Source organism: Zonotrichia leucophrys, chromosome 7, assembly GCF_028769735.1.
Source record: "Zonotrichia leucophrys gambelii isolate GWCS_2022_RI chromosome 7, RI_Zleu_2.0, whole genome shotgun sequence".
NCBI classification, from domain to species: Eukaryota; Metazoa; Chordata; class Aves; order Passeriformes; family Passerellidae; genus Zonotrichia; species Zonotrichia leucophrys.
In genome coordinates, this window is record NC_088177.1 from 10,318,820 (window position 1) to 10,451,122 (window position 132,303).

A 132,303-nucleotide genomic window follows, 5' to 3' on the forward strand; every position below is an offset into this window, starting at 1 on the left:
AGAGCAGACTCACTTCCAAGGCATTGCAAAAGCCCTGCAATTTCAGCATTTATTTTCATTCCAAATCAAATGGGAATATTGCTTTTCAAGATTCTAATCAAAACAGAAGCAATCTGACTTTCATGCCAGGTTTTAAAAGAAAATTTTCTTTAAAATTTTTAAATTAACATAAATTTAAAAATCAGATTCTCTGCCTTTTTAGGGGTATTTGAGATTATTAAAATGCTGGATATGATTGTCTGGGAATTTTGTGGACGTTTTGCTTACATTTCCAAAGTTCTGACTTTGAGGATACAGTACCTTCCAACTGCAAAATACTTCATAATGGCATTTGAGTCCTACAGATTCTCACCCAGGAGTGCACTCAACACCTTGGGTCATGAAAGAATTAGAAGTAATAGCTATTAAGTTAAGCAAAAAGAAATAATGCAGATTCCTAAGAGACACATAGGGCATTGCCCGGCACTTTTGATGTCACCTAATGAGAAAGGCATAGGATAAAATCCTCTAAGGAGGCAGGAAAAGTCAATTTAAGGAGATCTTCCTGCTTCTCCCAGGAGGCAGCACTCTACATCAACAGTATCTCATCATTAAAATCCCTGTCCTATTTGCCACAATCGTAGGAGTGAAAGCCCACAGCCCTGGCTTAGTTTCAAATGGGATTTCGCCTGCTTATAATTTCATTTGTGGTTTCAACCAGAAAAAGTTGCTGTTCCCCTCTTGTTCCTGTAAATGCTGCTCTGCAGGGATGGATATGGTGCATATGCTGCTTCATTCCTCCTGATCCTACTTTCCCCTGAGTAATTATTTCCCTTGAATAAGTGTTTCCACTAAATAATTATTCTAGTGAATAATCATCCTCATGAATAGATAAAGCACCTCAGGACCTTACAGGGTGAAGCTGTGGAGCACTTCTCCCATCCCAACTGTGGAACAGCTGGAAGAGCTGTACCCTTGGCCTCTGTGCTGACCCCTTCATTTCCAGCCTCTTTCAGAGTTGCTTATGATAAGAACAAAGCTCTATAAGAGACATCTCATGAACAGCAAGGTCCTTGGTGCAACCTTTCTGAGGATTTCCACCCACTCTGTTTCAGGGAGAGTGGCTCCTCTGGAATCAATTAAATGATTCCCAACTGCACCAGCTAAAGACCTGCCCAGGTTATTCTCATTCCTGCCTCTTGCCCCAGCACTGTAGCAGAGGAGCTCATGCCTCCACAAACACCCTTGATCATTGTCTCTGTGAAATCTGTCCCTGGCTGCTTTGCCCTGCTTTGTCTACACAACATGCTGGCTGCTGAAACATCAAGGTATTTGCATTACCAGGAAAGTCTTGGGTGTGAAAGGAAATTTTAATTTCCTCCTTAGCTAAGCACTTTACAATATGTGTTTTAATAAAACAGAGAGAGTCAAATTATTGCTTGTAAATGCCAATGTGCAGGAGAATTCATTAGGGCAGCAGCAGTCTGGCTGTGGAGCCTCTCTTGAGGGGTTCACATGCTCGGGACAGCCAGAGCATGGATTCCCTGAATAAATATCTCCTAAAATTGCAAGCTTATGCATTTAATCTTGATGCAAAAAATCACTGCTTTTGAAATCAGATTCATGATACACCAAGGGCCAAGTTTATCTCTGTTCCTGCAGTATCATCCATCAGCCCTGAAGGAAATGGTGATCCTGATATGAGGGAGGTGTGTCTGCCAGTGTGTCTGTAACCTGGAGGAGATTACAAAATATTTTTATAGCTTCCAGTGAGAATAAATCTTGAGAGGTATTAGGCAAGATGGCATAATAGTCCTGCTAATCTTCTCCTCCAGAGATTGGGTTTAGGCCAGTACACAATGGTTTAGTCAAAATAACCCCCAAAAATGTAGAGGACAATAATCTGCTATGAGCTTAGATCCAATAAATACCCAGGGTGTTTAATTGTGCATCATTTTACATGCTGTAATCCCTCCACCAACACCTCAGTGCAGCTCAAAATGCTGTCAGTCATCTTAAGCTTTTGCAAATCCTTCAGCTGACTGTAGGAGTGAGACACACTTTTTCTGTCTCTCGGAGGTCTGTAGAAATTCTGGCCCACCTGCCAGAAAAATTGGGATACAAAATTAGGAGGAAGTGCAGGATGGTGAGATAGGCAGGATGAGTGTGGCTCCAGAGAAGGGAACAGGAGTGAGCAGGATCTCATGCCCAAAGGTGGCTGGGCTGGGTCAGAGGATGGAGGATGCACCCGTGGAGGCATTTTGGGTGCATGAGAAGAGTGCCCAGCAGGAAAAGCATCACCATGTGGGACTCTAAAGTGAAGGCAAACCTCCCTCCTGATTCCTGCAAGTGAGTAAACAATTGCTATCCCTACCTGCCTGCAGGCAAGGGGTTTTGCTGTGAGTCTGCTGTTCCAGGGACACAGCCTGTGAAGCTGTTCCAATGTTATTCAGCCCAGTTTGTTTTGAAAAGCCCCACAAATACACAAACACATGTACAGGAGGCATGTAAACTGCAGCTTGTGTCGGGAGCATAGTTGCTGGGTTTATACACTTCAGTCAGAAGAAAGGAATTCTTGTTGAAACTTGTTCTATCTGTTGCTCTGGATGTAAACTTCACATATTTTGTGGGATGCTACGTCCACAGAGAGAAATCAAAATGCATGGAGGGAAAAAAGGAAACACTTGCATATAGTCCAGTCTCCATTTCTGCTTTGCTGCTGCACATTATTAGCACATTGAACAGAACTGCTGGTGCTCACTTACAGAGACTATGAATAATTCACTCCTTTGATCTCTTTCAAAAATCAAGAGAAAGAAGAGATAGGGTAGGATAAGGATTGCATTAAGTATGGTAGTGTTTAGAACTTCTTGAGTCTTGAATGCTCTTTTTTCAGGGACAGACATATTAAAAATTTAAATTATTCCCATTAAAACATTGTTCCCTGGTACAGCTGTCAAGAATAAATAGAACATAACTAGGACATATGTGTCTGGCCAAAAGTCACCAAAATTTCCAAGAATTCTCAAGGAGAGTGTCAGAATCCCAAATGACCTTGACATCACCTCTGAATCAATAACTTGACATCTGATAGAGACAAGTGGGGAGCACTCAGTGATAAAGGGAGCTTATGTGCCTCAGCAGCAGAACTCAGGCAAAGAAAGAAGGGATAAGGAAAACTTCAGACTGTAAAAATCAGTGAGATGCTGTTGTCAAAATTTAAAATTCTCACTTTGGGTTGTAGGAAAGGAGAAAAGCAGTGGAATAGCTGTAGGCAAGACTCAGAGGCCGATTCCCATCCTCTGTCTGTGATGCCACTCCTATTATTCTGAAGCCTTTCAACAAGATGTCTAGGGACAAATTGTAGAGTCTACAAGGGAGCAGTAGGAAAGGAATAAAAGATGATCAGATCTGAAAGTGAGTTTTATCTGGGGAAAGAAGGAAGAAAAGAAGGGAAGAAAGGGAAGAGAGAAAAAAGAGAAAGAAGAGAAAGAGAAAGAGAAAGAGAAAGAGAAAGAGAAAGAGAAAGAGAAAGAGAAAGAGAAAGAGAAAGAGAAAGAGAAAGAGAAAGAGAAAGAAAGAAAGAAAGAGAGAAAGGGAAGGGAAGGGAAGGGAGGAAAGGAGGAAGGAGAGGAAAAGAGGAAAGAGAAAGGAAGGAAGAAGAGGAAGGAGGAGGGAAGGAAGGGAAAGGGAAGGGAAGGGAAGGGAAGGGAAGGGAAGGAAAGGAAGGGAAGGGAAGGGAAGGGAAGGGAAGGGAAGGGAAGGGAAGGGAAGGGAAGAAGGGAAGGGAAGGGAAGGGAAGGGAAGGAAGGAAGGGAAGGGAAGGGAAGGGAAAGGAAAGGAGAAGGAAGGAGGAAGGAAGGGAAAGGAAGGGAAGAAAAGGAAAGGAAAAGGAAAGGAGAAGGAAAGGAAAAAAGGAAAAAAAGGAAAGAAAGAGAAAGGAAAGGAAAGGAAAGGAAAGGAAAGGAAAGGAAAGGAAAGGAAAGGAAAGGAAAGGAAAGGAAAGGAAAATCAAGATCTGTCACTGAGGCTGTGGGGGAACATCCACAAGGATGATAATTGAGCAGAGTTTTTATCTTTAGTGGTTTAGGAAGAAATTTTTGCAGTTCCAAAGTGCAGCCCTGATTACAGAAGCAATCTCTTCCTCAGGAGGTGCTCAAGTCAAGGTTAAACCAACATCTTCTGGACCACTTTACACCTCTGGTGTGTTCAAACCCCAGACTGGAGCATGGGATTTTTTGGATCCTCTAACCCTACTTTCCAAGGAGTACAAGCACTTGCAGTAACCAGGTGTACATGCAATTCCTCTCTGCAGTCCAGATTAATATTTGAAGTCTTGAAGTCTTAAGAAGTGAAGGAGTTCTGCACCAGGCTTGAAAGTAGTCCAGATCTCAGACTTTGAATCCCAACATGTTTGCTGTGAAAGTGAAGGTCAAAACCCAGTGAAATTCATGGGCTCAAGTTTTCTCTGTTGCAAAGGACTCACATCCATCCTTTCACCAGTGAAGCTGAACAGACATAAAACTGGAGACAGAAATGATAGTTCTTGGAAAATAGTATGTTGTTTTTTGAAATGCAGAAGGGTTATTTTGAAGACTTATTTTTTCTACTGTATTTGTTCCCAAGGGTGAATTTTTTATAAATCTAAATACACCTGAGACACTGAATGTTCTTTCTACCTTGAAAACAAACTAGTGTGAATTTTCATATACGCAGATCCATTAGCAGAGCAGAGATCTCCATCTTTTCTTCCATTTGTTGTACATTATGTCACTTTCACTTACAACATCCAAAATAGGTGTGTTTATAGCCTTTTGCAAAAAACAATCCTTGCATTGACACCTTTCCTCCCTGAGTCCCCTCAGTATTGTTTTCCAAGTGAGCATCAGGATACCTAGAAATTGTAATAGATATCAAACTGTTTTAATTTTTTTCATTTATTGCTAAAACTTGCTATGACATTGAAGTTGAAGCATTTATCTTTTTTCTTTACATAAATTACACATTTAGTTTGTTCAACAGTAAGATTTTTTTTCCCTACAAAGATGGACCTGTAAACTGATTTTCTCCCTCTTAACTTTCAGTTTTTCAAAGCTGAGAGCTGCCAAATTTTGCTGACTTGAAAAGGACTTAAAATTGAATTTGAAAAGAATTTCAAAACTTGAAAAGAGCATAGTTAGCATCATGTTATTCCATGTAGCCCCTGACCCTAGAGGAAAGTGATCTGTGATTTTCAGAGATGCATTTACTTCAGAAAGGGCAGTGGGCTTCCAGAAGTATCTGGCCACAAGTGAATTCCTGTGGAACACAGGGGGAACAGTTCTTGCAATCCAAGGACTTCATATTTCTTAATGCTGCAAGCTGGATAAGGGAAAATCTGCACAATAATGGAGGTGTGGTCAAGGGAGGATTCCTGGAAGAATGGGACAGGGATGGCTGAAAATACAAAACACACAAGGATTCAAGGTATTTCACCGTGGTGGTAGGAGAGATGATTAAGACAGAGGTGTGTAAGCCAAGGTTTGCCCATAAAAGTCTTTGGTCTTTTAAACAAAGTGAAAACAGGCTGTCACACCAGCAGAAAAGATGGTTATTACTGTAGACATAATAGACCCACTATAAATTCACTTTCTGTCTGGCTTGGCCTTCTGCCACAAACGTGTTGCAAACCATTACAAGGATGCTTCATAGACTTCCTTGACACAGCATCCTAAATTTCTTCCTTAGAAAGTGTGCCTCCAAATTTCCACATGCATACTGCTGGTTTAATTCCTCTGGCCATTGAGACAGAAATCAATATTTTTCAGATGTCGTGTAGGTGCAGAGAGGTGCAGAGAGGTAAGTATACACTAGATTAGGAGAAATCCCACTTGTTCTCAGCAAAGTTTCTCCAAGATCTTGGATATTAGATCCAAGCCATATTAGAACCTGTCCACCAAAGCACCACAGAGCAATCACACCACAGTTAGCAGATAAAATTCACACCTTCTGCCTGTGTTACTGCCTCCTGCTCTGAGCCCACTGCAGCAAAAGGGAACATTAGCTAAAAACGTCACAACCTAATTTTAAAAGAAGTTTTGTGGTCCAGTGTAACAACAGTTTTATTTCAAGAAGCATCTGGACTTTATTAGATGCAAACACAGTTGGTAGACGTTGAGGAGGGGGAGAGATAAAAAATGTTCTCCCTGGAATATTTGAAACCAGAAGCATTCATCATGCACAGCATACCCTTATAATCTAACACAGGGCTTTAGGGTGACGGTGCAGTTCACTGCAAAGCTCTTGCTACTGCAGTGAGTTATTGTATTTATACTTCCACTGCCTCTGGCAACTCGCAAATGGTGACAGGTGAAAAGTTTCCTTTCTTCTTTGCAGGATTCAGTAGTTGTTTGCAGCCTCATTCAGATTCCTTTGCAGCAGGAAAGACTGAAGAATGATTTCTGGTCTTTCCCAGACAGTTATGGACATTTGCTGAGCCTTTTTCCTAAAAAAAACCCCTTTATATTTGGAAAGGCATCACTCACAGATGATGTTTGTGGTGCTCTCCCTGGTCTTGGCTCTTCTGGCACCAGCTTAACAAAGCCATGTCTTCTAGTTCCCACTCAATAAACATTATGTAATTTGTTCATTTAGACTGAATTTATATTTAGTAGACACATCAATACAAATTTGAATATGAATCTAAATTAAAATTCTCAGGTCACAACACCGAAAATTTTAATTTAGATTCATATTCACCCCGAAGTTATGCTTGGACTTAAATTCAATATCAAAAATAAGTTTTGTAAAGGAAGTTTCTTCTTTCAATAAGGCAAAACAAATCAGTGACTGATATCTAGTGTGGCATTTGAACACCAGAAAGTGTAACCTTCCATGGAGGTGATTCTGGTTCCGTTTATTTATAATCTACCATTTAGGAGAGAATTTCACCTGAAAGGAGTTAAAGATGTAAGCAGTCACCCTTAGCTGAGGCATGTCTGCAGTGTTCCTGTGCACTCATAGAAACAAATGGTGTGCACAGCACTGAACACACTGTGGGGCATAGTTTTAAAATGAATTTTATCTCTGTGTGACCCCTGATTTAAAGTGCTGTGACTTGCAAAATTTTTTCAAGTGTGCACCCCACCAGCAAGGCATTAATTGTGCCTGGGATGCTGTGGCATTTTCTGCCATCCCTAAAAAAAAGGCAGTAATGTATGCAGCACCAGTAAATAAACAGATTTCTGGAACAACTCAGTAGCACTGAAACCTGCTGTGTGGCACTCGAGGACAGGCACAAATTAATCACTTTAAGATTGTCCTGAGGATGGATTCAGCTCAGGCCATTTCCTCTTTCCTCCTGCAGCTTGGCTGGAACCAGCAGTGTTGGAAGGCACATTTTGTGTATCTGAGAACTGGATCTAAAAAGCCATTTAGCACCACTCATGAAAGCTAGCTAAGAGCATAAGCACACAAATATTAACTCATGAGGTCTCACTGATTCATGGGATGAACCTACACAGCTCTCCAGGGAGGAGCTTTGGCCAATATGCTTAAATCATGGGAGGGATTTTTCAGGATGCCAAAAGGATTAGGATGCTCCATTTTCATTAATAACCAGGCACTGCGCAAGGACCCACAATGTCTTTGAAAATTCTTCTCCGAGTGTTTTTTCAGTATGAAATCATCTGGTGGGCTGCATCCTCCAGTGGGTGCATATCTGTTTGTTTCTTTTAAAAAGCTTGACTGCTTCCAAGAGCAGGAATAAACTCTTAGAAATACCTAATCAGTGTGTTCAGATCATAACCAATACAGCATTATGGGGTTTTATTTCCTGTTCTGTGTTGATTTTTAATTAACGTTGACATTTATATATAAAATACTTGGTTTTCAAAAGGCCAACTGGAAACTCTCTTGTGGATTACCTCATCCAAGCACAGATTTTTTTTGGTGTGCATATTTGTAATTGTTTGAAGGTTTTCCAAGTGTATCTTAAAGTCACACCACAGTTTTCCAACACACTTTTGAGAATGTTGTGAGTGTATGAAACTTCAAAGAAAAAAAAATTAATTTTACACAGTAATGGTGCTTAGAGTTTGTGATGGACACTGGATGTGGCAGGAATATTTAGGCCCACATCCTGTGAAGGCTCACACACAAATTTAGGGATCTAGCTGCAGTCCATGGATTTGGAGATGGGCATGGACAGCGTGTATTGAGAGCAATTTTGTGAGATTGCTCTGGCCTGCTTCAAAATCAGTGTCACTTTATGATTTTCACTTTGGCTTTTCTATAAAAAAGGAAGAATTTCTAATGGTCTTAAAGCATCAATCCTTCCCTGAGAGTTGAGACAAAAAGAAACACATTAAACAGAAATTAGGAGACTGAGCCTGCTCCCAAAGAAACCAAGGTCAGAAATGGTCTCATTTCAATGGAACAAAGTCTAGTAGTAAAATTTCTGCCTTCCTCTTAAATATTAGTCTTCCTTTGCTTCTCTCCTCATGTGTCTGCCACAGCTCTCATCTCTCCAGTAGCTGTGATCTGCTGCCAAGATTTGCTCTGCTCTCCCTGTAATTTATGACCCTGTCATGCAGTTTATTCCTCCACACTTTCCCAGTGGCAAGGCTGAGGATACCAAGGTACCTAAACACTGCTCACAGAGTGCAGGGAGCAGAGAGACAAAGCACATGCCTGCTTTTATTCAGGTGAGGTAAATCAAATTGTGGAAAAACTGCAGCAGGTAAAGCTCCACACTTTAATAGGTCTTTGCAGGGTCAGAATGTGAGCCTTTCAGCTGCAAAACCTCACAGATCTGAAAGCTGAGAGCCAACAACAGCAAGGAATTCAGTGCCTGGAGCTTCCTCTGGCCTGACAGTGAGATCTTCCTCCCACTGGCAAAGTTTCCAGCAGACACTGTTTCTGCAGGAGCCAGCAGCATAAAGGACAGGGCTGTGTGGACTCAGGCACTGGGACACCTGAATTTATTGTCTTTCAATGAGATTCAGGTTCACCAGTCTCTGGGAGCTGGCCTGTCAGACAATCTTAGGTCATAAATAGGATATTTATGACCTCCAACACATGGGAGGTAGATGTCCTTAGGCTGGCCTGAGCCCCCTGCATTTCAGAGGGGCTTAAACAGCAGCACCCAGAGCCCAAAGCTCTGCCACAGAGCCCTCTTACAACAGTGCTGGTAAAACACTACTGCTTTTTCAGGATTCTGTTGGTTTAAAGATCTCTTTCCCATACACAGATGCTCCATCTTCTGTAAAAATTCCTATCAAAGGTATGTGTCTCTTCTCCCCACTTTGACTTCCCTATAAGAAATGTCTCAGGCTGTTTTATTTATGAGACTTATACAGGCCCTTTGCAGCCTTCCATTTCTATGTCCCTGTGCACCCCTGAAACAAAATTTTAAAAAAGGGAGAAGCAAGAGTCCGTCAGGAGCTAAATTCTTTGTGTAGCACTAATTTTCAATACTACACATGACATTTTTGACTGAAAATTAATTGAAGAGACCTTCTGTCAAAACTTTCCCTTCATTTTATGAGCACCTAATCTTCACTTTATAGTAATGCACTCTGTGGAAAATGTGAATGTTGTTCCTGGAAAGTGAGCTACGACCTCTTTCCACATTGTATATAAATCTGGAGACTATAATCAGATGCAGAAGCAATGTATATCTCCAGACTCTAAAGCTTCTACCTTCCCCAATAAATCTTTCAGACATGGAATGGACAGCAAGTGGGTTTATACTAATCCTGCCAGATTAATACCCCAATCTGATGATATGTATTTAGGTAATGTTTACTTCAATTTCTGCATGACCTGGCTAAGCAAAAATGTGCCTCCAATAAATATAGCTGGCTTGGGACATATTCAATCAGTACAAACACCAGATGCATCATCGAGAGCTTTGGGATATTTGTTTTTAGCATATGACCAAGATATGATGCATCTTTGAAACACTTCCTACTTCACTTAATAATAATGTTCAGCTTTTTTGGTCTTGCCAGAAGCTGTCCTGGACAACATAAAGAGAAACTTTCCTCTTCAGACAGTGTCAAACTATTCAGGCTTTTTTTTTTTCTCCCTTTAAAACAGCTTTTTCCCCCCTCTGTTTCCATACCTATGGAAATGGTAATCATTACTCTAGAACATTCTGCTAACAGGCTGAAATTCCCCACCTTTGAAGAAAAATGTGATTTTTTTTTGCTCAGTTCAAGGGCCTGGACTGGCAACTGCCTTATTGCAAGATAAGAGATTTAGTTTTCTGTCCTTTACATGCCTAAGTACCTGCCTGGCCACTGCTCCCATGCCATTACAGGAAAAGTGTAGCCAAGAAAGTGTAGGCCAAACTATGAAGCACTCAGAGATGCTGGCTGGGCTTGAGAGGAGAATTCTGCAAGAGAAGAGATGTGTCTGAATCACCAGCTTTCCTGCAAAACCCTGTGAAGCTTTAAATCAGTGTGTGTTTGGAAGTAGTGAAACAGATTCCTGGAATATGGGCATGGCTCCTTGTTCCAGGCAAACTGACTTGTTTTCACTTGTGATGTCCCAGTGGAAAACCTCTTGCAGCATCTCTAGCTGAGCCAATTCCTCACAGGGCAAGGCTGAGTCCTATCAGTGATAAAGTTTCCATTTCCACACAAACTCCTTTGCTGGGGCTGTATCAGGGTAGATGGCAAAAAGAATGATGTAAAATGGTCCATGAAAACCATGTATATTGTTGTTGCTACAGTCATTCATCATCTCAAGAGTGAGCACACTGCAAACTCTATAAATGCTGTCAGAAAGGCAAATGAAGTGAGTGGCAGCTGTTGGAAAGCTCCAAATCTGTATGATTTCATGGATAGGGGGCTCACTACAGACTGAAAATACGAGCTCCAAGCCAGTCCAAGATGTAAAGAATCCCCAAAACCAGAACAAGGACCAGAATCAAAAAACATGCAGAGTAGTTTTGAGTTCCAGGGAAAAACAAACAAACAAACAAACAACCTGTCTAACTATAATCAACAATTGAAAGTAAAGAAGGAATTCAAAGGATTAATGGCAGAACAGAAATTTTCTGAGTCAGTATAGGAAGACCTTTGCCATGAGGCCCAGCTTTCAACCAAAATGAATCCAAGCACAGCTAGAAGATAACAGGAAGCCACCCCAGAAACAGTTAAGCAATGAGACATTAGGACTAAAGTAGCTCCATTAGCCAGCTTGAGTCCCATTTACAGGTTTCCAATGGAAGTGATGGGAGGAAAACATAATTTCAATACTGATGTCTATAAAGAATCAAATCTGTCCCTTGACAAAGCTCCCCAGAGAAGAATCATACCTGTAAGAAGCCCTGGCTTCAGACTAATTGTGAGTTGACAGATTGACACAGAAATGAACCTCCAGCCTTTTTTATTACAGGTCCTTGCTAGAAGCTCAGCCTCCACAGAGGGTTTGAATAAGTCAGAAGCAGCCCTTCTGCCTTATTCTGGGCCTCTCTCTGGGCTGGATTCCCATCCACAGAAGAGAAAGAGTTGTGAAAGTCCCACAGGAGAAGTGACACTATTGCTGGGCCATAGAAACGGCCAAGTTAAAATAAATACAGCAGAAACCAAGGAACATCTTGCTGGCCTGGACCACCGGAAGGCAGAGGGTGGAAAAGCAAGGAGAAGAAAGTGAGAATGAAGACAGGGAGAAGACTCAAGTTCTACTCCAGAAGGTGGAAAGTATAGAGCAGGAGGCCAATGAGAACTTCTGGGCAGGGCTGAAAAACAAGTGAAAGTGAGAGCTTCTCTCATCTCTGAGAATGCAGCCAAAAAATCAGATTATTTACAGTAAAAGAAGAAGGAAACAAACAAAAAAAAATTAAAGAAAAACTCCTCAAAACTGGCAGCAAAGAACTATCCACACTCTTGGCTCCATATAATGCTGGGTGGAAGGGGTAAGAAAGAAACAGGGGACAAACTGCAGCTTGGAGCCAAAACATTTCCCTTCTGCATGCTCCTGGCTTGGCTCAGCCCTTTGTGACTCTCAATTTCAACCCCTTATGCACTCCCCTATAATCATCATAATATGTGGCTGTTTGCTTGCTCAGTGTATTCAACTTCCTCACAGCAAGCCAAGCTCAACCCAGCACTAGCATTTATTTCTGGATTTTAACCAGGCCTGCCTAAAACCAAACAAGAGTCAGTGTGGTTTGCCATATTCACTGGGAGAGAATAAAAGGAATTGCACTCAAACACCAGGGTTTGTGGCCAAGTTCACCTCATGCTGCTGGTGGTGATATCACCGTTATTTCACTTTGCTTCAGTATTTTTAAAAGTGCTGTGGAAAAAGGGAGGGTTTCAGCTTTGTTTCTGGGCTTTGAGGGAGATGCAAGTGATCCTAACAAAATGGATATAACTGACTGTTGCCCTTTCATTAAAAGAAAAAAATCCTTTACTAGTCAAAAGTCAAATTATTGTTAGAAACCCGTATTGACTAAATAAAAACAGTCAACAGAATGTGAGCAGGGCAGACATCAACTGGGAGATGGAACAGCCCTTGAGACAAAATAGTTCCAATTCTGCCTAAAATAACATTTTTTAGGAGCTGGCCCCACTGTGCTCGGTGTGGGACACCAAGCCAGGTCCCAGAGTCCCAATCAGCAATGCTTGTGACGCATCCTGAAATAGCAACTCAGAGCTCCAGAGCTCTCCTGAGAGTTCCCAGAGGTTCTGAAGAACTCCTGAAACAGCAACTCAGAGCTCCAGAGCTGTCCTGAGAGTCCCCAGAGGTTCTGCAGAACTCCTGAGACAGCAACTCAGAGCTCCAGAGCTGTCCTGAGAGTCCCCAGAGGTTCTGAAGAACTCCTGAAACAGCAACTCAGAGCTCCAGAGCTGTCCTGAGAGTTCCCAGAGGTTCTGTAGGGACATCAGGATGGGATATCCAAAGTATTTAAGGCAGCACAGGTAGGATTCAGGCATCTGTGCAAGTCTCTGCCAAATATCTCAAATGTGATGAAGAACAGGTTTTGAGCTCTTTGAAGCTGGTGCTGCCCATCTGGAAGCTTCACCAGGGAATAAGGGACTGTCCCATGCCACTTGCCTGCCAAATCCCTTTGTAGTGGGTCTAATGAGAGTTCTCATTTTTGTTGATGTTTTGGCAACAGGAAGCATGTCAGGATCTCGGGTTCTGTTCTTAATTCACTAGTATGTGATGTAAACACCTCATTAAAAGTTGGGAAAACAAACAAACAACCTGAAAGCCCCAGGAGAACTCCTCCACCCGGGAAAGAATGGAAATCTCTTCCCCCTTGCCCTCCAAAGCTGCTGCCCTGATTTTGCAGGGAGTGGCTCACAAGGGTTAAAAGCCTGGGGCTGACAGTACTGCAGACTCTAATGCAAAACAAGAGCTGTGGCTGCAAACTTCTCAGCACTGGCAAACTACAACAATTTGGGTAGACCAAACTAAATCTCCTAATCCACGGACAGCTAGAGAAAGGAAATGCATTTTTGTGTGTTGATGACACCGAACAGTTCGTTGGGAAGGACTAGGGAGGAGGGAGAAGAGAAGGAATTTCCATTGATAGTGCCAGAGATGCAGTTAATGTCCTGTCAGAGAGCATTTATACCCCATGAAATTCATTCCTGTGCTGAGTCCCTGAAGCTGCAGCTAAGAGGCAGAAAGAATGGATTTCATTTCAAGAGCCCTGTTCCGGATTCCTGGACGAGACACTCAGCAGTGAATGAAGCACTGTGCAGCACAGCCTCAGCAGCCTCGAAGTGAATTTTGCTGTGACCTAACAAAAACCACAGACTCAAAATTCTGATGATTCAGAAATTTTCAGCTCGCAACAGGGGTTCTTGCAAAATATTTGGGAACTGCAGGAAGCGTTTAATGGTCTCCCTGTGTCAAGGAGAGGAATCCTGACCTTTTCTCTTCATGGTTCCTGTTCCTTATAAGCAATAATTTTAGAAGGATATAATTAAGCCCAAGTGGGCTTTTTTTCTAAGGTTGCTTATAGAATAACAAGTGACTTGGATTGGTCCTTTATGGACTGATTCACCCTCTCTTTGCTGTTGGAATGTGCTGAAGAATGGCTACAGGGACAGAGCATGCTCCCAGTCACACGTGGGGCTCCCCACAAGTGTGTGCAGTAAAGGAAATCAAGTGGAGAGGTTTATCTGCAGAGCAATACAATGGAGCAACAAAAGTCAGGAGAGCCTTATAAGGGTATGTGCCTTTCCTAGCCAAGAGTCAAAAAGGTAGGATTTCAGTAGGGAAAAAAAAATTTGAATAGACCAAGAACATGAATCAGAATACCAATGGCTAAAGCAGAGGTTTGGGACATTCCTAACCCTTATTTGGATGCAGAACCCATGAACGGGTGCTTTATAAATTCAAACTGATGTCATCTGAAGGAAGATTTCAGGTGAATCTTCCTTTCATTTCCTGTTAGCTTGAGGGACAAACTGACAGAGGGACGGACAAAGGAGCTACAGCCTTTTCCTGAAATAAATAAGAGACATCTCACAAAGTTTAACAGCATGCAGTATAATAATTACTACATGCTTGTATTGTAATTACTGTCAGAGATTCCTTTAAAAAAGAAACCAGGCTGTTCCAAATAATTTTGAAATACTACTTGTAAGACTATTTCTGCCGGCTTGTAAATGATGGCTATACAAGAAACTAATTTGAGCATCAGTGGAAATTATAATTTTGTTTTATGTGCTTCCAGTAATGTTTTCTCAAACAAGGATCTTACATTTGTCCCTGTATTTGTGTAACTAATTCTGTGGAAAGCATTAGCACAGTCACACGCTTGCTGACACTGTCTTTTCTCATTCAAATTTCAGACAAACAGTTTTCAGTTTGTGTAAGTACTTATACTGCCCTTGAAGACCTCAGTGCAGTGCAAAATTATGTGAACTGGACTTAAAGTAGACAGAAATGAGGTCAATGTCAATAATTTAACCTTCATGGGAACTATACCTGATACATGAACCTTTTATATGCCACTTGCAAATAATTGCTAAAAGCAGATATTTCTTCCTCATGTTTTCTTATTCCACTACATCCTGTTCCTTAGGTACTTAGCTCTTACATTTAGCAGATTTCCCTGAGCAAATTTTATATATCATAACCCTGCTGTCCTTGAAGGCTTCTCATAACCCCTTCCTTTTCCATGCCAATTGAGCTCAATTAGCAGCTTGGTCTGGTCACACATTCATTGGCTCTATACTCAGTAACAGGAAAAATGATCTCAAATTGCCTCCTCATTTCATGTGTGGATGGAAACTCCTCTTTTCCACTCATTTCCACTCAGTAGTTCTTCCTTTGGAGCAAGCTAGGTAAAGTACATCCAAAAAGTAGGTAAAGTATACATCTCAACCAGCAGCATTTTCTGACTATGTGCTTTTCACCTGGCTTTTATCAGAGAATTCCAGACATAAGGTGGAATGTGAGATGGAATTTGAGGATGACACATCATATCTTAGGTCTCGGAAAAGCAAGAACACTTTCTGAAAGCAGGTTCTCATTTCAAGGAACTGGATATTTGCTGGTTTATGATGCTGTGTCCTGCTTCAAAAGCTAATACTCGCCCTTGCTGTGGCCACCTTAGTTCTGTGAATATTGTGAGGGATTATGTGTGTCTGGTGACTCAAAAATTAGATAAATCTTAAAAAAGGCTGTGCAGTGGATCTAAAAATAAAAATTAGGAAAGGTGGGAATTAGCTCACCACAGCTCACCTCAATTGCCAGGTCAGGTTTCAATTTCCAGTAAGTTTTCAGCAGAGTAGCTTGTGTAAATGTATTTGTGGGCAATCCTCATACAGGGGAAAGGAAATTTCCTTGAAAAGAGATCACAAGTAGGTGTTTTCCTGGAATGGAGCACGTTCTGGATCAGTACTCTGCCTGCTGCCATAGCCTTCATCCCAGCAGTGATGTTACTGCTGGCACGTCAGTAAAGAGAACACAGAGGGCTTGCAGGAAGTGGAACCAGAGCGTGGGGCTCAACATGCTGAAGAACTCTTATGGGAAACTGTGGATGTGCACCTTAAAGATGTCTGGCAACACTGTAGGCTTCTTCACACTCAGGTTTGTCTGAAGAGCTGCTTTTAGACATTGGGAACTGCAGCAGACTTTTTAGATAAACAATCCCTTTGCCAAGACAAAATAAGTGTGAGAAGCATGAAACCACCTTCCTGTATGGTCTGAGCTTGGGTGCTGGTCCGGGCACTGTACCAGAATGGGGCATGCACTGTGCTTTGTTCACTGGCAGCCTGAGAGCCACACTTGCTGTTCACACTCTCTGCTTTGCGGTGTTCCTTTAAACCAGGGAACAGAACCCCTCCCCACAGCAGCAGAGATGCCCATGGGAAGAAGACAGATGGAAGAAGTCGAGAAAATTTGCGTACAGCAAGGTTACATTGGGGCATCACATTGAAGAACCCTTCTACTTAACAAAGGTTCAACACCTAGTATTTCTTTCACTTTTTTTTTTTTTTTTTTTTTTTTTTTTTTTTTTTTTTTTGTTCTCAGAGTTGATTTTGGACAGCAAGAAATAAAGTCAGACAAAGAGGGTGTTAAATTTATTTTGAAGGGAATGCAACGACACCGATTTTTCCAAGCGAGGTGTGAAAGCTTTTAACCTTGAGTTCCCAGCAGCAGATAAAACATCACTCAGAGCTGCTATTTACAGCCCGTATGTTACACCTCACCTTCTCCCCCGTGCAGAACATTACTCCTCCTGAACGGTGCAGTATCCGCTTACAGGCAGCGCTGCTCCACGGGAAAAAAAAAAAAAAAAAAAAGAAGAAAAGTTTGCCTCTCCCTTCAAAAAAAGCCATTTTGTTCAGCCAGATGTTCTACAAAATGGCACGGCCGCTGTGCTTGAGGGGGGCCGGGCCTCCCACCCCGGCGGGGCTCGGCGGGGCGGTGGCGGCCCCCGCCCGGCCCCCGGCGGCGCCGCGGCCAATGGGCGCTGGGGCGGCGGCGGCCGCCTCCTCCCGCCCAGCCCGCGCTATATAGCGCCCGGCAGCGGCGCCGAGCCGTCCGTCGGGCTGTCCGTGCCGTGCTGAGCCGTGCCGAGCCCAGCCGTGCCAGGATGCCGGGCCGCACCGTGTGGCGGCTGGCGCTGCTCGCCCTCTGCCTGGGCGCCGCGGCGGCGATGGGGGAACAGCGCCGCGGGGCCGGCGGCAAGAGCCGGCGGCAGGCACAGACCCAAACCACCTCGCTGCCGCAGAACACCGCCGCGCAGGGAAAGCGTGAGTACCGCCCGCGGGCACGGCAGGGGCAGGGCACGGCGCGGGGACTGGCACGGTGGCCCCGGGGCGCTTTGTCTGACCCCCGAGCTCGCCCCTCGGCTCGGCGGAGCCGCACACGTGTGCGCCCCGCGCCCCTTCCCTCCCGGCTGCTGCCCTCGGTAACGCCGAACTTTGTTTTCTCTTCCCCCTGTGCGTCCCCGTTCCTCGTCCTGTCCCCCCAGAGACCTGCTATGACAATGGACGGTACTATCAGATAAACCAGCAGTGGGAGCGCACTTACCTGGGGAACACTCTGGTCTGTACCTGCTACGGTGGGAGCCGAGGGTTCAACTGCGAGAGCAAGCCCGAACGTAAGTTTGGTGTTCCCTTTTGTCTGCGCCGAGACCCCAGCGCGGCTTTTGGTGCCGAGTAAGCCAAGCCTTGTACGAGTTAGGGCTGGCAGCCCAGGCTTTCCACTGAAGTTTGGTACTTAGGGTCAGTAATGGGATCTACACTCAATTACACTGAAGATCTGGCTTGGGATTTTAAGAAATGCTTTTCATTAGCGATGGGCTTGCCACCAGAACCCTGAGCCAAACATCACTCATCTCTCTGGAGGATTGGATCTAAACATTAATTTTGGAGCCAACCTCTTCTTTATAATGAACTGAACTGACTCCTGGACTCGCACGGGGAAGTTCAAATCTGGAGTCACTTTGCAGCTCTGGCTCTGCTCTGTTTGATTGCTTCACCCCAACTTTTCATAGCTGTGCAGTGTCGTCAGCTTGTTTAAAAATATTTCAACTTACAACTTTCCACAGCCTCCCGGCCGTGCTGTGAGCTTTCTATAATTGAGTGTAAAATGAGATTGTTTAGTCTGTGCAGAAAAAGTTTAGGGAACGGAAAGAAGTTTAAATGCAAAGTCTGCTGGAGGATGCGTCTCTCCAGGATTCGGTGTAGTTCAGTTTATCAGATGCAATCTATCTGTATTTATTGGGCTGAAGCCACTGGTTTGCCATAATTCCTTTATGTTGCTCTGGAGATAGAAGAGATGAAAAGCTAGCTCCTGGCTGATAGTGTTCATGTAAGACAGATGTGAGCGTCTCAGCCATCTGTTCTGCATGGCTTGTGTGCTGCCTTTCTCATGACTGGAGTATTTTAAGGAGTACTCAGTCCCCTTACTCCATAAAAGAGGGTTCAATCTACTTTTCCTTCCCCTGCAGAGATTCCCAAGTTTTACAGTTTTGAAGTCCAATAGGAAGTTTTCCTTATGACACAATGAACTTTATCTGTCCAGAAGTGAAGAAAGTTGTTCTGCTTCACATCTTGAGTCTGGTGGCAGCACTGATGTTCTGTAATCACTCACCTGTGCATCAGTGTGAGCAATGCACAAGTAGTGAACTTTGTTGTTGACTTTGGTGGGACTACTGCAGAATTTGGGATTAATCTACTCAGTTTTTGCTAAGTCAGAGTGAGGAGGATTAGCATGACAAAGCACACGGTTTCCAGGGGTTGTTTGCTCCCTCCTGTCTTCTCTCCTGTTGGCTTCAAACAGCTGGGATTGATGCTTTTAGGCATGCCTGCCATGTGCAACTTTTGGTTCCCTGAGGGAGGGAAAAAGAGGTTATTGAGGTTGTTGAGCATCATGGGGGCCTTGAGGGGCCAAATTTCACCCAACTTCCTCTCTGCTGTTTCATCCCATGGGGGAAAAAGAGACTGATAGGCATTTTCCCCCAGGATAAAAGGAGTATCTGTTTGAGGAGACAAGGAATGTGTTTCTGTTGGCTGTGAATGTTACTGGTGTGGTTACATGAAGCTGATTATTTGATTTTATTTTTTTCTCCCTCATAGCTGAAGAGACCTGCTTTGACAAATACACAGGATCCACCTACCGGGTTGGGGAGACCTATGAGCGCCCCAAGGACTCCATGATCTGGGACTGTACGTGCATTGGAGCTGGACGTGGGAGAATCAGCTGCACCATTGCCAGTATGTAACCCAAGAGCCTCTTCCTAGAGCTATTGTTCCTTAGAGTCATATTTTCCAGAGCAATTTACACACTATTCCCAGTGCCTGTTAGCTACAGTTGCATTGGGGCTTAATCCAAAGCCTACTAAAGCTTTAAAATTAAAAGTCCTTGTCCTGTATACATTTGCACAACCAAACTCCTCTTTTGTTTAAGAGATCAAGTGCTATGTCCTATGAGAAAGCATAGGTCAAAAATTACTGTTAGTGTCCAGCCATACAGGCTAGTAACTTATGTTCAAGAGTGTGTTCCATCTTCACAGATGCAAGTATAAAAGTAGTTTTTTGACTGGAGAAAAAGTCTGCTCTGCAGCTGATGGGTCAAAACAACACAGTCAGCATTAATGGGACTACTCAGAATAAGTGATAATAAATGAATGTCATCTGATAACCAGTCCTTCATCCTCCAAAAATGTCATTGACTACTGGTCTCTAAGGGAACTGGGATTTGATATCCAGACAGCAGCTTAACATGTTTCTGCAACTCCTTTTTTACTAGCCTGACCTATACTTTCCTCTTGCTCTTCCCTCTTTTCCCTTCGTCCTTTCTCCTCCGCTCCCGTTTCACGTCTCTGTCTGGAAATCCTTTCCTTATTGAGTCACTGAATTGTTCACAATTTCCCCTTAGTTCATAATTGGACTTTCTGTGAGCCCAGAGGAAGATTGCTGTATGTCAGGATTCTTAGACTGAGGTTACAAAGTCTCTGAGGTACCTTTTGAGAAAAGTCTTGCTGTTAAAAGTATCCAGTTTCTTGTTTAAGACACTCAAGCAGACCTTAGTAGTGTTGCCACAGAGGACTAGGAAACCAGCCATCATTGTAGCATGGGAAAAAAATAATGCATTAAATCTAACAAGTGAAGCTGGAGCCCTTCTGAATTTAATGGCACTTTATTGGGCAGGGATGATAAGTGTTGTAAGAAAAAGAGTCAGTAAGGAAATTGCGAGTGTAAGAGCAGCCTTGTTTCCTCATCATCAGCCTGGTTTAGAGCTCACTGGAGAGTCTCACTGACTGCAGCTGGCTTTGAATCAATCTTCAGAGCGCTGAGATTCCCTGCTTTCACAAATGAGCCCACAAAACATTTTACTGGCTCTTAATAAATGATGGGATGTGGCTGTTTTTTTCTTTCTTTTTCTTTTTTTTCTCGGATTCTTCCAAAGAAACAAACCCTGTGTTTGCAAACTGCCCTGCATCCTGCTGCCCTCCCTCAGCCTGGGCTGCCTCAGAGCTGTGGGGCACTGAGGGGCAGGAATCTGCCTTTCCAGGGCAGGCTTTCCAAACCTCAAAAAAGGTCTGATTTCTTACTGGACTGTCACAAAAGAGGTTTGATTTCCCACTGGGCTGTCACACCAAGCACCATATGCTGTCCTGGCCACCATGTCCCTCATGAATGGCCACAGAGAAGCCCAAGTGGCGCTGCCTCAAACAAGATGGAGGTAAACCCTCTCTTGCTGGCCTTCAGCCTGAGTGCAGGATCTGAGGGAGAAACAGGACCTCATCACTCCCTGGCATCCCCTTTTCACCAGCCAGGCTTTGGCTGGGATTTGGAACATGAAGTTAGCTGAGGGGAGAGGACAGGGCTTGGGAAGTGCAGAAAATAGTGGGCTCCCACAGAAAATGGCGGGAAATGTTGAGCGCCATTTTGCAGGCTGATGTCCCCCTCACTCTCCTCAATGTCCCTCCTCCTTCTTGCTGCCCCTTACCCCAGCTGACCCCCTTTGCTCTTGGCCAGATAGCCCTTACCTTGTCACCACCATGCTGTCCCTGGTGTGTCCCTTACCTCATCTCCCCTGTGTGCCATCACAGATCGCTGCCATGAGGGCGGCCAGTCCTACAAGATCGGCGATACATGGCGCCGGCCCCACGAGACAGGCGGCTACATGCTGGAGTGTGTGTGCCTGGGCAACGGCAAGGGCGAGTGGACCTGCAAGCCTGTGGGTGAGTGGCTGCTCCTTCCTTCTCCCTGAGGGTGTGTGGGCCCTTTCTCCTCATCCTCCCAGTGTGGGAATGCCCTGGGCAGGCTCTGATCCGCTTTCCCCTCACAGCTGAGCGATGCTACGACAACACAGCCGGGACATCCTATGTGGTGGGAGAGACCTGGGAGAAGCCCTACCAGGGCTGGATGATGGTGGACTGCACCTGCCTCGGTGAGGGCAGCGGCCGCATCACCTGCACCTCCAGAAGTAAGTGCCAGTCTATGCTTTATTTGGCTTACTTAATTTTTTATTTTCCTACTTATTTTTCATCCTGCATGGGGAAGTTATTCCTTCGTCTGCCCTGTGTAAGTAACAGTAGTTTGAGAGGGACAGGCATCCCCAGAGGAACGGCGGGAAGCAGATGAGGGGAGAGAGGCCTGTGTGGTGCCCCAGTCACCATTTGCAGTCTGGGAACACTCCCCAGAGCTGGTCATTGGTGCTGGGACAAGGGTGCCTGCATTATTTGGGGATTTAATCTCATGGAGAGAGAAAGGTGTAAGGGATGTGTATGTCAGCTGAGCCACAGCCAGGCATCTCCCAGGAAATCAGGGAAATGGCTTGGCCCACAAAATGGCAGAGCATTTAGCCCAGGACATCCATTTCTGTGCTTTCGAGGAGCCTTCTGAGGGACAGTCGCATGGTTTTTAAGTTAAATACCCTTTCCAACAGCAGGATCTGCAAGATTAAAATATTTTCTTACTTCTTTCTCTCTTACTGTTTAATTTGTGTTAGGGTTTGTTTTGCCTGCTCTATCGTCTCACCTATCACTTTTCCCACCCCATTTCCTGCTCCAGCAGCACAGGTGATTTTTTAAAAAAAGTTTTTGCATCATTGAGGGACATTACTGTAAATACTCCATTTTATTTGTATTTGCAGAGCAAACAGGACTTTTAAAACCCAAAATCTTGCTTGTTTATTGACCTTCTGTTCAGTCTTGTTAGCTCTACCCCAGACCTTACTTCTGTCTCGGGTTTACACCAGTTGCCTCAAGAAAATTTAACTTTGTACCTTACACCTTGGTTATGCAAGGTTTGAGAAACTCTTCTGTAGCTTTTTGGTTGCCTCATATTCAGTTGCCTTGGGGCACACAAATAATGGATTTTTGCTGATATAAACAGCAGAGCTCAGAGATGATATAAGCAGCAGTAAAGAATAAGACATTAAGGAGGGTTGAGATGAAAATGGAAGATCTGGAGAGACTTGGTCAAGAAGTGAGCTATAAAAATCAACCCAGCCTTGACAGTATTAAGTCTGTTAAAGACATGTGGGGAAAAATCATTAGCTGTCAAATGGGAATGAATAAAACAGAATGTGTTGTTTTTGAATTTTGGAGGAGTTATTACTACTAATAAAATGCATTTGGCAGTAGCTTTCTTTCCATCACTCAGGTCTGTGCTGTTGTATCATGGGGGAAATTGCAGTATAAGGAGCTGTTCATTTTTCATTTTGTTTTTCAATTACATTTGAATAGAGAAATTCAAATTTATGTCTATAAAATGATACCTCTAGCCCACAAAATGACATTACTCTTCAAGTGTGTGCTGCTGTTATATGTCTTTTATGGCCAGCATTTTCCAGAATCACAGCTGGTTGCTTCCGTGACATTTCAGCTTTTTGTTGAGGAGTGTGTCCATTAGACACATTTTTTTCACATTTGCAAAATTGCATGATGAATACCTCACCAATTTACCATACTTCTGGCAAATGCCCAATTCCTGGTCATTCTAGCAGTGTGAATCAGTAACATGTTTTCTACATTCACATTCTGTCCCATGTGATCTCTCAGTGGCAGTCTGGCTTAATGCATCTGTCCTTCCACAGTTCTTCATAAATCCATGTTCATTGATCCTTGATTATATTTGAGCCACTGTATCAAGTTTCCCTTGAATAAGAAGGTAAAATGTTGTAATGGAAGAAGAACTAGTTAATCCATGTGGATCTGGCATGCAGACAAAAGTAGTTTGTTGTGCTGTCCTTTGAACCCATTTGCTCAATTCATCGGGGGCTGTGGGTTATTAAAGAGATTTAGAAAGTCTGGTACTCCTGGTATTACTTGAGCAGCTTGTATTAGCTCCTCTGCAGCTTCATGCAGGCTTCTTTTGAAAGAAATGGGGTTTTACATGTTGCCCTCAAACAGGTTTTAGTCCCTTCCATATGAGAGAGAGAATTTGAACTGAGCCCTGTGTATGAAATGACCAAGCTGCAAAGACTCTTGTTTGTTTTTCTTAAAAGACAAAAAAGTGTCATTAAAGCAAGTTTAGCTTGAAAGGTGTGTGCTGGACAGAATGGGTTTAGAATGGCTTTAAAAAGTAGCACATTCTGACAATGGCTGGCAAGTGAAAGCACAGTTCTGGAAGAGAATGGAAATCTTGCAGGATTTTGGGATGCTCTCAGCCTGTGCAGTTTAGTGCATGTAGGAATTGCAAAAGTGGGCTCTAGAGAATGAGGTGTGCCTTTAATTCAGGTTTTCAAGGATGAGCTTGTTTGGTAGAGTTGGTGATGAAGTGCTGGAAGCTGCCCAGTGCAGGCACAGCTGAGAGTCCTGTTCCTCACACAGATCGCTGCAATGACCACGACACCAAGACTTCCTACAGGATTGGAGACACCTGGAGCAAGAAGGACAACCGTGGCAACTTGCTGCAGTGTGTCTGCACTGGGAATGGCAGGGGAGAGTGGAAGTGTGAGAGGCACACGGCCCTGCACACCACCAGCACTGGTGAGTGGCACATCATGGTCTGGAACAAGAGGAATGACATGTTTTGACATGTCAGGGCTTGGAGTTGAGTTGTTCCATCCTAATTCAAGTGTTTTGGAGTCTTGTCTGGGAAGGATCAGCGGCAAAGAAGGTCAGAGTTCAGAAGATGCTCCTTGTTTGTGCATGTGGAGATAAGATGAATTGGTACCTTGTTTCCATGCACAAATGGGGCTGGCACATGCAGGTGGGATTGCCTGCACAACCACAGGGCAGTAAATCACATCCAGGGCCCTGCATCCACAGGAACTATCTTTGTCTTGAGAGCATGGCACTCCAAGTTAATGTTTGAACTTTATATATTCCCCTCAGGGTAACTTTCTTGAAATGTCCTTTATTTAAACCCTGCTGAGACCATCTGGTTTCTTTGACATGATAAATACACCTACTAATGGCTGAGCTTTAAAAACCCAGAAATGTCAAGGAATGTATACAATGCTGTTTTGTATCTGTCCATGAGATAGCTTGTAATTTTGGTATGAAATATTGCCTTGTTTATGTGTAGCAAATTTTTTCTGCCCAAGGTTTACATCTTCAGCTCCTAAATTCTTTTTTTTGTCATTTTAAGGATCTAGGTTTCTTATCAGTGACTGCAATGTTGGGCTTCTGTTTTCCTGCAGTGCCTGCACTAAATTTTTCTTGGTAAATGACCTTTAACTGTTTGGTACCAGCAGGTTAACTTAAAACTTAGAAGGTCTAAATTTCAAAATGAGTAACACTTCAAGGATGCCAGTATTTTCAAGGGTTTCCATTATTACTTCCCCTGTTTCAGCAGAGCTGAATTTGTGGAGGTTCCTGTGGGAATCATTAGCAAAAATTCATATGATCTAGACAGCAACAAGCCTCTTTGTCTCTCAGTATTATTCCAAATGGTAATGTGCTAAAAACTTTGATTCAAAATTTAAAAATTGCTGAGTAAAAGAATACATTTTAAATTTATTCTCCTTGTTTCTCAATGAAAAATTCAAAATTAATCCTTTTTGCCTTGGCTCCCTACTCCCTTGGTAATTTTTATTCTCTTGTCACTGATCTTGATTTTTCTATTCTACATTTCCTTCAACTAATTTTTTTCCCCAAAAAATTGTTTTCTAAACAATTGTATGAAAAAGACTTTCTAAACTGTATGAAATGCTTTCTAAAGCCACTCTACAGGGTTGGCAGCCAGAGGCTGTCATTAGCAGAGAGGGGGAGTCGTTCTTCTAATTTCAAAATTTGCAAAGTGGAATAATTAAGCCGCGTCTCGGGAAGGTTAAGAGCGTCGTGCCTTCCGTCTGCTGGAGTGCCTGAGGTTTTATTATCTCAGCACTTAATGGCAGCCTTCTGTTGCTGAGCTTTGAGTGCCACATGTCCCTCCTGTGTCACGTTTGTGCTGCAGGCTCTGGCTCCCCCAGCATCACCAACGTGCAGACGGCGCTGTACCAGCCCCAGCCGCAGCAGCCGCAGCCCCAGCCCTACGGGCAGTGCATCACCGACAACGGCGTCGTCTACTCCGTGGGCATGCAGTGGCTCAAGACACAGGGCAGCCAGCAGATGCTGTGCACCTGCCTGGGCAACGGAGTCAGCTGCCAGGAGATAGGTATGAGCTGCCCTGAGGTCTGTGGGACTGTCCTGTGGCTTAATTTCCAAGTAGAACCCTTCGTGTGTCTGTCAGAAGTATCCTCTCAAGAAAACATACTGGAGAAAGGTGCAAGAGGGAAAGAAATGGTTTGGTTATCTGAAGCCTTGTTGTTTAGGGCAGGAATGTTTCCTAGTGAGGTATGTATAACCTGCTGAGGGGAAGCAGAGCCTTTGGGGAGCAGCACCCTTTGTGTGTGTGTGTGTGTCAGAAATACCCTCTCAAGAAAACATGTTGGAGAAAGGTGCAAGAGGGAAAGAGATGGTTTGGTTATTTGAAGCCTGGTTGTTTAGGGCAGGAATGTTTCCCAGTGAGGTGTGTATAACCTGCTGAGGGGAAACAGAGCCTTTAGTGAGCAGCACCCTTTGTGTGTGTGTCAGAAATACCCTCTCAAGAAAACATGCTGGAGAAAGGTGCAAGGTGGGGATGAAATGTTTTGGTTGTTTGAAGCCTTGTTGTTTAGGGCAGGAATGTTTCCCAGTGAGCTATTTATAACTCTGTGAGGGGAAACAGCGCCCTTGGGGAGCAGCATTAATAACTTCATTCAAATGGAGCTGCAATAATATATGTTTGGAAAAGAATGTGGAGGAATGCCACAGCTATGGAGCTGTCGCTTGGTGTGTATTGGCTCGGCTCCTTGGCAGTCAGTGGGGGTTCCCAGCAGCCAGCAACTTGGCCTGGAGGGACTGTTGCTGTTTTAGAGCCCTGAAATTTGTGAATTGCTTTAAACTGCAGTCTAATGCTGTGATTGTCTTTGTGAAGCCGTGACCCAAACGTACGGCGGCAATTCTGATGGAGAGCCCTGTGTGCTGCCTTTCACCTACGATGGAAGGACCTTCTATTCCTGCACCACCGAAGGGCGCACGGACGGGCACTTCTGGTGCAGCACCACTTCCAACTTCGAGCAGGACAGGAGATACTCCTTCTGTACCGAGCAAAATGGTGAGCTCCAATCACAGGGCCTGCACATGCACGTGACCCTGGTGGAGGGATGGAGGAGGGAGCAGAGGACTCAGGAACAGGCTGCCTGACCAATTCCAGCTGTCTGGAAGGACTCAAGGCTGGGCTGCCTGGTGACAGAGCACTTGTATGCTCTGGGTGTTTTTGGAGGGTGCTACAGAAGTACCCTTGAGTGTGACCATGTTCACAGGGGTCTGAGGATGAGGGAAGAGACAAGGATCTGACTCAGTGTTTCAGAAGGCTTGATTTATTATTTTATGATATATATTATATTAAAACTATACTAAAATAATAGAAGAAAGGATTTAATCAGAAGGCTAGCTAAGAATAGCAAAAGAAAGAATGATCACAAAGGCTTGTGGCTTGGACAGAGAGTCTGAGCCAGCTGACTGTGATTGGCCATTAATTAGAAACAACCACATGAGACCAATCACAGACCCACCTGCTGCATGCCACAGCAGCAGATAACCATTGGTTACATTTTGTTCCTGAGGCCTCTCAGCTTCTCAGGAGAAAAAATCCTAAGGAAAGGATTTTTCATAAAAAGATGTCTGTGACACTTGAGTCCTGTTTTCTGACCTGACTTTAGAATGGGAGTACCTGGTCATGGTGGAGCTTTGGCCCAAGGGATGCTTATCTTTGGCTTTGCTTGGGTGAATTGCTTCAAGCAATGCCCATATTAGGCTGCAAAGAGGAGGATGCCCATGGAGTACAGTTTGTGCAGCCCTGTCACTGCCTCCATCCTGGCTGTCTAGCCAGGCTGCCATATATAGCAGTGCTCTTCATGTGATTTGTGGTCTCTGATCAAGAGCTGGGGCATGACTAAGGCAGCAGCATTGCCTCTTGTCTGGGGATGGTGAGTGTTCACAGCACAGATCTGTCTACCTGTGTGGTTGCACTTCCTGGAGTGCCTGTCAGACATCCATGGAGCAGTATTGAGACCTTGGAAAGAATATTTCACGTTCCCACATGAAAATACTGCTGCTTACACTGCATAGACACTGTCTTTAAAATTCGATTCTACTTTGGTTGTTTTTCCCTGATAAAAATCAAGCCTTTTTCTGCAGCACTTATAATACTTCATTAAAAAAAAAAACACCCAAAAAAACCATCCAAACACTGTCCCTGTCCATGTTCATGTTTTGGAGAGGCTTCTTGTGATACACTGTGGAAAAGAGAAATGTGATATAGAAAAATCTCAGTAAATCTCTTGTTCTCCAATGTTTGTAAAGCAGAGTTGCTCAAGAGGTGATTAGTTCAGGTAGATTACAGCCCTCTTTCCACTGCTGCTTGCAAAACACGAAGCTTCCAGCCTGCAGAGAGGTTTTGGCTTGTCCTGTTGGACATAACTGAGCTGTAACCCTTTCCTGAGGGTGAAGGCTTCCCTTAGAGCTGAGGGGCACCACTGGGAAATGGCTTCAGAGATAATACAGGTATGCTGAGAGCTGGGAGTTTATTTCATTCCCTAGGCTTTGGGAGAAGGCATCTGCAAAGCTACTTCCCAAGCACAGTAAGCTTTGGTTTTCCCTGTTTCCTGGGAATTCCCATAGCTGCCTCTGCAGCTCATTCCAGAGCAAAGCTTGAACTGAACTGACCTCGTGCAAAGCTTATGTTTCCACATCTGAATTAATTAAAGCCAAGAAAAGAGGCCTGTGGATTATATACAGGGCACACATGGGAAAAAGTAGTGCTAGTACTTTGTTTTCCAAGCTCTTCCATGCATGCTAAGAGAGAGTGCAGGCTGAATTTTCAGCTGTTCCCTTCATTTTTTGGTACAGTTTTGGTCCAGACACGGGGTGGCAATTCCAATGGTGCTCTGTGCCACTTCCCCTTCCTGTACAACAACCGCAACTACACCGACTGCACCTCGGAGGGACGGAGGGACAACATGAAGTGGTGTGGAACCACGGAGAACTACGATGCTGACCAGAAGTTTGGCTTCTGCCCCATGGCTGGTAAGGCTGAGAGCCATAAAGGGCTTGTGGAGCACGTGGTGCCTTGAGCTGGAAAGTGAAGATCTCTGTCAGATATTGATGACTTCTGATGAGCTGAGTCTCAGCCCAAAGCCCTTACAGGCATTGCTGAAGTTTTCTTTTGTCCTTTTTTCCCCATTGACCACCTCTAGCAGATTTAGAAGTCAATTTTCCCCATTGACCACCATTTTTCCCCATTGACCACCTCTAGCAGGAGAAGTCAATTTTCATTACTTTGCTACAAGCCAGTGGCAGGCATGCTCCTCAGCTGGTGTGAGTCCCTGATACTCCATGATACTAGTTTATTTTTCTTTTTTTAAATTAAACTGTTTCTTTACTCCTCCCTACTCTGTCATAAGTAATAGTTGTCAGTAGAGGTTATTTATGTATATCAAATCTTTTGGTGAATTTAACTTACTTTTTTGTTGTGAGACTTGCTGGACTTTACTGTTAATTTTTTTCTTGTCTTTCATCTACTTCTTCAGATGATGTTGGGTGCTTGGAGTATTTCCTATAAGTTTCTCTACTGCTCCCTGTAATTCTGATTTTGAGTCCTTCTACAAAGTTAAGAATAGAATCAGTTCATAAGCTAATTTTGCACAGGATTTTGCAACAGTAGGTACTTCTACAGCTGAAAACTTCAGAAGTCTATACCATCAGATCTGCTGGTGTAGATTTGCTGGAGAACCTAAATTTGAGTGTGTGCCTAAAATTTCCTTGTTAAGATGCAGGAACCACTACCTGGTATGAAGGGGCATTGCAAATGGTCTCAGGCCTCAAAATCTTGTAAATTGTGGCCTCATAAATATTCTCTTGCTTTCTTCTCACCCAGCCCATGAAGAAATCTGCACAACCAACGACGGTGTCATGTACCGCGTTGGGGACCAGTGGGATAAGCAGCATGACATGGGCCACATGATGAGATGTACTTGTGTAGGAAATGGCCGTGGAGAGTGGACCTGCATTGCCTATTCACAGCTCAGAGGTACTGAATTTCATGTTATATCACCACTTCAGTCAAAGTAGGAGATGGGAGAAGTTGGTATTCTTTTCTGTCATTGTGAGTTTGAGCCCACACTCAAGAACTGTTGTATCGCCAAGGGAGATACAGGCTAGAATTAAGGAGGAAGTATTTTACAGAAAGGGTGGTCAAATACTGGAATCATCTACCCAGGGAGGTGGTAGAATCACCATCCCTCGATAAGTTTAAAAAAAGACTGGATGTGGCACTTGGTGCCATGATCTAGTTGAGGTGTTAGAACATGGGTTGGACTCGATGATCTTAAAGGTCTCTTCCAACCTAGAATTTCTGTGATTCTGTGTGATTCTGTTCACTCTTTGGAGTAGTAAGGGGATTAAAGGAGCTGTGAAGTTCTTGTCTTGTTTATGTGCTGGAAAAGTATATTCCAGCCTTTACAGGCTCTGAAGCAGAAGCAAACCTTGATTGTCTTGGTCATGGTATCCCTCCCTCCTTTTGTCTACATTTAGGAATTGGCAGCACTGTGATTTTACATGGAGCTCAGTATAGGCACCTCCCCGCCTCAAGAACAGACAAAACTCCAGACTAGTCTGAAGTTTGAAAGCAGAGTTGTTGTGTTTTATTGTTCTGCAGTGAAATTTTCAATTCCTTTGTGCTGGATTGGCCTTTTGCTGGCTAATCTATATGAAAGGCTGGCAGGAAAGCATGGAGATTACTCTTATTTATTTACTCATTTGTGTGAGTGGTCCAAGTGGAGAAGTACTTAAGCAATACCAAAAAAGAAGACTTAAAAGCACAGACATTTGATCATCCTACAGCATTGGCTTCATGTCTGGAAAAGGCAGGGGGGTTGCTGTCAAGAGGCCAAGAAAGGACTCTTTTAACACCACTGCTGAAGTGGGATATAATTTATAGGGAAAGACTCACTCAGGGGCTTTGGAAGGGGTTTTTTATATGTGTTCCTTCAGCATGAAAAGGACTGCTCAAAGTTCTGGGCTGTGCAAGTCCTGTTTCCACTTGCACAGCTAGTTCTCTGCAGTTCCATTCTGGAGTTGAAGTGGTCTTTCTTGCTGAGGGGAGGGTAGAGATACTTTGCTTTTTCAAAAGGCAAAGGTTATCTATCTGAGTAGAGCTGTTTAAACACAGCAGCCAGACCTTGGCGCCTGCAGGAGGGTCTGAGCACTCCTTGGTTTATCCAGATGCTGTGCCCATGGTGTGGGAAAATATCATGGGGAATAAAATCATGGGAATCGTGGCCTCACTTCCCCAAGGACAGCTGGTCCAGGATTGACTCCAGACCTGAACTTGGGTCTCTTGGGTCCCACTTAACAAAACAACTTGCTTCTGGGCTTGTTTTCATGTTTGTTTTGTCTTTCTGCTCCTTGCTGTGATTAGACTGGCTTTAGGAATTCTGGGCCAGATCCCAGATGGACATTGAACCTCATAGAGTGATACCATTGTACTACAGCATGGGGTCTGGTTACTGTGTTGTGAGGGAAGGGTAGGCACCAGCAGCATCTTGTGTGTGGGAAAGATCAGCCTCCACCTTTAGATTACTACAGAGGGTAGCAGAGGTACCCAGCAGAAGAACATCATGAGCATGGCTGTACTTCTTCATTGTATCTTCATAAATTTGGAGCAGCCCTTTTCTCCTTGTGTAGTTGCAGTGGTTTGAGGCTGAGGAGTTTGGGCTGAGATGTTCCTCAGAGGAGATGGTCAGAGTCAGTGTGGTGGTTTAGAGTTTTGTTCACACATGGAACCTGTCTAAAGGAACAAAGAGGCAGTTCTGTAGCTGGATTGTGTCCTACAGACCCCTTTTCTGCAAGTGTTGTTTTTTTGTACAGTGCTGATAGATGAATTTGAGAGCTGGGCTGTGTGTGCAGCCCTGTGAGGGTCACAGAGTACAGAAAGGAGGGCTCCTCTCTGCCTTGGATGGAGCTGCTCACAATCAGTCTGTGTGCTGATCTAGCAAGGGAATGATGTTCCAGGCAGAAAGGTTCTGTCTCAATGCTTAGGCCCATTGCTGATGAGCTCTGCTCTCTCCCCCAGACCAGTGCATTGTGGATGGCATCACCTACGATGTGAACCAGACCTTCCACAAGCGCCATGACGAGGGGCACATGCTGAACTGCACCTGCTTTGGCCAGGGCCGGGGCAGGTGGAAGTGTGATCCTGTAGGTAAGTCACTGGCTGTCCCCCTTGGCAGACACACTTTGTGCCTCTGTGCAAACTGGCTGTGGTATGGACAGACTGGTGTGGGAGTTTGGGCCCAGTCTTTGTGCACTTTCTGTCTTGAATTTTACAAAAGCAAAACTAGAAGCGACACTGCATTTGCTGGAGGGTAAGTGAGAGGACATTTGTTAATTTAAGGACATATGCCTGGGTTATCACACCTGCCACAGAAGAACCACGACTGTGGCAAGCATATATTGTAAAATGTAGCAGCTTGTGGTAACAGGGTAGTTAGCCTGTGGTCATTTGGCTGGATTCTGGTACCTCAGCTGTCAGCAGGGCTCTCAGCCTGAACACTGATAAAACATTCAGCTGGGCCCTAATGCTAGGATCAGTTTTCTTGCCTTTCTCTATCCTAAAATCTTTCAGAGTTTTCTCCCTGAACTGAGGAAGGAACACCAGCATATATTAACTTACCTTGGACTGAATTGATTTTTTGGCTGCCCTTTGTTCTAGCAAAGAGAGAGCTCAGGATGAGAACACGTGTTAATAGTGCTCTGGAGGTTAGCTAAAACCATCATGATTCTCTGCAGGAAGGAGATTTCATGTCTTCTTCCTCCCCCCCTTCCCTAGAAAACCTTGATTGGAAGATAAGAACTGGCTGTTTGGTTTGCAGTTACTAAGTCCAAGAGAGCTTCAAACTATTGCCAAGAAAACCTATTAGAAATTGCTGGTTGTGAAGCTCTGCTTTATTAAGAGTAGTATCTCTATGTGTTTACTCAAGGAACACAGATTGTAAAGCTCCAGAGAATTACTAGTTTGAAGGAAGGGGTGGGGGCATGATTTCAGCTATCTGTATAAGTGCAATTAAAGTTTTAATTTTGTTGGCTGTCTCTAAACAAAGCTTTTATTTATCCAAGCAAACACAATGCTGGTTCTCACTGAAGATTTCTGTGGAGCCAGGCATACATGCAGTTGTCAGGGCAGAAAGTGTGCTGAAGTGCTGTGCTGTATTTACACTAGCTCAGCTGATTTCAGGATCTGATCTGTCCCCCTTTGGTTTATACCATGGTAAATCTGGAAAGATTCTGCTGAAAATAAAAACATTCTGGGTACTATTAAAACATAAATGAATTCTGAAGGCAGGAGGAATTTTTGCCTTTGATCTCCTTGAGAGAGCAGCATGGTTTAGCTTTGGATGAGAGATGAACTCAGTTGGCCAGGGCAGAACTGAGCTCCAGAGTGGATGACATTCTTTCTAGAAGGAACACCCCACTGAAATGCATCACAGCTGAATTAGCCTCCTAATATCCAACTTAATACATGCAGTGCTGTATTAAGAACCTTGATTTGAGACTCCAATTCTGTTGCCACTTTATTTGCAAATAGAGGTACATAAAAATAAACATCGGCGCTGCATTTTTTTGTGCAAAAAGGGGGGGATTTTTTTACTTTTGGGACTTTTTTGTAGCTATTCCAGTGTGGTTTCACTAAGACCCAGTGTGAACTGTCCCTCTTGTGCCTCCAGACCAGTGCCAGGACTCAGAAACCCGGACCTTCTACCAGATTGGAGACTCCTGGGAGAAGTACGTGCATGGGGTCAGGTACCAGTGCTACTGCTATGGTCGTGGGATTGGAGAGTGGCACTGCCAACCTCTGCAGACCTACCCAGGTAAGAAACTAACAGAAAATGAACTCACCTGCTGAGTGAGACCTGAGGAAGGCCAGCTTCCCACCCCTCACCTGTTCAAGTTTCTGTACCTAATGTCTTTTGATTTCTTCTTAAAACAGAACAGATTCTCCTGTCCCTTGGCAGACACAAGCAGTGGTCAGGGACTGATAAAGAGGGGCTCAGGCTGTTTGCAGCTATTCCTGAGGCCAGGGTTAGTTCAGAGAATGACCCTCAGTGCACACAGCAGCTTGGGTTTACATTGACTCTTGGTATTTAGTAGTATCACATGTGTAATCTTCAGTTTATATTTCCTGAAACTCACATGTGTGGTTCTTCCTTTTCCACTCATTACAGAAGCAAAATCCATCATGGAACAAAATGTTTTTCCTGATCAGTGCCCCAAAGACATTAAATATTTGAACTCTTGTTTGTCCAGGCAATTCCAGGAACTCTATAGGAGTGGGCAATGCCTGTTTGTTGGTTGTTCAGCTTCAGTTCCCTGAACAGAACATGAGGGGAACTTCTTTACTTTCCTGTTCAAGGTTGCAACTGCCACTGTCTTAATCTGAATAAGATGAAGTATTAAGGCTTGCTGAGCTTCATTTACTGCTGTTGGATTGCTTAAACAAACATCTCCCTGAGCTATGTGAAATATGCATGCCTCCAGCCTGGAGACCAGGCTTGGGGCTGCTTTAGACACAAGAGTGACTGAAAATGTGTAAATAAACCAGATCTAATGTTTCTGAATGTAGGTTTGGGGTTAGGTGAGCTTTGAAATTTTCTGCCTGTGGGCACAAGTTTGTTTTTCTAGAAATCCTGTTAAATGGGGAACAGGTATATATGTTACATGGTTGTCCAAATAAATTATTATTAGAAATGTTGGGAATGGGGTGAGGGTGCAGCTATTTAATGGCTTAAACACTTTCCTGCAGATTCCAGGGATCTCTTTGCTGGGATTTTCTGAGAACTAACATGAGGACAGTGCTGCTGAGTGTTCAGTGACACCTCCCCAGTGAGCCCAGGTTCTCTGAAAAGAGAACCATAGGATCATAAAACCTGTCCTCTATTGGAGAGCTTGGAGGAAATAGGCCTGAGCCTGACCTAGCTGAGTGCAATCAATAGTCTTAAGCATTAGAGCACTGCAGAACTTGTATTTTCATTAGTTCTTCGGCCTCTTTTGTCTCAGGACTTCCACCTACCCTTCTGGTGGGGTTAGTGGGCAGAAGAAAAGTCTCACTATCTGTGGAGTCTTCCGCAGAGTCAAGAAAATTTGGTGTTTCAAATGAACTGATGAAGAAATTTAGTAAAATAGTAGATTAGTGTCTATTTTCAGAGTATATTCAGTGTCAGACCAGAAATTTTCCCTCACCGTGCTGCATGATTAGACCTGGATTTGGCAGATGGTTTTTATCAGCTCCATTGCAGAAGATATTAGTGAAGAAAACAATTATTTGCTGAGAAGTTCCTCCTGTTTCTTTGAACAGCAGGACTTTGTTTTGCAGACCTTTTCTGTACTAGACCTCTCCTATTTTCCATTTCATTGGTAGTTAACAGGAAATGGACCCAAGCAGTGCTCATAACTTCCCCACAGAATTTATTCTTACTCACTGGCTTTCTAGGTAGCAATTAAGAATAGAAAGACAATAGAACTGATTTCCCATGTATAGAAATACCATATTAGCCATGCAGCTTTCTTGCTTTTTAATGACTCCACAACATCCCCAGCAGGTTAAAACACCAATTCTGTTTTTTCAGGCTCAACTGGACCTGTTCAGGTGATCATCACAGAGAGCACCAATCAGCCAAACTCCCACCCCATCCAGTGGAATGCTCCTGAACGGTCTCACATCACCCAGTACATCCTGCGCTGGAGACCTGTGAGTGCCACATCTGCCATCGTTTGTTCCTCAAGAGTTCTTTATTTGGCTTTTCCTGGTGTCTGTAAGAAGTGGCTGACACAGCTTCTGCGAACTTGAGTTGCTTATTCAGTGTCTTTGGCCTCTTGAGGTCAACAGCTACTCTTGAGCATCAAGGGGAGAGCCAGTGCTGTATAAACACTTCATGTTTTCTTGCCCAAACTTCACTGGTTGCTGTGTTCATAAAATATTTTATTAAACAAAGCACTAGTACAGCAAGCAGGCAAGTTTATATCCTTAGGAATGCAAATCCTTGTGGAAGCTTCTTCATCCAAAGAAATGCTGTTTTAGTAACATGGGCATATGCAGAAACTACTGGTATCCATTTTTATTCTGTTAATGTGGAGGTAAAAATGATTAGGATATGAAGTCATAAACAGCTTGTGTAGGATTAAATAAAGAGTCACTTCCATCTTCTCCAAAGTCTGAACCAAAACTGGTTAACCACAGCTTGTTGGCTGGCTCCTCTGTGAGGAATGATTTGGTTTAACCAGCACAGATGAGCTGAGTTCCAGCTCCCCTGAGTACAGCTTCACAAAAGACCACTTAATGATTAAGAGCATTAGTACCTCAATGCTGCCTGTTATTAAGAGAACAATAAAGGCCCAGATCCAAAGGCACTCAAGTCTTTACTGATTTCAGTATATCTTGGATGAAGGCCTGAATGAAATGGACTTTAAAGCACTGGAGTACAAACCTCAGAGGATGGAGCATTATTTTAAAGCTTCCCATAGAGTTCAAACACAGGGTAGAAGGGAAGAACCTCTCTGTATATTGTTTTCAGATGATGGCTTTAGTGTGTTATTATGAACAGGCTTCAAAAGTCTCTTTTCCAGCCAGTACTTCATGCCTTTCTGTGCTTTTGGTGAAGGAATGAGTTGAATTTATAACAAATAATGCTCCTTTAAAGGGTAAAGTTCACAGCTAGGTTGTTTTTAGTTTAACCCTGTAAAACCTAATAACTCAATGCCATTGGTCCTGCTTCTTGGCATAATTTTCTCATCTCCTTTGTCTTGTTTTGTCTGTGCACTAAAGCCATTCAAGTCACACCTGTGTTTGAATATTACAGGGAGCAGTGACCACCTAGCAGGTTAGGTCACTAGATTGCCCTGTTTGCAGCCTAGGGTATCTCTCACTGTCTGAGTGTCCTTTTTCTTGCAGAAAAACTCAGGCAGGCAGTGGAAGGAAGCCACCATCCCTGGCCACAGGAACTCCTACACCATCTCAGGCCTGAAGCCTGGTGTGATTTATGAGGGACAGCTCATCAGTGTGCAGCAGTATGGCCACAAGGAAGTCACCCGCTTTGATTTCACCACAACCAGCACCACAGCAGTGACAAGTGAGCTGAGCAGGGGGACATCCAGGGAATGACATCCCTCATCTCCTTCACCCACGTCCTTGTTTTGTGCATCCCACTCAATACAAAATTGTAGTGATGCTTAATGCAACCTCTCTCTCCTCTCTCTGATAGGCAACACTGTTTCAGGAGAGACAACTCTTCTTCCTCCCGTGGTTGCTACTTCAGAATCAGTCACTGAAATCACATCCAACAGCTTTGTTGTCTCCTGGGTTTCTGCCTCTGACACCGTTTCTGGATTCCGCGTTGAGTACGAGCTGAGCGAGGAGGGTGACGAGCCCCAGTACCTTGGTGAGACAGTGCTGTGTGTGCCAGGCCAAAGTAGGGGGATGAGCCCCAGTGCCTTGGTGAGACAGTGCTGTGTGTGCCAGGCCAAAGTAGGGGGATGAGCCCCAGTGCCTTGGTGAGACAGTGCTGTGTGTGCCAGGGCAAAGCAGGGGGATGAGCCCCAGTGCCTTGGTGAGACAGTGCTGTGTGTGCCAGGGCAAAGCAGGGGATGAGCCCAGTGCCTGGTGAGACAGTGCTGTGTGTGCCAGGGCAAAGCAGGGGGATGAGCCCCAGTGCCTTGGTGAGACAGTGCTGTGTGTGCCAGGGCAAAGCAGGGGGATGAGCCCCAGTGCCTTGGTGAGACAGTGCTGTGTGTGCCAGGGCAAAGCAGGGGGATGAGCCCCAGTGCCTTGGTGAGACAGTGCTGTGTGTGCCAGGGCAAAGCAGGGGGATGAGCCCCAGTGCCTTGGTGAGACAGTGCTGGGTGTGCCAGGGCAAAGCCCTGCTCACAGTCAGGGCATCACTGCTTTGTGGCACTCAGTAGAGCTGGTGTGAACATCACAGTGAGCACCTCCCTGTCTTTCAGTAGGATTCAGTTAGGATGTGAGAGTGGCAGGAGCAGCTCGGATTAAAAACTCAGTTCCTTTTCTTCATTAATAGCTGTAAGAGAACAAGGCAAGTAAATAGCAATAATAGCAATATCCCCTCAGAATGTTGTCCCAGAATTCTGCAGAGGAAAACTGCCTGAGCCAGGAGTGGTGGATGGGTAATAACTCTGAGTAGATATAATTATTCTTTTCATCTCCGTGAATCTTTGCTCCATTTTCTTTGCTCAGGGTTTTGTTTTTTTTTTTCATTTTACAATAATGTAAAGTTACTGGCTTCCACAGCATCCTGAAATGAGCAGCAGTGCAGATGAGAAAAGAACCAAATCTGGTTTTTTTGAACCTGCCTCCTGGCTAATTTCCTTTGGCATACCTTTGTCCTTCCATCAGAATGGACAGAGAAATCTTTCCCAAATGCCCTCTTGGCTGCTTATCTCATGGATATCTCATCATATCTCAACTGCTCTGTCAGTTGTTTTGTTTGGATCAGGTCTTCCTCATCTTTGATAATATGGCAATTTAGCTGAGCTGGGAAGCTGGTTAAAAGCACTGGACTCAGACACAGCAATTGAAACTGGTTTTCTAACATTTACTGTAGAGCCCATGGCACCACTACATGTAATTTCATTTTAACTTCTTTTTCCTAGTTTCCTGTCTTAGCAGTGGTAATAGCAATATCTCACCTCAAGCATTTGAAGTTATAATAGTTACTGGGACATGAGCGTGGTAGAACATGACAAAAAGAACAGCAATCTCCTGATCTAATAATTCTCCCTAGACTGTTAGTCCCCTGAACTCACAGGCTTGGACACTGAGCAGTGGTGGCACTTGTGGGGACTGCCACCACTGTCACCACCTTTCTTTCTGCCCAGACAGCTGAGCTGTGAAGCAGCTTCAGAGCTCATCTGTCTACAGACAGGGGTTTACAGGCAGATTGAAAGGCAATTCCTAGTTTCCCCCAAGACGCATGGCTTCAGTCTGGTCAGCAAGGAGCTGCTTCTTGGGGAGTTTTCTACATCTGGCACGTAGGTGGACATCTGGGAGAAGGGAAAGAAGTCCACTAGCCCTCATAATGTCATTCTTCTCACTCATGAGTCAGTGTTTCCACATAACCTACTCATGTGAAAGTTTTACCATATATTTCTGTACTGAAAGTTCAACAGTCAGGGTATGAAATGAGTGTTCAGCTGAGATGGCTACAGTGTGCAGGGGGCTGCTGCTCAAGGTGCCGTGCAGTATCCCTTGGTTGCTAGTCCCAACTCTCCACACAACTCTTCTGAGGTGAACCAAACACAGTGCAGAGAAATTGTTGTTTTATTGCAGGAAGACTGTGCTTCAACCCAGATTAGAACAGGCTTCTCAATTATTTAATTTGGAGAGAAAGCAAGAAGATGGAATTGCTAAACCAAATTTTTCTCTCCTGCCTTCCTCAGATCTTCCAAGCACAGCCACTTCTGTCAACATCCCTGACTTGCTTCCTGGTCGCAAGTATATTGTTAATGTCTACCAGATCTCTGAGGAGGGAGAGCAGAATCTCATCCTGTCTACTTCACAGACTACAGGTATGTGTTGGGGGCTGTTGTTGCTGTTGAAAGCTGTTGTTACTGTTTGCTCAAGATATTTTTGTTACCTCTCATCTCACACTTGCTGTCCTCCTGTGTTTGTCTTAAACAGCTCCTGATGCACCACCTGAGCACACAGTGGAAAGTGTGGATGACACATCCATTGTCATCAGCTGGAGCAGGCCACAGGCTCCAATCACAGGTTTGTCCTGTTGGAGTGCACTTATTCTGCATTATTGATAGAACCTAAAATGTAGGTGAAAAGGAAAATATAACTCTGGGATAAAGGTATTGCAAAATTCTGCCTGGTCAGAGAGACCAGCTGGAAAGCACATGGGCAGTTCAGCATTTCCTTGGCTTCAGTGGCTGAACCAAGCAAGGCTGGATGTAAAACAATTCCTTCTGGATTTGTGTTAAATAAAAACAAGCCCTTATATTTGTATCTGTCATCCAGACCATCCCATAGTGAGCATGAGAGCAGTGCAGGCCTAAATCCACATGTCAGACCTCAGATCCTAACCCAGGTCAGGCTGTGCTTTGGAAGGTGGTGTGGGTGTGTGGTCTGTAAGTGGGACGTGAGCACAGGCAGGCCACAGGTCCTTCTGCAGTTCAGGACTATTTTTATCAAAGCTCAGGAGGGAGATCAGTTCAGCCCTCATTTCTAGCATTCTTTGTGCTTACTGCTTGTGCTGAGGATTACATACTTCTCTTGCTTCAGGCTACAGGATTGTCTACGTTCCCTCTGTGGAAGGCAGCAGCACAGAGCTCAACCTGCCTGACACTGCCACCTCTGTGACACTCAGTGACCTGATGCCAGGGGTTCAGTACAACATCAGCATCTATGCTGTGGAAGAAAACCAGGAGAGCACTCCTGTCTTCATCCAGCAGGAAACCACTGGGGTCCCACGCACAGGTAATGCTCATCTTCTGGGGTTCAGTCACTGAGGTTTCTGCTGCTAAGGGAGTGCTTAAATGAGCTCAGTTATGGTTTTGTGGGCTTGAATTGTAAGTTTCACTGGTATTGAAGTTCTCTAGTAAAATCATATTTATTGACACATTCAAAACACCATTTTGCATGAAGAGCTTTTAATTCCTAGGGATTGGGCTGCAGGCAGGTCTTGCACTGTCTGCAGAAGAGATCAATTTGCCAAGTTATCTTAGGGGGATTCTGCTAAGAAATCCTCTGAAGTGCCTGGTGTATTATTTTGACCCAGCACTTGGCTCCCAGATGTTCAGGGTTATGTATCAGACACCACAACACAATGTTCAAACTGTTCACCTGACTTTTCCCTCTCCCTTCCAGTCCTACCCATTATTTTCCTTTACAGTCAGTGGGGAAGGGAGATTGCTCAGCATTGACTGATGTGCCAAAGCACCATAAGATCTAAACTTGAGGCACTCAGTATTTAAAAAACTTCTGGTTTCAGGGTTCTTTAAGTATCCAGTTGGATTGAGTAACCAAACCAAAAGAAGGGATAGTGAAAGAATTGGGATTTGATGTGGTAAGCAGTGGAATTTCATGGTCCTGCAAGTTGCAAGCACATGTTTGCAAATGGGAATTTACCAGGAGTGAACTCAGCTCAATGATTTTATGGTTTGGCTTCTGCATCTTCCAAAAATGTGCACTGGTTAACCTTAGGACAGTATCAGTCCCAGTCTCAAGAAACTTAATTTAAACACAGGAATTCAAGGGTGCAGTACTGTGGCCCAACACTGAGGGAACGGCATTTTGCATTTGACTGCAGTAAGGCCAGATCAGCCCCTGTACTTGTTTAATTATAAAAGGTGGATTTCAAGTTATTCACAGACATTCAGGACATGCTGTGGGTTTTGAAAACCCTCTCTTTTAATTTTAGAAGGAGGTTACTGTTTCCAGCCCCTGGAGTACTTTTGTTTCCCCTCAGGCTTTGGTTCTGCATTACTTGAAGTTCTGTAGCATACCACATCTGGTCTTTCAATTCTTTCTGTCACAGCAAGATACCTTCTGAAGACATAGTATACTTTAAAGTAGATTAGAGTTGTAGTCTGCTTGAATATTGTCTGGGAATATGTGTAGGCATGTTTACAGTGAGGTTACCCTGATTTTTTTTAACTTGGTAAGTAGTCTTGGGCTAGCCATTGTTCAAGGAAAATTCACTTTTATTTTCCTTCCATGGAAACCTCTAACTTCTCCTTCTGCTAAGGACTCCCTGTGACAACTGTTGTACCCCTGTGCTTTCAGATGAGGTGCCTTCCCCCAGAGACCTGCAGTTTGTGGAGGTTTCTGACATCAAGATCACCATCATGTGGACCCCTCCCCAGAGCCAAGTGTCCGGCTACCGGGTGGAGGTGATCCCCGTCAACCGCCCCGGCCAGCACGGCCAGAGGCTGCCCATCACCAGGAGCGCCTTTGCTGAAGTCATTGACCTGATCCCAGGAACAACCTACCTCTTCAAGATCTTTGCTGTAAACCAGGGCAGGGAGAGCAAACCTTTGACTGGAGAGCAAACCACCAGTAAGTGTCTTTTTTTCGGCCTTTTGAAGCGTGGATTTTTCTGTCACTTGGAGAAATGTATAAACAGAGCACTTGAAGTGCAACAGTTCTAGCCCAGGAGGTATCCCATCAGTAGGATGATAGGACTGGGAATTCATTCATTCTAACAATGATCTCTTCAGCAGATTTATCCTCCTCCAGGGCTTTCCAATGGGAGTGCAAGTCTCATGGCACTTTAAAACAATTTCGTATGGCTGGAATTCAACTTTTTTATTGCTGACTGAGAATTGATGGACCCTGCAGTTCTTTTACAGCACAGATCACAGCCTGTGACTTTTATAATTTTTTTTTTTCTTTTCCTGGTACCTTAGGGCAGATTTCAATATGACTTAAAAGCCTTGCTGAGGTTCCTCTGAAAATCCCCATCTCCCTTCTGACAGCTCCATACCTATCTGGCTCCCCTGGCAGCAGTAGCAGTTGTGCCTGCACATGCAAGGAAGGCTCATGCAGAATCCCTCAGAATCTGATTGCTAATGATCTAGAGGCAGTGCAGCTCCTCACCAGTGTGAGGAGAAATGCACTTTGTCAGGCACTGTTTTTTGCTTTGCAGCAGTGCAGAGAAGAGAGAGGAGCAGTGGCTGGGCAAGATGTAGGGTTTCAGATGGAAGAGTAGGAATTTTATCTGGGTGGTTATCTCAGTTTTTGATCCAAGAGGAGCAGATCAGACAGAACACGGGACATTGTTTGTTTGATCAGGTCCTGTTTATTGGACAATTGAAGGGTGAGTGGGTATTTGTGTTGGGTCACTTTATTCAAAGGGACAAAATTCAGCTATGTGCATCTGCTGCTCTTCTGCTAATTTTCAGTAAATAAGAGCAACTTCTGAGAACCCAGCCTGGCTGTTAGTAACATGAGAGGGAAGGAAAGGAAATGGGATAATCTGTGAATATAGCCATGCTGTTTGAGGAATATCCTTACTTCCATCCATAAAGTTATGAGCAATGAATAGTGCCTGTCCCTTGACTGTGCAGGGAGAATGGGATCCTTATGTCCATCCTTTGCCACAGGTGTCTAATTTGAGCCCAGCACAGATGGTGTGAGCACCCCCCCTCCTCTTTCAAGCGAGGCTTTCAAAAGCAAGGATGCAACTTAGGAATCTGAGCCCTCTTGGAGGCATTTAGAACAAGAAGGGCTCAGTTCCCAGCCAGATCTGTAATTTTCTGTGGTTGTTTTGAGGAGCCTGGGCTAGGTGTAGGGTTCCTCTGACACTGCACAGAGAGGTGTACATTGGAGTATAGACATTTAATTCAGACAGCAGAGTCACAAATGTCTGGAATCGTTTTCCATAGGCTGTGATCATCTGCTTAACTGCTTGGCCCAAACCACATTGCAGAAACTATTCACATAAATTGCATCCTGTAATCGAAAGTCCTGGGAAACAGAAATCATTCAGGGTTCCCAAGGAAAACCCTGCAGCAAAAGTCTCTTCCCACGGTGTAAATGTGATTCTCTTTTTGGCCTTCCGTTAAAAAGCAGTCTACAAATAAACTCTGTGTGTGTGTGTGTGGCTTTTTAATCTTCCCCTTTTCCCTCTGCCATGGGGAGAGGAAGTGATAGAAGCCTAATAGAGCTGGCAAATTAAATTGTGCAGAAAGGAACTGACTTTAGGCTACACATTTTAGGAAGATACAATCTTTGTCAGATGAGACTTAGCCCAGATCTAAGTACCAGCAAGGGATAAAGTTAACTTTCAGTGGGTTGGAGATGAGCTTAAGCCAGGTTACACTCCTTTTTGAGTTCTCCCCAGTTGTTTCCAGTGGTGGAAGAAGGAAGACCTCACTTCCTTTTTCCTCCCTCCTCAAAAATGGAGAAAACAAAAAGGACAAAAGCATCTTGCTGCTGAATCGCTGAGAGAGTGATGAAAGCATTAAATTTTTTTGCCAAAATATTTCTTCTCCAGGAGGAGAAAAAAACATTTGCCAGCAAAAAAGGGCATTGATGAAACCTCACTGCTCTTAGGTTCGGTATATGGTTAAAATATAGCAAAGGTGGGGAGACTTGCCATGTGAACCCTGTGAACTCCTTGCTGCAGCCAGTGCTACCCTGCCTGCTGTGGGGGCAAATTCCCCTGCAGAGCCTCACCTTGCCTCAGCCCAAGGCAGTGACATCTCCACCAGTCACTGTGGCTCCAGTGAAGGAGCTGTGCTGCCTCAGCCTCTTATTTATGGAGTTATCTGGGTTATCACCTTCAGCAGATTCCCAGGGGCACTGATAAAAAAGGGAGGAAGCCTGGTAAGAGCTGTTCCCTGAGTCCCAGGGGAGAGGTGAGCATGCTTGGAATTGTTGGATGGTTGGTTCTGTGGTGTGAATATTTTTAAGTACATCTAGGAACTGGTTTTCTGCAGAAAGTCGCTGACTACTACTTATTTTGACATTCAAATGACAAAGTAGGGCTGGTTTATTTTGGGAAGGGATTTTGAGAGGACTGGGCAAGGATTTAAAAGAATAAATCTTTTTCATAGAAAAGGGCTAAAATTAGGTTTCCGTGCTTACACGGACAAGTCTAAACCAAGCTGGTTTTAAAAAAATGCTCTGCACTCATGAGAAACTGTTGAAATTCCTGAGTGTGTTGGGGTCAACCTTTAGGCTGCCTTCCCCATGGGATGCAGAGATGGCAGAGACCCAAATCAGTGCAGCCTGGAGCGCTCAGGTCTGCCTGTCTCGGTGAATTAATGGATGGTGCTGAGGCGTGGATGCAGAAGTGAAATAACTTCCCAGCTCTCTCACAAGTGCCACCTTCTCTCCTCCCACAACCCATTAGAAATCCAGGCCATGCTTTGGAAGTGGGGGTGAGGTGGAGGTTCAGCTGTGAAGCTGATGGGTGTTCTGCTTTGCCTCCCCAGAGCTCGACGCCCCCACCAACCTGCGGTTCCTCAACACCACGGAGCACTCGGTGCTGGTGCTGTGGACGCGGCCCCGCGCCGTCATCACGGGCTACAGGCTGACAGCAGGGCCCACCAGGGGAGGGCAGCCCCGCACCTACAACGTGGGGCCCTCTGCCACCAAGTACCTGCTGAGGAACCTGCAGCCTGGCACCGAGTACACCGTGTACCTGGTGGCCGTGAAGGGCGACCAGCAGAGCAGCAGAGAGACCGGCGTCTTCACCACTTGTGAGTGAGGCACACGCACGTCACATCCCCCTTTTATACCCTGGCCTTCTTCAGAACTTGTGCTGAAAAGTGCCTATTGTGAGTTGATTTACAGGGGCAGCCTTTTGAAGTAGCATTCCAGCAGCTGAACATCTTGGGAAATGCTCCTTGTTGTTCTTTCTGAACTCGTTGGCAGGAAAAAGGAGCTATTTGCATAAAAAAGCTTTTAGTAAAATATATTTCAGCTTTCCTGATGATTAAAAACAAGAGGGAGAGCTTTACTACTGGTACCTCACTTTTTGCTTTACTGGATGTCAGAGAAATTTAATTTTACTTGATCTTTCTAATTGCTTGGTTTTGGCATGACAAATGAAGGAAAGAATACAAATCCCTTTAAAATGGGCAAGGAATGATTAGTCTGGTACTTACATAAAGCTGAAAGCAGTCATTTCTCAAGCTCAGCCATACCATCTAAGGCAGCTCAACTGCAGTTACCCAAACTGACACAAACATTGTATTCTATGGGGTTTTTTGGGGTTTTTTTGCATTTCAGTCATCTCTTTGTGATGCTGGTTTGGAAGAAATATTAAGCAGATTTTGGAAGGAAAGGGAGTTCTGTAACAACCCCCACACACTTCTAAAAAGATGATGATGCCATCACATAAACTAGCAAAAGTCAAAGCCACCCAAGCCCAGAACCACATCCTCTTTTCAAAAGAGAATGTGGTTTCTTTTAGAACAATGTGAAACTAAAATAAGGGCTCAAACTTTCAATCAGAGTACCATTGTTGACATTGGCAAGGTGCTTTTTGCTGACAGTCCTATCTATAAATATTCCTCAAGTAGAATGTGATTTGATATCTTAGATATAATATATTCTGGCTTGTCTGAATAAAACCAGTCCAGTTTCAGACTATAGATCTGATTAACCAGGCCTCTTCATTAATAACATTACTAACAAGGCCATTTCAGATTAAACTCGGTGGTGTTATTTAGGCTGATTTTGGCATGCACAGAGGCTTTGGCTTCTGTGTGATGCTTCTGACAGATGTCAGTGAGACCACAGATGCCTCAGACTGATGTTGGCTCCTTTCTGCTGACTTCACAAGATGTTAGTGAGGGATGGGATGGTCCTTGCTGGGACAGCTGGATGACAGACAGGGGTGTGGTACTCTGCTGATTGGAAGGCATATGGTGGATGAATAAAAAAAAAATAGCTGAGTTTTGAGGAACACTTTAGATACCATGCCAAAAAACAGGATTCCCCAGATTCTTGGAGCTGGATGCATAAAGGATCATGCATCCACTTGAGTGTTTTTGTTTGCCTCAGGAATAAAAGCTCTGGCTGTGATTAGACCACTTGCATACTGTGTCTGTCAAGCCCAGCAGCAGACAAAAATCATCTGTCAGATCTCTCTCAAATCACTGGATTTTCAGAAGTGATCTAGTTCAGCACTCATTTCATACCTCTGGCTATTTGTGCTGCTGTAGGTCAGGTTTTCAAACTGTTTGGAGCCATCACAGCAGGTAGACTTGAACTCTGGTCAATTCACTCCACAGATCAGCCTGCTGGCTCTGTTCCTCCTTTTAACACAGAAGTGACCGAGACCTCTATTGTCATCACCTGGACACCTGCCCCAAGGATTGGTTTCAAGGTAGGATGAGCTAAATCATGTGTTGGTTTTCCTCTTGCTTCACTGTGGTGGGGAGGGCAGATTGAAGCCATTTCCTATGGACTGTGGTGAAGATGGCAGCACAAAGGGGAGAGGTGCAGAGGGCATGTTGCTCACAGGGAGCAGGTTTAGGTGACAGAGGTCAGTGCAGACATGGGGTTTCAGCTCAAGTGGGACATGTAGAGCACGAGTTACAGGGCTAACAGCTGGAGCTCAGCCCTAGTGGTGCTGCTGGGTGGTCAGTCAGGTGCTGACAGCTCGTGACTGAAAAGCAAACCCCTGTGCCCTGCAGCTGGGCGTGCGGCCGAGCCAGGGCGGGGAGGCTCCACGCGAGGTGATCTCCGACTCCGGCAGCATCGTCATCTCCGGGCTCACCCCCGGCGTGGAGTACACCTACAGTCTGACAGTGCTGATGGATGGCCAGGAGAGAGAGACCCCCATCATCAGGAGAGTCACTACACGTATGGCACCTGCTCTTCCTCCATCATGCCCTTTTCCACTCCCTTCTGGGAGGCAGTTCTGGTCTCTCCGCCCTGTCGTGGGCTGGTTTTTCAGTGACAGCAGCACTGGCTCATGCAGTGCAGGGTCACAGCTTTAGGGGGGTATTTCTGGCTAATTCCAAAGGGTGAGAATATTGTGGGGAGAGGGGTGCTGAGGCAGCCAGCATGATTCTTGGTGCCATCAGTGACCCATTTCTCTGAACACTTGCAGCACTGGCCCCACCAACCAGACTGCGCCTGAGGTCCAATCCAGACACTGGCATCCTGATCGTCTCTTGGGAGAGAAGCACATCTCCAGGTAACCTTGTGAACTCACTCTCTGCTCAAACCTCCCCTTGGAGCAGAATGCTAACTAACACTTCTTCTGTGGTGCCCTTCAGTTTGGTGGGGAATCGGCCATTGATTAATATAAAGAAAAATACAAATGTTTCTATATATATTTAAGGATATAATTTGCAGCTAATTACAACTTGCCATAAGACTCCTAATGATTTACATTCTGTATAAAATGCTGTTTTGGAGCATGAATGTGTTAGAATATTTCGGCTGTTTTAAGGATTTGAAGGGTTTCTTCAAATATATAAGTGGCTGAAAAATAATCTGAGGGAAGGAAAGCAGAGTGAACCACAAAGATTTGTGGAAGTGACAAATGGAAAGTCAGTGTGGAAGTTCTGACAATGTTCAGGATGAACTCTTCTCCCACAATAGCTGATGGGAGCTCTGCAATTGATTCCCATAAGAAGTGGACTGAAAGTTTTCAAAAACCTCTGTTGGTAGCTGAATCTTTTTCTGAGAGTCCTGAGAGAAGTTCCTCTCAAAACTCCTGAGATTTTCAGTTTGGTGGGGTCCCAAAGGGAGCAGAAATGCCATGAGGGTGGCATGGCTAGGTCCTGGGAAGCTCATTTTGGGGTGCTTGACAAAGCAGCCTCTTTTCTGCTGGGCCCAGGGTGGCAAAATCACTTGTAAAATGTCACATTTGCTTCAGCTATCACACTGAGGACTGATGTAAGTGGGTCCATGAGGAAACTGCTGACTCTGGCCTCTGTATTTCAGGCATCACTGGGTACCGTGTGACCACTGCTCCCACGGATGGGCAGCAGGGCTCTACCCTGGAGGAGGTGGTGGGTGCAGATCAGACCACCTGCACCTTTGAGAACCTCAACCCTGGCGTGGAGTACAACGTCAGCGTCTACTCTGTCAAGGATGACCAGGAGAGTGTGCCCATCTCAGAAACCATCACACCAGGTAACCAAAGCTTGAGCAGCAACTTCAGCTGCCCAAGCTCAAATGGCTAAGCCTGACAGCTCTACAATGCAGAACTTGTATTAGTTCTGCTGGTAGAGGGCTTAGACTTCACATTTAGTTTCAAGAGGCAGAACAGCTATGTTCCAGTCTGTGACAGAACTTCTTACACCCATGCATGGGGAGCCTGTGTGGTGCTTCACAGGCTGGTCATCAGCACATGGATCTGCTGTGTCAGTGCACTGAGCTGGGCAGCAGCAGCAGCAGGGATTTAACTTAGCCCTGAAGTGCCCCAGCATCTGGAGCACAGCTGGTGGGAGCAGGAAGTAGGTGAGCAGAGGTATGAGTGGGAAAGAGCACAGGAGAAATTCTGGCAGCACTGGTGGCAGAAGATCACTTGAGCACAATGGAGAGGAAAGCCAAGATGGAAAGGTCCGTCACTGTGGCACTTGAGGCACAGTATGGAGTGTGCCACCTCACATGACATCTGTGGGGACTGCAGAAACTGCCTTTGTAGCCACAGTAGCAAAATTAATATGCATTTCCCCAAATGGTTGCATTTAGTTTTCCTTTGTGAAGGCTTCGTTTGTTTTTGTTTCTGCTCTGAGATGATGCCAGCTACTGTGTTTGCTTGCTCTTGTAACACTGCTTTAAAATTTCTGTGCTTCACTGAAGTGCTGTGTGCTCCCTGGGGTGAACTAATACTGTGATGCTGCATAGTTATGCAGGAATAGCTTTAGCCCCTCACCATCTTCTGATGAGGGAAAGCTAAGAATGTATGTGTCTGGCTTTTACAACTCTTTAAAGGTGATATGGTACATGCATTCCATGTGGGTAAACAACTATTTTACAGAAAACTGGCTTTTTTTTGGCACCTTTTCTGTAAAATAAGTGTTTTCCAAGAAGGACATCAAAAAAGAACAAAGCCACTATTATTAAAGCAATATTGCTGTCCCTTAATTTCTTTTTAAACTAACTTGTAATGAACAGAATGGACACAGAGTCCTGCATCTTTGACTCACTGATGTCTGATCCTGAGTGAGGAAGAGCATCCATTAGTTCCCACTGGTTTCAGGATCACCCTGATAAAGCTACACAGCCAAATCTTGTGGCTGAAGTCAATACCAGTTTATTGACTTGAGCAACTGAAGGTTTGGCCATTGTTAATTAATAATGCATCTAAAGTTCCCCATTCCCTGCCCAGTTCTGCTGGTTCTAACATGCAGGAAATGAGCACCTTTGCTAATGGAATAATATCAGCAGGGAAAACAGTTACAGCTGGGCTTATTTTCCCGACAGAAATTTAGGCAGCATCTTAAAGGTCATTAAAGGGCATTCTTATTCAGGGGCTGAAACTTGAGATTTTGAACAATTTTAGCCACATATGTCAGGCTCTTGGGCACATCATATGCTGGGCATAACCTCTGAATTCGGGGATGTTGTCACTCAGACAAAATTAATACCATCTAAAGGTCATTTTTAACCATTTCCATGTTTCCAAGGGAGTGTTCTGTTACTTACTGTTTCACATCATCTGTTTTTAGCACATATATTGCAGCAGTTAGTTGGTAAGTAGACCTTGAGGAATTCTGGGCCAGATCCTCAAGCCATTGCAGGCATTTGAGGCTTTTTTCCAAGTGCAGTGGAAATAGTTCAGACAGTGGATGATGTACCCTGGAACTTTGTGAAGGTTCTCAGCAGCTGAGGGTCTGATTTAGCCTCTTCAAGTGAGTTGAAGAGTTGATGTTTTATGATCCCAGTGATAAAAGTTAGATCCACCATTTGAACAAAACAAGAGTTTTAGAGGGTCAATCAACAGAGTTTTTTTATTTGCACTTTAGTAAACTTTGCTCTCTTTTAATATACCTGTAGAAAGAAAAAAGGGCTTTTTTCTACTTCTGTTTTTGTCAAAAAATGATGGGTCTTTGTGGCTCATCGTTGCTCAAAGTGAATTTGTTGCAAGTTAAGTGCCTCTTTGAAAACTCTGTCTAAAGAGAACTGGAGTTTCAGCTTGTGAAGCAATCAGGGTTTCAGCTTCTGTCTGCCCAGGGAACCAGCTGGAGACTGCACTGAAGGGTAAATCTGAGAAAACAAAGTGAAAACCACAAAAGCAAAAACACAACAAAAACCACCCCACCAAAATCCTTCCTGTTCCCCCAAACCCCCAACAGAAATTGTGCATATCACCGCAATTGCTTCAAGTTCTGTCGATGTTAATAGTGATGACCACTGCTTTTTTCTCCTTGTCTTTCTTTTTGCCTCCGTGTGTCTCTGCCTCTCCCATTTGCTCTTTGCCTCATTAGAGGTGCCCCAGCTCACTGACCTAAGCTTTGTTGACATAACTGACTCGAGCATCGGCCTGAGGTGGACCCCGTTAAACGCCTCCGCCATTATTGGGTACCGCATCACAGTAGTGGCAGCAGGAGAAAGTGTCCCTATTTTTGAAGATTTTGTGGACTCCTCAGTAGGATACTACACAGTGACAGGCTTGGAGCCGGGCATTGATTACGACATCAGTGTAATCACACTCATTAATGGCGGAGAGAGCGCCCCTACCACTCTGACACAGCAAACGGGTGAATTTTGAAAACTTCTGTGTTTTGTGACGTGGATGGTGTCACTGGCTGTCACTGGCTGTTGGGGTGCTGGGGCTTTGTCCAAAGAGGAATTGAGCCCCTTGCTGCAGGAAAGCCAGGCAGATCCAGCTGGCTCCTTTCCCCAGATGGCAGCTGGGGATGGATGTGGCGCTGCTCATTTTTGAATTGGAGGCATTTTAATACCATGAATGACTACAGACTTGCCAGACTCACCTTCTGCTGTTCAGATTTCCAGGATCCAGTTGGAATCAAGAGCCTGAAACATGAGCTGTGTGTTTGTTTAAAACATTGATTCCTCAAAATAGGAGTGCTGGAGGGCGGAGCAGATCAGTAGACACCCTCCAGCCTTGACAGCTGTTTGAGCTTCCTGCAGCCCATTTCCATGGTGGCTCCACTCTTTCCACAATGCCCCAAAGGATGCAGATGGACACCACTCCCTGAGTACATGCCAGTGACAGCCATGCCACACCATCAAGGGTTTCTTATAGTGCATGAGCTGAAGGAGAGCTGGAAACTGGTTCTTGCATGAAATCTTGTTGGGTTTGAAAGTCCTGAGGCTGTAAATCCTTTGACATGAGTAGAAGTAGAGTCATAGGAAATTAGTGACATACCCTCTCCTCTCCTGTGTGTGCATGTATGGATTCTAGATGAGATTACTTTTCCATCTGTAGCTGCTGTATGGCAACTTTAAACCTCTCTTGGCACCACATCTGTAATACAAAATCCAGCTGCTAGAAGCACATCCTTGAAACTTGCTACCTTGTTTTTAAATTAGCCCCACGGGGTACATTTAACATATCAGGAATTGCCAAGAGGTTAAAGCAGCTTGACAGCAGTGCAGACACATTTTTCTCTTAACTGCAGTAGAACCAAATGTAGTTTAGAAGTCTGTTTGCATGAGTCTGATGCCGTAGTCAGTTGTGCATGAGATACCTTCTCTGGTGGTTGATTCCCTGAGCAGACCCCTTGCTCAATATGAGTCTGAGAGCTGAGGTGGGTTTGTTCTTTGCTGTGCAGCTGTGCCTCCTCCCACTGACCTGCGCTTCACTAACGTGGGGCCTGACACCATGAGGGTGACTTGGACTGCCCCGACCTCCATCGTGCTGAGCGGATTCCTGGTGCGCTACTCGCCCGCCAAGAAGGAGGAAGATGTTGCAGAGGTCACAGTCTCCCCCTCAGACAACATGGTCATCCTAACAAGTGAGTGGGTTACCTGCATAAATCAAACAAACATGAGAAGCCCCTCGTCATAAAATCATAAGATTTCGAAAAGACCTCCAAGGTCTTTGAGTCATCAACTTCGCATCACCATGTGCCAATCCACACACACCACCTGAACGCTTCCACTCCTGGCCAACATTTCAGTGAGGAAATTTTTCCTGATATCCATTCTCAATCTCCTCTAGTGCAGGTTGAGGTCTTGTGTTTTCTTGTTACCTTGGAGAAAAGACTGGCCCTCACCTTGCTACAGGTTGTAGAGGGTGAGAAGGTCCACGTAGCACAAGATGAGGCAAAAAAAAATTGTTTGAGTGTGGCTGGCCAAATTCTCAGCTGATGTAAAGTGATGTTGCAAGCAGCCTCATAGAAACTCAGACCAGATGGGATTTGGCCTCTAGCTTTACCCAAGTTAAAGCCAAACCACAGGCAGGTTTTTTCCTATCAATCCAAGGACAGTGATGAATCAGGCTGTGAGGCAATTGTATTGATTTGCAGCCTGGTTAGGTATTAACAGTAAATACGTGTTGTTCGCCTGGTTTGCCAGTAATGTCAAGGACTTGCAGTGCAGAGGTTCAGAAGAGGATAAGAATATGCAAAAGGCCATTGCTCCTTTGACTTTGTATGCTCAGACCAGAAAGCACATCCTGTTTTGGAACCTTACAGGACATGGCAGCAAAAATTGGGCATTTTCCAAAAGCCGACATTAATTTTTGGGGCAAAAACTGTGTTGTATTTATAGTTAGGTTTTTTTTCTCTTATCTAAGAGTCTGGTTGGTTAGGTGAGAGACAAGGCTTGTTTTCAGAATAAAAAAAAACAAATTTAGAGTTTGTCTTGAGTTAGAACAGCTTTGTTGGAAATCTTTGGCCCTTATATCAGCTAAAGCTTTGGCCTGGTGCATAGATAAACTAGCAGATAACTAGAATGGACCCTGTAAAAAGGTAATTGCTTCTAGTCAATCTCCACAAACTGATGAAGCAATGATATAGGATATCATGCTTGTTGAGGTTAAAACACTGCAAGGAGCCATGGTGCCACAAAAATAACTGATTTAAACTTTTGATTGTCCTGGAGGCTCACATCTTCCATCAAGCAGCACCTGATTGTCTCCTAAAAAACACAGTTAAAATCGTGTAGGTTGATTAACTTCTTGATGTTAGCAAAGGAATATTAGCCCACATTCCTGTTCTTCAACTCCACAGACCTGCTCCCTGGCACTGAATATCTGGTGAGAGTCTACAGCGTTTCTGAGCAGCACGAGAGCGCACCTTTGTACGGAGTCCAGAAAACAGGTACTTGGATGCATCCTTTAAAAATTCATTAGTGGGACTGAATTACTTTTTTTCTCCTGTGAAGATGCCAGGCAGCCTGGTTGAGCTCACCCTTGTATCTCTTGAACCACCCAGGCCTGGATTCCCCCACTGGCCTGGACTTCTCGGATATAACGGCGAACTCGTTCACGGTGCACTGGATCGCTCCCCGTGCCACCATCACGGGCTACAGGATCCGCTACCAGCCCGAGCAGGGCGGGAGCCGGCCCAAGGAGGAGAGGGTGCCCCCCTCCAGGAACTCCATCACCCTCACCAACCTGCTGCCAGGCACCGAGTACGTGGTCAGCATCATCGCTGTCAACGGCAGGGAGGAGAGCCTGCCCTTGGTTGGCCAGCAGACAACAGGTGAGGCTGCAGGGACTGCTGGGTTTGGGGTGTCCTCTAGCAAAGTCATTTCTCTTAAACCACATCTCCCCTGCCAGCTTCACTCATGAGGAAATGCCTGTGTGCTGAGGTACGGCTTGGTTTAGGATAAGGTGGGAGGACCCATGCTGCTTTCAGATGTTTCTAGGGCCAGCAGAACTGTTTTCATTAAATCCAGTCCAATGCCATATGGTTTTTAACCAGATACATTTCTTTGGCTCAGAGCACGTTCCTCTTCCAAGGACAGACAGATGAGTAGCAGAGGAGCACAGTATAAGTGGAGTATGTAGCTGATGTACAACTGTGTTTAAATTCCTTCTTTTTAAATTCCTTCTCAATTCTCTGTTTTTCTAGTGTCTGATGTTCCAAGGGACCTGGAAGTCACCCCTACCAGCCCAACCAGCCTCAAGATTTCCTGGGATGCTCCTGCAGTGACAGTCAGATACTACAGGATCACTTATGGTGAAACAGGTGAGGGCAGGCTGCTACAGCTGGTCACAGACCAGAAACTGTTCTGAGGCCATTAGAAAGCAAACAGCAAAGGCACCTTGGGCTGTAGCAGACACATAAGTGCTTTTTTAAAAAAAGAGCAAATTATGTTTTGTCTACCTAAAAGAGTATCTAGAGTATTCCAGTAATTTTAGAAGTGGTTCTATGTGCATGTTTCATTCTTTTCCTCTAAACAATTTTGACCCAACAACTGCTGAAATCAACAGGGTCTTGTCTTCAGTTTGCTGCATCTAGGACTGTCCTGGTTTTTGTAGAGATTTTATATGTATACTTTACAGGTCCATCACATTTCTTTCTTAACCTACTCTTGCTAGGTGGAAGCAGCCCAGTACAGGAGTTCACAGTGCCTGGCACCGTGTCCACTGCCACCATCACTGGCATCAAGCCTGGTGTTGAATACACCATCACTGTGTATGCTGTGACTGGCCGTGGAGACAGCCCTGCCAGCAGCAAGCCAGTCACTGTCACCTACAGGACAGGTGAGATCTGATTAAACCAAACAAAGCAACAAACCCACAGCTTTGTGTTGGCTTTTCCCCATGAATGTGTACTGCTGACCCCTGGTTTCTTTTAGAAGCCATAGGCTGTAGGGCTGTCAGTTTGTGGAGCTGTGTGTCTTGGTGGTACAGAAGGGATCTGTGGACCTGGAGAAGGAAAACCCTGTGGAGTCCAGATGGGGATAAAAGCAGTGCTCAACTGCTCACTGCAGAGTGCAAATCCTGTTGGGCTCTCATAATGTGGGGTCACTGCTGGCTTAACTCCAGTACTTCACTGTCAGATTGTGATCCTGAGGAGTCTTGCCATTTTTTCTAATGCCAAGACTGTTGTGTTGCTCCTGATTTGGATATAGCCAAATCCTACTTCTTCTGTAGCTGCAGATAAAGGCATTAAGTAGACTTTAAAACAACAAAAATCCTCAGCTAACATTGATATGAGATCACTCACCCACACATCATGGTTCAGGCTTTTTTGCTCTGGGCTACCATGAAAGGCAAATAAATAACATGTGTTTTCTAAGCAGTTCAGAATAAAATTCAGCCAGGACACAAAAGTGGAGGGAGGGTTTCCTGTACCAACATACTCAGAAAAATGATTTTTGTTGCCCAGAAATAGACACACCATCCCAGATGCAAGTCACTGATGTCCAGGACAACAGTATCAGCATCAGATGGCTCCCTTCAACATCCCCAGTCACAGGCTATCGGGTGACTGCTAATCCCAAGAATGGACATGGGCCCTCAAAAACAAAAAATGTCCCTGCAGGTAAGAGTTGTGTCATCCTTCACTGGATCTGTAAAGACTGCAAGATGTGACCATTGAAATCCTGCTGCTGGTTGTACCTTTTTTTTTTTCATCTTGCTGATTTTCAGTTCTATCTCATCCAGGACAGATGAGCTCAGGCAGATTTTTGTCCCAAAAGCTTCAGATTTCTGTGACACCACTGTACTGTAAAAGTTTGTTCTTGGCAAAGAAAATAGCATTGGATTTTCTAGCATCCAGCAAAACTTGCTGGAATCCTTTGGAAGCCACATAACGTGACCATTGGCCACAGCATGGGTTCAGTCACATACACTGCAGGTTTGTAGTGTAGTACCTGTGGAACCTGCCATGTCAGCCCTCAGGAAAACTGCATGTTGTGGGATCAGCACAGCACTTGGGGATGTTTGTGATGCAGCTGGTGGTCATTCTTATCCTAAAAAGTGGTGAAAGCTGGTCTCCCTGTACCTAGTTCTACCCACTGTGCTGACCTGCCCTTTCAGCTGTGGAGCCTTGGAGCAGGTACAAATGGCAATTGTGCACTGCCAGAGAAGCATGGTGCAATTTAAAGGCAAATTTAATTTGTCAGTCCCACCTTGTTTTAATAACATTTATTCACAGTATGGCTTAGACAGGCCATTCATTCAAGGCTACTTTGAGGCCAGCTTTGTGCTGTTCTTTCTGACTGATGGTGTTCTCTCCTGCCAGATCAAACTCAAGTCACTATTGAAGGTCTGCAGCCCACAGTGGAGTACGTGGTCAGTGTCTATGCTCAGAATCAGAATGGGGAGAGCCAGCCCTTGGTTCAGACAGCTGTCACCAGTACGTATTTCACTTCATGGCAACCAACACGTGTTTTCTATTGATCTCTGAACCTACCACCACATTCCCAGGGAAAGCAAAAGCCAGGGGCCTGGTCTCCAGGAGAGAGTGAGGTGGTCTGCCCTGTGAGAAGTACCATGCACCTAAGCTGCAAATGCTGGCAAAAATGCAGTCCCTCTGCCTCCAACACTGCCAAAATGCAATTTCCTGCCCCCTCAAAGTGCTGCGCTTCTTATTTTCTTTCACTAAAGCTACAAAAGCCTTTTGGGGTTTCCAACAACCAATTGGGTTTGCCATCAGCCAATCAGTGGATAAAATGTGCCGAGATCGCCTTTGTGTGGAGCTAGGTGGCAAAGGTGATTGCTATTAAGGGACTGGACTGGGCTTGGGAGCACTTGCCCTGTGTGAGAGAGTAAGGGAAACCACATGGGTTATACTTGGGATGAAGCACTGCAAAAAAATGAAATTCCAGGACTGAGGTGCTGTGTAGAAAACAGCAGTCCTGCTCAGGTCACAGGAGAGACAGAAAACCTTGTAACGCAGGGATATGTTTGAGCTAAAGTGCTTTTGAGGGATACCTCTGGGGTAGGGATTTGATTCTTACTTCCCTGCTCAAGCTTGTATTCAAAACCATGACTCATCCCCAAACACTGCAGACAGCAGGAGCTTCTCCAGAGCTTTGCAGAGATGAGTGAAGAGTCCACATTCAAATTCCTGGACAAAAATCACCTTTGCCAACTAGAAAATGCAGAAAAATGAAGACTAATACAACATGGCAAATGAAAAAGATGAAGCTTTCTAGAAAAGCATGGTTTTGATTGAATATAAAAATCACATGCTAGATCCTCCCATTTTGTGTATTTCTGTGATAGCCACTCCAGACTTCTGAGGAACAAGGCTCACTTCCCCTGCTCTGAGCTCCCACCTTGCCAAGAAATCCTGTGAATTGGTTTAATTAATGGAGGTGTGCATATCACCCAGTTGCACCTGTGGACATTCCCTGTGCACTCAATACAAAGCTGAAAAGTTTGTTTCTAACTGATTCTACAATATAATATGCTGAGTAATTTTGCTTTCTTGATGAGTATGTTAATTGGATCTTAATTTATGAAAGAAAATAGCGGGATGGATTCTCCTTGGACTGGCACTTAGCACAGCAGCTCCCAGTAGTGAACAGCAAGTGCAGCATGACCCCAAACTTACAGAGCCAGGTGGGTTCTCTGGCTGCCTTTGGCACCAGCAGCCATTTAAATGGCAGAAATGGGTCTTAGCACTCCCATTCCTTTTTTTCTCTTGTCCCCTTTTAAGGTAGCTTAATGCTACTGGGGTTGTGTGAAAGAGGTTTTGGTGCCAGGGGGACTCAAAAATAGTTGAGAATTGGTGCTCTGGCTGCTTTGAAGGTGACAATGCAGGTCCTTTTGTTTTCAGCAAAGCCAAGATTGCCTTCCTGCTGCCTGGCACCTGCAAACTCAGGCTTAGGAATGCAAGCATGCGTGCAAGGTGCAGCACAGAGGAGAATCCAGTGCCCCCCTTGCCACACCAGACTGAAAACCGCTTTGCATGTAATGGAAATGCTTTTTATTTTCCTCACCCACAACCTGCTTTTTATCACTTAACCTCTTACCATTAATTTGCCTAACAGACATTGACCGCCCTAAAGGACTAACATTCACTGAGGTGGATGTTGATTCCATCAAAATTGCTTGGGAAAGCCCTCAGGGGCAAGTCACCAGGTACAGGGTGACCTACTCAAGCCCTGAGGATGGAATCCATGAGCTATTGCCGGCTCCAGGGGGCGAAGAAGACACTGCTGAGCTGCATGGCCTCAGGCCAGGTTCTGAGTACACTATCAATATCGTTGCCATTTACGATGACATGGAGAGCCTGCCCCTCACTGGGACCCAGTCCACAGGTACAGCTCCCACCACCCCCAGCAGGCCATGGCAGCAGCGGGTTCTGCCCCCAGGGATCAAGTGTGCTTCCATGTGCAACTGGTGCTCCAAGTGGGGCAGCCCAGGGGATGGGATTGCTCCTGAGGGATGGCTTAGCTGGGGCCAGAGAGCTGCCTGGAGCAGAGTCAGCCTGCATACACATCAGGCAAGAGAGCAGGATTGCAGGATCTCCTCTTGAGAGAAAGGAGGGAGGGTGTCCAGTGGTTTTGTGTCCCTGGTCACAGAGCCTGAGCCATGGTGAGCGCTCTCACAGCGCTCTTGTCTTGCCTTCAAGGGTATGGGACACTCTAAGCGCAGGTAGGGAGCAACAAGAAAGATGAGGGCAGCTTTCATGGCCCAGGGACCTTGCTGTTGGAGCCAAAGATCAGCAGGAAGGGCTGGCAGATTGCTGAACACTCAGGTCTCACAGAGATCCTTACTGGCACTGCCCTAGGGAGCACAGCCCACTGCATGCCCACACCCTGCACCTCATCTCCTCCACAGGAGAGTCCCTTCTGTGCCAGGCTGATCCAGCTGCAATTCCATGCATTGAAAATTCCTTGATGAGAAAGGAAAATCACTGCAAGGAATTAGCTTAACTTCGCTTCCAGCAATATGGAATCCATTGCAAGCTTCCAGCGTTACCAGATGTGACTTTATTACAAAGACAGGTAGCACCTGTGTAATAAAGGTCTCCCATTCATTTGTGGCTGAAAAGTTGGCACTTTAATTCCAGGGGTGGAATGAATTCAGTGGGTCCTAGTGTATGGATCTGCTGTGCTAAACTGAGGCAAAGTGATGTAATGATGGAACAGCTGGCTGACTACCTGCCAGAAATGCAAATATAATACTTTTTCAAACACACCCTCTGTGGTTTACCTTTTGAGGGCTGTTCAAAAGTGGATTTGAAGTCATTCAAGACTTTCCATTGACTCTCATGGGCTTTAGATTGAGCTCTGGGCTAAGCCAGAAGGAAGAATTATCCTGTATTTCCACTTTGTAAAACTGGAAAGCATTGATAGCCATGTGCCATAGTGGGCACTGTGCTAAGGTGTATCTTTGCTCTGTTTACAGCCCCAGGCTTACCAACAGTAAGGCAAGAGACTATTTCAATGTACACTCATTTTTTTGGGCAGGAATTTGTTTGTAAGGATAGTGGATGTGTTAGCTCCTGAACAGGCCCTTGTGTGCTGAGCCTTATGGCCACCACAGCTCTGCTTTTCCATTGCCTTGCTCGCTGTGTAAGTGGCTGTAAAATGCTTCCCCTCTCCATTTGCAGTATTTTTATATCTTCTCTGCAATTCCTGAGCCTGCTTCCTACTCACTTTTGTAAGTCATCCATGGTATTTTGGAAATGAACAGACCGGGGCGAGTGGAGCAGGACTGAACTGTGAGCTGCGTGATGAAAAGCAGAGACTGGTAGAATAATTAAAACAGCCTGGCCTGCTAGAGATTTAATCACTTTCCCAAGCCTTTACCTTGTATCCCACCAAATGTCATTGCTCACTTAACTTCAGGATTGAAGCATTGATATCTCCTAATTTCTGCTGAAAAGTGTTTCTGTAGATTTGAACAACACATCCCCTCCTATGGTGTTTTATGCCTGTGTTTGTACAAGGCACTCCACTTTCCTGGCCTAAACCTGTCCCATGTTCAGGAGACAATACTGTCTTACCCAACTGTCTTTTTTTAAAGTAACCACGTGCCTGTCTGGATTTTTGCAGCAATTCCACCTCCAACAAACCTGAGGTTTGCTCAGGTAACTCCCACCAGTCTCACCATCAACTGGAACGCGCCCAACGTTCGCCTCACTGGCTACAGAGTCAGAGTGAACCCCAAAGAAAAGACTGGTCCTATGAAAGAAATCAACCTTTCTCCAGACAGCACATCTGCAGTCGTGTCTGGCTTGATGGTAACTTTTTTCTTTGTGTTGTGGAAATGAGATTTTTGGAAGAAATGTCAGATTCCTGGGTCAGGAGCTCAGTTGGGGTAGATCATTACAGCTCCTAAGGGTCTGGCTCTGAAGATCATGGCAAGTCAGCCTGCAGCTACTCAGCACTGTAGTTTTTTAAAAGGCAAGTAATTGGCCTGCTGAAGCTGCATTCTACCCGCTTCCTCATCTAGCACAGAGAGACTGGATGCCTAATCAAATGCAAATTACCAGGTTCACAATCAAAAGTAACCCAGCAAAATGCTTTTACTCATCTCTCACAAAAGAGGTCAGATAAAGTGATCTGATGCAGGGATTTCAAGCTGTGATATGGGAGCTCTGGCAGTCTATTGCCTATTTTTAAGACATCTGCAAAATATACATTAAAAATACAAGTCTTTTGTGACTTAGGCTTAAATTTGCTATATAGCCATCTTCTCCACTGGAAGCATTTCAGGAGTTCCTGAACTGGAGAAGGCTGAAAATAACTGCTTTTATGGTTCCTGCGATCTTAAAAAGCTACTGATCTGTTTTTAAGGAGTTTTATGAATCATTTTCAAAAATGAGCCTTAAAAAACATTCTAATCTAAGTGGACCCATGGTCTGATGCAGCCAAGGACAAAACCCCCCATGCTGTAACATTCACCATTATCTTTTATTCACATTATTTTATTCTTTATCATAGCAAATGGCATCCATTAACCCTGGGAAAAATAGGAGGGAAATTAGAGTTTCTCTGAAGAATCAGCTTTAAAGCACAGATTTCTAAAATGAGGGGTGATAAATAAGCTTCTTCCTGGATTTCTTCTCCTCCTGAGGTGGCACATGTGCACAGTGTCTCAGGGTCCGTGCCTACTCTTTTATTCCAGCTGGAAATGATTAGAATTATCCCATCAGTCCTTCCCTAATTTATTTTAAGGCTTCATATTTCAGTAAGTGATGACTTAGCAACGTGGCTCCACCAAACACTGACTGAGGGCAGGAATATTTCCCTCTGTGCTGGGTCCTTCTCTTAACATGGCACAACTCTGTCCGTTCTAGGTAGCAACCAAGTATGAAGTGAGTGTGTATGCCCTGAAGGACTCCCTGACCAGCAGACCAGCCCAGGGGGTGGTCACAACCCTTGAAAGTAAGTGGTGGCCCTCCCCAAATGGCCACCTGGGGCTGTGTGGGTGCAGAGGAGCTGTGCCCAAAGCTGGGGCTCTGTCCAAAGCTCCATCCCAGGCTGCACCAACCCTTGGCTGGTAAGATTGCCACCCCCCCTGTACTGACAGGACCCTTCCCTTGTGTGCAGATGTGAGTCCCCCTCGCAGGCCCCGGGTGACAGATGTCACTGAGACCACCATCACCATCACCTGGAGGACCAAGACTGAGACCATCACTGGCTTCCTGGTGGAAGCTGTCCCTGCAGGTGGCCAGAACCCCATTCAGAGGACCATCAGCCCTGATCTCAGGAGTTACACCATCACTGGTAAGTGAGGGTTGCTCCAGGGCCACATCAGAAGGTACACACTGGCTTCTTGTTTTGGATTTGAATATCCTTGATGAGAAATACTACAGGAGCAAAAGGTGGGAAAAAATATCTGAGGCATCAAGAGGTTATTGAAAGACCTTCTGATGGCCATCTTAGGTGGCTTCCTCTCCTTAGCTAATATTTGTGTTTCAACTTCGTTTTAGGCCTGCAGCCTGGCACTGACTACAAGATCTACCTGTACACTCTGAACGAGAATGCACGCAGCTCCCCGGTGGTTCTGGATGCCTCCACTGGTAAAGACCTTGTCTGACCTTTTTGCAATCACATATGGCCAGTTAGGAGTTGTCTGTATCTGATCACACTTAATATTCCCTGGCAATAGGTTTGAGAAGGGTGTCAAGCAGCTCGGGTGAAGAATGTGCCGGTCTTTTCTGTATTTGATGTTTTAAACCCTTTTGTTTCCACCCAGCTATCGATGCTCCTTCTAACCTGCGCTTCCTCACGACCACGAGCAACTCCCTGCTGGCCACGTGGCAGCCTCCCCGAGCCAAGATCACAGGCTACATCATCAGATATGAGAAACCTGGCTCACCTGTCAAGGAGGTGCTGCCTCGGCCCCGGCCCGGCACCACCGAGGCCACCATCACTGGTAACTCTGTTCTCTCTGGGAGCTCTTCACCTAAAACCCTTCAATTTTGAGAGAGAGAGGGGAAGGCCTAATTATAAAATGTGATTATAATTCATGATAAGCTAATAGGGAGAAAATTGTGTTCCTTTTTTGTGGTTTTCAGTACTAGAGAGTGGTCCTGTAAGCACATCTGTCCTACAAACACATTGCACCTCAGTGATCAGAACAACCTCCACATTTGAGCAGTCTGGTGCTTGTTTCCACTGTCACCACAGTTGTTATCCTTTCAAGAAAGAAAAGCCCCTGATTCTGGCACCCACCAGTCACATGTGCTAAAGATCCCTTATGTTTGGGTTTATGATCCCAGCTGACATGGTCAGACTGCAAACTTGCTCTGAGGAACAGGAGGCTGAACTCTGCCCTGTCCTGAAAACCTTGGGTTTGAAATGCACATACCCAATACTGTAGCCATACCCTTAGTTCTCACACATAATCATAAAGAAAAGCAACTCAGAAGTCAAATTGTTCTTCCTCCCTCCCTAGGTTTGGAACCTGGCACTGAATACATCATCTACATCATTGCTGTCAAGAACAATCAGAAGAGTGAACCACTGGTTGGCAGAAAAAGGACAGGTAAAACAAAGCTCTGGATTGTTGTGTGCCAACAGGAGAGAGCTTTCACAGTGTGAAAGACATTGAAGGACACTTGTGGAGGACTCAAATAATGTTTTTAAAAATACCCTGTTCACACACATCTTTTCTTTGAAGGCTTTGTAAGGAGGTTTTCCTTTCTAAGGATGCAGGATGTATACATCTAAATTTATATTTGTAACACCTGTTTGAACACTAGCAACAGAACAGTGTGCTTGATGTTGAATTCTTGCTTGGGTACCTAATGGATAATTTAATCAGGGTTAACGTGACTGTCTAACCACTTGATAGTGTCAAATGCAGACCCCATTCAGTTTGTTACTTGTGGCATTCCTCTCACTTTGCAACTTTCACAGTACAAGATTGACCTATCACAAATTACCAGCTGGTCATCCAAATATGATCAAGGAACAAGTTTCTTCCTGCTTACCAGTGATTCCTCTTAAAATGAGAACCTGCAACTATCTCTTGCAACCATTCCTTCTCAGTTTGAGCAGTGATGGTGGGTTGCAGTGTTCAAAAGTGTTGCTCAGCTGTATGAAAATTTCACACCAGCACACTTAGGTGTGAAAGATGCAGAGAGGGAAATTACCTTTACAATCAGGGCAAGGTCATAAAAAGTCTAATGGCTAATATTTGATGCTGTGAGTGGTGTAATGCAGCTTTTTTGTTGCTTTGCTTGACGGCCTCCAACCTTTCTTTGCCAGATGATCTCCCCACGTTGATCAGCAGGCCACACCCCAACCAGCCCGACATCCTGGACGTGCCTTCCATTGACGAGGGAACCCCTTACCTCACCAACAACAGGTACGACAATGGCAATGGGATCCAGCTTCCAGGCTCCTCTGGGCACCCTCAGACCGTGGGACACCAGGGCCAGCAGATCTTCTTTGAGGAGCACGGCTACCGGCGGCCCGGGCCCACCACAGCCACTCCCCTCAGGCCAGTCTCCAGGCTGCCCAGCGTGGACGAGGCCATCGAGGTGCCCGGCTACCAGGTGCCCATCGTGGTGGAGCCCTTGTACCCGCACGGGCCGCGGCGCAACGACAGCCAGGAGGCCCTGTCCCACACCACCATCTCCTGGAGGCCCCTGCTGGAGAGCTCCGAGTACATCATCTCCTGCCAGCCCGTCAGCCAGGACGAGGACACGCTGCAGGTAACGGGCTGCCTCAGCACAGGGGTGGTGAAACTTCACCTGGGGCTCTCGGGGTGCCTTTGCTGTGCCAAGGGGTGTCAGAACCCAAAAAATTCCTCTGACTGCCCCGGAGGACTCAAGACCGTGCCAGGCGCCTCAGAGACCTTGTGCCTTTGGCACCCCTGTGCCTTTGATCTTGACCCATGGAAAAAATTACCAGCCTTATGTGAGGGTTTACAAGCCACGAAAGTTTGAGTAGAACGATAGTGAATTTATCACAGAGTGAAAAATAGGTTTTTTGGGGTTTTTAGAATAGGAGTTCAAGAGGCAATATAGACTGGACATGCCCAGATTCCTCCTTCTCCTTCTTGGCCTCCATCTTCTGCTGTGATGGTGACACTTTTGGATTGGTTGAAGGTAGAAGCTCACTGTCTAACATAGGTGATAGGTATTGGGAAGTTATGGTAAATAATGTACATGTAGTTTTTAGTATAAAAAGATAACACCAGTGTGCCTCAACCTGACCTGCCAGACAGACCTGGAGAAAGAATTCTTCTGTTCTCCTTCTCAAGGTTGTTTATTGTTTCTCATCCATAAAATTCTGACTCCTTCAACTGCTGGGCTGGGAAGAGGCTTGTACATGTCTCAGATTCACTCTGACCAGCAGAGGTTCTGAGAAAGGGAGAGACAGGAATTAGCCTAAAGATTCTGTTTAACACATAACTGAGACCAGGGTGGATGAAAGCTTCCTCATCTCCTTTATGGAAAAGGCTACAGGGTAAAACTGCAAAACCAGAAAACTTAGAAATGCTGTCAGCAGTGATGTTTCACCAGGAAAGGGGGCAGCAAGCTGAGTGGGAGTTTCGGAGATTGAGGTGCTGCTTCTTCAAGTTATAGCACTCTTCCTGTGAAGTCACCTTGAAATGGCAAAATTAACCTCTTGTGATCCATAGTCCAGAACAGCCAAGTCTAATTTGATATTTCAGAGTATGTAAGGGGAGTGCTCTGGCTCCATCATGGTACAGAGCATAGGGGTCATCCTAAACACCCAGTCTTTCCTATGAGAGAGGTAACACCTAAAGGGTGTCACCACCTTTCTGGTGACCTGGCATTGTCTCTTGTTGCAGTTCAGGGTTCCTGGCACTTCCTCTAGTGCCACACTCAAGGGTCTCACAAGAGGGGCCACCTACAACATCATAGTGGAAGCTCTGAAGGACCACCGGAGACAGAAGGTGCTGGAGGAGGTGGTCACAGTTGGCAATACTGGTAAGGAACAGCCTGGGGGAGCCTGGCTGGACCTGTGCAGCCCCTGCCTCATTCCCCTTACTCAAGGTCACCTACCTGGTGCCCAAGCTTGACAACAGTTCAGAAAGGAAACTTCTGACAAGGACAGTTCGTAGCAGGACACTGGGACAAGTGATTTGTGAGGTTCTGGACCATCAGCTCCTGACCGTGGTCATCACCCCATGAACTGGTGGCTGTGAAGCACCCACCAGGCAAGGCACACTGCTAAGGTGACAAATCTGACAAATCACAGGGTCTGCTCTCCTCCCATCCCCTGCCATGACTCAGAACCCACAGCACCCCAAAAAGGTGCACATGCAGCTACCAACCCCCTGCTGTTCCTCAGCATCTTACAGCGCGTTTTCTCCTAAAAACAGGCTACAGTCAGGTTGCTGCTCACCAGCAGCAAATGCAGAAACTCACACTTGCTTGAAACTTGGCAAATCAAAATGAAAATGGCCTTCATGTCAGTTTTTTTATCATTCAACTGCTCTGACACATGCAAATGGAAAATAAATCACAGGGAGCTGGGCTGCTGACAACCATCAAGGATATGCCCATGGGGTAACTCCATTACTGCCAGGATATTACGAGAACAAAAACGTGTGTGTTCACTGAAAACTAGTCTGTCTGTCAGCAGCTGCCATTGCTGTGTGTGATGCCTGTTTCTCCTCTTTCTGTTGCAGTGTCTGAAGGATTAAACCAGCCAGCTGAGGACACCTGCTTTGATACTTACACTGGCTCCTTCTATTCCATTGGCGAGGAATGGGAGCGCTTATCTGAAACTGGCTTTAAGCTCTGGTGCCAGTGTTTGGGCTTTGGCAGTGGCCATTTCAGATGTGACTCTTCTAGTGAGTAGCTCGCTGTTAACCATCCCCATCCCCACCCTCCTCCAGCAGCAGTGCCATGTTTGACAGACTCAGCCTGGTCCAAACATGGAGCAAATGAAGGCAGGCTCTTAAACCAAAGCGATGTTTTGCATCGTGAGAAGTGATGGAAAACTTTGGTTACCTCTGAGCTTTGCAGCTAATCTAGAATTGCCATCAGCAACAATCAGTATTGTATTGATAAGAGACATTTTTACCTTGCCAGACATGTCTAGGTAATATGGGAAAGTGTGGATTTCAGTGGGTATTACAGCCAGTGCTGGTATTACAATAAATCTGGTTTGCATTGCAGGCAGCCTTTGCAAAGCAGCTTGCAAAACCAGTTTTCTAACTAATTTTTCTAACACTTCTGCCCAGGGCATTAAGTTTTATTCCTTGCAGAACTGTGTGGTTTACATGGAAAAAATATCCATCTTGACACAAGGGAATGGAACAAAAGTCTGTGATGGAGCAGTTTAACACAACACATACCCAGCTAATTGAAATTAGGCTTTTAAATTGTGGAATAAGCTCAGTAGAGAGTATTTCTGCAATTTGCATAGATTCAGAGGAGTCTATGTAGAGACACTTAATTTTACAGGAAAAGATGCTTATTTTACAGGATTAATATTTATATTTCATTATTTGATACACATGGCTTACCCATGGTGTCTTGTGAGATTGTGGTAAATTTTATGCTGGGTATTTGCACAAAAAAGAGCATTTAAATATTTTTCTCTCCTATCCTGCCCCACATCTATTAAATTCCTTTTCATTTCTTTTCATCTCCTGTGAACCAAACCTCCTCTCCCCACTCTTTGTCACATCCTGCTTTTTTCCCAAGAGCCTCTACACATTTTCCAGAGCTGGAACAGCCTTCAGCAGTTAAAAACTGCAGGAGCTGAATCCATTTCCTCCTTGGACTTAGATGAGCTGAGAAGATTCTTTCTCCTGCCTTTCCTGAGACAATGCCAAGCTCTTTTCCTCCTGCTGCCTTTGGGATAACTCCTGATTCTTGTTCCCCTGCCTTCTCCAGAGTGGTGCCATGACAATGGAGTTAACTACAAGATTGGGGAAAAGTGGGACAGGCAAGGGGAGAATGGCCAGATGATGAGCTGCACCTGCCTTGGGAATGGAAAAGGAGAATTCAAGTGTGAACCTCGTAAGTGTCTTTGTGCTGTCAGTCTGAGCTCTCCTTCAGTAAGTGTCACCATCCCAGCTCTGTCCTGCCAGGGGGACAAGCAGATTATCAGTGTGTCTGGTTCAGGCTGAACTGGTGACAGCTTCAGGCTGTTCTCACAGGAGATGAAGGCATAAATCTCACATTCCTGAGCTTGAAAAGAGGACAACCTTTAGTTAGCTCAGGTCACAGCACACTGAGCACCTGTGTGCCTCTGGCCCTGGAGCTGCACACCAGGGACATGTCACTGTCCCAGAAGGGTTGGATTGCCCCAGCTGGACTTTACTGCAGGGCCTGCTGCCTCAAGCTCCTCTGGCCTTCACACTGTCACTTAAACTGCATTGCTCATGTCAGGAGAATACCCCCCTGCTGTAGGTTAAGGTGTCTGGAGAGCTGTGAACATGTCTGATGTTCCCCTGCCATCAGGGAGCCTCTGCTCAGCCAAGGGGAGCACACTCCCCCAGGGGCTCCCTGCTGATCACCAGGCTGCTTTGGGAATGCTTTGGGAGTGCCTAAAGCCCAGCCCAGGCCCTGCAGCTGAGCTCTGCCTGTGCCTCCACAGATGAGACCACGTGCTATGACGATGGGAAGATGTACCACGTTGGGGAGCAGTGGCAGAAGGAATACTTTGGGGCCATCTGCTCCTGCACTTGTTATGGAGGACAGCAGGTAAACAGCAGGGAGGTGTTGTGCTGGACACAGGGGAGGCTGTGCTGGGCTGCATTTATCAGACTGCTGGGTTTCAGGTCATGGAAGGGGCCAAAACTGGCCCAAATAAGGAGAAAAGTAATTAGGAGAGCTGCAGTACTTGCATTGGTGCCTGTCTGGTGTAACACAGGAACAGCCTCACTGCTGCTGGTGGCTCTAGCCTCATGTATGAATGATCATGAATTAATGGCTTTAAGCTGAAGGAGAGTGGATGTAGATTGGATATCAGGAAGAAATTCTTCCCTGTGGGGGTGGGCAGGCCCTGGCACAGGCTGCCCAGAGAAGCTGTGGCTGGCCCATCACTAGAAGTGTCCAGGGCCAGGGTTGATATCCCATCCTGGGCTAGTGGAAGGTGTCCCTGCTCACAGCAGGGGGGTGGAATGGGATGAGCTTTAGGGCCTGGATCCTGTGAGCCCTGGCAGCTCCTTGGCCACGGCACTGACGGTCCCGTTGTGTCCCCGCAGGGCTGGCGCTGTGACAACTGCCGCAGGCCCAGTGTGGAGGTGGCCCCCGAGGGCTCTGCTGGCCACACCTACACCCAGTTCACACAGAGGTACCACCAGGCCACCAACACTGTGAGTAGAGCTATCCTTCTCTGCCCCACGCTGCTGTGAGGCTGGCACAGGGGCGGGGTGGCTGTGGGTTGGTGCTCCCCTGGTAGTGCATGGCAGCCCCCAGGACACACACACCTGCTTGAGCTCACCCCCCACACACATGGGCAGTGCCACAGTCCCAGCAGTCCCACAGGGCCTCGTGCATGCTCTGAGGCAGTAGTGCATGGAGTGCTTTCCACTGTGTGCTTTGTGCTGGGAAATGGCCCCAGCAGCTCCCAGCACAAAGCACAGCCAGGACAGAGCTCTAACTGATTTCCTTCCCTCCCGACAGAACGTCAACTGCCCCATTGAGTGTTTCATGCCCCTAGATGTACAGGCAGACACACAACAGCCACGGGGAAAGTAACATCCAGCGAGACTGCTTGCGGCCATGGCAACAGACAAACCAAAGTGTAAACCCCAGTGTGCCACGAGTACCATCCAAACTGGAGCGATGCTAGCAAAAAAGTGCATCTAGTGACAATGGCCCCCTGCTCTGGAGCCATTTGCCCAGCTTAAGCTCAACTCACAGCTTCTCCAAGCGCCACTCTTGGAGTGTTTCAGACTTTTCTCATGATTGATAGCGATTGTCTTGGTTTTGCTCAAAGGGTTGAATTCCAGTCGATATTTTCAAATTTCAAGAGGGCGAGGGGGAAAAAAAAAAAAAAGGAGGGGAGGAGGGGGAGAGGTTGTAAATCACAAATTTGGTGGGGCATCAAAATACTGATGGGAGGGTGGGTGTAGAAATTCAAGGTTCCCGTGCTATGCAAGAACATTTGAGTACAGCAATACTGAGGTTTAGGGATAGGAAAGTCCACCAAACACTTCTGCTTTCACATAAGCGTGCAGCCAGCAATAAGATAGGAACAGCAAATCCAATCACTGTGATATTTAAAATATGCACAGTCCTAATTCTTTCTTGATGATCCTAGTATTTTTCTAGCTGTATCTTTATATCTCATACTGTTATTTATCAGTTTTGTTCCCCTGACCTTCCAAGTGTTTTTATATGGGAATAAAATGTATGGAAGACACTTAGTATGCAAGTATGCAGTTGACAAAAGAGGAATTTGGTGTAATTATGATCAGTGATTATTTTTATACTGTAAGTGCCAAAGCTTTACTACTGTGGAAGAGGGAAAAAAAAAACCAACTCTTTTAATAAAAAGATTTACAAACCAGACAAATAGTTTAAGTGATTCTCTTTGCTGCCGTGGACTTTAGGATGAAGATGATTATCCTCAGCTGGATTATTCTGAGGTGGATAATTCTGAGCGGGATGATTCAGAGCTGGAGTAACACAAGATGGAGCAAACACCCCCAAGAAGAGTGGAGTAAACCTGGAGAGAATATTGCTAGAGCAGTTTGTTAAAGAAAGGCTTCCAGCTGCACCCCTGCCCCCGTAGAGCACAGACAGTGGTAGGTATGGCACGGGCAGGAGGCACAGGCTTGCTTTGGGGCAACAGGGGATGGGAGGGGAAGGCAAACAGCCCCTGCTTTGCACATGAACTGAGCTACAGCTCGTTCCATAGCTAGAATTCAATAAGCTTCCAGTGGCTGAGGTGCCAGAATTAGTGAGACAGTCCAAACCTGTGAATTTCCATGTGTCCAAAGCTACAAAACCCAGCAGGAGACGGGCACCAGCTGGGTCTAAGCCTGGCTGTTACAGGCACAGACCCTTTTCTTTTCTCCTGTGCCTCTACCTCATGGTGGGGAGGGAGGTAACAAAATGCTCCTCACAACCCTTTGGCTGAGAGTGAGCCAAGCCAGCAGTGAGTCCCTTTGCTTGCTCTGCCAGGACCTGTCCAGCCTTTGCAAATGCCAGGCCAGGTCCTGTCAGGATTGCTGAGCCCCCTCCCCAGGGCTGCACACGCACTGTACTGCTCCAGGCACTGGCATTCTCTGCACCCAATAAAGCATCACATGAAAACTCCATTTGGCTTCTTGGCATGTGGCAGCTGCCAGCAGGGACTGATAGCTACAGAGCACCTCAACCTCTGCAGAGAGCAGGATGATTGCAGCAGCAGTCATCTACCCCACCAGTGCTCCAAAGCCAAACATGTCCCTAAAAAATACCTGAGAACTGAAACTGGTCTAGACAGACACACAGAGGACTCATTTCCCATTAAACCAGATTAGTTTTCCCAAGTGGTGGCTACAGCTTTTGGACCAGAGGACAATTCTGCAATGATCCTTTCACTTTGTCACTAAATAATTCACTTCCCTGTTGTCATTACATTGCAAGGGTTCCATATTGCTGGAGTTTTGTACCTTCCTGATGTTTCTTGCAGGCAGCTCCTCTAGGCACTGACTGTTCCTTGTCCTCACAGCAGCCAGCTGACTCCAATTCCCCTCAAACAACCAATCCACTGTTCTATAACACTCTTCCTATTGGCTACAGCTGTGGCCTGTTAACATCAGGCCTGCTCCTAATCTTTAGTAATTGGTCCAGCTGCAACTCTTTAGGGGATAAGATTACATTCTATGCCACCTTCATTTACCCAAACTGTCTCCCCCTACATTTCACCAACACACTGAAAAGGAGTCAGAGCCCGCCTCCTCTCCTTTGCCACATCTCTTGTACCAGCAGCAAACACCTCCCCTGCCCACAGGGAGCACTTCAAGATAAAATCATTTAAACAGCACTTTTCCCCAAGCTCCCTGTAGAGGTTTGTCTGTGCCTTAAAGCACACAGTGCTCACAGCTATGCCAGGCCCTGCAGAATTTAAGCCCTTGGCAGTTCATTTCCAGAACAGGAAGCACATCTCCACAGGGCTTGTCTGCTCAGCTTTGGGTAGAGCCCAGGAACAACCAGAGCCAGGGCTCTGTACTCCAGGGAAAAGTGCCTTGGTGGCTGAAGAAGAAAATAAAACCCCTCTGTTACTGGCTGCCAAGGCCCAGAATGATTCCTCCCTGCTCTCTGCTCACATCCACATTTTGGGAGCTGTTGTCCTGCCAGGGGCAAGGTGCCACAGGTGACAGTGCAAATCCCAGGTGCCAGCTGCTCCTCAGGGCACAGCAGCTGAAGGGACATTCCCTACATTCCCTTCTGGGCAATGACACCAAGCAGAGCTCACAGTGTGCTGTTAATCCCTGCAAACATCCAAGGCAGAAGCAGATCAGGAGGCTTCAGGAGGGACACCTTGAGACCACCACAGCCCTTTCCTACAACCACTCCCACACCTTCAGGGGAAGGTGCCAGGCTGGTTGGAACTGTCACTGCAGCCCAGGGGACAAGCCATCCCCAGAGACATTCCTGTGAAGTCACCTCACACCTGGAAACCAAACCAGAGATTTTTATCAACCTTTATCCACTCAAGTGAGGCAGGATCATCAAGAGCTCTTGTTTGGGACATTAAACAATCCAACTTCCCCCCTCTGACAACTCCTGCCTGTCCTTTAACCTTAGCACAGGCACAGCAGGAGGCAGAGCCATCCCTCTGCAGGTGCTGAGATGTTGTGTAGCAGCCCTGCAGCACAAGTAAAGCAGCAGGCAGGTCCTACAGAGCTATCAGCTGAGGCAGACATTCCCTATCTCCTGCAGATCTCACCTGGAGATCATACCCATTAACTGCCCTCAGTAAAACAAACAGTGTCCCAAGGACAGCAAACAAGGATCAGGGGAATCCACAGAGGAGCTGCCAGGGTTTTACTGCCAGCCTCTGTTTTAGCCAATGCTGCAGAAGAGGCAGGTGAAGAATGCACAGAGGGATTCCCTGGAGAACCTCACAGCCACAGCAGCAGGACACAGAAGACATGCAAGGAACATTGTGGACTCCCTTCTGTGGAAGAATCCCAAACCCCAACTTTTAAACCCCAAGCAATGACAATTCACAGGAAGCAGCAGCACAGAAAACAGTCAGAAGCCAGGGTTGGGGTTAGCACAGCAAAGGGGCCAGCCAGGAAGAAATGGACAATTTTTAGTTTGGATTGCGGTCAAAAAAGTAGAATGGTCTCTACCCCTGTCCTGTCTCATCAAGTCACTTGGAAATGATCCATTGTAGAGGTCAGAAATGACAAAATGATCCATTGCAGAGATCAGAAATGACAAAATGATCCACTGTAGAGATCAGAAAAGAGAGGACTCTGCTCCCTTTCAGGCTGGAGCAAGGGCAGATGGAGCAACAGTGTTAAAGAAAAACCAGTGTGTGGATTATGGTACCCTAAATAACTCACCTGGGAAGTGTCTCTGCTGTGCTCCATTTGCACCAGTCTGGATCAGACAATCAGGTAAAACAAAAGCCATGGATGGTCACAGTCTCAGCAAGTCAGCAGCACCCCCAGATTTCCCCTCTCCCAGGTCCATCTCCCACCTGGGCAGCCCTGCTTGAGCCAAGGGCACACGTGCCCACTCCCTGCTCTGCACCAGCTGAGAGCTGAGCCCACAGAAGTGTTCTTTGAAAAACTCTGGGCTGCTCCTGGGTAAAACTGAACAGATTTTATAAAATGGAACCAAGAAGAGAAAATCCCTTTGGAACAGGCACGGTGACTGCCAGCAAAACTGTGTCTGGGCTCCTCCTGCACTTTTCTCGCTGTGCTCCACATTCTCTCTCTGCTTTTTCCCAGACATAAGTTCAAATGTGCTTAATGCAAACTGCAGACACAGAGAAGTGGCTCCAGACACTTTCCCCTTCCAGCCTGTGAACTCTGCTCTGCTCCCAGTAAGGGGACAGACTTGTCAGTGGCTCTTCTACCTTGGAGAAAGCAACATAGCACTGCCAAAAGCAGAGTCTAGGGCAGGATTCAGAGCACCAAACCCCACAGTGCCTCGTGCAAAGGAACTGCTCCCTCTCCTCCCAGGGAAGAGGACAATGGATTAGAAATACCTGCTGACCCAAAAAACCCCACCAACCCAACTTAATTTAGTATGGTACAGATCTTGATCAGTTCCATGAGAAGCTGAGTAGAAGCCAGGCTTTCACACCATTCCACAGGCAAGCTATTGAATTTGTAGAGCCTAAACCATAAAACCTACCTCAAAAATAACCCTTTTTCCTGAGGACACAGAACTTGGGTGACAGGGACCACACAGCCAGCAGGTAGCTAACAACTGTAGGTTTATTTGCAAAAGTCACTGATTTTCTACACGGGAAGCCAAGTTGTACCTCTCCCTTGTCCTTGAACAAGGGGAAAGGCCCCTTCCCAGGCTGCAGGAGCCTCCCAGTACAGCAGTGCCACATGGCTGCTGGTGAGGCTGTGCCCAGAGAGGGCTCAGTGGTGGAACAGACGGAGGTTGGTGTGGATGAGGGTGATCCCCAGCTCGTTGCAGGCCTCGATCACGACGTCGTCGTTAGCCGAGCCTGACGGGGCAGCGATGAACTGAACTCCACTCTGCACACACAGGGGATGGAAACACAAAATCCCCCTCAGAATGAGCTGGCAGTCCCAGTTTTTTATCCACATCCCACTAAAAAAGGCTTCCAGTCCCAAAGATGCTCCTTAAGGGAGCAGGAAGTTCTCTCTGCTGCTCAGAGAGAACCTAAAATGGTTCCTCTGGAAGCGACAGGCCTCGGCTTGATATTCCTAAATGGTTTAATAAACTTTAATCCTCTATTCATCCCAAATCAACAAAATGAGCAGTGACTGGATCATTACTGTCCATGTGAGAGCTGTAACCACCAGGAACATCCTTCTCAGGATCTGCTCTCCTAGTGCAGGGATTTTGCTCAGCAGTGCACACAGAATGAAAAGGACAAGCTTGGGCTGCACAACCATTCCTCTGGAGCCATCCCCAGCCTCCTGGAGGCAACCCCAGCCTCCTGGAGGCAACCCCAACCCCCTGGTGCCAACCCCAGCCTCCTGGAGGCAACCCCAGCCTCCTGGAGCCACCCCATTTCCCTGGTGGCAATCCCAGCCCCCTGGAGCCAACCCCAGCCTTACCCGCTTGGCTCTGTCGACGTTATCCCTAAAAGGGAAGAAGGCATCGGAGCTGAGGGACACAGCAGAGAGTTTGGCAATCCACTGCTTCTTCTCTGCTTCTGTCAGCTGCTTGGGCACCTCTTCAAACAGGGCCTGCCACTTCACCAGGTCCTCATCCTGCAGGCAGGAGAAACCAGCTCAGCCCCAGAGCACACAGCTCCCCCTGTTCCCTGCCAGGGGGATGAGTGATGGCCTCCCTCTGATCCCAGGATTTCTGCTCCATGACTCTGCTGCTGGGAACTTCATACCACAGGGTTTAAACACATCACCACCATCAGTTATTTCTGCATCCTTTTAACTCCTTCCCTCTCCTCACCACAGGACCTTGAGGGATTCTTTTTCTCCCTCCTGAATTTCCTCTGCCTGCAGTGTGCTGCTCCATAAATGCCAGCAGGCATCTGGTAGATGACTTAACAGCAGCTCAGTTTATGATTCACCTTCTGAAACAGCAACTGATCCAGTTCTTACCCCTTTAAACAAGCAACTGCTCACAAGGTGATTCACAAGGTCCCTAATCCAGCTCTTGGCTTTTGATACTTAAAAAGGACATACTATGTTGTTGTCTCACTATGGCCCGTAACGGGAAGGTCAGAATCTGGATTCTGAGAATCCAAAGTGCCACACAAACCAACAGCTCAGTGTGAGGAGGAGCCAGTGACAGGGCAGGGAGAACTGGACCATCAGCTGGAGCTTTAACCCACCCTCACTGCTGGGAACAGCCAGGAGGTGAAGCCAAGGTGCTCAGTGGGGCACCAGGGCTGTGGGTGCAGTATGGGAGAGGCAAATGAGGACATTGCCATGGGGCCAGTGAATGAGCTTGGGGGATGCATCACCCCCCTGTGCCTGGGATGCAGTGAATGACCTTGGAGGATGGATCACCACCCTGTGCTGTAGGTGCAGTAAATGACCTTGGGGGATGGATCACCACCCTGTGCCCAGGATGCAGTAAATGACCTTGGGGGATGGATCACCACCCTGTGCCTGGGATGCAGTAAATGACCTTGGGGGATGGATCACCACCCTGTGCCCAGGATACCCCAGCCCTGGAGTCACCCATTCCAACCCCCAGCAGGCACAGCTGGCACAAGGGGCTGGCGTGGCAGGGGCTGTGGTGCCCTCACCTCTCCGATGGTGTCGGTGACGTACTGGTCGATGGCGTTGGAGATCTCGGCCCTCTTGACGCCGGCCTTGAACCTCATGGCCAGCACGCGCGGGTGGTGCCGCAGCCACCAGTTGTTGGCCTTGTCCCCCGCCAGGCGCGTGCAGTGGATGCGGGACTGCTGCCCCGCGCCGATCCCGATCACCTGCAGCACAGCACAGCCGTCAGAGCTCCCCCAGTTCAGCTGCTCTCACCCAGCCAGGGAAGGGGTGGGTGAGGAGTGGGGGAATGCCAGCATTCCTGATCCTGTGAATTGGTTACAGGGCCAGCTGTCTGCACTGACTTGTACAGCTCTTTGGAGCTGACAGTCACCCTCAAACACTGATGTGCTTTCAGTCTTCTAAATAACACAGCTCCAGCCATCAAAGCTTTGACCTCAGGAGACTGACACTACCTCTTCTGGTCAGTGTTAATGCCTGAGCCCAGGTCACACACATCCCAACATCTCTCTGCTTAGACACACAGCTTAACCACATCAGCTGAGAAGTGCAGCTTGTCTGGCAAGGCTGACAGGGAAGTAAACCCACTGCTCACTCAGGAATGCTGGTCAGTGGCACTGTTACATCCATGGATTCTCTACCCCACATCTCCTGTGCTGCCATCTGCCAGAATCCAGGCTTTCTGAAATGGCTGCTGCTAACCCCATTGAACAGCACTTGTGCTTGATCTCTAGCAGATAAGCAAAATCCACACAGTGGTTTTATCTCAAGGAAGCTGCTATGAAAATACAGCACTGGCTCAGCTCCTGCAGCCAGACCCAGCCACCAGGGATGTCAGACTTGGGCTGGAAACTTCTGTCCATCCTGTGGGTCCTGTGGAGAACTGCTGCCATTCCAGTCTGGAGATCTGACAGGAAACAAGTCTCTCCCATCATTTCCTGCTCAGCCACAGCTGAGCTGTTCCCCAGACTGTTCTCCAGAGACATGATGCTTGAGGTGCTGGCCAGTGCCTCAGAGCTCCCAGCTCAGCCTGGGACAGATGGTAAAGCCATAAGCTGCAGGCTGCCCTCAAAGGAATGACTCACTTGTCTTCCCATTCATCAAGACACGGTGACTTCACCTCTTACCAGAAGCATAAAACATTCTGCTGGATCCTGTTCCCCCAAGGAGCAAATGAAAGGTTTGGGAAGCTTGGGCTGCTATCAGATATAATCTGCTCAGCCATAACTGAAGTCACCAGTGTGTAATAAACCACAGGGATATTGCTGGTACCACAAACACTGGACAGACACAAAGTTTCTTACAGTCCAGTGGCACCTTGCTCCTGACAAACACTGCTGATGTCCAACCTCTGCTCTCAACCCACCCCCTTCCACTTCCAAGGGAGCCTGGACCCAGAGAAGCTGGGGCCAAAATCCCATGGAACATCCCCAGGTTTCTAATGCTTGGGATGTCCTGTGTCCTTTCCCAGCCAGAATGGTGTCTCAGTCTCCATCAGGTCCTTGTGAGCTGTGCCTGGCACTCCTGTGCTGGAATAAGCAGGAATAACTCCTGCTACCTGTCAGCATCCCAGAACCTTTCTAAAAAAGCCTTTTCCTTTCCTCTGTGAGCCACTCAAAATATTTCACTTTTTCTGTGACCTAAATTTTATCAAGAGATCAGTAACTAAATTTTGGCTTGTATTCAACAACTCCAAAATGGCAGGGACTTTGTACTTCAGCTGATGAAAGGGATGCAGCCTGTAAATTCCTCACAAGCATCCCCACATCTGCAGAGGTTTATCTGTAACACTGGTTCAAGCCATTGTTTTGCCTTTTTTAAAAGCACAGGTTTTGATGGAACATTTCTGGGGAAGATTTCCTCAATCCAGCCTGGAATTTCTGGTCTAAAGAAGGGAAATCAGTAGGTTTTAGCTTTTCTGCTTAATAACACAACCTTGAGACTTGTACCTGCATCTCCCCTCACACTGGCCTGTACCAATTCCCTGCCTTTTTCACTTTATAAAATCCTTTTTCCTACACCTCATCACTCTCTGCCCCACGTGGTGCCCTTCCCCCCCACAAAAACACAGCCAAAAGCTCAAAATCCTCCACTAAGGAGCCATTCCCCCCCTTTGCTACACAAAAATTAATTATGTTTCTTTCAGAGCCTAATCTCCTGGGGATCCAAAAGTGCTTAAGCAGAGCCTATGAAGTGTGAGCAGTGAAAGGAGACAGCAGCACAGGGTGAGTAGAAAAAAAAAATTAATCTATCACTTAACAGAAAAAAGACTGGGTGAAAATTAAGAATTACTTGACTAGAAACACTTTGGTTCACAGGAGAGTCAAACACACTCCATAGCTGGAATGCTGTGCAATAGCACAGAGTGGATGAGATGGATAATGCCCAAAGGATTCTTGCAAAATGATCCAGACTGCTCTGGGTTGACTCAGATTTACCCTGGCTAATGAATGAAAACAAAAACCCTAAAGACACCTGGAAATATAAAAATCTAATAAAGGACTTGACCATTGGGAAGACAAACAAAACAGGGAAGTCACTGGGAAAGCATAAGGTAAATTAACAGGTTTGTTTTATGCTAGTGTACAGAGAATAAAGGAAGAATAATTTTAAATTGCTAATTTAAAACATGAGGGTGTCATTAAAGTGAGTGTAAATCAACGTGCTACAAGCTGAAAGGCAGCCAGAACAAGTGCAAGTGTTTATTGCAATTAGTGGCAGCTGGCTTCCTGCAAATGAAGTGACACTCAGCTCCAGGAATGCTTCCCACTCCACACTGCTGGAATGTACTAACACAGCTACCTTGCTGGAGGGGCTGATGTCTCACACACCAGAGCTTTCCATGGCATCCCCGTTTCTTAGGGATGCTGTGAGGCTGAAATACCAAAAAAAAAAACCCACCATTGCATGATTGCTAGATCCTGGAAAACCAAAACCAATGAGACTGAAAGCAAGCTGGACTTGCCAGGTGTAGCCCAAACCAGATCAGACCCTGGAGGAGCAGATGAAGAGCAGCAATGTGGAAGGTGAAATGTGGGCATTTTCCACATGAAAATCTGCAAGCCCACTCTGCAGCCCAGCCAGCTGAATCCCTGCCTGCCCAGGGATTCCCTGTCCCTGCTCCCTTCCACATGGCACATCCATTACCACACACCCTCTGCAAACAGCTGCAGCACCAGGCTTGCAAAAGCACTGGGGAAGCTGGAAATTGCTGCTGTGATGAGGGGAAAGGAGCAAAGCCAGGGACACCTTTGTTCTGGGGCTATGGGATCTAACACTACTGAGTGCAGAGAATATTTGGAAAGCAAAAAAAGAAACCCAACATAAAGCAGAATAAAAGACAAATGCTGGATCTCCAGAGACATCTTGTGAGGAACCACAGAGCACAGGACCAGCACTGCAGCTCAGTCTCTACCTGTAAGCTTCACTCTTTGATCCATTTTGCTGATTTATGATGTACCAAAGCTCAAAAGCATTCTGTGTATTTTTCTTCTGTACTAATCCAGGCCTACTGAAAACCTTCCATGGAGAGCAAAGAGCCAACTAAACAGCACCTTTACAAGAATGATCTGCTGGGTAACAATACAACTTTCAATACCTTTACACCAATTTTTAGATAAATTATTTAGGCTGAACACCTGGTGATGGCTTGGAAAGAACTGACTTTTTTTTAAAATTCAAGATTCAAACTGAAAAAGGAGAAGTTTAGGTTAGATATTAGAAAGAAATTCTTCCCTGTGAGGGTGGTGAGGCCCTGGCACAGGCTGACCAGAGAAGCTGAGGCTGCCCCATCCCTGGAATTGTTCCAGGCCAGGCTGGACAAGGCTTGGAGCAACCTGGGATAGAGGAAGGTGTCCCTGCCCATGGCAGGGGTGGAATGGGATGAGCTCTAAGGTCCTTTCTAGCCCAAAACCACTGTGTGACCATATGATTCATAATCTCAATTACACATTTGATAATGCCTCTATAAATTCCAACAACATCCATTAACAGCTTTTAAAAAAAATACAACTAGGGAAAACAGAAGATTTTTGTTATCCCAGTGGGATGAGAAGAAGAAAGCATATCCCATCTTCCTAAGGAAAAAGTGAAAACAAAGAAGCATTTGGGCAGTCAGAATCCAGCTGAGAAACCTATTGTAATTTCTTAAGGGCTCTTCATGAGAAAAATGATGTGAAAGAACAGAGTAGCCAGAAAGAAATGACTCAAGGCCACAGTGCAGAAGCCTGTAAGAACTTTTCCAACCCCACCAACGAAAGAGCCAGCCCTGCCACGACCATGAAAAAACACCAGCATGGTTTTGAAGCAGCCTCTTGAGAAGCAGCTGCTCTGCACAGGGCAGCTCCTCTGGCCCTGCCCAGGTGCAGGAGGGCTTTCCTGGGAGCAGGGGGTGGGGAAGCTGCAGCTCCTACCTGGCCATCCTTGGCGTAGCACACCGAGTTGGACTGGGTGTACTTGACAGCGATGCTGGCCACGATCAGGTCCCGCACGGCGGCCTCGGGCAGCTGGAACAGAGCACCCCTGTCAGCACCCCTGAACCCACACCCAGGGAAAACAAGGAGCTGGGAACACCCTGATGTGCTCAATTACCAGCTAGTTTTGTTTGCATTAAAGCCCATTAATGATTGGTCTTCCAACTCTCAGGGTAAGACTCAATCTCAGTGGGTTCCATCACTGTCGCTGACATATTTTATGAAAAATCTTTTCATTAAGATCTTTTCTCTTGAGAAGCTGAGAAGCTTCAGCTTCTCCATGTTTTGCTGCTTTGGAATGAGATTTAAAGAACTGTTTACCTATCATGTGAAATTGTTTTTACTTGATGACCAATGACAGCCACCTGTGTCAAGGCTGTGAGCAGTCACAAGATTTTATTATCATTCTATTCTTTCTATTCTTTTCAAGCCTTCTGATGAAATTCTTTCTTCTATTTCTTTAATATAGTTTTAATATATCATTTTCTTTTATTATAATATATATTATAAAATTATAAATCAATCTTCTGAAACATGGAGTCAAGATTCTCATCTCTTCCCTCATCCTGAGACCCCTGCAAACACCACCACACAACACTGGCCTTCAGCCTGAAAACTCCTCTGCATTCACTGTCATCAGATGTGCTCACAGGCAAAAACCAGGGCCACAACAATTAGAGCAGCTCCCAAAATCTGTATTATTTTTAAGTTTTCCATTCCTAATTTAGAAAAGCGATTTTTATTACCTCAATATCTGAACTCACTTCTGAGCCCATGACTCATTGTGTGCTCATTAATGTCTGATCTCATTCTCATTAAAAAAACAGAGACAAAGAAATCACTGAGAACTTTCTGGTGATGTGGGCTCTAATTGCTGAGCAATAGCAGCCAGGCCAGAGTTTATACAACACTATGCACACAAAAGGATGAAGTAAACAATGAGTCAGGAGCTGTGATGGATCCTTAGCACATGGCTGTCTCACCATAAAAAAATTGCACATGGTAGCTTCTTGTTTACAAAGAGCATTTACAAATATTGTGGTAGCCTGAGATAATGGGAAAGCTCCAGCTCCTCTTATTTATCCAAGGAATCAAAACAAAGGAAAGCTATCTTAATTTACTCAAGTATATGAGGTGCAGAAAGTCTGCTGCATTGTTTACTAACAGCCAGTTCAACCTCACTAAAATAATTTAGGAGCTCTTGTGGTAAATTCCCTGATGAAGGCACAGCAGCTCATTCACTCCATGTGTGTTTAAGCCCATTCATCCCCCTCACTCACGTTTTTGTTCTTGGTGACAATGTTCTTGAACAGCGAGCGGTCGATGACGGCGTTGTTCCTCTTCTGCATCAGGTTCAGCCCGTAGAGGGTGCGCACCTCCAGGTCGTCGGGCTCGTACTGGGGATCCATCTGAAAGCCACAGAGAGCCCAGTAAAGCACTTCTGCACCAAAACCTGCACTCTGCCAGTCTTCACACAGAGGGGAAAACATGCACACACACACAGAGCCTTCCGGAAGGCAGGAGTATCTGGAGCTGCTTCCTACCTGCCTCAAGCCACAGCTCCCAGCCCTCTGTGGCATCCAAAAACAGTGAATTTGGAGCTGCTTCCTACCTGCCTCAAGCTACAGCTCCCAGCCCTCTGTGGCATCCAGAACAGGGAATTTGGAGCTGCTTCCTACCTGCCTCAGGCTACAACTCCCAGCCCTCTGTGGCATCCAAAAACAGTGAATGGGATTTTTTCCAAAGCTGCACTCTTGGGCCACATCTCCACCCCAGCTGGAAGCACAATTATTAATTTACACCAGCCCAGGGATCAGGTTAACTGGAACTGTGATGCTGCACTCAGGTCCACTCATGCATGGCCTTACTCAAAATTTTGGGAGCCCTAGCTGAGGTTTCAGACAGGAAACAACCCAGACTAAGGTGACCAGCTCTAAATAGGAGGGTGCACATGCTCCATGTGGTTTGCCTAATTCACTGAAATGTTTCAGACCAATTTTCCTTAGCTTTGCTCTGCATTCAGCCCTGAAGATACAGGCTTCACAATATGACCTCATCCTTGAGAAGTTAATTGAATTCCAGGAGGTAATCAGCTGCCAAGACTGTCTGCAATTCCATTCCTTCTTGCCTGCAGCTCCTGAGCCATCTTCTCCAGCTCCCCTGGCAGCTACACTACAATTGCAACCTCAGCTAAGCCTTGGATTTTCCTTTTGTGATGCTACAGTGAAGTTTTCTCTGCTCATTTGTCTCTCAGAGGCAGCAGAAATAGGCCCTGACAGCAATCTGTGATCCATGAGTCATGTTCAACAAAACTGGGTGAATTTGGAATCCCAACAATCACTGCAGGAACCAGGAAGGCAACCTGACACTGACTTGAGCACAGAATGTTAATATTGCTTGACAAGCATGCAGGTCCAAAGTGTCTGTTTCCAGCTTCATCCCTGACTGGAGCAGGGGTACAAACCTGGAGCACACAGTAAGCACCATTCTTCTTTTTGGAAAGGATTTTGAGAGCTTCTTCCTCATAGCCAGGAGCCACCACACCATCAGACACCTGCAACACAGAGATTTCAGCTTCCACAGGAGAAAAATGAAACAGGGGCTAAGCTAAAGCTGCACCAGCCATTTCCTGCACTGAACACACACCTCTCCTGGGGTCTGTGTGTATCCTACAACAGTAAAAACACTGTTACAGTGTGGGCTTCAGTGCTGGAAACAAAAACCAGCAGAGCATTGTGAGCTCTTGGCAGAAGTGAGTAAAAAGCACCCCTACATCCCTCTAATCAGAATGGAACTAATAATATCCTCCTCCAGGGGGAAACAGCTTGACCATGACATCCCCACTTCTCAACCCTAACAGTAAACATGGCTTAAAACCCAATAAAATCCTAATTTCAACAGTGACACTCCTGGGCAGGCAAAAACCCTGGAACAAGAGCTGATAAGAGCATGGAAACTGAGAGTTTACATTCATCAGTGCCATGAAGCCATACACAACTTCCACATTCGTGCCTTACAGTGTGGGTGAGTTTTTTTAATTTTCAGCAGCACTGTACCAAAAGTTACCCTCACAAACCAGCTGAATATGCTCTTTCATTTGTTTGGCATCATAAAATCACAGAATGGTTTGGTTTGGAAAAAGCCACCTCACTCCATCCTCCTGTTGTGGAAAAGGGCTAGAGCAGGCTGCTCCAAACCTAAAAGATTCTGTGATTCTAAGGAAAAAGCACAGCCTGGGAAGTGGCTGAGCTGCATGTAAGTGGCAGGTAACAACCTATTTCCAAATTCCTGCCTTGGGCAAAGGGCTGGCCATCAGCATTCCAGCCCTTCTTTTCTCCCCTGACAGCTGCTCAGCCAAATATTTGTGACAGCCTAAGCAGGGCTCCTTTCCAGAGGTTTGCAATCATCTCCTGGAAAGCAGCATTGCCAGCTCTGCTGTTTCACAGGCTCCAGCACACAGCCAGGTGATAACTGGTAGGGAAAAAAAAATTTAATCAAAAGACTGGTGTAAATTCTGCACTCCAGATCAGAGATGATGACACAAATGACCCAGTAAAAGTCCTCCTGGTAAAATGGGCCAATTTCCAACCAAAAGGCTGTCACAGAGCCATGGCTGCATCTGCAATGATTCTCCTGGATAGCCTGGAATGATGTGCTGCTGTCACTGACCTCTCTGGAGATGATCTTGGCAGTAGGCACGTCACAGACATCAGACAGGGCAATGAAGTCACCAAAGGAGGACATCCGATCAGCACCTGAAAAATCCTCATTTCACTCATCTGCCACACTTCAGCACCACACAAAGAAAACTCTCCACTCCTACAGTCCAGTCAATTGCTGTGACAGCTAGGAATTTAATCCCACAGCAAGAATAACAAAAAAAAGAGGCCATAAAAGCAATAAGGATGAAAAATCCTACCTCAAACACATGGACCTTTATATATCCCCATAGTTCAGATATTCTTCCTTCTTCACTGCCTCTGTCAAAGCTCTAACTCTGTAATGACTACCTCCAGCTGAACCCTTGGTGGCAGGAGGACAAGGAGAGGCAAGGATCACACAGAAAAATTTTAGATGGGAGACAGTTGGAAAAAGAGGAAAGCTTTTAGATGGCTATGCTCCCACCTGGCTTTTCCTGCAAGAAAGCAGATCCAGAAATGTGGCAGATTTTTTCTTCTTCTGTTTTAAAATAAGTATTTTCTATTTAATGGCATAGCTAAGATGAAATTAACTCCTATCACAAATGCTCCACTACTCAGCAAGGTCAATTCTTCTGTCCCTGCCATTCTAAGGGTTTATTTTTCTGGCAATCATGCAATGGTTTTGTGAGAGCAACATTCAAAGGTGGTCTGTGAAACATGAACCCAAGCCAACGCGCTCCTTATCAAGTCTGCCTTGTTCTTTGTAATCTGTGCAGATTTTCTAGGAATGCCATGGAAAATGAGAGATGTAGCAAAATATCTCAGCTAAGCAGAGGAAGCTGGTTTTGTTTACTTTTTTTAGTGAGCTCTGCAGTAGAAAAGCATTTTTAAAAACCCCATCAAATAGCAGACAGAAACATCTGTACTCAAGTTAAACATTCCTGAGCAGCCCAATGCTGAGTGTGGATAACCAGCAGTGCTGTTTATCCAGGTCCTTTAGTCAAAGCCTCATATACATACATATATATATGTATGTGTGTGTGTGTGTGTGTGTGTGTATAAAAATTTAAATGGTCTTCTATATTCATCAAGGAACAGAATCCAAAGTGGTTTTAGCTCTTTGAAACCATATACAAGGGCTGCTCTCTTGGAAAGCAACTGATAGGCAGTCAGGAAGACCCTTGTGGAGAAACCCCCTCTGGAGGAGGAGTGTGGTGCCCAGGCAGGAGCAGGGCAAGAGCTGAGGATGCTGCTCAGGTTTGCCGCGGTTCTTTGGGGCCCTCACCTCTGCTGCGGGCGTAGGCCGAGGCCAGGGGCGTCAGGCTCTTGTGCAAGTCGTGCACCATGCACACGTGGGCCTCCTCCTCGCTGAGCGCAACTCCAACAGCAGCACCTAGTGGGAAACACGAGCCAGGGCACCCGGGCTGCCGAGCCTGCCCCAGGGCCTGCCCACACGCCGGGGGCGGGGAGCAGAGCCCAGCCTACCTGCGGGGCTGACGTGCTTGAAGGAGGCTGCGGCCGGGATGCCCAGCGCCTGCTTGAGCTCCTTCACCAGCTGCCAGGCGTTGAGGGCGTCGCAGAGGTTGATGAAGCCCGGGGAGCCATTCACCACTGCAAACACAGCACATGGATGTGTTAGAGCAGGCAAAGCCTCTCCCCAGAGCCTGGAGAGCCAGTACAAAGGGTTTCCCCAGAGAGCACTCAAATCACTGCAAACTGTTCTTGTTCAATCACCCTGGCTCCTCAGCAACTGGTGGAGTGCCCAGAAATCCACACCAAAACTAAAGGCCGTTTAAAAGGCTGCTCTCAAAACGTTTTGCTCTGGTCCTGAGAGAAGAACTGTTTGTACTGACATGGCAGCACTGTGAGCATTTCAGGAGACTGGAGGACAAAAGATCATTTCAACAATAATCCAGATTCAGGAGGAGTGAGCATAGCATTGCTCTGCTGCCATTCTGGGAGGCAGGCTTGCAAGCAAATCAACCTGCAGTGCAGGAATGGAAAAGCGTCCTAAGAGGTCCCAGAGCTGAAATGGGGAAAATGCTGCAACACAAACCTTCCCTGCTTATTCAGCAGGACAATCCTGCACACATTGAAAGCAGTTTTAAGAACAAGAGCAGCCAGACTTTCCCTCCAAAACAGGGTTTTCCCTCACTACAACAATGCTGTGGCAAGTGGCACACCCTTGTAAAATGGCACAGAGACACACCAGACCCATCCCAAATTTTCAAGTGGAACTTGTATTCTACAAACCCAAGGTAATAACCCCCTCTGCTCAAATCCAACCAAAGAAAGATCAAAAAAAAGAACAAAACCAGTCACCTAGGGAAAAACAGCTTGGTTTCTTGGTTTCTAGGCAGAGTAAATAGTGATACAAAAAAAATTGGGGAAGATACTAAACAAAGAAACTTGCAAGCAGAAAAGCATCTTAAAAGAATAACGAGGTTTTCCTTTGCAAAATCTGGATCTAATGTCATGCAGAAAGTACAATACATAAATGTGTTCACAGCACCTTGGACACACAATCCTACAGCAACAGAGAACAAGGAGCTGCAATTGGTCTTGTGGGGCTCAACAAAGCAGCTTTTCTGTCTCATCAGCTCGACTTTGAACTGCAGAGTTAGTGCCCCTCAGTAATAAAGCAGCTGTGAAGACACTGCTGGCCATCCCCTGCCCTAAGGTACAAGATGGTGTTCCAGTTTCCAAGGCCTGTCCAAGCACCTCCATTGCCAGCTCTCCCAGAGCCCCCTCCAGGGCAGCAGAGCCCAGGTCTCACCTGTCAGGGGCAGTTTGGGGCTCGTGGTGTAGAGCTGAGCAGGACTCTGGTGAGGATTCATGCCGTACCTCAGGGGCAGCTGCGACACCCCCTTGCTGTACTCCTTCCTGAAGTAGTCAGAGATGGCTGCATCGTACTGAGCAGTGTGGGTGAAGGCCTGGGGACACAACAGGGGACACTTGTCAGCTTAGACACATCACCTCACAGAGGATTTGGTGTTTAAAGGGGTAAAGAACCTCTTTCTACACAAGTTTAGCCTGGTTCTTCACAGCAGGAAAGTGTGACCAACCTTGAGTGCCAGCAGGCGCCGGGTTTCCATGGCAGTGTCTCTGTCCCTGGAGGCTGCCATCTCTTTAGCTACTGCAGCATAGTCTGCAGGGTCACACAGCACTGTCACACGGGCGTGGTTCTTGGCAGCTGCCCGCAGCAGGGCCACTCCCCCTGCAAGAGAGGGGCACATGGAGCACTTCCCTCCTGGACACAGCACCCGCAGCAGGTGAGGCCAGGCAGGGACAGGAAGGGACTGCACCATGGCTCCTTTGTGCCAGATGTGTCCCTCCCTCCAGCACAGAGAGGGGTGAGAGTGCTCTTCAAAATGCTCAAAGCTGGTGGGTTTGACTCGACACTGACTGGGCTTGGCAGACACCAGAACAGAATGTGGGCTGTGATGAGCAACTGGGGCAAGAAAAAGAAGATGGCTTAACCACCATCCTCTGCACACAGAAAGATTTGCTTCCACGCTGCCACACAACAGAGGCTCCCAAATGTCTCTGCAAATAATAATGAATCTTGCCCAGGTCCTCTGTGGGAGATAAAATGCCACACTTCTCCCTTCAGTCTGACTGCACTGCTATTGCAACTCTTTAAATCAACAAGATACCAGGCTGCTGCAAAGGAAAAGCAGAGGCTGGCATTGCTTCATGCAGAGCAAGTATTACTCCATAAAACATTTAATAGAGAGCTCTGCTGGGCATCATTTGGACTAAACTACTGCAAGAAAATCCAATCCCCATCCCAGCACAAGGCACAGAACTGTGCCTGTGCTGTTCACAGGCTGCCAAGCAGAGATGCTCCAGTGAAGGCACAGCAAGCCTTTGGGGTTAATAACTGGCAGCAGGAGAAAACATGCTGATGTCCAAAGCAGGTGTCCATGCTTCCCAGCTCAGGTCCTGAGCACTCTCCCACATGTTCAGACCAACCCCTTCCCTTCTAATGGCTTCCTGCAGTGAAGTTCTCACTCATCCTCAGAGCACTTCCAGTGCCTCAGCTCTGCTCTCCAAAGCTCATGTTTTTTTCAATTTCTATTACACTGTCAGGCTGTAAAAGAGGTTTAGTCTGTTCTTTGTGGTTCAGCAGGAAGCATGGGCCACCTGGCCTTTCCTAGCACAGCCCTCAGGCTCCTTTTTTAGGGCAGGGCATGCCTTGCCAGCCTGTGATGGACACTTTAATTGCTTCAAAGCAACGAGGCTCACCCAGCTATGCCTTCAGCCTGCTCCTTGCAGCTCCTGAGCAGACTCCCTTTACAGGTGTGCAAAGAACATCAAACAAAAAGAGAAGAGCTGAGACCACTCAGAGTTGAGAAGCATAGAGTCTGTCTGGAAAGCAGACTTTCCCTTCTTTACTTTCCCTTCAACTTACCAATATCAATCTTTTCCACTGCATCCTGGACAGTCACACCAGGAGAAGACACGGTCTTCACAAAGGGGTACAGGTTGCACACTACAACTCTGAGAATTGAGGAAAACTGGGTTACTCAGCAAGAAATCAAAGTGCCAAACTGGGCTTGGCAAGCACAAGATATCACCAGTGATTTCATGGTATTGTCTGTCAGATAAAATCCTGTGGCCAAGAGTGGTGCTCAGCCGAAGGGCAAGTGATGGTGCACTGCTTTAAAACATTCAGCTGAATTCTGTGTATCAAACAGTGTCAGAGCCACAGCTTGCAGCAACCAGATTGAAGGAAAAGCTTCTTTAAATACATGTGCCTGAATATAAATGTTTAGTGATTTTGGTGCCCAACGTGAGCCATTTCAAAGGACTTCAAAATGGGCTCTCAGCAATACTGAGAATGGGCATCCACCAGTTCTCCAAAGAGTGTAAGCACCCAAGAAAGATCCATTGCAAACAAAGTACAATCTAATTTTCCACAACGTTTCCAAGAGCAGAAAATGACCTACATGTCACCTTGTGGACTTTTAAAATACCAACAATATATGAAACCTGAGTGTGCAGCCCAAATGCCATAAAGCTTCTGTTGCACATGAAAGTGGAGGAGAAAATCGACTTTTCCCTCTCAAGCTAAGACTGGACCTTACTGGAATTAGTTTTTCCATCTGATCTAGAAGCAGGTCTGTATTCCAGCAAGCATGATGTAATAATAACTTGCCTGTCCCATCCTACCAGAGCCACAGGAACTGCAGGGAGAGGAGGGATTTGTTCTGCCCTTCACAAGCAGGGTTTTTAATCCAAGAGAATTAATTTACTCTCTTGATCTGTGCACATGAAGGTACAGAACTCCAAGGCGTGCTCAGCATGGCACAGAACTGCTGTGATGAGTACCCTTGTGTCCAACTCACAACATTCCTTTGTTCCCACTCCCTGTGAACTCCAGCAGAAGGGATGAGAAGCTTCCAGTATGGATTTCAGAACCCCCCCATGTCTCTAAATTTCCTACAATGTCTTTTATTGTCTCTTGTGTTTCTGATGTCCCCTTCCCCCTGATCCATTTGTGCTCCTGACCTGTTGCAAACCATCAGGAACCTGTGGGCTTTAACACTGCTAAGGTTTTATTTGTGCAAATCAATATCAGGCTTTCCTCCACTGACTTGGATATGCAAATTTTATGCAACTATGCAAAGGCAGTCCTGCTGAGGATCAGCTACTTCTGCTTTTTGCAAGTGAACCTGAATCCAAATCACCAGTCTGGATGCAAGTGCACCATAAGTCACTGATGTAAGGGCACGTTATTCCCCCTGCAATTCAGCAGAGCCTGCTTTAATATGCAGCAGGCTCTGAAGAGCCACCACTGCTGAGCCATCTAAGAGGATTCCTGTGGTTTTAAATTTCAGGTTTTCCAATTCAGCCCAGAAATCCATCCATCAGTTTCTAACAGTAATTTTAAAAACTCCAGATGCATTCTGGCCCACAGTTGTACTGCACCTCCCACCCTGGCTATACCTGCAATTTGCCATGTCCAGCTCAGCCATTTGCTTCTGAACCAGGAGCTACTCCCTGATGTACAACTGGTTATTCAAAGCAGTAGCTGGATGTTAACACCAGTTAGTTACACACAGCCCCCAGCTGCTCTGTGTGACTGAACTAAGTAAACACATTCTAACAAAAACTGAAATAAACACCCAAAACTTTGCTACATTAGTGCAAAGTAACAAACTTTGTTACTTCAGCTTCTGGAGCAGCTCACTTGCTCCCAAGGTGGCTCTCAAAGTTGAAGTTTTCTGTTTCTTATCTGTGTGTTTTCTGTCTGAACAAACGCAGTGTTCCTGACCCATTTTCCGTGTCTATTCTTTATTTATGTGTTGAAACTCAGTAAACATTATGCAAATATCAAAGGGTATATTTACTAAGCAAGCATTTCAAAATCAGGAATTGCCATCTGATCAGACACGTGGAACCAACCTGAGGGAAGATGAGGCAGCTTCAAAAGCACTGAACTCAACTCTGCAGCACGTGTAATGTGGCCCTACACTGACTGAGTGTAACGTGTCAGATTTCCCAGGGAACCAGCAGGAATTCAGACCTCTGAGTTCCCTGTGGAGATCACAATATAACTTTCTTGTTTCAGCTTTCTCCTACTACAAGTGGAGAAGATGATCCTGTAGAAAATTATGTTTTTAAATACACAGTTTGTCCTGCCAGGGCAAAGAAAGGAGACTGCAGAGCTGCTGGTGTGCAGAGGTCACAATTCCTACTGCTCCCCTTCCCTGGTGCTGGCTGGGCTCTGCTGTTGGTATTTGATTATCAATGGATTGCATCACATCCCTCCACATTTACCTTACAAGGCTGAAATCCTGTTTCTTCATATCAGCATTATCCTCTGGAATATTGCGAGCCAAGATGCCTAGTTGCAAAAAACAGTGCATCTTCATTAAAAAAATAACTAAATAATAACCACCAGGTTTTTAATGCAACATCTCCCTTCACACTGCGTTTTCATCCTCAGCCTTTCTAGCTTAACTTTTTCATTTTAGTTCAGACAGCACCCTCAGCCCTGCTCCTTTATTCCACTTTACAGTCTTTGGCTGTTTAAATTCCATGCTAACAAGTGGAATGCTAAATCCTAGAGTATTCCAAGTACTGAGCAGCAACCTCAACAACTTTCTAAGCACTCGGCTGCTACCCTTCAAACACTGAAACCATCATCAAGGACTTCAGGGGAGAGGAAAAGGGCACCTGCCCTGTGAGACAAGGGAAGCAAGAGAGGATGAGCAGTGCTGGTGGGGTCTAGAACTCAGAGAAACATGAGGGTGACAGGCTGGCACAGTGTGAGGAGCAGTCCTGTGTTCAGGATCACAGGAGATTGTCTCCAGCCCTCATGGGCAACAGGTTCCACTTGAGGTACCTCAAGCACAGCGACAGGAGAGGGAAGAGCAGATGGATTAATGTGCAGGCAGAGCAGATATCAGAGATCCTCCCTGCTGGAGAGGAGGCAGAGGCCATCAGAGCATGCAGGAATCACCCCTATAGCCTACACTGCTGTGTTGCTTGTGCTGCACACCAGAACCACCCACAGTTAAACTCTGTGCAGCTGACTCTGCAGAGGCATTCACAGAGCTCTTTTACTTATAGCCCCAGGGAGAGAGCTCTGCTAACTGCAGACATGCCAGCGTTGCAACAAGGAGCTAATTCAGCCACCCTGCACTTCTGCAACCCGTGGCTTTCCACCTCTCCTTCTGCTCCTGGAGCAAATCTGCTCCTGTTACTTGGTTCTTCCACACAACCTTTAAAAAGGCATCTGTCACCCTCTCCTTCCCACCCTCCCTGCCCTCTTTTAGAGTGAAAGATGCATTAGCAGAAACTTACCAGCATGGACTGCAGGATGAAGGGTTTTCACACGCCCACCCAGCATCTCAGGGAAGCCCGTCAGGTCTGAGACATCCCTGCCCAAGAAGAAAACAGCACATGTGCCATTCTGACTTTATCTACAGGCTGAATGACCCACACCCAAGAAAATGTATGGATTTCACTACAAAATCTGCCTATGGCAAAGGAGCAACAACTGCTTTTCCCATGGATGGAAATTGAGTTCATGGGTCACACCCAACTAAGCAGTACAGCTTGAACACACTGGAATCACCAAGGTAAACAAACCCCAAATCAGAATGGTTTACAGAGAAAATGGAAAGCCATGTGGAAGTGCTCTTCCTTCCAGCTTAGTTTCACCACTCCTTGTGACTGTTTAGGATGGTCATAACAACAATGAGGGAAGGGGAAATGTCAGCATCCTTTGCTTCAGGCTTCACTGACAGCACAGCCAAGGAAATAAGCTGGAGACACAACCAAGGGCTGGGTAGCAGTGAGCTCTGGAGGTGATGTAGATTTGTGCTGATGTGTCCCAGGGGCCAACCACTGTGCTCACAGGGAGCAAAAACAGAGTCACAGCCACCTGCCCTGCCAAATAATTGACTTTTTTTCATCACTGCACTAAAACCCATTTTTATTTGGCCAGAGCTGTTTTGGTTTGTTTTGTAATCACAGCATGGAAGAAACCAGAACAAATTTCCCCAGAATCATGGGCTAAACCAGCCAGTGACTGTACATGACCTTTTTCCAACAGTGGATGTGCAAGTTAGAGCCTTTAAGCTCTGTCTGCATTAAGTGAATTGTGCTGGGAAAATTATTTGTTACCAGTGAACTCCAGTGAGCTTCAACATGTTCTTAACACATCAGTGCTGTCCCAGAAGCAAGCAAAGATCAGCTTCACCTGGCTGTGAGGAGCAGCACTCAGGGCAGATTATGAAAATCAAGGTAACTGATTGTCCCATGGAAATAAAGTTGGCTCAAGGCAGATAAAGAATGCCAACCAGAAGCTCCTCACAGTAATGCTCCTCAGCCAATAGATATGTAGACAAAAAGGTTCTGAAGTTTGCTTTGGGGCAGGGTTTTCTTTTTTTGTCGTTGTTTTTGAAGGGAAGACTCCTTTCAGACCAGTTTTCACTCATCTTTGTTCACAGAGAAAACAATTTAAGCAGCCTCAGGGCCCAGAAGAGCATTTTTAGCGGTGATGTACAGGGGTGTGTGTGTACCTGACCGGCAAGCCAGCATCCCTGAGGGACTTGGCCGTTCCTCCGGAGGCAATCAAACCCAGGCCGAGCGCGTTCAGGCTCTTCGCAAACTCCACCAGGTTGGTCTTGTCAGAGACGCTGAGTAAAGCTGGCAGGCGGGAAGAGCACGAGTGGTTACAGCAGGATTAAGCGAGTAAATTCAGCGTAGTGTAGGAGTTGCGTAGTTTAGGAGTTTACGCGGGGCCAGGTGCCTGGGGAGGGGACGGGGAGCAGCACCAGAGCCTCGCGGTTCCCCTCAGGGGGAGAAGCCGCCCCTCAGGGAGGCCATGGCCGCAGGGCGCGGGCCCGATCGCCTCAGCGCCTTCCCGCGGCAATCGGTGCACCGGGAAGAAGGGACGGCGAGCCTGGGGGACACGATCAGTGCCTGCCCGCCCTCAGCACCCTGCGCGGGAACCAGCGCTGAGGCGCCTTCCGGGGCCGCGCTGCCGAGCCCAGCCGAGCCGGCGGCCATTGCGGCGGCAGGACACCCCCCACACCCCTCAGGGCCACCCTCCCGCCGCCATCGCCCGCCCCGCGTTACCGAGCTGCTGCCGCGCGGCCATGGCGCCGTCGGTGGGTGCAGGAGGGCGCGGAGGAAGGGAAAGGAAAGGACGAGCGGCGGCGGCCCGGCGGGATTTGGGCGCACGGGGGCGGGAGGCGGAGGGGGCGGCCCGGGCGGGGCGGGGAATGGAGGGAGGCGGCGGTGGCGGGCCTGTGTGTTTTGGGGCACACGCGTGTCCTCGGGGTGAGGTGCCATGGAGGGTGAGGGTGTCCCGTGGGCCACGTGTGGGCGAGCGGGTGTTCCCGCTGCACATGTGCTCAGGGCGTGTGTGTGCACGGCATGAGACACACAGACACTCGTGTATCTGTCTGCTTTGCCATGGATGCACCGCACCCACACAGAGGTACTTGCATGTGCACACAAACACACATACAGAATGTTCGGTGCTGGGACACCCAGCTGGGATCACAGGTGAAAAGTGAGGGGCAGGTGAGGCAATCCCCCTTCACAGTGGAAGGTGGTGCAGTAAGGATCATTAATTTTTCCAGGAGCACTGACAGGAGTTTCATCCATGGAAAGTCCTCCCTCAGAGCTTCCACACGGGCAGAGCCAAAACACCCGTTTACCAAGTCTGAGGTAAAAAAATCATTTGCAAAGAGCAAAGTGATTATTTTCTTTATTTATTTTCTATTTGTCTCCCTAAGGGGAGCTTTTTTCCCCAAACTTCCTGATACTCCTTGCAGAAGAGCTTTGTTTTCTGTGGGTCACAGGTGACACTGACTGAACATGTCGGCTTTATCTGGTTGAAATCTCTGTTTTGCCCCTGTACACCCAGCAGGGTTTGGCTGCAGCACTGGGACACCAGTGCTCTGTACATAGAGAACTCTGCAGTTCATTTGCAGCACAAGCCCTGGCCCCACCTGGTAATATTGAATGGGGAATTCTGTCAGCACGGGCAGGCCCCCGAGGCATCCCTGCCTACTTCTGTCACATTTTCATCGGCCACACAGGGGCTCACTGCACACCTGCAGCTCCCAGAGCACTCAGGCTGCATTAAGCTCTCCACTGGCATCACAAAAGAAGGAGTAAACGGGAATTTTTAGCTCTTGCAGGCAAAAAGGTGGGAAGTACAAAGTGCAGCTGGAAGGCCCAGGCACTTGGCTGCTGTGATTTGTGAGTCTCTGGGCTTGGGCAGTATTGTCTGTGTGAGGAAGAGTCAAGCCAGAAATACCAAATATACTGAATAAACCCAGTGTGTGTATTACTCTCAGTAGCAACTAGTGACAAGCAGCAATAAATTACTGCTCAGAGGGTGGCTGGGGCCAAATGAAAATATACTGTTAAGTAAAATATACTGTTAAGAGCACTATCATTATGAAAATACACACCTTGGAGAGAATAAAAGTTGTGCACAGAGTACAGCTGAGGCAGGCTTTGGTGATGATGAATGTGTGAACAAATGAACAATTTGACAGAGCCCTGCATTTTTATCCAACATTGGAGAGCCACTGTGAATTCCAGCAGTGTGCCTGGTGGCCCTGTCAGCCTGTGCACGAGGACAGGGCCACTGCTGCCCTCAGACAAACAGTGGGAGGGACATTGTCAGGGTCAATAATGGTGTTGGCTCCATTGCCTGTCCAGCAGTTCGTTGTCCCTTGGCACCTGAGGTGAGGTTTCTGTTTGTGCAGGAGTGGCAGGGGGTGGTTTGGGCTTAATCCCTGTCCCAGCACAGGAAGGACATGGAGCTGTTGGAGCCAATTCAGAGAAGGTCACCAACATGATTGAGGGATGGAGCACCTCTGCTGTGAGGAAAGGCTGGGGGAATTGGGGTTGTTCATCCTGGAGAAGGATTTGGGATGACCTAATTGTGGCCTTCCAGTGCTGAGGAGCTGGAAAGGTGGAGACTCTACAAGGACCAGGACTGACAGGACAACAGGAGATGGGGTCAAACTGAAAGAGAACAGGATTAGATTGGACATTGGGAAAAAATTCTTCCCTATGAGGGCAGTGATGCCCTGGCACAGGGTGCCCAGAGAAGCTGTGGCTGCCCCTGGATCCCTGGCAGTGCCCAAGGCCAAGTTGGATGGGTTTGGAGCAATCTGGGATAGTGGAAGGTGTCCCTGCCCATGGCAGGGGAGTGGAACTGGATGAGATTTAAGGTCCCTTCCAACCCAAACCACTCTGTGTCTGAGAAGGGTCATTCTGGCTGTGTGCTAAGGGGTGTCTGGATTTGGATGTGATTGATATCTTCTGGTTTGGAGATGGCTTTGCAGAGGAATCAGACAGTCTGCCTCCCCAGAGGTTTAGTTTTGCTTTATAGAGCTTAATTTTAATTGCTTTTGGTGATGTTTAAAGGATATTCAAATATCCTGTGCTCTGCTCATGTCCCATCATTTATTCAATAGGAATGAGGTCTCATTGGAGCTTTTTCCTGGTGTTTTAAAGCACTACAGAAGCTCTTCCTGAGCCAAGAATGCAGTAACATCATATTGGAGATAATGGCAAGAGGTAAATGCTAGAATTACAAATACCACATTAAGGTTATTTCTAAATCATACCAGGGCCTACATCCAAGAAAGAAAAATCAGGTTTAATAAGCACTGTGCTCTGCTGTGTTAATAAGAAGTAAAAAGAGGTTGAGGCTGAATAGAGGCATACAAAAGGGATGGTGTTAGGACAATATCTTAGATTCCCTTCTCTTTAGGCTGTAGGGAGAAAATGGTGCTTTTTAGCTTGGCTCTGAGTCTCTGTTGTGAGTCTGTTTTTTTTTTTTTTTTGTGTAGCAGACCAAGAAGGGTGTAGATAAGCAGGTCAGTTTGGCTGTTGGTTAATTTGTTAGGGCAGGAAGTAAACAAGGCAGGGTTCTGTAGCTCTCTGCAGCTGCCTGTGGGCCAGCAGAAGGTGGAAGACAAGGAAGACTCAGCCAAAAAGTAGGATTCCATTCAGAGTGGATTTCTGTGGCTGGCCTGGTTTGGGGCTTCAGAGGTGAAGTGTCACAAGTGGTGAGCATTGCACTGATCTGGATCTATCCTAGCCCAGGAAAGGTCTCTCATCATCACAAGGTTACTTTGGAAAAAACATGTTATTGTGGGCATCTCTGCCTGTATGAGCACAGTCCTCAGCTTTGAAATTCCCCATCCTGCCCAGCTTATCTTCCTTAACCAGGCCCTGCTTTCATTTACATCCCTCCCCACGCCTCTCCTCAGCAACCCCATGCATGTGCTGTGCTCTGGGGTGCCCTCAAGCAAAGGCTGTGGTGTTCAGCATGATGTGAGACAGACACACCTCTGTCCTGCTCAAACTCCTCTTTTCCTCCCTGGCAGCAAGGGGGAGCAAGGAATTGTTCTGATATCTGCCATCTCCCTTGAGCATGCTGTTTGCCAGGCACTGAGCCTCAGTTTCTCCAGTCTCCCAGAGACCACAGCCTTGCAAGCACTTATCTGTGCCCCTTAGTGAGTATTATGGGATTGCTTACTGCTCAAGTCTCCTGGAGGCTTCAAGTGCCCTGTCTCAGATGCTGCACAGCAGTGGAGGTGAGAGTGGAACTGAATCCAGGCTGCTTCTCAAGGGTTCCTGCTGTCTGCAGGCTTTTGGTTTGTTTGCCTTTTGCTCTCAGGGTTCATGAGAACTTCAGGGTAAAATCTTCTTGGTGTATTCCAGGAGAAAAAGAAAAAGAGCTGCTAAGTATTGTCTATTGAGCCTTGTTCAAGAGCTGCATCCCACAGCCCGTGCCACTCACTGTGGGTTAACTCTGGGGTAGCTCCAGCACTGAGCTGATGAACAGGCTGGCCAGGAGTGCTCCGCAGTAACAGAGAGGCTCAAGAGCCCTGATGCATTCTGAGTTTCCTTTTCAGCCCTTATCAGCTCGGAGCAGCTTTTGTTTCTGTGCTCCTCAGAGGTCCCAGTTAAATCACATCCGTGCCGTGCTGGCTGTCCTTGTAAATCCCTGCTCGGGGTCCCACGGAGCTGCTGAGGTGCCAGTGAGCCTTGAGCTGAAGTTCAGGCACACCACAGAGCTCTGCACACTCAGTCTGACCTGGGGTGTGAAGGTTACATCCCCTCTTCACTCACCAACACCAGTGGTATCAATGCCTGATGCTTTTCCTGCAAAAGAACCAATTTCCTTGTAATAGAATAAATCTTGCAGATTTCAGCCTGAGTTATTTCTCCTAATGCTCTGGGTTATGAATGAGACCCAAAGGTGCATAAACTGAAGGACGATTTATTTTCTGAACACTTCCATTCCTTTCCTCCCAGAGGCTGGTTCCTATCCAAGCATAGAAAGAAAAATAATACAAAAAAAAAAAAGAAATAGTTTCTCTTGTTGGCAACTCAGTGCCTACTCTATGGTCTGAACCCCACATACAGGCTGTGGGTGAGCAGGTCTGTTTGCAATTGCAAATATGGGGTTTGCAGTATAAAAAAAATCCCATCCACTTTGAGGTTCCTTGCCTTGTCAGGCTGTTTGTGTGAAAGGAAGAGTTCCCAGAGGAAAGGAAAGAGGAGGAAATATTTTATTTGGGTGTTTTTGCTGTAGGTGAGAAGAAATAACTTTATCCATAATAAACAGGCTGCTTTACCTTTTCACAGCGCCATGGATTCCCAGAATGGTTTGGCTTGGAGGGGACCTCAAACTCATCTCATTCCAACCTCTGCACTCGGCAGGGGCACCTCCCACTATCCCAGGTTGCTCCAAGCCCCGTCCAACCTGAGCTTGGACACTTCCACGGATGCAGCCACAGCTCACAGGAAATTGAAATCACTGATTCATCGGTGTCTCCCGTGCCCCCAGCTCTTTGGACATGAGTGTTTGTGTCCCTGGGTGGGAATCTGTCCTGCCGGGAGATCTGTGCTGCTTGATCCCGCCGGATCCTGCCGGGATGCTGCCAAACGCGCAGGGAGCCGGCTCCCACTAGGGCGCGCTAGGACAGTTAAAATGGAGCTGGTTTTCCGCTGGCATCGGGGTGGAACCATCAAAGATCCTATGTAAGGAACGGCACTTCTGGCTTTCAGCAGGGATTCTGGCCGAGTTCCCCATTTTTGAGTACATTTCCCTGGATGAGTGTGCAGCAAAGCCAGCTGTAGCTGCCTCAGAGCACTGAGGTTTGGGCTGGGACAAGTGCTGGCAAAAACCTGTTGGAAAGCCCTGGCCTGGACAGAGGGCAGGGAGAAGCTTTGTCCTCAAGGCTGTCTCATCTCAGTCCCTTTGTTTGCTGCTCTGTAAGGCAGAGGGAGTGGAAATCTCTGCACCACCTGGACATGGACAGGAGTCCACCTCAAAGTCCCATTGTTCTGCTGTTGTCATTTGTACATTTTGAAGCTACCCCTAAAAAAACCTTCCCATCTTCACAGGAGAATTCCCTGCCTCCACCCAGGCCCTGGGACCCCTGTCTGCTACCCTGGTTTGCTTCATGTTTACTTAATTAGCCAGCTGGAGCACGATTCCTTTCATGATCCACGGTCTAATACATAAAGATGACAGTGACACGAATCCTGGCTCAGGTTTCAATTTCCATGTTAATTCATTGTGGTTCCCCAGATAGCTGGAATTTGCTCCAGCAGGATCTGGGAGATGATGAAATGGGTGGGTGTGCTCTCCTGTGTCCCTGTGAGAGCCTGGAGCGATAGGTGACACAGTTTTACTGTCCACCAGGCACCATCTCTGCTAGATCTCCAGCAAAAAAGCAAAGCAGAGGTGAAAAGCAAAGCAAAAATGCTAAATGAGGAGCTTTTCTTAGTACAGAATGCAAACAGAGCCATGGCTCTGGTAGGTGAGAAGCATCTGGAAATCGGTGAAGTTTGATTAGGAAGGAACAGAGTGATTTTACACAGCAACCCAGCCCCAGTCATCACTTATGTAGAGAAGAGGGAGACTCCAGACAGGGAGAGAACAGTGATTTCCCTGAGTGCCAGACAAGCCCATGTTGGCTGTGAAGGGTTTAGGCACAGGCCCCACCACTCCATGGCACTCATGTTTCTGTGTGACATCCAGGAGAGGAAATGCTGCGAGCCTGTGTTCAGTTCCAGCACTCTGGGGCACCACAGGACACTGACAGCAAACACAGGCAGAACTGCCATTTCCCTGAAATGCCTGAAAAAGCAGCACCTTGCCAAAAATGGCACAAGCTCTTTGAGGAAGACAGCCATAGGTGGTTATTTATCTGTTCCCTTAGAGCTGAGTGAGATCCAGGCCCTGGAGAGCCGGGATCCAGGATGAGAACAGGGCTTGCCGCAAGAGCCTGTGAGCTGAATAGAAATCATGGCTAAACAGGAGGATGGGAAGGGAGACAGAGTTGTGGGAAGAGGCATGGGCAGCATCACACAGCAGGCAGTGCCACAGCCAGCGAGCCTTGGAGCACTCTCTAGCTGGCAGATGGGTTTAGTTGCAGCAAATCATCCATTTTCAGATTTTGCTGATTTTTACACGGTCTAATTTTAATAACAGAAGAAAAGAGTGAGACATTTTTTCATCAATCACTTTTTCCTTTGTTTTTCCTCCCAAGTAACTGCACTAGGTATTTGTATTTTAGCCTTAGAAACATGGATAACATTTTAATGAAGAATTTGTGGGGACAAAAAATTGAAAATAAATGTTGTCTCTTCTCTGTGTTCAAAACCCAGTGGCTTTGGATTCTCCAGGAGTTTCTTGTGCTTTCTGAAAACGCTGTTATCTTGTATGCCCTGCATTCATAATCTGTTGTGCTTCCTTCTTTGTGTTCTGACCTTCCTTGCTCAGAGTCTCAAGTCACAACAGGACAAATTCTGCCTTTTCAAAATCATCTTCCTGATGTTTTGTGGCTAGAAAAAGAAGGGGTTTTCCCCCCCCAGAAAACATTGTTAAATCAATCCTTTTCATTTTTCACCTCAAACAAAGCCAAGTTTCTCAGCTTTTCATTAAAAAACAAGTATTTGAAGTTGTTCAGGAGGCCTTAAAATGAACATTTCCAGGTTCTAGAATAAACACTGTCATTTTTCAGATACTACTTTTCAAGGAAGCAGGATTTAATCATGTAGCTTCTGTTCCATTAACTAGGTCCCATTAATATTTTGAGCTAGCTTAGTACAGCTGTTTGGGAATTGGAAAATGCAAGGTTATGCAAATTCAGTGAGGGGTGTTGGTGTTCCCCTGCATGAAACAGTGTCTGGGGGAAAAGCCTGTTCTCAGCTGAAATCTCTTGGTGCAAAGCAGGACTGAGTTCCATCAGTCCTGGGCACAGAGCACCCGTGCTCATGTGGCAAATCCACCTGGAAGCAGCAGGGAGCCTTCAGGATGGGGAGGACAAACGCCACCCCTCATCAGGCAGAGCTGAGGCAGGTACTAATTATACTAATTAACCTGGAGCTGCAGTGGGGCTGCTCCTGCCTCGTGCCCTGGTGGTTCCTGACTCTCTTGGGGCGAGGGCAGGATCAGCCTTGGCTCTGCTTGTGGTGCAGCTTCCCTCCTCCTTTTCCTCCACCTTTTCCATGCATTTCAGGCATGGAAGCTGTGTCCCTGTGCCCATCTGTGCTCTGGAAGCACTGGAGCTTTAATTGTGTGGAGCTGTTTCCCTGAGCTAAATGAGCAGACACATGGGGGTGACAATTTGAGCCCTGTATGAGTTCGGTGGTACAAACTGAGCCTGGGACTCAGGCCAAGGCAGCAGGGCCAGAGGGAATTTAATGGGTCTTCCTGCAAAACACAGCTACAGACTTTCAATTGACTTTCTTCAATTTGTCTAACTAATGTCTTCTCCAGCCTTGCTTTTTAATTCATGATACTGTCATCAATCACATAATTATGACCTCATCTCATTCTCTGTGAAGACCTGGGTGACAAATAAGAACAGGGTCACACTTCAGTTTGTGTTGCTGTGTTTTATTGCCTAGATGAAAAGAAGCAAACATGCTGGGGACAGAATTCCCAAAACATAAAATCCTGCTGACAATATGCAACATTTGGCTATTTTTGGAGAGCTGGAAAGCAGAACTTTTTTGGTTGATTGGTTTTATTGACACTGTTTTCCACATAAATACACACCTTGTCAGACCTGGGAACAGACTCCTTTTAACTCATCTCAGGAGCACACATCAGCACCATAACAAACACATGGGGAGAAGAACTATTTCTGCAGGCAAGAGGCAGCTTATCCAGGGTCAGATAAAAATCCTTCAGAGAGAATAAATTATAGATTAACCACTACAAGGGACTGAAATCCCAGTGCTGGGCAGCCTCAAATTCCACTGATGCCATAAGCCTTAAGAACATGATTGAATCATGTGAAAGGGTTTTTACTCCTGAATTAATGTTAGAAATTTGGTTCTAAAGTTAGACTTAATTCTTCACATCCTGCATTTTTGTTCAGCTTTGACATTTCCCTGCCAAAACCTCCCTTTGCTGACCCACTGTTCATAATTTTGCTGGCTCATCAGCATCATCCCAACTGGAAAGAGGGTGGTTCTGTTCTTCACAGACATTTTAGGCTAAAGAGATCTTCTAAGCATCTTGGGAAGACCCTGGATGCTGAATTCCATGGGGTTCCTTGGATTCCAAAGAAGGGATAAACCCCAAGGGAAGTCTGGTGCTTGAAGTCTGATCTGTGACTCTGTTGCAGACACTTGGAGCAGACTCCACCCTTGCACAATAGAAATACACCAGGAAGGTTGAAAACCAGAGTAGACACATTTAGAATGTATGGAGTGTTTTTATAAACCCATCCAGTCTCAAGCCACTTTCACAGTTTCCTGAGCCTAACTTGTAAGTTCTGAGTGTTTGGGGTAGGCAGGACCACACTTCCAACACAAGTACTCACTGTTTCTCCTACAGATAATGCCATGCAATACTCTTCCTAATCGTTTGGTGGCACAATGCTCAGCCAGTTTGAGCTGTGCCATGCCATGCCATGCCATGCCATGCCATGCTATGCCATGCAGCAGTTTTGCTGCTCATCTCTTGGATTCACACTTGGTAGCTGAAATACTGCAGCCCTCTGAACCTGCTTTCCTGTTTCCCCCTGATTTTCACTCATGCTCACATTAGCACTTAGTCATCTTTACAATCCTTGCCTTTCCCTGTGTTCTCTTCTCTACAGCATGACCAAAATGTGTTAGCACAGGGTTTTTATGAGCTCCTGCCCTCACTAAAAAAGGCCCAACTTGTCTTGGGAAGTTTCCCCCATCAGTTTTGACATCTCCTGCAGCTTGCCATTCCTTACCATTAATTTCTATGGCTTCCCCTGATTTCCCTGGCAGAAATTCTGATTAGGCAATAAGTGCTGGGCCATCCATCACCTCCTGCCAGTCACAAGTCCCAGCGTTCTTCTCAGATCGTTCTTAATCAAGCCGAGAGTGCCCCGGGTAGCAGAGCTAAAGGCCCGATTCCCGTGGCCATCCCCTGGGATCCCGTGTGAGCACGGCTGGAAGGCAGAGCCATTGTGAGAGCCCTGCCACACAGCCCCGCAGCACAGCTGATTAAACCCCTGCAGAGCTCCGAGGGCTTCACAAACGTCCTGTCAGTCAGCTTGCATTTGATTTCAGGTCTGATTTTCATTTGTTTACAGTGTCGCCCATTATGTGTAGAGTGTTTGCTAAACACTGAAGAATAATGGTCCTGTCCCAGGTAGCTGACAGCAGAAGGGCTGACAAAGGGAAGGCAGGCAGTAAAAGAGGTAATTTATGTATGAGTCATGCTTCCCAGCCAGCTGTGCTGATAAAAAATGGCCACTTTTATGGGAAGGCTGGAAAAGAGCAAGGAAATTACCTTTCTGAAAGAAAACCAACCCAAACCAAACAAAATATTTGGACCGGCAGTTTGATTAAAGGTGACTTATGGCCAACAGCACAGGGAAGGGACTGCTGGGGAGGCATTTGGGTTTATCAGGGAGAGATGTTTCTGGCACAGACACCTGCACCTAAAACAATACTGAGACAGCAGCAGGAGGTCCTGCCTAGGGCACAGAAAAACCTGATTAGGAGGCAGGAAAACTGAGGATAACAAGTGTGAGAGATGAGAATTGATAAGCAGGGGTGGAGTTAGAAGCTGGAAGCAGTCGCTGAGGCAGGGGAGCAAATCATTGGACATGGTGTTGTGAAGTTTCCAGGACCAGTAAGAGATGAGAATTTCACTCCATGTTCTCAGAAGGCTGATTTATTTTTTTATGCTATTATATTAAAAGAAATTATATACTAAAACTATACTAAAGAAAGAGAAAGGAGACATCAGAAGGCTTAACAAGAATGATAATAAAAGCTTGTGACTGACTCCTCAGAGTCTGATACAGCTGATGGTGATTGGTCATTAATTAATAACAATTCACATATAACCAATCGAACATTCACCTGTTGGTAAATGAACTCCAGACCACATTCCCAAGCACTCAGATAATTATTGTTTTCATTCTTTTCTGAGACTTCCCAGGAGAAAAAATCCTGGCAAAGGGATTTTCCAGAAAATATCATGGTGACAATTGGAGGTACTTTTTCAGCAAATTGCCAGGCAGTCCTGTATCCACAGAGCTCTGCAGGAAGATTTATGTTGTCATCCAGCCACGTGATTTGGGCCTGGCTTTGCTCCACTTAGAGGCAATGACAGACTCCTATTGATTCATGGGAACCATAGAAATCAAAGAAAACTTGCTGTGGCAACTGGCTAATTCAATAAAAGCATTGATTTTTCCAGCTGGACAATTAGAGAGCATGGATGCAGCGTAGCTGATTTCTGTCTTTGAATTAATGTAACAAATGATCATTGATTCAAGGGAGAAGAAACTGTACCCCAAAGGAAAGGAGCTTCCACAGTAAAAATCCCCCAGCCTATGTGTGCTGGTCCTTAATGTGCCAGAGACAGAGCTGGTTATGATTGTGTGTCTCCCTTGGTTAGCACACTTGGGAGTGAGTTACTGTCACCTCACAGAGCAGCCAAGCTAAAGGCAGACACACAGGGCCAGGAGAACCCTAGAAAGGTGATGCAGGAGACCATGGAGTTCAAAACAGGTACTGGGAGTGTCGAAGTGAGGGAGCGACCACCTTTGTTGATTTTCGCATCTGACTCCGTTTATTCACTCAATCAGTCATTTTTTATAACCGTGTTAATTAAGTTCATGCATATTGCAAAATCTGAGCTCCTGACAGGCTGTAGAGAAAACTTCAGCTCCTCCTTTTGTTTACAATACCTGAAGTTAGTTTACTGAAACCAAGATCAGTGTTCCCACCATAATATGAAAGGTTCTCAAAACCTTCATATCTATTCTCAGACTGGCCGTCTGTTCCCAGTAGCAGCCAAGGACAGAACGGCCTGAGAATCTTGTTGTTTATATAAAAGGTGGCTGAGAACCTTAATTATTTACAGGATCAAGCCTGGGAAAGGCTGCTTTTTCCCTTAGCTGAATACCTTCATGGCCTCTTTCTTTAAGCCATGCTTAAACCAGGCTCTCCACATGGGAGCTCCTCATAGCATCACTTCAGATGAATGGCTCTGATTTTGCCCTGGGTTTGAGATGGAATCATGGAATGGTTTGAGTTGGAAGGTACCTAAAGATCATCCAGTTCCAACCCTCTTCCACTATCCCAGGTTGCTCCAAGCCCTGTCCAACCTGGCCTTGGACAGGGATGAGGCAGCCACAGCTTCTCTGGGCAGCCTGTGCCAGGGCATCATCACCCTCACAGGGAACAATTTCTTTCTAACATCTGATCTAAACCTACCCTCTGGCAGTGAGAAGCCATTCCTCCTTGTCCAGTCACTCCAGGCCCTTGAAAATGTCTCTTCATTTTTGTTGTCAGCTCCTTCAGGTGCTGGAAGGCTCCAATTAGGTCATCCCAAATCTTTCTCCTCTCCAGGCTGAACAATCCCAGTTCTCCCAGCCTTTCCCCACAGCAGAGGTTCTGCATCCCTCAATCATGCTGGTGCTTCCTCTGGACTGGCTCCAACACCTCCACATCCTTCCTGTGCTGGGTCCCCAGGGCTGGAGGCAGCTCTGCAGGTGAGGTCTCACCACATTGGAGCACACAGCTCTCTCTTCCTCCACAGTGAGGAAGATACTTTAAAAGAGGAACTTTACTTACACCACATGCAGTAACTGTGAACAGGCCCTGAGATTTTTGGGGCTTTTGGGTATTTGCAAACTTAAATTATGGCTCATAGGTTATGGTTACTTGACGTTATGGCTTAGGATGTTGCTGCCCTGGCTCAGGAGTCAGAGTTGCGGGCAGTGTGAGGATTTCTTTCACAGGAAATTGGTGTGCCACTTGTCCATTGTCAGAACCCAGGACATTCCTCTGGCTGCCCTGGAGGACTCAAGACCCTGGCAGGGGGCTCAGAGACCTTGGCACAGAGTCAAAGCCACCTGTACCTTCAATTTTAACCCATGGAAACAATTACCAGCATTGTGTGAGGATTTACAAGCCACAAGAGTTTGAGTAAAATGTTAGTGAATGTATCACAGGGTGAAAATGTAGAATTTTGAAAATTTAGAATGAAAGTTCAAAAGGCAAAATAGAAAAATCTAAGCGTGTTCTGTCTTTCTTCTTCCTCTTCTTCTTCTTGTCCTCCATCTTCTGCTGTGATGGTGACACTTCTAAATTGGTTTAGGGTAGAGACAAACTGTCCAACATAAGTGATAGGTATTGGAAAATTATTGTAAATAAAGTACAGGTAGTTTTTAATATAAAAAGAAAACACCACCCTGAGGGCGGTCAGTGTGCCTGAACAGACCTCCGCAGGTCTGAAAAAGAATATATTAAATAAGAGAAAATAACCTTGAGAACCAAAGCCAAAGAATCCCAACTTCTTCTTCGAGCACAGGGCTGGGAAAAAAGACTTTTTGATACCTCAAAAGCCATTTCAGCAACAACAAGCCCAAGAGTCCGTTTGCAAACCCCCTTTGCTGTTGGGATTCGTTCTAATGGTGTTGAAGCATCCTGAACTCGCTGCACCATGGAAACCCCCCAGCCTGGGCTGAGGAGTTCCAGATGCTGCCCAAGCCTCCCCCAGGGCTGACCCTGGTTGCAGCAGGGTGTGCCCAGCCCCTGATTCAGGCTGGCTGTGTGGGAGGTGCCATGTGCCTGCTGCAGTGCTGGCACAGGGGCTGTTCCCTGTGTCGGGTGTCACCGGGGCAGGACAGCAGTGACATTTTAACAGCTGCCCTGTTTGCGTCAGTGCCTGTGAGTCAGGGCCCTGACCTGGGGGGTGTTCCACCTTGCTCCCTGGGTTTGACGTGCATGGGCCAGCCCAGCCCCCTGACCTGCCAGAGACAGCACCCCTGTGGGGGTGTTTGTAGGGGTTTTAGGGTGAGGGAAGAGATGAGGGTCTGACTCCATGTTTCAGAAGGCTGATTTATTATTTTATAATATATATTATATTAAAACTATGCTAAAAGAATAGAAGAAAGTATTTCATCAGCAGGCTAGCTAAGAATAGAAAAGAGTGATAACAAAATCTTGTGACTAACTGAGACAGTCTGGACAACTGGGCTGTGATTGGCCATTAATTAGAAACAACCACATGAGGCCAATCACAGATGCACCTGTTGCATTCCACAGTAGCAGATAATCATTGTTTACATTTTGTTCCTGAGGTCTCTCAGCTTCTCAGGAGAAAAAAATCCTAAGGAAAGGATTTTTCATAAAACACTGACCTGCCAGAGACACCACCTCCTCTCCTCTCCCCACTGCTTCTGCTCTGGGTGCTTTTTTTGTTCCATTGTTGCATTTCTCTGTACCTGCAATAGAGATGCTCTGAGAGGGCCCAGCAGACACAGTGCACCTCCTGCCCTTCATCACAGCAGCAGCAGTGAGGAGGTGTGATAAGAGTTGTGCAGCATTAATGGAGCAGGATGCTCAGGGCTGCAGGGGAGGAGGGATATTTCCATCAAAGCTAAGCTGCTTTACAGCACAGCCTGCTAGAAAGTGCTGGTTAGAAAAACCTGTCTATTAAAAGGTCAGGTGTGGTCCTAAGTTCTGGGCTGACACTTGCACAAGCTGGTAAATGATACATAATGATCACTTATTAGATTAATTTTGTCTATTTGGGGTCGCTGTGAACAGCCCATTAGAAAATAGTAGGTTTCTCTGAGGCTGCCAAATGCTGGTTGTTATTATTTCTGCAGATAATACTGAATCTGTAACTTGTTTGAGAGCAGCTTATGCAATATTTGGTGATCAGATTTGGAGCATTAACTGGACAGCTCAACTACCTTGTGTGCTTCTCTTCACTGACCATGGGAGTGTAACTCTTAGAATCAGATTTCCCTTGTGCAACAATCAGGGGGACAGCCACAATTAAAGTTTCACTGCTCCAAACCTCTCAAAAATTGTATTGGCCTCTCTGATTGCCATGTCTTTGTAGAGTCTCTGGTTTTCAGCTTTTCTTTTCAGTCATGAGAGCTGAAAATTAATCTTGTGCTTCAAGTGAAGGAGTACTCTCACTTATATCCCAGATGCCAGCACCAGAAACACCAGGGAGAAAAATGAAATACCTGAGAGCATAAAACTGCAAATGTACTTTCAGAACACAGCACAGGATTTGCTCCCAGTAAACTGTCAGAGCTCCTGCTGCTAGTGGAGAGTGCTTGCTGAAAAACAACGTGAAAGGTGCCAGACTTATTTAAAAATTTACAGCCACATTTTCATACTCAGAATTCTCTCCCAGTGTAGTAAGAGAGCTCCTGCAATGGTTGGTAGCTGTCATGGAAGCTTTTTGTTTCCCAGCAAAAGGCACAGAGGCAACAGTGGCACAGGCAAGAGAGCTTTGATGCACAATGTTCAAAAGCCTGATTTCTGTTTCCTCTCCAAAGACAGGCCCTCCAGAAACCTTCCTTAACCTCTTCCAGGTATGAAATAGTCCAGGATGGGCTTTGGTGCTCTTCTTCACAAGATTCTTCCATGTCCTCCCTACAGGCATCTTGCCAAACAGCCAAGGAAAGTGTTGCTAGCACTGCTTTCTTCTGAGGATGGATTTTGATTATTAATAACTTGGTCAGGATGAGTGGGATTGGTTCACATCTTGTCAAAGCTGCTTTTATGAGACTTGCCACTGCCCCTTCCTCCTGCAGACCATGCCTTTCATGTGCCTGAGCAGCACTGAGGTGACTGCCTGCTTCATTAAGAGCTGCTGCAGCACAGGAACCAGCTCAGGAAGTGCTTTACAAACAGCAAAGAGAAAACTCAGAGGCAGAGTGAAAAACAGGGGAAGAAAGAGATGATTGCAGTTTTAAGTTGAATTTCCACGACCTTCCAAGCAGGCATGCCAGTATGAGCACATTAAATTCATGTATTTCTCAACAGCAAGGGCTGTTTAGCAATAAAGACCTTTAGCACTGAAAGAGGCTCAAAACAAATCTTTGCAGCCAGCAATAAAACACAAGGAGTGCCATGCTGAACATCACTGGGTGGCATAGCTTGTTAAGGCAAGAGGCTGGAGGCTTATTTGTGCAATCCCTGCAAGAAATGCTGTCCTGTGACACACTCACTGTCAGAGATAACTGCCTTGGAGATTAAAAAAGAAAAAAATTAATGTGGCCCTTCCAGTGCAGTGCTGTAGCCACACTAAGGGAAAATGTGCACACCCACAGATAGATAGTGTGAGAGCTTTTTGAAACTTGAACCAAACTGTATTTGGAATTGGGTTTAGAGCTGTTGATTGTTGCCTGTGGAAAAAAAAATAACTGCAAGAGATGCTTGTTTTGCATCCTCTGAACAACCTGATCCAGGGGAAGTGGGGAAGTGGTCCCCACCTTTGGCAGGGACTTAGACTGAGATGATCTTTAAGATCCTTTCCAACCCAGGCCATTCTATGATTCTGTGATTCTAGAAATTAAGAAATAAAAAGTCTCAAAGCCAATGCATAATACAGGGTCTTGTCTGGAAGTTCCCAGCATCCAGTCCAGGAAAAAGGCAGGGTGGGATTTTCACATTTTCTCCTGTAAAAAAGGAGATGTTTGACTCCCCAGCTTTCCTGAGATCTGAATAATGAAATAGTTCTAGCCAGTGTTTATGGGAAGGTTTGACTTTGGTGGTGCTTTGCTTTGCACCTGCAGCATGCCAGGAGCCTTCCTGCCATCCAGGAGAGGCCTCTGGCTCCCACAGGCTGCTGCCCCAATCCTGCAGGGATTTTTTTCCACAGGCTTTTCTTCCTCTTTGTGGGGAGCTGTTCCACTTCTCAGTTGTCTGTGGAGATAAGCATGTGTATAAATGGTTGTAGAAGTGGGTTATTGAAGCTTTGGGTTATGTAAGGGCTGGACATTTTAGGATGGTTTCTACCAGGGATTTTGCAGGCAGATTTGAGTTTGCCCTGCTCATACTGCAAGGAAAAGTGAGGAAATGTGGAAATGTGTCTGTGGTTAACTGACACATCATTCCAGCTCAGCTCATAGTCAACTCCAAGCATTGCAGCCACAGCCCTGTATGCCTTTAAGAATCAAAGCAAACATAGAAATTCTTCAAGGCTCAGGGCAAGGTGATGCTGAAACTCCCTGTGCTCTCACACCACAGTGTGTAGCTATGTGTGTGTGTATGGGAGTTACTCAATGTCCTTACATGCAGGAGAGGGTTTTTCCAAAATCTCTCTCCCTTCCCAAACCCACTGTTTAACCAACGCTGGATAAGGATGTTTTAAATTATGATTTTCATCAAGTTTCCTGTAGAATTTAAGATAATTTCACTGTCACAAAATATCCAGTTGTATCCAGTGGCATTAACATATGAGACTGGGGGAGATTCCATAAATACCAGTGGTGCAGGAACCCAGTGTTTTACATTGGTGGGGCCCCAAGGCTCCTGCCTGTCTCCAAGTGATGAACTCCTGGGCAGCCTTTGTGCCCAAAGCAATCTGAAAATTGTCCTGCAGCACAGAATTGCTTTTTGCAGTATTTTGTACCATTGCTAGCCCACCCTTGTTCCAAATTATTGTGTCTAATTTTCCTCATGTAAATGCAGGAGATAAATTGTTGATTCTACAACAGCTGGATTAGTCAAATGAAGACCATGTCTAGCTATCGTGGAATCCCCAATTTTCCGTTCATGGGCTGAGAGGAAAAATGTTTCCCAAAGGAGACAATCACCTGTTTGCTGATTTCTGCTATTACATGTTATGTTATTTGTGCACCTCAGGTCTCTTCACCCAAGCCAAACAGCCTGAACTGGTGAGGAGGTCCATGCCTTGCTGTGTCACCTGCCTGATGTGGATATTACATCCACATTTATCCTCTGGTTTAGCTTCTAGGAAGAGCTTATATCCCAGGTAAATACACAATCCCATTTGCCAATCCCATCAGCAGTCCTTAATGTTGTCTTTCAGTTGTCAGGATGGCAGAACTGAGCCTTGCTCAGCTGTTGGAGATTTTTTCAGAAATGGCTTGGAAGGCAGCTGTGGGGGACAGGTTTTCACAGCCTGTTTCTGTAAACAGTAGAAGTTCTCAGGTTGTTTTTAATTACAAGTAAAAGTGACAAACATGAAGGCCTTGAGAACCTTGCATACCAGAGTTCTCAGGCAGCTTTCTCATAACAAGTAGATATTCTATCTTTGGCTGTTTTGGGAAAGCAAAAATAATTTTGAGAACCCAAATCTTGGTATTGGAAACATAAGGAGGGGTTGGTGTGTTATCTGTGACCTATTATGAGCTCGGGTTTGCAATATGCATGAACTTAATTAACACGGTTATAAAAAGTGATTGATTGAGTGAATAAACGGAGTCAGACGCTGAACAAGGAAGTTGGGTCTCTCCCTCCATCTTCAATACTCAGCCATTTCTAGTGAGATACAGGCATACATCTATCACATTGGGTCTTGGAATTAGTTTTGGAAAAACAGGAATCAGCTCCTTCCCAGGGGTTTACATGGATTAGTGTCTACAGAGGGCACCCTCTTCCATGGCAGTGTTTCCTCAGCACACATCTGATGCTGCTTCTGTGTTCTTGGAGGCAATGAATGTTGCTTCCAGTGCATCATCAAGTGTCTCATTATTAAATAATTAGAAAAGGTTTTTTAGAAACATTTTGGCTGTAAAGAGCCTCAATTACTGCTGTTACCACAACCTTCTGGCAATGCGGAGGAAGACAGTGGTGAGTCTTCCTTTGATCTTTGTTGAAACAAGCTGGAGAAAATGGGCAGACCTTTGGACTCTAAATAATAAAGCTTTCAAAATAAATAATAAAGCTCTTTGGGGCCCTTTGAAAACAGACAGTAACTTCTTGCCCAAAGGTGTTCAACTTCCCACAGGTACAGTGTCTGTCCTGTGCTGTCTTATCACTCGTCCTGCTGCTTACATTTCTGATTGTGGTATTGTAATGGCATCCAACAGGACACTCATCCTTTGGCACAGGTTTGAGGGGTATTTTATGAGGGGTCTTTATAAAATAAAAGTTTTTCTGGACAGAAGTTTTTGAGGGGCAAGAAAAGGAACCAAAAGGTTACAAAAAATGTCACTTTTTGGAGATTTTCAACATCAGGTTGGCAGTGAGGGGAATTCTGGCCAGAAGCTGCAAAACCAGAAGATATTTGGGATATTTTGGACTGCAGACAAAGGAACCCAGAATACAGCGACCAAAGAGCCTTGCTAAGAGTCAGAGGGATCTTCCAGGCCTGGTCCTGCTGCTTACATTTCTGATTGTGGTATTGTAATGGCATCCAAAAGGACACTCATCCTTTGACATGGGTTTGAGGGGTATTTTATGAGCGGTTTTTATAAAATAAAAGTTTTTTTGGACAGAAATTTTGGGGGACAAGGAAAAGAAACCAAAAGCTTACAAACAATGTCTCTTTTTGGAGATTTTCAACATCAGGTTGGCAGTGAGGGGAATTCTGGGAATTGATTTTCAGACATGCAGGTTGGCAGTGAGGGGAATTCTGGCCAGAAGCTGCAAACCCCAGGAAGATGTTTGGGATATTTTGGACTGCAGAGCAAGGAGCCCAGAATACAGTGAGCAAAGAGCCTTGCTAATAGTCAGAGGGATCTGCCAGGCCTGCCAGACAGGCAGAGGTCCTGGAGTTGTGGCTGTGGACAAGTTGCCTTTCAGCTTTCCAGTGCACATGGAGTGGGACCAGCACAACAGGACCTGTCTGCCCCGCTGAGGAGGTCCTGCAGGGTGCATCACTCTGTGCCCACCAAGCATGGCTTGGTTTGGGTGTGATTGACCATCTGTGGCTATCCAGAAGCTGCTGGACTGGCTGTGCAAATCCATCCAGCACTACTGGAGTTTGATGTCTCTTCTTTCTCTGTTCCATGCCCAGGATAACTTCCATGTGACAGCAAAGTGTCAGTATCAACTCAAGATTTCATTTCTGTTTGAAAAGTGAAACTACAGCATGAGTCAACTCTCTGAGGTGTAGATCTGTGGGGTCTGTCTGCTTGGGCATCTCCCAGGACACCTCCCAAGGTAAGGACACATCATGGGAGCCCCAGTGAGCAGGGAGAGGGGAATGCAAACTCAGGGTGTGCAGGTGAGGCCCAGCTGGGTGGCAGCACGTCCTCCAGCCCCTCCCAAGGTGCTGCCTCTCCCAGCACGTGTCCCACACCTCTCCCAGCTCTCCAGGGATCAGCCTGGGCACCCTGTGCTCAGGCACACACGGGCTTGGACATGCAGGCCACAAGCTCAGGGCATGCCTTCTAATGAGCCCTTCTCTGTGCCCTGCACTTCCTGAAGGACCTGGCTGATTCCTGCCAGGAAGGTGCCTGCTGCTGCAGTCATTAGGGAAAGGAGGGGTGTGAGCACTCTCTCCCAGGCTGATTGCAGAGCCACCTTCCTTTCTTGCCCATGTCCACCCTGGGAGTGAGAGAATCAAACCCTTTTTTGGGACAGCTGCCTTTTATCAATGATCTTTAACCTTTCCTTTGCTAGGAGTGAAGGAGCTCTCAGAAACATTCTGTAGGTAAGCAAGCCCATCACTGTGGTGCTGGTGAGGGATTATTACAACACCTATTTTTCTCTACAGCAAGCAAGTTCCCAGCTCCAGGAGGCTGACAGGCCTTGTGTAACTTGTCATTACTCATCAGCACTCCCTATGCTCGTTTAGATCCCAGGGTGGGGTTTTAATTAGCTGATTTTGTAACAACACCCAGGTGACTTGGTGATGGATAGTCACCCTAGAAACCTATTAAGCAGGAGTGTGGTGGCTGCATGTCCTTAGAGTTTGCTCTCAGATTGCTGTTTGCTACTAGATATTGAACTTTTGGGGTTGTCTGTCAGCCTTTCCCTATAGCTTCCAAGGCTGTTGGTGAATAAATCCCACAGAAATGATCTGTACGTTCTCCACTGAAATGTGCAGCTAGGTAGTAGAGAAAGAACATGGGAAGTGCCTGGGCTGGAAACCCTGTGCTTGTTTTAGAGAATCCACATGGGAAGGAGCATGTGTGAGTGCACTCCAGCTATAGGGGGAATAAATACTGCTCACAACTCAGTTGCTAAATCTGAGTAAACCTTTAAGTAGGTGTTTTATTATCCTATAACATAATAAAAATAATGGTTTTTCCTGTGTTTTGTATAATTATGTATATATTGGTCAAACAACTGCATTATGGAATGTAGAAAAAGAGCCTTTACTAAATCCACATGACTGAGGGTTTAACTTCCTTTGATGTGCAAATGTAGTTAATTTTTAATTTGGTACTATTTTAATCTTTCAAGAAATATGGTTCCATTGCATACAGAACAGCCCACCCATGATCCAGCTGTTGTCCCAGACACATCCTGCCTCTATTTCCTTATCTTTACAGTCTGTTCCTAGGCCTCTTAACTTGGAAGCTGTTTCATTGGAGTATTTTTGGGCAGCCTTGCTGACACTTTGGCTTGGAAAGCACAACTTGTGCCCAGCCTTGGAAATACCAATTGTTCTTTACAAAGTCAAATCTATTTTTCCCAGTGACCTTGCTTTGACCTTGTTATCAGCCTTGCCATGAATAGTGTGATCCCTAATTAGTGCATCTGTCAGCTGTCCAGGCCCACGTGATGGGACAGGAGCATTGCTGGCAGATTGGAAACCAGCTGAAAGCACCAAGAATGATAAATGAGAAATGTCAGGATTTGGGCACTGGCATCACATCTGGGTTTAACATTGGTAAAGATCTGAAGGAAGGGTTAAAGGATATCCTAATGAAACTCCCATATCACCCACTTGCTCCAGCCTTGGGATTCAGCAGGTTTGTGTAGACTGGGAGTGGGGCCCCCAAAAATAAGGCTTTGTTGTGCTCACACAGTTATGGGTGGGGGCTGATTCATTAAAACCCCAAGTTAGTGGCTTCACTGCATACTCTGAAGAGCTGTGCATTGCTGAGCAGGAACAGAGTGGGGGTGGCTCTCTTGCTGTACCAGGGAGAGACTAAGCTGGGGTTCTTGGTGCCTGCCAGGAGCTCCCAGCAGCTGCTGCCTTTCACTGCTCATTTCGTGCCCACAAGTCTTTGCAGACTAACTTCTGATCCTGATCCAGGGCTGCATGTTGATGGGATCACAGGAGTTTGTAACCACTGGAAAAGGGGCACTGTGGAGCCTGCAAGCAGCCTTGTGGCAAGGTAGGAGTGTGTGTGTGGGAGCCTCACAAATCCAGCCCTCAGTGCTGGGTGTGGTGGGAAATGATTCATGCACCTGTAGGTTTGCTAGGACCACATGTGGCTGAAGGTGACCTTGGGAGGAAAGGAGTAGGGTGAAAGACTGGCTGGGAACAGGGCACCATGGCTTTAAACCCAAAAGTTGCATTTCCTTGCCTTTTCCTAAATCTGCTCCAGCTGAGCATTGTTGACATAAGAGGAAAAACCCCAACTTCTGCAAATCCTCTCCCAAATGTTTCAGCTTGTCATGCCTCTAATTCATTTGCAGGAAGCTTGGACTTAGGCTAAAATAAAATTTATTTTTCTGCTTATCTGCTCTGCTATCAGAGTATCTCCAAGCTCTGCTTGGTCTGGGGGCTTGTTCCTGCAAACAAGGCTGCCTTGCAGGAATAAGGAGTTAATATCCAAGAACTCTGAGCCAAAAATCAGCTGCACAGTTCTCCTTGACCTCTTTGGAGCAGGGCCTGTGTGAGATAATTCTTGTATTGATGACAGTGACAAACCATTTGAGGGAAAAGTGCTTCCAGGAGAGGCTGCTTTGCAAATACATTTTAATAGGGGGGAAGAAATCACCAATAAATAGTGGAAATGTGTTTGGTGCCAGAGTGGTACCATGGTGGTGCCATATCACCTGCAGTTTCATGGGGACTAAAAATTGTGCTGCCCATTTTAGTTTTTGGAGTGTTCTGAATGTTTTTTAAAAATGCTGGGTGAGCATCTCTCACAAAACCATGTCTTGTGCCTGAATTTGGGCACCCAGGAAATGTGTTGGAATTTGCATTTCCAGGCTCCTGCCATGCCATTGGAAGGAACTAGGAGCAATTCCCAGGAAGTGTGTGCAGCCTCTCCTGGGCTGTTCAACAAAAGCCTTTTTAAACCTTTTCTCAAGTGGTGTTTCAGTTTGTCTTACACCACTGCAGCATCATCCAGTGCTGTGCACTGTGTTGCCTAATCCTGGCAAATCCTCAGGCAGCTGCTGCTCCACCTGTGAGGGAGTCAGGCCTTTAAATTGGTTATAGACTTTTAAATGCTACCTTCCTTGGTGTGCTGCAAGGGCATGTGATGTTAGAATCATAGAATTGGTGAGGTTGGAAAAGACCTCAAAATCCAAGCATCTATGCAGCCACCACTGTGTTCACCTCAGAACCACATCCCAGAGATAGAGACTGGCACTGACTTCAGGGGGGTAAATCAAAGGAGATCAAGCCTGCACTATCAGGTTTGATCCCCTTGTATTTCACAGCCAAGGCAGGAGTGTTCATGAGCAGACTGCTGCCTTTTGTGCTGCTGCTGTGTGGAGCTGTCATTTTGGCCAAGAAACCAGTGAAATTTGAGCTATAAATGTGGCCATTTTTCTCATTCCCCCACTGTGTTGGGGCTGGAGAGAGCCCCCAGCAGCCCCTGAGTGACCCTGTGCAGCAGCTCCTCCACAGCACTTGGCTCTGTTGATGGATCCCTGCCTTGCTGCTGCTTGTGGCACTCTCAGCAGCCAGCCCTGGCACGTTGGATAGGTAAGGACATGTCCTGCAAGAATGTTTCCAGCATCTGGCAGATCATTCCCTCATGGGCTTTATTCTGTCTTGCATCACTTGCCTCACTTTTCATTTCTCATAGAGGTAACTGGGCACTCTTGGGAAGCACAAATGCTGCTGAAATAAAAACTCCTCTATTTGAAAAAGCATCCCAGGGAAAGGTCTGTTGGTGAGTTCTGCCTTTGTGGGGTGATTCTTCCTGCCCTGGAGGCTGCAGCCCCTGCAGAGTGATGAGAGCTGCAGTACAGGGGATGAATCATGGCTCTAATAATTTGCATTGGATAAAAATCAGATTTCAGAGCTCCCCTGAGAGCTTTCTCAGCTCTGTGGGCACAGAAACAGATGCTGCTTTTCTTCTCAGTGATCTGAAGCACCCCTCAGTGGGTTTGCCCTTCAGCCCAGAAGAGCCCTGGTTGTTCAACCAGAGGAATAAACCAGCTGAGGATGTATTAGGAGAGGGAAGAATTTGGTCTTTCCCTCCTTTCCCCCTCTGGCTATTTGCACATTGGCACACTGGGACATGTTCCTGCTCTGGTCACTTTGTCCCCAGCCTCTTGTGCCATCTGCAGGAATTAAGTACAGGAATTAAAAAGCAGAAGATTATAATGGTTTAATAAAGTCCTCATCCTGTCTTCTGGAATGGGAATGCTGTGGTGTTTGGGGAGATGAATGCAGGTGCTCTGAGAGCCAACTGACATTGAGTTATTCTGATTTTACAGTGATGATCTTGAACAAATGATCCTTTGGGTACTTCCCAAGGGGAATGTTTGTTGACTCAGTTCACAAAGGAAGTAAGGATGTGCATTTGCTTGGGAAAATTATTATCCAAATCATAGTGCTCTTTTGAAACAGTTGTTTGACTGAATACCAAAAAGAAGCAATCAGACACTTGCCTTAGAAGACCTTGGCAAGGCAGTGAATGGTGAAATTATAAATTTCTTCTCTCTTACCCCCTCAGAGCAGAATTATCTATATTTGGATTTCTTTTTTCAGCCCCAGAGAGGAAGTGAATGAAGTTTGCAAATCCTGTTTGGACCAAATGCAGTGAATCCAGCTGTGCTTCCTCTGTGGAGCTGAACTAAAAGAGTGTCCCAAGGAGCAGTGCTTGTTCTCAACTCCCAGACCTAAATGGGATCCCTCTCCCTCCTAAGGATATTTGGTAGAGAAATCAAAAGGGAATGTAGAGCTGGAAGGTTAGACATTTAGGTTTCTTCCCATTGCTATTAAAACTATACCAGGGAAGCTTTTTAGGTTAATTTTAGCTCCAGCTTCACTCCCATTGCTGGAATGTCCAGTCTATTTAGGCTGGAGGTATGTGGGGCAGGGACTGTTCTGGCTCTGTTGCCATTCCCACCTTTGCAGTGCTTCCTCACCAATCCAGAGAAGCTGTTTCCCTTCACCAAGTACCACATTCTCCCTCTCAGTGCTTTCAGCAGCCCTTGGATCAAAACTCCTCTGCTGCCACCTCCACTCTGGTCCCTGGGTGGAGTTTGGCAAGGACTCCTTCAAGACGATTTTCATTTTTGAGGCCTGAAGTTAGTTTGTGGCTGAAAGAAATGCCATGCACAGGAATGGTTTTTGGATGTCTTGTGGAATATGCAGAGAACAGTGAGATGTGGATATGTGATTTTGTGGATATGCTGAGAACATTGTTTGCCAAGTGCTTCAAGGATGGTCCCAGTGTTAGCAGACACCCAAGGGGGACCAGAGCTCTTCCAGCTGAGCAGAGCCCATCAGACAAATCCACATTTCAGATTTATGCTGCTCCTGTTGTGCAATGAGCAGTTCCCTGTGCTGTCATTGCTTTCCACTGTACCTGTCTCTTCTCTTTTCTCTCATCTTTGGCTGTTCTTTTTAGGTACCACTAGCTTGGGAAATTCAATGATTAGTTGAATAATGAGTATTTAAGCCACACTAATGCTCTGAAATCTTGTCAAATCTGGCCCATTCTCAGGGGACTTGGTGTGTTTCATGGAAACCAGCCAGTGAGAGCCCCAGCACTCAGTTTCCTGGAGGAAAGGGAAGATGCAGGAAGCCAAGCAGTTGGATCAGTCCCTGAGATGCAGGCTGTGGCTGGGGATGCTTTCTCCCCAGGCATTCCCTGTGAACTCAGGGAAGTCAGACTGGCCTGGCAAGTGGCCTAACTCTGCTGCTGCTGATGACACCTCTCCAGCAGAAGCAGTGTGTGGGCAGACAGGGAGTTTCATCATGGGGAGGAGGAGGAGGCATGCATCACCTTTTGTTTAAGCAGAAGCATCTTTTTGGAATGCTATCCATTTTATCTGGGAGGGCTTGGACAGGGAGCATCCAGGAGAGGCTGGATATTGTAATTAACACAAGTGGAGGCAGGCTGCTGCATCTGCCCGCCCGCCCAGAGAGGAAGAACCTGTTGAATTTGCTAGGAGCTATTGCTGTGAGGACAAGAGCCACAGTTCCTGGGAATACAGCAGCCACAAGTGGATGGAGTAGCTGCTTCAGAGCTATGCTGTGGGGAAGAGGCAGAGGCCTGGATTTTGGACACTGGGTGCCCTTTTGGGTTAGAGCCTCCACTTTTGCCTCCTAAGCGTGGGGAGGAGGAACCCGCAGCCCCCTCGCTCTCGGTCGGGTGAGCCAAGCATGGCTGCACTCTCCCAGCACCTCAGGATCCTGCTCTGGAAGAACTGGCTCAGTGTCAAGAGGCAGCTGGTGAGTGTGGGAACAGAGGAGTGCAGGAGGGAGAGCCTGGAAACACCAGGAGCTGAGGAGCAGGGGGGCACTGCAGAGAGGGAGCTTGGGCTGGTAGAATGGGAGAGTGGTGGTAGAAGCAGAAGGAAGGAAGGGAATGGCACAGAAGTGAAGATGGGTCTTGTGTGAAGTCAGGAAGTGAAGATGGATCTTGTGTGAAGTCAGGAAGTGAAGCTGGATCTTATGTGAAGTCAGGAGTCCAGACTGAGTACCATGGATGCCTCTCTTGTTCCTTCAGGACAATGTCTGTGCAAACAAAACCACGCACAGACTCGTGGGCTGACCTGAGTTAGGGCTGTGGTTCTGTACCTGCTGCCATGTGAGTGGCCCTGTGCCTGCTGCACAGCCTCTGAGGAGCCCCTGGGATCTGGGGGTGATGGGGCTGCCCTTCCACAGAGCCATTTGTAAAGGATGGATAACAAAAAAGTAGCTCAGATGATACTTTTGTTATCCAAGAGGGATGCAGGTAGGACAGGTTTCTAGTGCAGTCCAGTGTGCTGCAAATCAAACAGCCCAATGATCTTTGTGTCTGAAAGATAAACCATTGCCAGCAATGTCCAGAGGGGGATCTGAGCTGCAGCAGCATCAGGGAGCAAACATTCCTGTGGGAGGCATTGCATGACCAGGCAGGGTAGTGTTGTCCCAGTCCAGTTTTGGTGTGTGGTATTTTCAGCAGAAGCCTGGGCAGTTCAGGGAGCTGCAACATAACCTGTGCTCCAGAAACCCAAGCGTGGTGGGGTTTGAACTTGCCCTGGTGGAATGGAAACCTTGGCAGGCACAGGAAGTGCTGGCCAAAGAGAACTGTCCATGGAGGGTGTGATGTGAGGGTGAAGTGAAAGGCCTTGTATGACTGTGTGCAAGGTCTGTTCCAGCTCACCCTGCCCTATCTGCTGGTTGTGGAGCCTGATTCAGAGAGGTGCTGGGTGCCTCTGACTCCTGTGGCAATGCTGTGTGCCTCAGAGCCTTCTTCACTGCTGCACAATACACTTTTCCTGAGATGCAGAAGAATCCCCATAAATTATCTCTAATTTCTCAAGAGAAATTGTAACAGCCTCGTTAAAAGCAGAAGGCTTGGGTCTCTTTTAGAGTAAATGCCACCTAAACCCTACCTGTGCTTCTGACCACAGTCTGGCTTGCTGCAATTCTGGTTTCCTGGGGAGTTGAAATATCAACTCTGTAGAACTGAAATGTCAATTAAAATCTGGCCACTGCTGACTGTTTTATGGCAGGCGTGCCTTGCAACCCTCCTTAATTTCCCTCTCTTGCTCCAAATTAGGGAGCTTGCTCAGGCTGAGGAGGGTGTGAGGAGGTAAACTCAGATCTTTTAGGGAGCAAAGTTGGGCCTGAGTGCCAAAGGGAACTGGAGATATTGGTGTCTCTTGTGTCTTGCACTTCATTATTTCAACAGAGGCAGGAATTGGAGAGAAAATGTGCACTCAACCACAGATCCTAAGTAAGCTCTGAGAGATTAAATCAACTTTTAGCAGTGAAATAATCCAGCAACTAAGAAATTATGCAATCTACATCACAGTTGTTAATGTCCCAAGAGCCAGATTGAGGCTGGTTGTGGTTCCATTGGAGTCAACCTGTTCCACCTGCAGTTTGGCCAGGGTGGTTGTCTTGTTTTTGTTTATTAGAAATGCCTGGGACAGTGGGAATACTGTGGTGTTGCAACTGATGTGCCCAGCTACTATTAAATGCAATTAAGTCACAGGACAGAGATACTGAGAGAAGACATGTCTGGAAAGTGGGGAGTGTAAGCTCAAAATGGGGAGGGACAATGATTTTCCTGAGTAGGAGCAATCAGTATTCATTTATTGTCCCAGGAATGTGACAGATGTCCAGCCCTCCCTTTAGGCAGCTTCTGACTAATATCAGTTTCTGTGCTGTTACCCCATAATTTTACTTTAGCCTGTGTGGTGCTAAACAAGGAGGACACATTAATAATACCATTTGCATGAGAATTAATCACAGCTCAACTGCATGTTTGGGGACTGATTATAGGGAAAGCATCTGATATAAAAAAATTACTAAAATATGTCAGTGCCAGTGAGGGATCTTGTTACAGTTTGGCAGTGTATACATCAAAAGCAGGAAGGGCATTGTCTGTCTGAGCTAAAATGTGGCTGAATGCTAAAATTATAGGAGCACTTCTAAAGGGGTGTGTGGGGAGGTGCCTTGTGGTTTGATGTCTGTCACTTACCTATTTTGGGGCATGAATTTGCTGCTACTTTCAAGCCTGAGTCACCCCATCAGGGACCATAGGGATGGAGTTGCTGTAGAACAACCATCTTTGAGCTGAATTGCTCTCCAGGATTTGTCTGTCTGTCTGTTTGGCTTTATGTTCCAGTGAGTGTTACAGGAAATGAAAACACAGTTATGGGCTTGGAATTACTTTGGAAAAACAGCTTTGGGTAAGATGTACTGATCTTAAAAAGAAGTAGCAACACAACGATGAAAAATGGGATTATTTTGAAGAAAGACATCTTTGCAGTTCCAAAAATGGGCATGAAAATAGAACAGCAATTTTGTAGCACAGAGGAGTTTCAGTGTAACTACTGAAAAAAGGAAAACTCTTAATGTAGTAAGCATGGGAGCCAGCTCTCCCCTAGTGCAAAAGCAAGGGATTATTTGAATAATTACAATTTCCTAGCTCACAAAACTCCAAGGCTTGTATTTTAAGATTTTGGGCATCCTCCCTAGATTGATTTACTATACTTAATGATTAATTGTAGTGCTTTCTTAATTCTTGTCCATTGAAAGGGGCAACTCTCATGTCAGAGGCAAGAGTTCTATACATGTTCATGTAAATTAGGGCAATATTACATGATTTCTCTTCCACCTTAAGTTAGATATATGGAAGAAAGTCTTCCCTGTGAGGGTGGGGAGGCCCTGGCACAGAGAAGCTGTGGCTGCCCCTGGATCCCTGGCAGTGTCCAGTACCAGGTTGGATGGGTTTGGGGCACCCTGGGATAGTGGAAGGTGTCCCTACCCATGGCAGAGTGGGACTGTATCAGCTTTAAGGTTCCTTTAACCAAAACCATTCTGGGAATCATCTCAGCTCATGTGTATGGACTGCTACAGTCTGGAGATGGAAAGGTGCCAGGGATTTGGGCTGCTGGGGTCAGAAGTTCTTATAAGGGATTTGTTCTTGAAGATGTGTGTTCTGTAGGCAGGGTGCACAACTCCATAAACCCCTTCCTCTGCCGTGCTTGAGCTCCACATCTTGTGAATGACCACTGTGCAAATCCTTCCTTCCAGCTCTACCATGAGGATACACTGCTTGTGAAAAACAGCTACATTTTTTGGGGGAAAACTGCTGTAGGCTTGTCAAACACTTGAATTTTGGGGTATAGGTCAATCAAAGTCCTATTTATCCATCATTTCACTGAAAGTGAAACCAAGCTTTGACACTGCAGCTGCTTTATCTTCTGTTGGTGCTTCCCAGCATGCCTTTACTGTGACATAGCAGAGTCTCAAAGCTGGGTAAACACAGTCCCCCGTAATTACCAGCCAAACTGAAACCTTGTGCTGCTCTCAGCCTTGTTATTTGCTCTTAAAATCTCTGCTAGTTTTTCTTCCTGAATAGATAATGCTTGGATTTTAATTGTATGCATGCCAGGACAGGTGTGATTTACAATGCACCTCATAACTCACTTAGGGCCCTGCTTGTACATTCCAGACAGGCTCTGGGTGACATCAATGCCACAAACGTAACCGATTTATTTTCATTGCTCTTTTATAGGTATGGTCGTTTGTTTTAATTTCCTGGCCCGTGGTTGTTTTCATAATCTTGGCCATTATCCGTCTCAAATTCCCTCCAGAGCCACAGCAAAACTGTAAGTAACTGGTTTGTTTTTATGTCTGTGGGGTTTAGCTCTCATTTCAGTGACTGATGTGTTCATTTGATGTGTTTTGTTACTTTTACAAATTTGGCTCTGTGTAGTTTCCAGTGGAGATTTCCTAGGATGCATCATGCTGTAAATAAAATGTGTGTGCTCCTCTGAGGTTGTTTTTGCTCATGGTTGTTTTTTTTTTTCCAAATTAGCTTTATAATTAGAAAACAACCTTAAAGAACTGTCTCATCAAGATTTATTTGGATACTGCAATATAAATTTCCAGGATAAACTGAGGGAGAAGAGGGCAGCTGGGGGGAGAGCTTACTCAGTAAAATGAGTGAGGGCAGAGGCTGCAAGTGTGATTATGCAGGTGAGGTGGCAAACATGAAAGGTTTTACCTTGTGCATGCCACAGGCAAAATGTGCACATTAAAGTATCTCACTGCTAAGGCTCAGCTGAAGAGTGATAGCTTGCTTGGCTCCTGGGACCTGATGGTGCCTGTGAGCCCTTGTAATAAAGACAGCAGCTCCTAGGGTGGCTCAGGAGTTGTTGGGGGTCAAATGGGTTTGCACAAGCTGGTTCTGCTTGCAAGCCTCTCTCCTTGGATCAAGAAGTGTCCATTTCAGAGCAGGGATGCTCTTGGGTCTGCTCTAAAGCATTTCTGCTGAGCAGTGAGTCCTTACCACCATCAGAGGCATGGCCCAGCCCTGGGCACAATTGTTCATGAAGTTATGGAGCAAGGAGTTCATCCAGTTGGGAGTTTTTTTTATCTTTCACAGTGTTAGTTTTGAGTTGAATCAAATGATAAAGCCACAGAATGGTTTGGCTTAGAAGGAGCCTTAAAGATTTTCAGCACCTGGTTGATGGCAGAGACACCACCATGGGTGACCCACATGGGGCTGCAGGAGCAAAGCCCTGGCATGGGCAGGGGTGGGGGTTTGTATTTGGGGCAGGAGGAGAGCAGCCAGTGCCTGGCAGCAGGGGACACAAGCATTTGTCTCCCCGTGTTTGTAGCTGTCCCCTGTGTGAGATGTGGCTGGGAGGGATCTGCCTCTGAACACTGGGATGTTCACCCTGGTGTGATTCTCTGGTTAGAAACTCCTCTTCCTGTGGGAGGTGTGAGACAGGAGCACAGTGTGACAAGTATCAGACATGCAATTAGGATTGTCCTTGTAGCAGAGAGTCCTTGTTACAGCCTAATCCCACTGAAGCATTGTGCACCTCCTTCCATAGGCAGGGATGCAGGCAAGTTCTTCCTCAAAGTATTCTTTAATGGGAAAGGACATTCTTGAAATGTTGGGATCATTTTTGAACCCCAAGCCCATCTGCTGTCAGCAAAAGACCTCTTTAGGCCTGTTATATATTCCAAGTTCTCCCAAATTCCCTGGAACAAGTTGGAGCAGGCAAGACAGGACACGTTGTGCTTTGTGAAAACCCTGGATTTTGCCAAGTGTGGAAATGGCAGACCTCCCACACTGCCCCACCAGTTGTACTTCCTGTCCCCAATAAATCAGATAAGTTGGATGTCAAGGGAGCCATCTGGATGGGGAAATATTTATTCTTTTATTTGACATGGTTATTAGCTTGAACCTATATTTATTTGCAGCATTTTTACTCTGGATGATCACATCTCTGCCTTAATGAATTAACAGCAATAATCTCATGAACTGCAAGTAGCACCAGCAGTTGTGCTTTGCAGGAAAGGGGAAAGTTGGGCAGTGTCTTTGGATGAGTTCCCTTTCCTTGTGCAGATTAATTTTATTTCAGTACAACTCTCAGTAAGTGTGTGAGTGGGCGTCTGTCTCTCTTAGAAGTAGATGATAGGAACTCTCAATTGCATGAGAGGTTTTTTGCTGGAAAATAATGGTTTTGGTGTGTTCTTGTGATCCAGATGTTCAGAGACCATCTAAGAATCCTGAGGGAATAACAAGGATGCTAACCAGAGCATCAAACAGCCAGTTTCTGCTGCTCTTATAGTTAAATAAGAACAGTTGCTTGACAATTATTCTTTTTTTTTTTTTTGACAACTGGAAAAAATGTATCAAACTTTTTGCTTGAAAAGCAAAAGATAAATCACTTGGGAACTTTGCTTTTTGATAGAAAAGCAGGCGGGGGTGGACACATCTAGGAAAACTATTACAGGAGGGGATTTTATTCATTTTATTCATAAAATTCACCTTATGCTGAGTTCCAGTGCCTGCCTTAAGACAGAATTGTTAAGTAGTGACAAGAAATTGTTTCCAGTTCTGCTGTCAAGAGATTATTGCAGGTAGACAAAAGTCAGGAAGCACAGAATCAATGGCACAGAGATGGAATAAGCTACTCAGATGCTGAGCTTTGGAGCCTTAGAGATAACCCCACAGAAAATCCCACTCTGTAACCTTATCTTGTGTATTCAGGGCCACAGAAATATCATGAAATCTATTAATTTTTTTTCAATTAAAGCAGCTCAAATTGAAGACAGTAATTTCTTCTGAAGGGCAGCTAATACACATTGAATAGATGGAGGATGATGTAGAGAAATTACCTGGCAAATATCAGTCAAGGGTGAACAAATGGCAAGGGTTTCCTGCAGGAGCAAGTTGCTTGTGCTGAATTATATTGTGTAGCACTTAATGCAAAGGGAGCTTGTGCCAGCCTGAGCTTCAGAGGGAAATGACATGCCAAATAAATGTCACCACTCCAGAGCTGCTCAGAGGAGAACTAAGAACTGAGGGAAGCAAGGAGCTGAGGTCTGATAAATAATTTTCTTCACAACTAAAGCATCTTGTATCTAGGAGGTAAAAAACCCTATCTCTCTTCTTTATTTAGGGATTCTGTTTGATGATGTGTTTCCAGGTCAGCAGAGATTGTTGTCAGGAGAAATGAAAAAGAGATTTCACTGTCTGCATACCCAGTTTCTGTGATGATCCCAGAGTCTTACAAACAAAATCCCCATCCAACTTACTATTCACATTGCAGTTGTGACTTCTGATCCTTTTATTCCAGCCTTTGTCTTTGCTAGGACACATTGGGATGTGTATGTGTGGAATAGGAAACTCTGGGCTGGAAGCCTGCAGGTGAAAGCCACCGGGTTTGATGGTATCTCCCAGCCTTTTGTGCCTGTGTCACCTGTTTTCTAGAGCAGGGACACAAATCCATCCCTTTGCATCCTCCAGGTTTTAGCAAGGTATGGGAATTGTGTGCGAGATACAATCGGTCCCTCAGGGCTCAGCCCACTCAGTCTGCAGAGGAGCCCAATTACGCTGCTTGCTTTAACGAGCTGTCACACCCTGTCACACCCTCCCCGCCCGATTCCTTCCTTTCCTGCTGGCCTCCTCTCCCTGCTGTGAGTGAACCTCGTCAGAATTCCCGGTAGGAGCTCTCCTGGGTGTGGTTACAGAACCCTGAGCTGTGGGGAGGATTGTGGGACAAACCTCACCCCTGTTAGACCCCTGGTCTGCTCCTGTGGTGCTGTCAAACCCATGCCTCATTCACAGACAGTCCTTCTTCATGAAGAGCAGCTGTGCTCTCGGGTCTGCTCTTAAACCCACCAAATTCTGCCAGGGAATTCCTTGGTAGAGCTTTTCCCAGTGAAGTATTTTCTACCCTTTACCTCTGCCCAGAATTTCCCCCCAAGATTTCCCCAGTGTTGTGGAGATGCCTGCAAGGATGCATTGATGTAGAGATGTTTGTCAGAGACTCAGCAGCAGAGTCCTCCATGAGGCTGCTCTTAGCAGCCAGTATTCTGGGGAAATATCATCAGAATTCATCAGTAGTCTGCTGGTCAGTAGCAGCACAACTGTTTGAGTCTAGCTTAGAGCCAGAGCTGTGTAGGAACAGACTCTGCTCTCAGTCTTGGCTTCAGTGCTCCTGGAAGAAGGAAGGCCCAGGATAGGCTCTGCCTCTGAGCTGCATCCCATTCCCATCCCCGTTGGACCTTTGAATGGGTCCAAAACTGGCAGGAAAAATCAGAACTCTGATGCCTTAGAAGGTATCTCACCTGGAGGTGAGAAAACTCAGAAAATATGCTGTACTTTACAGGAATTTGCCTCTTAGTTGGAGGCACCTGTATTCATCTCTTTTCCCAGTAATGTGGAAAAATTAATAGGTTCCCATGCTAATTACAGGGAGCTGGGATGATGGCTCAGCTGCACAGACCACTCCATTCATTTGGATAAGTCATGGATATTTATGCAAGTCATAATCCACCCCCGGGGCTCAGCCTGTTCTGCACACAGCAGACTGCAGGCTCTCCTTCACCACTTGCCTGTGATGGAGCAGCCCCACTCCTTGTGTTCCTTTACACTGCTTCATTTTCCTCCCCTTCTTTTCTGTCACTCTTTCCTCCCCTTCTTTTCTGTCAGTCTTTCCTCCCCTTTTCTGCACACCAGATTTTTGTACCTGATGGAGTCTGCAGTGATGAGGGAAATACCGCAGCAAGTCTCTGGCTTTGGTGTGAAACATTTTGTTTCATTCTGTTGTGCTAGGGAGCAGACTGCCATGTCTGCCTCTGTTTCATTAAACCAGAGCTGAAGGGGGTATGGGTTATATTAATTAACCCCACATTTGCTGGAATGGACACATCCACTGATCTCCTTGCATGTAGAAGCAGTGCCCAGCCACACAGTTCATTGTCTTCCCTTGGCTTGGAGATCAACTTCTTGTCATAAATCTCCACACTTCCCTTTCTTCCCACAGACTCTTCTGCCTTCTGGGGTGTGACTGAAGGATGTTCAGGGTTGGAGCTGGGAACTCCTGACTTCCCACTGTGATTTTTCCTTCCTCATTGAGCAGGGCCTTGGGGTGATCATTTAATTCTAATTGACTTCCTGAAACATCTCAGTCCAGGCTCTGGGATCTAAAAAGGCAGAGGTATTTTTCCAGAGGTGCTGAGCAGCTTAGCTTAGACTGGAATTAGCAGTTGTTGGTGCTGTGTTTCTGGAAAGGAGGTCACTTTTGCTTAAAGAACCTAAACCTGGGCTCTGGAGACACTCAGCATTGAAAGATGTTGGTTGGTTAAACACACTTTCTGTACAGGTGTTTTTGCAAGAGTCTAGATATGGATTTAAGTTTTTAGGTTCCAGTTTCTTGCTGGGTAATGTCCTGACTCTCATCTTAGGTCCTCTTTGGGCAGGACTTATACAGACAAGATCATCTTAGCTGTGTTACAAGACCAGGTTAGCCTTGTCTGCATTAAATATTGCTTTCAAAGAGCCCTCTAGGAAAGGGGCTTGTGTGCAGGTACTGCTTTCTCCTGGTGTGTTTGTGCTTCAGGCAGTGGAGCATCCCTTCCTAGCACTGTGGGCCTCCTCAGCTCTGCCCTCATCTCTGTCATTTCCCCACCTTGCCCTGAGTTTGCAATACCTCTCTGAAGGGTTCCAGGTTCCACCTCCTCTCCTTTGTTCCTGTCCTTGGTGTGGAGGCTCTTTCTCCTCCCTCTACACCTGCTGCTCTTTGGCTCCTTTGTGATTTTTATGCTCTCTGCTCTTTATGATCAGTCCATGAACCCGATGTGATCAGATTGCAGTGCTGATTTTTAATGTATTAAATAAGGAGGTGGAAGTGGAAGGTCTGTGGCTGAGCAAAACCAGCTTGCCCAGTCTTAATAAGCATGGAAGTGGATTGTGTCTGCTCTGGGCTGGTGTTACTGCAGAGCCTGAAGTGCTTGGGGGAAGAATTGGGCAACAAAATGAAATGTTTCTTCCATGGAGGCCACAGAGGGAGGGAGGAGTGTGGCTGTGAGTTGTCTGCTGCTTTGATTGCAGGACATCATGAGAAAACAAGGGTCCTGTGGCTGTAAAGATGAAAAAAAATGCAAGGCTTTAAATCTCACCCAGCCACACTGGGTGTCCAGGGGGCTTGGATGGATTTATCTGGGGTCCTGCTGTGCTTCCATTTCAAAAATCAGGAGATGCCAAAGGAGGCTGTATGAGGAGGGGATCAGTCTGTTCTGCCATGTCTCATGTGAAAAGATGAGAGGAAATGACCTTCAATTGTGCCAGGGGAGGGTCAGATTAGATATTAGAAAAAAAATTGCACTGAAATGTCACAGCAATAGAAGTGCCAGGGCAATTAAATATTCTGTTTTAATAGGTACGGCATAAGCCAACTGGGTATTTGTGTATAAAAAGTGTCCTGCTTAAAAATTAATCCCATCCCATAGATTTGATAATTTAGTTTAGTTTTTGGAGAGCGATTCAAAGTCCTAGCATTAGCATAAAGCTTTGTACAGTAAAAAAAATTAAAATAGGCAGCTTAAATTGTTACTGATAAATAGATGAGAACAAAGCTGGAAATGGACAGTTGCATGTGGTTGAAGGGGAACAGGATTTTTGTCATGTCATGAAACAGGCACTTTTGTCTTTTTGGCTGTTGAAAAAAGCAGAAATTAAAATTTAAAGTGATGCTGGGTGACAATGAGAAAGACTAGAGGGGGAGCCAGGAGGTTGTGTGTGCACAAACACAGCCAAACATTTGGCACAGGAAGCTGGGAGGAGGTGACCAGAGCAGGGCATATTCTCACTGGGAGTTTTTGTGACTCTTGAGATAAATATGGATCACAGCTGATAAACAGTCTGGGGTCTTTTGCTGCTCTGGGTTAGACCCCACTGCTCAGGGGTGTGTAGGAACACAGCACAGAGTGTTCCCTCCACTACCAAAATCCTGAAAGGTTTAAGCTTTCTTCAGCCAGAAGCTGAAGGGGTTTGGTCCATGTGATCATTTTAGTAGCTGCTGACAAATCTATTTTTATGAATTTGTCTAATTCTTTTGAAATCACTGTCTGCTTTATCCCATGGTAGTAAGTTCTACAACATTTTGATATTTGTTGCAAAAATGTGTTTTCAGTCCTGTTTGCTGGTTATGTCCTGATCTCAGTGTTTTGCTGTCCCTGTGTTGTGAGGAGTGACCATTTTTTCACCCTTCTACTCACTGATTCCTAACTTTATTCATTTCTTTATCAAATCACTTTTTGGCTACTTTTTCCCTAGCTGAAAAGTCCCAGTTATGATGTTGCCTTGTATGATTTGGCAATGATTGAATGCTTTTCCAATTAAACACAAATGCTTCCTAATGAAACCATTGGCTCATTAGTGCCTCCATTTCACCAGAGTTTAGATTTATATGGATTTTTTATGAACTATGGGAGGAATCTGGAAGGAACTAGAGCATAGGTAGTGTCAAAATGTGTGCATTTTGAAGGCAATTGAATTTTTTTCATGCCCAAGTAGTGGTGATAACCCTAAACTAGATGTGAGTAGAAATAAGAAAAACTCAGCTGGGGGCTGCTGTGGTCATGGTGCTGATCTGCTGAATTCCTGGCTGGATCAGCAAATGGCTGGACTCAGCTATAATGCAAATACCACAAACCTCAGTGCAGTGGAAGCAGCAAAATCAATGTGGCAATGTGAAACATGGTCCATTTAGGTTTAAACATTTGGCTCAATTTCAATTAATCTTCTAGACCACAGTGAAATAGTCATTGTCATCCCTCTTGTATGACATTTAGAACCACCCTGACATTTCTCACTGGTGTTATACCAAGCACCTTTACCTGAAGAAAACAAAATGTTTTGCTCATGTTGAAGGGAAGTGTGCTGGAATTTACAACATTGAGAAAAATAGGAGAAATTAATTTTCTTTTTATTCTGAATGAGAGCAAGTAGGGGAAATCCAGAATTACCAGTGGCATGCATGCATTAATTGGTATCTTATGTTTGTTGTTACTGCTCTGCATGCCTTGTTTCTTTCCAGCTCTTGGAGATGTGGTTAGATGCTACAGAACAGGGAGAACCAGCCCATGCAGCTCTGAGCCCTTGGCCTCCTCTGCCCTTTGGGATGCCTCTTTCCTTCAGTTCCTGAGCCCTTCTCTCAGTGGGGACAGGAAATCAAAACTCTGTCTGAGCACACAGTGTCCTTGCACTTGGGATTCTGCTGCTGGCAGACCCAAAGTCAGGCTTTGCTATCAGGATACAGATCTGGGCTTGGATTTTGGTTGTAGAGGTGTCAATTTGGCCAGAAATGTGAGAGGGGGATCTCTCAGCTCAGACATGTGGCAGCAGGGGGTGCAGTGATCTCTCCCCCTTAACTCATGGGCACTGGTAGTGGAACCCTTCAAGGGAAATTGAAGTTTTAGCAAATTAGGAGGTTTAAAGCTAAAGAAGTGGGGAGATTGAAAAAAAATTGTCATGTATTCTGGATCTTTAGTGTGTGATGTGAGATCGTAAAGTTGGGGCTTGGGTATGGCATTGCCATAGGTTTGAGTGGGAGAAGGAGCTGCCTGTGGAAAACAAAGGGACAGTAGAAATACTTCCCAACAGTAGAAATACAGCAAAAGTTTCTAGTGGGGGTGTTGCCCTTCAGGGAAACTATCACCGTGGAAAGACTGTCCTTTAAAATTTGCAGAGAGCAGGTGCAACTCTCCTTCTGTCACATTTGCTAGCTGGTGCTTAGGTTGTGCACTGGTGTCACTGGTGTGCTGGATAAGCCTCAGCCAAGGCAGGGACAGGTCAGTGTGGAGATCTCCTGGAGCAGCTTCCTCCCTGGCCATCCATGCAGGGGTTACAGGGCCAGCAGGGAACTCATCTGGGAATTTGGCTGCAGTAACACCAGCCCAGAGCAGACACAGTCCACTTCCATGCTTATTAAGACTGGGCAAGCTGGTTTTGCTCAACCACAGACCTTCCACTTCCACCTCCTTATTTAATACATTAAAAATCAGCACTGTGATCTGATCACATCGGGTTCATGGACTGATCATAAAGAGCAGAGAGCATAAAAATCACAAAGGAGCCAGAGGGAGGAGAAAGAGCCTCCACACCAAGGGCAGGAACAAAGGAGAGGAGGTGGAACCTGGAACCCTTCGGAGAGGTATTGCAAACTCAGGGCAAGGTGGGCAGAACAGCCCCTGTGGCTCTGTGGGGTCACATCTCCTCATCCTCAAGGGGATGGAGGGCAGGAGCAAGGAGCAGGGAGATAGTATAAATCTCATGGATCACCTTGGCATCAGTAAATCCTTCTTTGCAGGATGCAGGGCTGAGAACCAGTTTGGGTCTAACTCACACCACATGGGAATCTGGTCCAGACATTTTGGATTTTTCTGTGTCATGGTCTTTCTCAAAAATCTTCCTTAATTCTCTAAGTGCTGTCAGAGCCCAGGCCTCTTCCAGAAGGCCTGGCACTCCCACTGCTCCTGTGCCAGGAGCATCGTGGGGTAACACTGGTTTGTGACTCAGGGATGGATCAGGAGACCCATGGCTGCATCCAGCTGCCAGCAAACTGCTCAGCATCTGCTGAGAGCTGGCAGAGCCTCACCGAGTGCCTCACCCTCATGGGCCAGCAATGTCCTCACAGGCATTGGGCCACCACCACCAGTGGCAGCACTTCCAAACTTCAGGTCACAAATTCCTGGCTCTTTGTATCTGGGGCTGGTGTTTCAAAAGAGAAGAAAGAACCTTTTGTATGATACCATCACTGTGTTCTGATGCTGAACACTGTGATAGAGCAGCTGATTG

General features: G+C 46.1%; 2 protein-coding genes and 1 long non-coding RNA gene across 9 annotated transcripts; 2 read left to right on the forward strand and 1 right to left on the reverse strand.

The window, feature by feature from the left end:
* Positions 1-16,974: 16,974 nt before the first annotated feature.
* FN1 (fibronectin 1) lies at positions 16,975-70,435 on the forward strand. 6 transcript variants are annotated; one of them, XM_064717599.1, is made up of 47 exons: positions 16,976-17,195; positions 17,417-17,545; positions 19,026-19,163; positions 21,005-21,136; positions 21,244-21,381; positions 23,732-23,890; positions 25,302-25,502; positions 26,304-26,483; positions 28,280-28,456; positions 29,307-29,459; positions 31,503-31,631; positions 33,154-33,297; positions 35,053-35,174; positions 36,375-36,552; positions 36,685-36,861; positions 38,876-39,004; positions 39,117-39,206; positions 39,723-39,917; positions 41,226-41,498; positions 44,381-44,647; positions 46,187-46,281; positions 46,592-46,760; positions 47,011-47,097; positions 47,853-48,044; positions 50,345-50,617; positions 51,656-51,838; positions 53,057-53,146; positions 53,261-53,530; positions 53,903-54,019; positions 54,373-54,537; positions 55,166-55,321; positions 56,024-56,137; positions 57,780-58,049; positions 59,793-59,980; positions 61,040-61,127; positions 61,293-61,469; positions 61,676-61,765; positions 61,942-62,121; positions 62,644-62,733; positions 63,459-63,558; positions 63,694-63,907; positions 65,014-65,152; positions 65,857-66,021; positions 67,073-67,198; positions 67,779-67,885; positions 68,389-68,499; positions 68,810-69,704. In XM_064717599.1, exons 1-47 carry the CDS (start codon positions 17,036-17,038, stop codon positions 68,882-68,884), a joined length of 7,302 nt encoding a protein of 2,433 aa, XP_064573669.1. In that variant the 5' UTR covers positions 16,976-17,035; the 3' UTR covers positions 68,885-69,704. The 6 variants fall into 6 exon arrangements, with proteins under 6 accessions (XP_064573668.1, XP_064573669.1, XP_064573667.1 ...); XM_064717598.1 differs by lacking the exon at positions 68,810-69,704 and adding an exon at positions 69,742-70,435 and having other exon boundaries at positions 16,975-17,195; positions 63,459-63,907; XM_064717597.1 differs by having other exon boundaries at positions 63,459-63,907.
* A 3,122-nt stretch (positions 70,436-73,557) lies between these two features.
* ATIC (5-aminoimidazole-4-carboxamide ribonucleotide formyltransferase/IMP cyclohydrolase) lies at positions 73,558-93,397 on the reverse strand. Its single transcript, XM_064717889.1, has 16 exons — positions 93,245-93,397; positions 92,686-92,812; positions 91,463-91,539; positions 90,434-90,500; positions 88,062-88,150; positions 86,713-86,864; positions 86,424-86,580; positions 85,133-85,258; positions 84,933-85,040; positions 83,676-83,761; positions 82,471-82,560; positions 81,287-81,415; positions 79,947-80,039; positions 75,558-75,740; positions 74,398-74,553; positions 73,558-73,848 (listed from the first exon to the last, which is right to left on the reverse strand). The coding sequence occupies exons 1-16, from the start codon at positions 93,264-93,266 to the stop codon at positions 73,729-73,731; spliced, it is 1,782 nt and encodes a 593-aa protein (XP_064573959.1). The 5' UTR covers positions 93,267-93,397; the 3' UTR covers positions 73,558-73,728.
* LOC135450098 (uncharacterized) lies at positions 93,152-98,696 on the forward strand. Of its 2 annotated transcripts, XR_010440950.1 has the most exons (4): positions 93,152-93,276; positions 93,754-93,841; positions 95,611-95,713; positions 97,796-98,696. It is a non-coding gene; the product is annotated as an uncharacterized LOC135450098 (long non-coding RNA). The 2 variants fall into 2 exon arrangements; XR_010440951.1 differs by lacking the exon at positions 95,611-95,713.
* Positions 98,697-132,303: the final 33,607 nt, after the last annotated feature.

What these genes read in the sequence shown, in the direction of transcription:
- FN1 (XM_064717598.1), top strand. Translation starts at nt 17,036, where the DNA reads ATGCCGGGCCGCACCGTGTGGCGGCTGGCGCTGCTCGCCCTCTGCCTG. An exon ending in TGACGAGCCCCAGTACCTTG is followed by an intron (nt 36,862 to 38,875) that starts GTGAGACAGTGC and finishes TGCCTTCCTCAG; the next exon opens with ATCTTCCAAGCACAGCCACT. An exon ending in GATCACTTATGGTGAAACAG is followed by an intron (nt 54,020 to 54,372) that starts GTGAGGGCAGGC and finishes TACTCTTGCTAG; the next exon opens with GTGGAAGCAGCCCAGTACAG.
- ATIC (XM_064717889.1), bottom strand. Translation starts at nt 93,266, where the DNA reads ATGGCCGCGCGGCAGCAGCTCG. An exon ending in AGTGGAAAAGATTGATATTG is followed by an intron (nt 86,865 to 88,061) that starts GTAAGTTGAAGG and finishes CCTCTCTTGCAG; the next exon opens with GGGGAGTGGCCCTGCTGCGG. An exon ending in GGCGCCTGCTGGCACTCAAG is followed by an intron (nt 86,581 to 86,712) that starts GTTGGTCACACT and finishes TTGTGTCCCCAG; the next exon opens with GCCTTCACCCACACTGCTCA.